This window comes from Diadema setosum, chromosome 4 (genome assembly GCF_964275005.1).
Source record: "Diadema setosum chromosome 4, eeDiaSeto1, whole genome shotgun sequence".
In the NCBI taxonomy this organism is placed as follows: domain Eukaryota; kingdom Metazoa; phylum Echinodermata; class Echinoidea; order Diadematoida; family Diadematidae; genus Diadema; species Diadema setosum.
In genome coordinates this window covers 36,901,161-37,045,339 of record NC_092688.1, presented here as the reverse complement: position 1 = coordinate 37,045,339, position 144,179 = coordinate 36,901,161, and the positions used below count along the sequence as shown (strand labels likewise).

The 144,179-nt window shown below is 38.5% G+C and overlaps 2 protein-coding genes across 2 annotated transcripts; one reads left to right on the top strand and one right to left on the bottom strand.

Moving 5' to 3' along the window:
* Window positions 1–32,497: 32,497 nt before the first annotated feature.
* On the top strand, window positions 32,498–99,533 carry LOC140227222 (uncharacterized). The gene is made up of 9 exons (XM_072307651.1): window positions 32,498–32,735; window positions 57,965–58,340; window positions 87,823–87,904; window positions 88,695–88,886; window positions 89,684–89,839; window positions 94,531–94,598; window positions 95,513–95,572; window positions 98,421–98,545; window positions 99,100–99,533. The coding sequence occupies exons 1-9, from the start codon at window positions 32,498–32,500 to the stop codon at window positions 99,531–99,533; spliced, it is 1,731 nt and encodes a 576-aa protein (XP_072163752.1).
* Window positions 99,534–124,694: 25,161 nt separating this feature from the next.
* On the bottom strand, window positions 124,695–130,740 carry LOC140227835 (uncharacterized). Its single transcript, XM_072308228.1, has 6 exons — window positions 130,612–130,740; window positions 129,643–129,800; window positions 128,619–128,794; window positions 127,318–127,433; window positions 126,480–126,696; window positions 124,695–125,000 (listed from the first exon to the last, which is right to left on the bottom strand). The coding sequence occupies exons 2-6, from the start codon at window positions 129,788–129,790 to the stop codon at window positions 124,695–124,697; spliced, it is 963 nt and encodes a 320-aa protein (XP_072164329.1). The 5' UTR covers window positions 129,791–129,800; window positions 130,612–130,740.
* Window positions 130,741–144,179: the final 13,439 nt, after the last annotated feature.

The window sequence follows — 144,179 nt, the reverse complement described above, 5'->3', positions numbered from 1 at the left end:
TTTCTATACATCTCTTTGTCGCTGAGAAGAGATTACGGTGAAACACCTAAATGAAGTGTATTTGTTTTTAAAACTCGTCAAACAAACAGATGTAAAATGATTCCACATGGATTTCATTACGATTCTGTCGCATATTAGGAATACTAAGTAGTCTATATTTGGGAAGGCCTGTAATACTCCGTGAGCACGATGAGTATAGTGAATGGTATGCCTTAGATATCTCTGTATTAGTAAGCAGTAAAACTGCTCCTTTTCAACAAAGCAAACAAACATTGAGAAAAACACTCCTTAAAACCAACCTGCTTAATTTCAACATAGCAGAGCGGTCCTCTCTCTAGTTTGGAGTTGAACCATGAATCCATGGAGGCAGAGTTAGGCCACTGGTGTCGCCATTTTTAGCTGCCACAAGCTCCGCAGAGTTTTCTAAAGCCACATTACCTTGGCCTCACACCACAACCCTCCGGGCTCCGCTCTCTCCTCGCCGAAAGTCCTCCACCTAGGTCATCTTAAACTACTCAGAACCGACTCGGCATCCCTTGACCCCGTCTGTAAAAGAAATATGACTGATTATATCTCATAAATCAATTTGACATTGGCCTAGTGCAGAGAACGACGGTGGCAGCTAACTTTTTTTTTAAATGACGCAGCCCAAATCATAGTAACTTCAAAGCCCATGCATCCACAGGTTTTAACCAGATTTACTAGTAATCACAATGAACAATGGAATTCGACGAAGACCTTGACGCCACTTTAACAAAATCGTAATAAAGAAACTGTCATTTTGTAAGACACAGGAAAGTACGGATGCCATTATCCCGAACTTTGTCCCCTCATGAGGCGGGATGAGAACCGTTGATTCTTCTAACGAAATATTATTCCTCATACATGGCACTTTAGAAAGACGAATCTCCGATTATAAGCATGTAGGCTATTCATTGTATACGTGTAGTTGCATTTGATTTCTGAAATAGCCTTAATAGATAGAACAACTCACTTAATGTTGTTCGTTAGTCTACGGTACGAAAAAAAAAAATCACATCTTTCATAAAGTTGCTGCTCATATCGCGACATGAATTGCCTGTTTCTTGATGGAGGAGCAGAGGGACATACTACCACTGCACCACCTCTCAGATGGGCGTGTCCATTTACGGACAAATCTTCCCGCATCAACATTCATCTGTTGTTCTCCCGCATCTTGACAACAAAATTAATGTGAAGGACTGCACCATTACATTGATACCTGTGGACTCACTTCCATCATAATGGATGCATAATGGATAACATAATGGATGTTATTATTCCAGAGGGGCCCACATTCTACAAGCTCTGTCTTTTTAGTGGGTTTCTCCATTTTTCGCACTTTAAGCAAAGTTGTACATGTACTTTATTTCGGTCACTTCTGTTTTGTTTTTTTTTTCAACTACAATGTATAATTACTATAAGGTCCTCCTCAATTGTTTTACATTCTCTTCGATACATAATGTTCTGTTTACCTTATTCTCTGTTGTCAAAAGAAGTGTAACTTATATGTTTTGTCGAAAAATGAAATAAACTTTGAATTGAATTGAATTGAATCTTACTCTATATGACTGGAATCTCGAAAGAATACAATATAGAATATGCTGATGAGTTGGATATGGGATTCCCGATTTCGCTTTTTTTTTTCTTTCCTTCAGCATGTTGTTCTTCTTTCTCCTCACAACCTTTAATACTCGCGAAGAGGTCATTGCCCTTCCAAGTTTATCGAAACTCCAAATAGGAGATAAAAAAGTGTCTATTTGAAGTGAATCACTAACAGATTCCGAACTACAAAACAAAAGCATAAAAGAAAACTAGACGTTATAGCCGCCACTTGAAAATCAACTTGTCATCTTATCCATCTTATCTTAATCATCATGCTTTTGTATTTTGCTTGTGGTTTCTGTTTGTCACAAAATGTCACTACATGTAGTTGCACATATTCGGCCGAAAAAAAAAAGTGTTTTCTAATGACTGTAGGTAAGATGTATACATTGACATTGTATACTCCTATACATTACTGACGGTTAAAAAGATTTTCCTTTCGTATTGATTCAAGAATATTGCACTTTTATTTTTCACGATAAAAAGGCAAAGCCAATGAAGAAGATGGCGCAAGAAGAGCCAAAGTTACTTGATTACTTCATTGTGGGGGCTTATAATGTTCAAATATATTAAGGGAGTCATCACTTTTCATATTTTCAAGAAAGTTCGTGTCATTTATGATGAATCGTCGTAACGATAAGGGTCATGTCGTTGAAATACATTAGACCTTGAAAAAAAAAGTGTCCAAAAACTACCTTGAAAACTTAGAACTTTTTTTTTCGTGTATAGTTTTTGAATAGTAATATTCTTATTTCCTCCTCTCTAACCACTTATTCTGTGAACTTCAAAAGGACCGTCTTGGACTTACTCGGTTGAGCCTCGTGGTATTACCAAATTCCCGGGTGATTGTAGATGATTCCTTGACCACTGCATCTATCCCAGGTAAAGCTTACAGATTCTCGATTTGCGATCGGGTATTCTATAAAGCCACGGGATACTGAAAAATCGTTATTAATTTGGTGGGATTACGGCGATGACAAGAAATTGATGAATGCAGCGGGGAGGTGAAATCACGGAGGAAGATAACCCCGTGGAAAATTCCTCGAAGCGAACCCAACCTATGAACTTTTTTTTTTTCTGAGAGGAATAGAGAGGCTTTCTGTTCTCTTATGTTAAGTTCAACCACACCACCCTCAATCTTATACATACCTTCCAGTGGAAGATTTTTAAACGGGGGTAAAAGGAACACAGCTGTGGAATCTCACGTTTACCAACAGCTATAGTGGTTATCACCACAACCACCAGGAAACATTATTGGCTTGGTAAACTTTTGGAATGTACAAATGCATGTTTTAAATGTGCTCTACAAGAGAAGTGCAGCATTCTATGTAGGATGCATTATGAATCAATTATGTAAAGCAGAGGTATGGTGGTGAAGCAAAGATGTTATTGCCTAATATGCCTAATGATTTCCCGTTGGTTTCAATATAAAGATACTGAATAACTACAGCATTGGGGGGTTTTTTCACACCTACATAACTCCTTCGCATCAATTAACAGCCGTCATTGCTTATTCTCACAGTTAAGTCTTTTTTGCTTTGTTACACTTTTACTCCGTTGACTTTAATTCAAAAGGGAGAATTCCGAAGAGATTTGAGTGCAGCTTTGTGGGAACACTTGTGATCACTATACCTTCGTCTTCAACGGTTTCTAAACCCTTGCCATGCTTGCTGCCGCCCGTTCCTTATTTTTCCGCAAGTTTAATGCAACTAAGTCACTGCAGTGAACAATATTGCTCATTTTAGCAAAAGTAAGATGATTTACACCATGCGTGTCGAAACACAAAACAAAACACAAAACGGATTAAATGAGGTAGTAATATTGTGTTCAGAATACAATCCAAGGTAGATGTCAAACGAGTGGTATCTACGAACAGAAAACACCAACAAGTAGTTTGTTCTTTTTCACTTTATTGTACTGGTTGATACTTCCGTTTCCGTTAGAGTTTTTTTTTTTTTCTTCGTCGTGACAACCGAGGGCAAAATAAACATAAACACAGTCCTAGGAAAGCTAACACGACGTTTAATCAGACTGCAAAGAGCAAAATAGGGAAATTGTTAATGCTCAAAGGAAAAGCGCTGTGCCCAATTTGAGGATGAAAGTTGCGAAGAATGATTTGTCGAAGCTGATGTTGCTATATAACATAACACACTGAGGACATGAGAAGTGTGTTATGTCATGGTATTTAACACAATCCACTTTTCTATTTTCCTTGTTAATTCCTTTCATTTTCTGTCATCTTTTTAATTTTGTTGTTGTTTTTCTCGTCAGCTGCTCCTCGCCTTCTTCCCGTCGCCATCATTGTATCTTCCTGGTTCTTCTAAGCTGTTGTTTTGCATTTCTTCTGTGCCAAATTCCTTCAGTCCCGTACATTGTCTTCCGTGTTCTTTTCCTTCCTGTGATACAACTGGATTACTGTTGGAATCGTTTCTCACTCCTTACATTCTACTTTACTCTTTCTCTACACATACTCGCCCTATAATATCACCTATTCTATACACTCTTCTTGAGTATTGTCTTCTTCTTCTTCCTTCCACTTACATCCTTTCCTCCTCTGTTTTCTTCTCAATCTCATTTTCTTATTCCAAGTAGTACATCACGGTCTTTTTTTTTCCAGGGCAGTATCTTCTGTGGGTGAAAACATCTTGTCTAAGGACGGTAGGCACTTGACTTGACGGGGATTCGAACTCGGGACTTCCGATTGCGCGTCCTCTTCTTCTGCTGCTTGGTCCATCTATTTGTCAGTCTGATCCTGTCTATACTGTCAGTATGCAGCTCGGGTGGACGATGTGGCGTGGAGTCCTAGTTGCGTTTTCTGACTGGCCAACCTGTGGATGTTTTGTTTGTTGTCAGCCAGCATCCGTATCCGTGGACCATGTTGTATAGGTCCATGATTGGACTAGGGCTCTAGGACCTTATAACAAAGAAGACCCTGTTTTCAAATCTCGGCCGACGCGTACACCATTGGACAAGAACACACACACACACACACACACACACACACACACACACACACAACAAAAACAAGGAGAGTTATGCACTATTATTCCTTCTGTTCAAGGAGTATTTATAATGAACAACTGGCAGTGTAATGGTATAAAGAACACTGAAAGCGCCCTGTGTATGAGAATTGTACCAACACTGAAGAGGTTACATTTGGGTATTATCCTTAAGTACCTTTTCGTTCTAACTTCACCATCATCTGCCTTCGTAATGATATCACATGACTTAAAAAAATATGAAAAATTATCTCGGAATTATATTATTATATCCATAGTTTACGCACTTCCGTATTTGTTTTTTCTCATGGGAAGTAGGTAGCAGTTTACGGTGCCACGTGAATGGATCGGTCGGTAAACAGCCGAAGTTCAATGAAATCAACAGCCATTGGAATGTAATTACGGACTTTTTTGTCAACAAAGAGGGAACTGAATGAACGAGAATGTCACATTTTGACAAACAGCTGTGTTTGCAATTTCCTGCTTTTCAACGAGTCACAAACACAATCATATTGGAAGACGCTCCTGTGTTTGGCTGCCACCAGCGGCGACCCAATCGGAAGTACTTGGCACGTCTGATCGGCTGGCTACACCATAGGCTACCCCTCGGGAGCTCGTATTTATATGAGCGGTCATGGGCATTCAATTCAACGCCCCGTCCTGCTTGGATCGGGTAAGAAACGGTGATTAATTTAACACACACCTCTCTGAGTACGGGTCGATGAATTGCACAGTTTACTTCCAAGTTAGAAAAACATTACGGACGGTCTAACGAGGGGGAAAATACCGTCATTGTGTGAAAAAATCTTTCATTCACTACCAATTGCCAATGAAGTTTGATACCAGTGCTTTTGACTCGGAAGGGGTAACACGGGAAAATCGTAAACAGGACATAGTTATTCAGTTATTGTAGCTGAAATTTACTGGTCCAAGTAATAAGACATGTAAGTAGCAACATTTCAATTATATTGGAATCACAAATTATGAAACAGTAATTTCTGGAATCTAAAACTATAAACTAAGTAGGACAGTTTGAGCTGAAATTTGGCACGAGGAAATATATATTAGGTAAACCTACCAAATATCAGCCTCCTTTAGACATTACTGTTACCACCCCCGCCCAAAGTTTAATTAACACACACACACACACACACACACACACACACACACACACACAAAATTGTTACGTATTGGAAGGGACTGCAGGTTATACGTGTAAAATTTAGTAAATAGTATTACTCATATTACTTGCATTCAAGATTTTAGACCCTACATATACGCCTAAATCAATATCCAGAAGACTAAACGACTCTCGCGATGACAAATTTTACTTGGCAATACAACAATCAGCAAAATGCTGCTGCTAATAATAATAATGATTGTTATAATAACAAAAATAGGCCTATTAGTCGTAGTAGTAATAGTAGTAAGGTTTATTATAGCAGTAGTAGTAATAGCAATTGTAATAGTTATAGTAATAGTAATAGTAACATAATAGTAATAGAAATAGAATTGCAACACTTGTAGTAATAATTATTATCTACATAAGAAGAATTAGATAATACAAATCTTATCTTGACTTCTCAAACTCAGAATCAACCAACAATATACCCCTTGTTTGGGAGGGGGAGGGTTACTCTGAAATGTTGAAAATAATCATAATACAAAAACAGTCTCTGCGCTTTGAGAAAAAAAAAAAATCGTCCAGCGACAAGGGGAGAAAAAAAAATGTGTGGTGGATCGCACCCCCTCTACGGCTTGTCGCGTAATCCCAACCGCGATACTCTGAAATGTTGGAAATAAAATGCTTGAATCATACTGAAAGTTGCAATTCGTTTTTCTTTCTATTCCTTTCTTGACTTTAAAGGACAAGTTCACCTTCATTTACCTAAGGATTGAGAGAATGTAGCAATATTAGTAGAACACATCATTGAAAGTTTGAGGAAAATCGGACAATCCATTCAAAAGTTATGAATTTTTGAAGTTTTTGAGCAGTCACCGCTGGATGAGAAGACAACTGCAGTGTATGATGTCACATACGTACAACAATTATATTATTATAAGGAAAATATAAAGAGAATTTCACAAAATTACATCTTTTGAAAAAAGTACACATTCCCTTGACTCGTTACTGACATATGTTATGGGTAATATTATTCCCATTGCCTTTAGAAAGAGGCAAGTCAAGTGCTCTTTTATTATGCGGAAAAAAATGAAAATATGTTGAATTTTCTTTATATTTTTCTTTATACTGTTGTACTCATATGACATCACGGACCTTAGTAGTCTCCTCATCCAGCGGTTCCAACACAAAAAATTAAAAAATTCATAACTTTTGCATCGATTGTCCAATTTTCCTCAAATTTTCACTGATGTGTTCTACCAATATTGCTGCATTCTCTCAATCCTTATGTTTATGAAGGTGAACTTGTCCTTTAATCTCTCTCCCTGGTACAGTTGTAACAATCTTAAAGGGAAGATAAACCCCAAGAGCAATGTGGATTGAGTGAAAGCAGCAACATTGGTAGAACACATCAGTGAAAGTTTGAAGAAAATCGGACAATCGATGCAAAAGTTATGAATTTTTAAAGTTTTGGTGTTGGAACCGCTGGACGAGGAGACTACTAGAGGTTATGACGTATGAGTGGACAACAATACCAAGAAAATATAAAGAAAATTCTACAAAAATCAATTTTTCATGAAAATTACAAATTCCATCAACTTGATATTGACATATGTTAGGGGTAGCAATTATTCCCCCTGCTTTCTGAAAGAGGTTGGTCCATTGCTCTTTCATAATTCTAGAAAAGTGAATTTTTGTTGAATTTCCTTTATATTTTCTTTGTATTGTTGTCCACTCATACGTCATATCCTCTAGTAGTCTCCTCATCCAGCGGTTTCAACACCAAAACTTTAAAAATTCATAACTTTTGCATCGATTGTCCGATTTTCCTCAAACTTTCACTGATGTGTTCTACTAATGTTGCTGCTTTCACTCAATCCACATTGCTTTTTGGGTTTACCTTCCCTTTAAAGGTCCAGTTTACCCTGCCTTTGGGAGCGGTGATTTAAAAAAAAAAATCAAGATATCACATTTGATGCATATATGTAGGTCTGTTGTATCACAAAACATCCTACCATATAAATTTTTTTTGCAATAAAGCCTAAAATATAAGGAGATATCAGTATTTTTCTTAATAAACCATAACTGTAGACGGTTTAGTCTGGAAACATTTTTATCATAACTATTGTTCACATTTTGTATATTCAACGATACTTAGCATCGATAATATAGATTCAATTTTTACAGTGGTTGTTTCTATCCCTAACTCACATTTAAGAAACTATCTTAAAGCACTAATGCTGGGTTTTTGTTTCAACTGCAAATGGTAAATCATGCCTATAAATGACAAAAACGAGTAGATTTGCGCTATAAAAGCTGAGAACATAATGATTTCACATCAGCCATCGGTTATCATGATATATCAGAAAATTACCTGTGAAATATAGCTCATTCAAATTTTTTTTTTTTCTATTTCATTTTCAAGATGTTGGTTCATAAATCTCATTGATCCAGGATTGACGTACAATTTGTCTATTGCTCTTCCCTTCCATTTCTTTCTCTTTTATTGTGACTTTTATCCAGAAAGTATCAAATGTCCTTTGCGTTGGATGTATTCTCTGCTGTGTGCTTGATTTGCAGAGTTTTGTTGTGAAAGTGTCGCGCATGTTTTGATTCATTTGGGTTTTCGAATTGCTTGTTACCGCAGAAAGAGGTTCCTACTGATGAACATAGTTCACTCTGATTTCATTATCACAGGAACTGTGTCAACGCTGGAAACCAAATTAGACCTAATCTTTAGCTAAGTCATGAGGGGGGGGGGGGGAGTCATATAACATTAATCTTAAGCTAATGAATAAGTCGTCAAATATATTCGCGAAAAAAATAATAGTCAAACGAGGAGCTCAGTGAGACAACAATGAATATAATATCTTAATAGTTTAATAGCATTGTTATCTGAAACGGCGCCGATTATTTCACTATGTAACATGTCGTTGTAGCACACACTGATCAATTTATGTTTTATTTATATTTTGGAAAGTGAATTCATCTGCACTAATTGTTAATTGAAAGGAAGGTTGTCAGACAGTGAGGGCTATTGAGTGTAGACTGGTTCTTGACACAGCCCTTGATATTTTCCTTCATTGCCAAAAGCAACATCCAGCAGACGCCTGAAGGATGAGCATGCATGCGTATATATGCACTTATATCTCACAAACATGCTCATAATTTTCGTGCAAATTAGACATTCTGACCATGAGTTGAACACCAAAAATTTTCATTCCAAAAACTCAGGGTTTGTTCTGCTTGTATAAAAGATTTAAAAGACAAAAAATAGTGTAAAGGTTACGCCTACTATCTTTTGAAGTACTTCTGGGCAGAATCTTACCTTCAAACAGCCAAATATTTGCAATAAATATCGGGGTTTCTCCAAACTTGTTATTTGTCTCTAATATCCAACCGAAGGAATGTCGCCCTTGAGTGTTGCGGGGTTTGTCAGCGTAAATCAATGTCGATCTGATGGACAAGGAACACTCCAAGCTTAATAAATTAGTTCCCATCAATGCGTTCCTCCTAGGTAAACAAATGGAAGCCCAAACTGTTCCATAATATTTGGAGTATCTTTTCACGTTATCTCCTAGGTCCGAACAAAGATGGTCCACTAATGTGGACCATCGTCCTTTTTTTTTTCCGCCCTTTGGAACGGATCAGAACTAACTTGCACTTGACCGCCTGACTTTGCGGAGTCCCCGATGCATCGTCTGCGCTTTTACACACGAAGAAATTTATACTCTCGCTCTTTTTTACGCAGGTCTGCAAATTTTCTTTCTTATCAGACTAATCACCCGACATAAAATGCAGGGAAATTCGGCCCCGCCGGGTCAAAACATTTATACCATTTCTGTTAAACAAACATCCCCGCTTTAATGGATGGCCCATCAAATACATTTAATGCATCTGACTGTTTTCACATTAACTTCGCGGAATTCGATGGCAGAAAATTCAGTCGACATTGGTACAAAGCAAGAAGTGTCAGTCTCAAGTGGATAATTTTATTTTGAAAAATCACTCTCGCGATAACCCGTGAAAACCCGGGACATCGTTTATGCCCAGATAATGGAAAGGACAATTAATGTGTCGGATTGAATAAATGCTCACCAAATAGTCGGGTAACTAATAACTACAGATATGCAGCTCACGCCCATCGAAAACAGCATCGTTGCGTGACATGGCATGGCAAGGCTTACAGTCGGTCTGCTAACATGAATTTGCCTGTCTGGGACCTGGCGAGCATTTGATTTACGTGATGTGTGACGCGTAGGCTCCGTACGGTCTGCGTAGACGACGAATTTAACGATAGTCCATTCTACTGTGGCGTTTATGCGTCGGCAAGAAAGCGACATTACAGAACAGAGGAGTGCGATAAAGTCGTTTCTAACCGTTTCATGTTTGATATCCACGGCATTCTGAAGAGAAGGCAAGAGGTGGTTTTGTTTAGTGTCTTTAAAACATAGATCATAACGAATGATTTGGTGAGGTATTCAGCAACTGTTACAAAATGTCACACACAAAACAAAAGCGTTCTAAACAAGAATAAAAATTCGAATATTGACATTGAATTACAGGTACCCTACATACAAAAGTTATAGGGCCTATTTATTTCTCGACAGTCCACCTACGTGCCCTTTCGGATAGATTTGACGAAATTTCTGATTCCATGAATACTATATCTTCCTGAGAAGTTGGTTAACACAGATTATAGGGCCAAAAAATGGACTAATTCAATTCAATTCAATCCAATTCAATTCAATTCAATTCAATTCAATTCAATTCAATTCAATTCAATTCAATTCAGTTCAGTTCAATTCAATTCAATTCAGTTCACTTCAGTTCAATTCAATTCAATTCAATTAAAAATTCAATTCAATTTCCAAACCGTTCATAGACAAAGAGCATTATTTGAAACTACAATAGTAATTCTCTGACAGAAGGGAATATACATTCTCCATCATGAACGAAAACCATCGAGTGTCCTAGAAGTAAGCAAACTCTTACATTCTATTCTTCATATGCTTTTCATTCATATTTTACAATATGATACGTAGTTTCCGCGTTGCCATTTTATATAACATTCCGTCTTTGCGCATGATGGCGATTCACATAGCATAATAAAAATAACGATACATAGCTGTTCCAGAAACAAACTGACTTTTGGGTAAAACAAGGAGGGAAATAGAAATATCGAGTCCACTTTGACCTCATGAAAATTGTCATATCTTTCTTCTACAGCTTCATTTCGTTTGAATTAGTTGGAACTCCGACATGCATTACAGAAATAAGAAAAAGTGAAAAAACCAAACATAGAAAAGATCCATATAAGAAAAAACATAAAGGATACAACATAAAATTCAACAGATCCACAGCAAAAATAAATGAAACGAGTAAGTCACTGTACTCTATATAGGCCTTACTGGAGCCACTAAACGACCATATTTCTCAAATTTTGTTCCAGTGAATTACTGAATATATTTTCTAGGAGAAAAGAACAACACAGAAGTGGAGGCTGGGGCCTCAAGTCAACACGGTTGTATAAAAAGTTGTAAACTTTTGCATCCCTTTTGCTGCATATAGGCCCACATGAAATATTACAATTGAATTTTTCTTTCTTTATCTCATCTCCCCTTTTTTATGCATTATTTCTTTCTTCTATACCATTCTTGACTTTCATAAAAGAACAACAAATCAATGCTGAAATTCACATCATAAAATTTGATGAAACCCGTCATATTTCTCGGCCGTCTGTAGTACTGGAATCAAAATTATGGATATTGGGGCTGGCCTACAGGTCATGAGGTCAGATAACTTACTTATTATTCTAATTTCAGACCTCTCGATAGTGGTGGCTGTATCAACAATAAAAGAAGCCTCCTAGTTCATGTGGTTTCCTTCTACATTTCCTCTCGACAAAACGACAATTATAACATCCAAGGGTCTTGTCTTAGTTCAAACGGCAGGTGGAACCAGTAAACAATAAGTATTAAGAAAATCTAAAAAGTTTCACTCATAACAACACGTACATTTCCATGTCTATCAGTGCAGACTAGGTTACATAGTTGAGAAACGGTGGAAAAGTGTGTCCGCCGTCGGTGACTGGTAGCTCGTTTACTTCAGTCGGTACGAAAAGTCAAAGGTCACGCACCCGGCTCTCCCCGCGCAACGCTCGGGCACGGCGCACGAAGAAGTATACGTGCAACCCGCGAACATGGTGGGAGAAGTGGAGGGATGATCACAAACCGTTTTCACATGCCATGTTCTCTCAATTTCTCGGGACGAAATGTACAACCAAGCAGTCGCTGAGATAGAAGGATACTATGGTAATCTTACAAGAAGACAAACAATCAATTCATGTATACATTTATGAAGTATTCGTTGAAACTGGATTGTACTGCATTTCATGTAGCACGAGCTGCATAACCTAATACATGTACAAAAGTCATGTACTGCCAAAGATGTAGGCCTATAACATGCCTACCTCGTGCTTAATTTAAATAGGCATATTCATGATATATCTTTATTGAATGTGTGAAACAAGGGGTGGCTTCATATGCTAACGTAATGAACAATGACAAAATATGGCCCTCTGGCAAGAAATCGTTGAAGTCTTGATGTCCGGGAAAAGGATCTAGGTCTACCACTTTTGTCACGATAACCTACCAGCGTGGTTAAATATTCAAATAGTCAACTTATAGGCCTACCCCCTTAACGAATACAGAAAAAGCAGGGTTGGTATCTTGACATTACCTTATTATATAGTTTGTACTTCATCTCGATTAAGCAGCCCGCCCAAAGGTAAAATATCATCAGGGATAATCAGTTCAATTTCTGAGATTACAGTATCAACATAAGGGTAGAGAAACTGTTTGTTTCTCAGAGTGAATTTCCACATAAATAACATGTACACTTGATCATAATCTCATACTGATACATCAAGTCGTGTATACGATTGATCATGACTTTTTGAATGACCATAAAATCAGAAGAATTGCAGAGTTACCTACCGATCGTTCAACCAAACGACTAGCTATAGGCCTAATCCGATTCCCATCGAGTAAACATTAACAGAGAAACATAATTATACTATGTATGCTCTAATACACAATCACGTTGTCGAAACGGTGACAATTTTCTGCAGAGAGAACATTACTTTTCACGTTGTTCCTTTATATCCCTATTAACGACTCATCACCTTGAAAAAAAAAATCGAAACATTCAATTCGTTCATTAAAATATACCACATCTTTGCAGAGTCTCGATTCTTGAATAAATACCAATAAAGTTCTTTTCTCCAAACTCTCCTAAACAAAAGCTAATGTACCACCACATCGTACGCCTCCAGCTTGGGTTGGGGAGAGCTGTGTAGAAAATCAGTGTACGGAGGAAAAATTATGTTAATTTCCAAAGAAGCCCCCACTCCTTCCCCCTGGCGTCAGTTCACGGTACTTTCTAATGTCCCAAGAAAAGAAAAAGAGAGAGAGTATGAAAAGAAAAAGGCTAATGACACTTCGCCACAGTCAATTATCATTTCACCACTCGCTCGATCGAACGTGGCGTTGTACACTAACTATGAAATAGTCATTATGGGGTGCGGATGGTAGACCTTTTCCACTCGTTTCTTCTTCCAACCCCCCCCCCCCCATCTTTCTCTCCCTCAGACACACAAACTTTTACTCTTTCTCTTTCTATCTCTACCATCATTCTCCTCCTTTTCTTGTTGGGAGTTGTTGCCTCCGAAGACACAATTTTCGGGGGAAAAAAAAGGTGCTGGGCGAAAATTGACAGGCGTGACAGTTGCCAATCAAACCCGATGCCCATTGTCTCCGTGGGACGGGTTGATGAGGCAAGCATTCGGGCAGGGGAGATGGGGGCACGGGGTGGTAATGAGAATATCACACGGCCAAACTCTCCTCTCTCTCTCACACACTCTACGATCCCATTTTCCTGGAGTGCCACTGCCACCAATAGAGAGAGATTTCACAGCAAAATTGAAAGAAAAATTATTCAGGTAATACATACAGAGAAAGTGGGGAAGAAATCATGATCAAATTTTATGAATACAATACGGGGCTTGTTACGAAATATTATGCGCATTAGATGGCTGAATTCTCGGTTCTGCCAGATTGATGACAATGAATAATGTACAAAAACCACCGCGTTCAATGCCCACGACAGCAATAATAAACAGGGCAATCAGTAATTTAAAAAAAAAAAAGTAAAGCCAAATTTCGGCCTACATGCGGGAAACACGAATGAAAAGTAGGCCGATAGTCACAACTGGTAAGTTTCCGGTTTTGTAAATCATTCTGAAAAACATTTTCGTCGCGCGATCAGGCCTTGATCTCATCTTGCTAGAATATCCCGGTACTCTATAATTGGTACTGACATGCGCAAGCTTATCAGTTCTGTCCCGCGGCAATTTATCGATAAGTCACGCACACACACACACACACAAGCTCACAATAGACATGAAGGAATGTAGTGTTTATCATATTGGCCTACAATATTATATAATTTCAGCGAAACAAACCGTCCAAAATACAAACAAAAATACAAACACAATAATATTGATGTAAGATGTGGCATTTTATAAGGGAACACACCATTCTTCTTTCTTTTTTCCCCCAAAGGTTACCTTTCACAGCAACAAGATATGGCATACTCTCAGAAGCATTTCACCCAAAAGAAGATTAAGCGGTCACACAACATGCTAAGGATGTCAAGAAGCTTTCATCTTTAAGCCACAGCTTTAACTTGAAGCTTAACTTTAAGCTTAAGGGATGTGTATAAAGATTGTAAATTTCATTCTTCGATATAAACATGAAGTTACTGTGGTTTGTAGCTTCATGGATATATGAATATAACACCTCTAGACGAAGCGGGCGAAAAAGTAACACGGTGGAGTAGGCCCTGATTGCAATCTCGGATAAAGCAATAAAAGGCTACATCAAGATCTGTGGTGGAAAATGAACGAAAGCAGGAATGCACAACTCCGTGTGTGCGAACAGTAGAAACTCGACAAAATTTCATTTCGAAGGTTTATCACCCACGTCTAGTGATGCAAAGTCTAGCCAAGATAGCGCTCTGCAAAGAGTCGGCAATTTGGTTTCCATCATAACAGAACTCGCGACTTCAGTGATGTTTCAACCCCTCGTCCTTATCCTCCCCTCCGCTCCACCGTGCCCCCCCCCCCCCTCTCTCTCTCTCTCTCTCTCTCTTTCTTTCTTTCTCTCTCCCTCTCATGACATATCTCTCCTTTTCTTCTTCGACTTGTGAGAGAAATATGAGAAGGACACTTACGTGTTTTAGGTTTATAGGGGTCACCAGCCCTTCCACAGAGGTCACAAAACTCGCTTTCCTTGGCTACTGCCTATACCACTTGCCTGCCTGCATGCATGCAAGGTACCCCGACAAGCGAGAGTGCATAACGAGTCAGCACCAAAGAATGTGGAGCCGGTGATAATTTCCATGAAAGTGGTTTTAGCGAGGGGACTGTATAATGTATGTAGACTTCGAGGTTTTTGGGACAAGATGTATTGTGGACTTCAAGAGCAGTGACGGTATGACAGGACAAAAATATATTTAGTGTGATTCACAAAGAGAGATGCCGAGCTGGACGAATACCGAGTAAATCAAATGGGTCAAAGGCATCTTTTGTTTCAGGTAAAATGGGGAGTGTCGCGCTATTATGAAACACAAGACAAAACAAACCTCAAAAAGCACAAGTTTGTGATCAGCGTCACTGCCTATTTCCACTAATTCACCTGGACATTAACGTAAAACGCGTCACGTTTTAGAAGCTATGCACCTTTAACCAGTTAGGTGGTCCCTCCCTGCTTTGCTGCAAGCACAATGTTAAAGACACAAACATTTTGGTTCTTTTTAAGAGTACAGAGTTTCGTATGTGTGTCCTCCTACGTCTTGTAATGATAAAGTTTGAATTCGTTTAAGATCACAGTCTCTGTGTTGTCATAATAATAATATGTCTTGTTATAATAAAGATAAAGCTTAAGGGATGGTTAATGTTGCTGCAGTTGGCCCCCATCTCCTGTATCTACTGGATGTATACAATAGCCCGTGCTTTCTCATGCGTGCTCTTGACCAAAGTTTTGCTTGGGTTTTAGCACACCATCCGATAAATAAACGAATAAATGAAGTAGGATTCACAGTAATATGATGCATATCGTTGGCTCTATGGGCTAAGTCTTCCTTACCCAAAGCAACATAATGTTGCAAATTAAAAAAAAAAAAAAAGTGAGTATCCCGTATACTAATCCATTACATTTTGTGGTTGTTGGGTTCAACGCATGCACTGGGTTATCTTCATTAGGATATATGCAAATTTTCTCGGCCACAACGCTACGCTTAGAAGCCCCATTCGTTGCCGTCGTTTTACAGAAAGCAGGAAAACATACCAATGAACATTAGAAAGCGATGTTTGGCAATGAATTGTACCAGGATTTGCTACATTCGTTATCGCCATTTCTGCTGTTAATTACACGCAGGCCCTGTAATGCGACATGGCTGAGCGCTGTAAACCAACATGCATACACAGATCCGTCTCTATTGCAGCTATACGCGTACTGACCTACGCGACGGGAAATAGATGGGGCATCTCATCTTGACCTCGTAATCTTGACCTCTACGAGGTCAAAGGTAATACAACCCGGTAGTACATCTGTAGTTTGGTCATGAAGAGGACAGCCCTTCATCTCACAGACAACAATAATAACAACAGCAACAAAAGTGTCTGTCAAGTGTGGCATAAAATACAGAGTGAGGATTTGCTCGGATAATGTCAATATGCTGCCATGGTCAATAAAAGATACCATTGAAGAAAAGTAATCGACCACCTGTTGAGCACTAACTGTCAGGACCCCATTACTTCGACCTGAAGAAAAGAGAAATAAAAGTTCCATGCACATTGTTAGATGCATTTCGAAATGGAAGCCTTCGCGATGATGAAAACTCGGGAAAATTCACACCCTGTGGCTAAGCCATAGTATAGCGTAGGCCTACATACGTGATGATCATCATCACATCATCTGCGAAAAAGCAGTAACGCAATTTTGGACAAAATGTGCTTGCTACCGTCTCATAATCGGAAATATATTGACTAGCCTTTTTTTCTCTCTCACGCCTAGATTTGTAAAGAGACCAAAATTCCATATCATTACACTCTCTGTCCACAGCTTATTTTTTTTTTTTACTTCTGCCCTTTATGCATGTATTACTTGTTCCAAGTTGCTGTAAGCTATACTGTGTGCTTCATATCTTGTAAGTCGGGTTATTGTACGATATTTTGCTATTTGATAAGAAACATTATTGTCGCAGCTAAAACACACACACACACAAACGCACATACACACACACCAGGGAGTGAGAGTCATACCTCTCTTTACACATACACACGAACACACATATGTACATACGAACACACATACACACACGCACATAAAAAGAAGATAAAATCAATTCCCTTCCAAATGAATGTAGGCCTACTATACTCTAGTGTAAACAAACAGTATTTAAAATCAATACGCCATTTTCATTTCGTAACGCACAGCTTTATGAATTCTTTCGTGACTAAATCAGTTGGGTTTTTTTTCCCTCCTCTTCGTCTCACACACAGATTAGTTGAGATACGAACATTCCTTCCTGTCTAACGTCGTAACGAGTGTTCCAAGAGCTCCATACCTCAGCCATTCTGGCTATATGTGAACTTCGCTCTGGACTTCATAAAGAAAGCTCTACTAAGAAAAAATATATATCATTCAGTCACAGGAAATGCATAGCAGATGAAAATGGGTATAATATACTTCTTAACCAGCGGTCACTGTCCTGACTATCTATCTCGGACAATTGATATCAAAGTCAGGCAGAAAAGCTATAAAAAGAAGCCCATAGATTAGAGGGCGATTGAATAGGCTTTTAGACACAGTACAACGAGAGAAGAGAGAGGGAGAGAGAGAGAAAAAAAAAAAGGCGGGAAATTCATCAGGTTGCTTGGGCAGAAATTCACAGTGACAAGCACATGTCTGGCGTCTTTTGTTGAGTCGTCTGCGAGTGATTTGTTCCCTGACCATATGTTTCTCGTTGCGCGCCGAAACCTTACATTCATGTCGCTCGTAAAACTTTGAGAGAGATCAGAGTATGATATTTGCATCTCTTGCCCCCCCCCCCCCTTTCACTCGTATAATACCCGATGAGAATCAGGGGGGAAAGAAACAGATCTAATTCATTGCAGAGCAATGAAGTCTTACATCGCAGTCTCGAGCGGCATAAAAGCCATGTTTTGTACATGATTAGTCATCCGTTGTAAATAAGGGCTAGCTTCTAATCTTCTTCCAGTAATGTCGAGAGAGATAGAGAGAGAGAAAAAAAAAGACAGAGTCGTCAGTTAGACACTCCATGATCAAGGAGCATGTTCTTTTCTCGTCTGTACCTTTCTCGACAGACAGGTGTATATCGTCTCCTTTCGGTACATTTAAGAGTATAAGACCACTGAAACTCGAGAATTAGATCACCATAGAGAGAAAGTTGAACAGTTTGTAGGTCAGTGTGTCTGCGAAATATGCCTGTGAAAGGGGACCACGACACTACATACCCATGGGTTCACGTGACTGTGTCGTCACTTCCGTTAGAATCCACGTTTTTTCATTTACACACCAATTGTATGTGACTTCTCTCCACGGAACCTACTTTCTGTTGAGCAATATGCAACAAAACTGATATCCTTAGAATATTTCATTTTCACAGAGAATTTCAGGCAGAATAATGAACAGCCTTGTGACACCTTAGGTATTTTCAGCAGCCAAATGAGCGGTATATTGCGAAATTCGAACAACTATTCTCTGAGGGATTTCTGACATTGCTGTTTCAAGTTCTCAGCATCTACTGCACTTGGGTTGTTTTGTTTGTTTTGTGGTGCTTTTTTTTTTTGGGGGGGGGGGGGTTCAGCTCTGAATTTTCCCTGTTTCACCTTTAAAACAATAGATGACATTACATGCATAAACTGTGACGTAATTTGCAGAAGCGGAAAAAGAGAGTTGTTTTCAATACAGCATGATAAGTAAAATATTGACTATAGATGTAGGCCGGTAATACTGCATCCCTTTCTTTATTTTTCCCTGACGCAGTTGATAGGATTGCTCTTGCAGTTATTACCAAATTATGAGATAACGACCTCTTCGTTTTTCTGACAATTCCACAGAACTCTTTAAAAGACGGTGATTAATATTGGACAAAGGAAGGAACGTAGGATAATAAAAGGACCCGTAAAAAATGAGGGGGAAAAATCCCATTCAATTGCTCTCTTCAAACATGTAGTTTCAATTATATTAGGGCTGTCTGACTCACAGTTAGTACCCCGCGGCCTTTGGGGAGGAAACGTCTTCTTGTTGGACTGCCGCCCGGGCCCGGGGAGCGGATCCCGCCGCTTGTAAAGAGGAAGTTCGGAAAATGAACCTGTGTTTTTCGATGGCTTGGAAGTGTGAATGTGAGTGCGTCTCTGTGCCTGTCTAGGTATGTATTCATGTACGTATGCATGTTTGTGTGTATGTGTGTGTGTGTGTGTGTTTGTCTGTGCATGCTTGTTTGTGTCCAAGTGGGAAAGACAGCCCCCATGATACTTGTGTATAATATAAGGTGAGAGAAAATGAGAGATAATAAGAGAATAAAGTAAAGAAGGGATTAATATTAAAGGAACAAGAATGAAGATGACAGAACATTACAAGAGTGTGTGTATTTGTGTGTGTGCGTGTGCGTACGCGCGCGCGCCAGTACTTTTTGACACACCTCAATAACGTTGCTTTTTAGAGAAAATGAGGACAAATTAAATTTAGAGTAACAATATGGTTGAAAACATAGCACAATGAAGACGAAAATCAATCAACTTATAATCACAGCAATTACTCTGGATTTTATTACAGTAAATATAGATATCGTCATCACGACCATAAAATTGACATTCCAATAGATTTCCACTTGAACAAAATGTCATAATCTACTCTTAATTATGAGCGTTTTGGGATGTTGCCGGGTGTAAACTAATTGCTTGAACTTCATTTAATTTGATAAAAATTATTTGGCAAAAACTAAATTCTGAAGATAACAATAACCGCTCAGCACATGATAAAATTCGTACTTCACTTTCCTAAACGCGAAACAATCCACCATCGTATTACAAGAGACATCATAATACTCCTTTGTTTTCCGTAATAATACATTTTGATCTTGAAACTTTATGTCAGAATTTGGAACGGTTCCCATCATAGCCAGAGCTGTGAACCCCTACAGGTTTCACATCCAGCGGTTGCAGACACAGGCTAGTCGATGATGACGTCACGAGTTCACGTTCGGGTAACGCTCAGGGAGAACGGTTGGCTATTCCCAACTTGCTCAGCCGGAAATTGATTTGTGTCGGGATTAGCACCAAAAGTTATGGCTATTGTTTGCCGCTCTTCAGCTTCACTAGGACTGCACACGGGACCGTAAGATATTGGACACTATTTGAACTTCATACTTATGAATACACACTCGGCAGGTGTACGTGTGTTTTTGCCGTCATTGCTATGGTTTTCGTTAGTATTACTGAATTTATCGCTATTATGGAGTGTCTTACATTATCATATTAATCGTCACTGAAACAATATCATGGCTCTATCATTTCCATATGAAAATGCATCATCATTTCCATCTTCTTTCAGTCGCAATTCAAATGAATCTCGCCACACGCACACACACACAGGTACAGAGAGACTTGCCTCTAGCTCGAATTGTAGTAGGTATGTGTGATTTGAAACTTTGCGTTAGAAAGAGTAAATAAAATGCTTTGTTCCATTCATTACCCTCGCTCGACGAGGTAACTCCGAAATTATCATGAGTAGAACTATTTTCCAGAGAGTCAATAGGATTAAAACGAACTACTCTGCAATTACTTTTGTTTAAGAGCTTTTATAATCACAAAATCAAATACAAAATATAAGCAGGAATCATCTTGTCTTTCCCAAATTCCTAACTCTACTACAGAAGATCTGTTAGCACAAAATGTAGGCCTACTTGCATAGAAGCATTACAGGGCCTATACAGCATGGGTTATGCGATACCTTCCTAAAACGAACTCGGTAACTTTTACATTGAAATCGATGTCGTTTGTGTTTGTATCTTATCGTCCACTTTCTCCTTGGAACATAATGCAAGGAATATCCACCAGGTCACCAATTGTAGTGGACATGGACACTAAAAATGTTCCTCTATTACTGCCTATACTGAACATTTAGCATGATCGACTGATTATCAATTGCCAGCAACGAATTCGCGGATGCTAATCAAAATCTATAGATTTTCATCAGTGCTCGCATTGCATATGACACCGAAGATTCCTTTGACTCCATCAGTTGATACAAATGATGATCTGATGGGGTAATAATGGATGCAGCAAATTGCATAAGGAGGGGCTCCCCTGGTATGGGACGCTGTATTACCTCTGGATGCAGCAATGCAGCGCACTGTGTGCTTACGACCGTGCGTTTTGCATACAGCACGCGGAGAAGGTTCCGCATCCTTTCCTGCGGTCCTATGGTAGTACAGCGGGCGCGGGCAGGTCGTATGTAAACATGCGAGGTCAAATTCCAGCGAACTCGGGGTGTCGCATTACATCTTGGTTGTGCAGGCGATTTTATTGCCCGATTCCTTGTTTTTTTTTTTCGGGAGAGGGACGATGCAGGGCTCTCTATCATATATAATGCAGCCCGTTTGCTTTTCCCATCATACCATAACACACACAACATGCAGTTCAGCTCATGTGAACGGTAATGTTCACAGTCATATTTTGAACTCGCTACACAAACAAGCGCAGTGATCGAAAGCACACCGGCTTACTTTCAATACCGAAATGATGTAAACGTTCTTATTTTACAATGCCAGATTCCTTGAAGTAAAGTTCCTTTTGGTTTTGTCTTTCAATGGGCGTCGGTTGATATTTTGTCAAGAAAAATAGATTTTGCTTGTTGTTGGTAATTCGTTTGAAGATGAATTGTACCCGACAAACGGTTTGGAAAAATTACCCTGCGCGATAAATGACAAGCATCGCTTGAAGACGCGAATGTATGCTATTATGACTGAAATATTTTTATTAAAAAAGAAAAATAGGCGCTACTTCTTTTATTATTTGCATATAACCATGAGTGGGCTACGTTTACGTGCATTCTCTATAACTTCGTTCGGAATTTACCAGACCATATAAGAAATGACAGCCTTTGCGTATCATACTTTTTAGCCCAAAACAGAGCTAATGTATTTAGTAATGAATTCGTCATTATCAAAAATAGGCTCTGGTTTTCAGGGGAGCGTTGACAATTTTAGAGCATGTTGGCCGAATCCATATTATTTTGTGTCAAGGTGCTACCCACATGGTGATGGCAGTACATCAATATTATTTTCCTCCTTACAAATGAATCGTATGATTCTTCTTCTTTCTTCGTAAAATGAAAGGTGGCATTATAAACATCGCAAAAGCCCCTGCATTGTTTTGTTTTCGTTCTTGTTCTTTGGGTCTTTGTTTGTTTGTTTGTTTGTTGTTGTTGTTGTTGTTGTTTTTGACCAGTTGAACTAACATAAATAGGGCCTAACATATAGGCCTAACACAAGAAAATCTCTGATAGGACTTACATATGTATTCAGACACATATAAATACGTAGAGAAAGTAAAAGGTTACATGAATATGTAATCAGTGTTATCAGAATCATTTTAGCATGTTCGGTAACTAGGAATATATTATCATGTGTGTCATAAGAAGAGTTGGTTTATAAAGCACACCAGCAAAAACATGCGGGACGCACATTTAAAACGGAAACCATGGCAAAGCAATTGATTTGGAAAATATTTCGTTTAAATAAAGGAGGGAGAAATAAAATAATGAATAAACTTATGTTAAAGTTATTGTGATTATCAAACATGAATAAGAAGTAGTTCAATAATTATAATACTCACTGCACTAGCCACCACTCTCCATATACCTCAACGCTATTAAAACAGGCAAATATTCAAGGTCTATAAACTAATGTAAGAATCCCTTCATCTGATAATTCACCATTTCTTGATACAACTGTATTAATACGTAGCTGTTTTAACGTGGGACAGCCATACACAGTAGGTCTAGAGTCTATCATTACCCGTAAGTAGGCAAGGCTATATATGGAAGCATCTACTGCAACAGTTGGAAAGAATTTGCAGGGAAATAGAACATAAACTACGAAGCACTTCGTGCACTTCTATCTCTCTGAATGATGTGTGTGTGTGTGTGTGTGTGTGTGTGTGTTTGCTGATTCTTATTATATTTGCGTCTCTAGTAATAGTTCAAATTAAGGTAGTTATTATGTGAACACTTCACTAACATAAAATCACCCTACTAGATTTTTCTGGTCTTTCATTGACTCATAGACCAAAAAAAAAAAAAAAAAAGAAGTCATGTTCATTTTTCCATTTTCATTTCAGTCCCTATCCTTTTTGTAATGTTTATTGATGACTGAATAGTATACGCGGCTCTTTAGTTGAAAAATAATTCATAAACTTTCACAACTGCTAAAAAATACTCAAAACAGAACTGATTAGTAAAAAGGGATTCTTCAATGAAACTTTACTTTTTTTCATGATTCTTCTGTAGTTAGATAATACATTCCCTTTTTTGTGGCAAAAGGGCATTAATAGCACGACATAGACATTTTTCACATAATTTTCATAGAAATCATGCTTAGAGAATATGAAATAAAATACATTTTGAAATGAATTCTTAAGTATACAGTTATTTATGATACCTGTAACATATTCCCAGAGTGCACTGCTTGAAGGTCCTGTTTACCTTTGGGAGCAGTGATTTAAAAAATAAATGTTCAAGATATCACTTTCGATGCATATGTGTAGGTCAGTTGTATCACAAAACATCCTACCATAATATATATAATGTTTGCGATAAAGCCTAAAAATATAAGGAGATAACACTATTTTTCTCATTAGACCATAACTGTGGACGGTTTAGTCTGGAAACATTATTGTTCACATTTTGTACATTTAACAATATTTGGCATCGATTATACTGGTTCAAATTTTTACATTGGTTGTTTCTTTCCCTAACTCACATTTTAGAACTATTTTGAAGCACTAATGCTGGGTTTTTGTTTCATCTGTAAATGGTAGATTTTGCCTTTAAAGTATACTATAGAAAATTTATTTAAGACATGTTTCTATTAAAATAATTGTCCCCCATATATAGGCCGTATATTGGTATCTAAATTGTTGGTTTTTATTCATTCAGTTGCTCAAGTTTTACTGCTGCTCTTCGGGTTTTCTCAGGTCAGATGGTGTTTGGTGTGTGGCTATTAAATGCGATCATCATTTTCTTTTGGACTATAACAGCCCAAAATGAATCTGTGTCTATTCTTCTACATTGTAACCTTGCATCCACTCATAACCCTAATTTTCCTTAAATAAAGGATTAGTTTTAACTGTTGCCTAAATTCGATATCTCAACAGAACAAAAAGAAACTGTAAACAGTCAAACTTACAACAAAATGACGAAGTACATACTTTTACATCAATTTCAAAGCAGTAGGCCTACAATTTGGATCTGTTAAAAAAAAATATCTTGATTTCTCGACGTAACAGGGGAAAGAAAACAACTGGTGGGTCACTTTCCACTTTTTATATGTCCAGAGTTGTGATGTTGCCGCCATTTTCTTTTCTTCATTTCTCCAGGGAGGTACGCTCAGTTGATTTGGGTTACGTCATATCAGCTGCAGGAGACATTTCAGGAGTCCAAAAACCGCTCGAGGCACCGGGGTACATTTCAGCACCGCCTGCTGTGAGTACATTTTCATGCCGACAAATACGAGTCGAATTTCCTCTCCGATATGTTTTGTCTTGTGATTAGGACATGACTGCATGTCGAAGGGTCTTTTTTTTTAACGCGACACTTTTTTTTTCTCTCATGCAAAGTCTCTCCAGCAAGAGGAGATGGTGAATGACTGAGGGAAGGGGAAAACATAGGAAAACAATTCCAGTGCTACACACTCCAATTGCAGTATTGTATGATTGTCCAATTTGGCTTACTAAAATAGGCTACAAAGCCCACTAAACCCTGCCACACTTTGTAATCTATCTATGTGAAGATGGAGGTGAGGGCACTTCAAGGTAAAATCCAAGGTAAGTTAGGCCCTATACCAAGTTTAAAAATGCCACAGACGAATCTGTCCACTTTGTATAGAATGTGTTTTGATACTGCTCTTGCACAATCTTAATAGCACAGCTTATTCAAAAATGCTGCTTCTTTTTCTTTTTTTTTCCTAAAACAAATATGCACTATTCACACAACAGACAAAACGCATAGCCTTAGTTGTACAGACATGAAATAATCTTCACATGAAATACATCTCGAAGGAAAGACTGTCAGCATCGTTGATAGTGTTTTATATCAACATGACATCCCCGTGCCTTCTCTCAAGTCTCTTACAAGCCATCGAAGTCTCGACAATCCACGAGATATCACCGTGTACCTGAGAAGCTGGTATGATTTGATTTTTACAGTAAGCAAGAGTATAATGGCGCAATATGGCGGCCCGAGTTTATATGGCTCTCTTTGGCCTAAAAAAGTAGAGATATATATGAATACAAACAAGCTCGGAAACAAATACAAATCAGGTGCAGGACAGAGCAAATATCAGCAGATCAAAGTTGCAGGTACAGGGTGTCTGTTCTGGACGCTTGAGGGCTTCGTATCATAGCAGCGCTTTTCTTACAACTGTCACCAATGTTGATGATTTTCGAGGGTGGAAAGAGGAAGCAAATGCCATAATAATCGGAAATGATGGCAGAGGACACTGGTGCCCCCGGCAGTCATGGGAACAATATTTGTAAACAAAGTAACATTCGAGCCTGTTCAGAGCAACCAGATCGTGTAAAATGTCACACGATAGTCTTCCTGTACTACGACTACCACCACACGGAGCAAGAAATGCCTTGGGCACACATCGCAGCAGCAACCCGTCTCGTCTGCATTGCCCGCACGCGTGCTCCGTTGCGCCAAAACCATTTTGAACGACGTAAGACGAAAAAGAAAGAAACCCAACACTCTTCTTATCGAAACCTATCAGGTGTAGAGAGCTCAAGAGCAGGTTGAACTCACTTTTTTCTACTCCAAAAAGCGTCTCAAGATAATAAGGATCTCTAAGTATGCGAAGAAAGGCTACATTTTGAGAGGGAAAGGTAGCTTACCATTTTCGCTTGTTCCCGAAAGTGCGGCGGGCATCATTCCGTCACTCTCACTCGCAGCATGCACTGAGGAATGCACGGTATCGAAAAATCATCAGGCAAAACAAAATGGCGGCGCCCATGGATATGTTGTAGTCATTGAGGAAAGACACACGAGCACTTTTTTTTTTTTGTAGGCGCAGATGGAACTGCATAGGAGGTCTAAATTTCGGTAGTACAGCATGTTGAAGATCTGACTGTGCCAGCATAGCCTGATTGTCGAATTCAAAAATATTGAATCATTTCGTTCTTTCTTTTTTTTTTCCCCTTGGCACAAAGATGGAAAACACCGAATATCTACTGCTTGATGGATATGGATATATTTTATGTGAAAATAATAACAAAAAACAATAGCAAATCAAACGTTGAACAAAATATACTTTGTAGTAAGACATCAAAAATGCAGTAGAAATCACTAGCACAAAATTTAGTGTTCCTAGCAGTAGTTAAATAAAATTTTAGCTGTCGAAGATATAAACAAAACGAATATATGTTGTAATAACGAAAATATTTCTGTAGTGTACGTTGCACCCCAGAAACCATTACAAATACTGTCGTATACTTTTTTTAAATCTAGATAAGCAAGGATAAAAAAGAAGAAGAGATGTTTCGAGGAACTTCGAACAGGAGCCTTGGACTGTGATATTGCAGCAACGAAAAAAAAAAAGAAAAAAAGATCGCCTTGCTCCGTGAAGTGGTTTCTCATTCTCCGAGTTTGTGACACGCTTGTTTATACTGAGGTCCTAACTCTAAAAGTTTGAGAGTGAGAATTACTGCTACTTTCATTTCGTCCAGCCCTATTCAGCAATGACCCACTTGACTATATCGCTCATGAAAGCTGGATCAAGGTATATTGAATGGTTGAGTAAATGTTACGATAACTCAAAATGAAAGAGATATAGGGGAGCGAGTTTCTGGTGTGGAAATGTTACTTTCGGACATTGTGTTCTCAGAGTATACAGGGATTAGAACTAGATTACTGCGACAACAAACATGTTTATGCCGTGGAAAAACTCGCACTCATTTATACAGGGCTTTCCGTACACGCGATGTAGGCCTAATTGAAACTCATAATCGAACTATACACTATATGCATTCTTGAATATCATGCTCAACACTTGGCAAAGTTGGGCGATCAGTAGGAAGTAGCTAGGCCTTGGGAATGGGCCACGTTATCTTGGTAATCAGTCACATTGCTAACCACTTAGATCAACGGAGTCATAAAGCAAGAGACATCCGATTCTAAATTAGGGTAAGTTTACTATATAGTAGGTGTGTTATTTGCGTGTGCAAGTTCAAATATTACTATCAGTTCTATTGTGGGTGTTGTCTGCCGAATAACTTGTAGGGAGTAGGTAAATAATAAGTGGAATCCACATGGGTCAGGACAAACTTCAAGATGTCTCATTGTAATTGCATACCATTGGTCAAGACATTTTAGAAACATTCATGCACACATGGGCTGATGTCTAAAGGGACTATCTAGAGGGACTAATCAGGGGTCATATGGTTAATGATTTAACTGCTAATAAAACGATACTGTCAATAAAATGAATTCCCCCGAAGAGAGGTGACTGTTTATAGGTCTACATCTAGAGAGGGGAATGAATATAGAACGCAAGAAGTCGTACGAGACTGCATGGCGTGCAGCAGCACCGAGATGAAAGCAACATTCGGACCTTGATAACATCACGGCTTGGACACTCCACAGTGACAAACGACCCGTGAGATGTAGCGGCGCGGATGCAAGTCGTTCCACACTTCCTGAAGAATGCCGTATCGCCTTACACACACCAGAAAACGATGACCGTAAATTAGATAAGAGAGACATCTAGAAGGTCGAAGAGAAGTTGGTCGTTCCCTCCTCCTCCTCCTAAAGCACACATTCCCCCCCCCCCAACCCCTCTCCTCCTCCTCCTCCTCCTCCTCCTCCTCCACCACCACCATCACTATATACCAATTCAATATACTACCACCACCAATGTACCTCCTGCCACCCTTTCTGCCCCTCTCTTCTCTGGATCCTTCTATCCTTCCCCCCTCGGGGTGAAAATCCAATTAAGCCCAGACGTTAATACCCACGTGGAAAGGACCTGATGTGCTTGGCAGGCGGGGGGAGCGGGTCCCGAGGAATAACTCATGGCTCTTGGTCCAGAGAAGAGTGGTGTGTTTCCAAGCAACGCCAGGAATGCAAAGCAGTTTGTTTCCTTCTTTCTTTCTTTCTTTCTATCCAACCAAAGAGAGTTTTTAGTTACAACATGGATAATTTATTGTTGACGAATGCAGAGAAAGAACAACGACTTTCTATACAGAGACAGATCCGTCTACCAGAGAAGGAAGAACTGGTTCATGTACGTTCAGATTTTCTGATGATGATAACAAAACTGCTAATGGTGATAGTTATGCTGATAACACTATAGGAATAACAGCAATCATAATTATAAAACATATCTCTATAGTAATAATGATATGAATGCTGCTACTGAAAATGATAATAATCATGGCAATTATTATAACAATAACGAAAATAATAATGAAGACGATTTTTAACGTGACAATGAGAATACTAAGAAAATAACATCTATTGTAATAGCAAGAAAATTTCCGAAATTCACAAGATGTCAAGAGCATCTTCACAGAATGGTTATGCAGTTGTTGTTGTTGTTTTAAAGAAAGAAAGAAGAGACAGAGAAAAATGGGGCCCTATACAAATAATTTGCCCCGACAGCACTTAACATAAAACAAACATTATAAATCTTAAAGAGATATAAACAAGAATATTAAATATACCAAGTCTCTACGAGGGAGCAATTATGCAATTCTTGTGGAGGAAAAAACTTGATTCTTCAACAATGAAAGATAGAAAACATGGAAAACATTTGAAAAATTTGTTTACTTATGAGTCCAAGCAGTTCTGCTTTTGGGGAGTAAATTTGGCAAAAATGTTCAATTATCAGTTAAAAGAAAATTAATCCCGAAATCAGTGTTAACATGCATTGGTAATTGATCTGCCAACCCAAAGAAACACAGGCAACGAACTACAGTCATGTGTGTTTGTTGGTATTCGATAAACTCTTCAACAAATTGAAAATTGATTCATTTATTATATCTACTGTGAAGAGAAATTCAGACGGCAATTTTGGAACGTTTCCTGTCAAAACATAAAACAAGTAGACGAAGACGTCAGAAAGCATGCACGCGACGTGAATACATTTTATCGAATTTGTTTTTTAAAAAATAGTACTGAGACCATGTGTACTTTCAAATGCCACTATACTAGAAAGAGGAACGTAAACTCGAGCACGCTCGCAGAGGGTCTGCGAGGACCGAGGGTGAAATGCTTTTATTACCTGTGTCTGCTCATCCGTTTGATCCAGAAAGTCTTATGTCATCAACTTTCAATCGCTTTCTCGTGGAGATGGCCTCTTGACCGTGATAATTCCGCTCTTATTGGAGTCAATTAGGAGCTTGCAACAACTCACTTTCTGTTTTTTCACAAACACGAAGAACGCCATCGCGCAGTTAGCCCGAATTCACTACGTTACGTTGGATATAGATATCGAAGTTGTATAGGAGTATAAACGTAAGTAATGTGGTGCGTTCTTATTCTTTTAGTGGTCAAGGATTGTGGGCCGTTTCAGGAGAACCCCTTCATACGGACGCTGGAGTTAGATGAACTTGCAGGGCATGTTTTTTTGTTGGCAACTCCTGAAAAAAAAATAGTGTTTTTTTTTTTCGTTTTCACAATGAGAAAACCAGGGCCGAGGAAGAAATGGTGGGGTGGGGTAAGTGAGAGGTAGGGAGGGGGAGGGGGAGGGGGAGGGGTCGGGTGAGTCCGGAAGAGGAGGAGGGGTGGAATGGACAAAACAGTGCTTACACATATGAGCGGAGAGGTTACCCGGTGGCCTAGAGAAGTCACCGCTGAGCATACAGAAGGTTTACTCTAGAGATTGGATAGAGACTGGTAGATGTATCAGCCATGATGGGACGTAGATGGAAAAAAGACTAGTAGAGGTAGAAGACAAGGAAAGGAGAGAGAAAAGGGAAGAGGAGGTGGAAGAAGAAGAACAACATGATAAAGAAGAACAAGATAAAGATGAAGAAAAAAGAAGAATGAGGAGGAGGAAGAAGAAAAAGGAGGAGAATGAGGAGGAAAAAGAGAAGAAGAAGAAGAAGAAGAAGAAGAAGAAGAAGACAGGAAAAAGAACTAGCAGTATGAGAAGGAGCAGAAAAAGAAAGAGGCATGCCAAATCTGTTACTTGAGAAAAGGTGTTGAAATTATCCTACCACACACCTCATCTTGTAAGCTTTGTTTTTCTGGGTCTTAGTAATTTGACGTGAATCAAACGTTTTATCAAGGTATCAAAATAGTGTAATTACCCATTTGATGTTAAAACCGAATACAGAAAATTTCCCTGGAACGATATTTTCAGAAATGATCCCAAAAGTACCATCTCTTATCACGACCACGTAAACATTTTACTATAATTATGCAATGTTTTCTCATTCTGTATCTGCCATTGATTGATTACTATTGCCACTTAGAAGTTATTCTTTTAAATCAATTGTCTTTTCAAAGAAATTTGTCTTTTCTTGTAAATCTATAAGAATTAAGCCGAAGTAATTGCTGAATAAACGTAAGTTAGTTATCTAATAAAAATCGATGAGAAATACTTCTGTACAAATTAACTTATTCATTTTTAAAGAAAAATATGTATGATTCAGCTCATGGTGTTTTGAGTGCATCAAATTGTCCTTGTTTATCACCAAATAAACAAATTGTTTTGATTGCATTTTCTGAGTCATCAGGAGAGCATAACGTCATAATAGCCACCTGAGTGAACTGATTAGTTTGAGGCAAATAACTCACGGTCACAACTGTCCCAATAGCAATACGCTGCAAGATTTGCCCATAAGGTGTTCTTATGTCCGCTTTGGTACAACGACCTTTTTTTCAGTCAAAACACATTTTAGAAGTGTGTTTTACAATCATATCAAACTTAAATCGCGTGTATATACAACACTACTTTGCGGGAAAAAGAATACATCTCGCAAATGATGAGGATGAGTGGATTGTCAGTGACCAATTTTATCCCCTCTCTTTGAGGGAGGATTGGTTACCAAGGCGGAGATTCCGTTAGCAAAGTTCTCGTTATTACGCATAGGTGTGTAAGGGCCTACATGAATGATGTCGGTGGCTAGTGTAGTCTTCACTTTTATTCGTCAGGTGACACGATACGAGGAAAGGTTGAAATATTGAAACTTTTTATCGAAAACGAAAAAAAAAAAAAAGAAGAGAGAGAAGAGAAAAAAATGTGTAGTTGAGAGGATGCGGATGATGAAGGGGTGGGGGGGGGGGGTCTACTGAGATAGATCCCTGCGATCGGCCGAGAAGATCTGTCGACTTCTCGCTCGCGATCAACCGTTGCAGCATTCATCTACATAATTAGTCAAATGATTCGGCCTTTGAGGACCAATGATTTACGAGGACCATTGCATAATTTCACCCCGTGTCTTCAGTCACGGTGCGTCGCAGCGGCCTCACAGTGCCCTCTTGCTCTCGGAGAACTGTCCAATCACAGCCCAGGACTTCATTACCATTTACCTGTAACAAGTCGCTGACTTCATCCCCCTCATTTGTTTTTGTTTTGTTTTATCTTGTTCTTTTTGTTGGGAGTTGCCACAAGAATGATGGTGAATACCGCGTACATAGATGGGTTACGAGCCACAAAATGAAGTAAGAGACCAACAGAAAGAAAAAAATGCGAAAGACAATTTGTCCCTTCTTTTCGTGTCGCCTCGAGGAACAGACACAAGTCGGGGAGACAGAGCGGTAGTGGTCGCTGGATGGGTTGGTTGGTTGTCGGTGTGTATACCTACCTATCATTGCTACACTTGTGCTCTAATCTCCAAACAACGCGAGGTGAGATCTGGGCCTAGTCTAGAGCACCCCGACGTGCGAAGTCTTCTCTTCATTGATACCCGTGGCGAGCAAGAGGAGAGGACCGCAACACGGACCCTTCCTCCGTTCTCTGATCGTCTGCAGTGAGCCCTGTATCTCTACCTTTACATCCAACGAGTCATTTCAGTGCGTGAATATCATACCATTACACTTTTTCACGTCTTTTGGAGAAAGTTTAGACCCGCTTCCTGACAGCTCCTACGCCCCAAGTTCTCTCGCTCCGGCTCGCGGAGTCCGTGCTAAACGCGCCGTACAAGTCGTCATCGAGTCATCGCCACGGATTTTTACGCGCAACAGATAAGAGCGTGTCATTTCGCCCTGCGGGCACGCTTACTCATTGGTTCCTACTTATCTGTCACGGGTTCACACTGCTGGGAAGTCTTCTGTGTGTTTCAGCCCTTCTTTCATTTATCAGGATAATCGAGTAGAATTACAGATAAGCAAATTCACCTGAAACTCATCGGGGGGATAAGTCAGCTCGTGGGCTGGCTATGGATATTACAAGCCAAACTGCGGATCCGTTATCGCCCCGAGCCAACGCGTTTAGCATCGCCTCGCTGATCTCGCCCAGCGATCGCGACGGGGAGGAGGACGACCTGACCGCCGGGACTGGCGGCGTGGTGTGCCAGGATAATTCCGTGGGAACCCTGCAGGCTTTGCACGAAGTACAGAACGGGAACAGTGAGTGGGGGATCAGATATAGCAACGGCGATTATCACAGCATGGAAGGTAATTAACGGACTCGAGACCAGGATACTATGTGCCATTGCTGGTTTTTTTTTTTTTTTTTTTTTATTCCTTAACTTTTCTGCGCTCCTTTTTTCCATACGTCATTATCATATCAGGTGTAGACAACTATCATTTCATGCTAGGTACACGTATGTGTGCTAGGTGTGTCATCGTAATGTTATTTGAATGATTAGCATGACTTATTAGTAAATCATCTAGGAATAGCCAATGCCTAGCATGATGTTGACACAATCAAAGTTTCGAAGCAATCCCATGTTTTGAATGTCATCAACTTGAAGGTTTAATTATGAGATAGGAAATACGTGTGATTATATATTCAAATCACCTTTTTCTTTTGCATGCTTTAGCGTTTTTCTTAGCTTAGAACATAGAGGGTGAAGTGAAACGAAATAATCGAATATACCAGAGAAATTCACACATCTGCAAGATATGTCTTGCCGAGAAGCAATCTGGATAATTTCAGTGGGAGATAACCGTCCCACGTGGGTATGTAACATTCCTGATCGTGTCAAGTGTAGACCCTTGCCTTGAAAAGAGGGCGCGCATTGCATCGACGCAGAGAATCTCTCCCACCATTCGTTCCCCTGAAAGATGCTTATATTCCTGTTCCATCTTATAGCTTAGCTCTGTTGCTGAAGGTAACATAGCATTCACTCTGACAAGAGACAGGGATTTGTGACAGATATTGGTAAAAATCGAGACGCCTGTCTGACAAGCGCAGCGAAGGGGGAAGATACAGAAATTCGTTCGTCCACGGTACAGCCGCCGCCGCACCGTTCCCCCTTGCGATCACGCCCAACGGGCGGCCTGCCAGGTTTTGGGGTGATTTTTTTCTTCTTCTGTAGTGGAAGACCCTTTCCCGAACTCTTCCCCCTCACACCTCTCGTAAATATGTCGATACCGTCACGAGGAGCATTGTTTATCCCCGTGCTTCTTCCACTCTTCGCCCCCTTATTCCCTCACCTCGACTTCTCTCAGGAGCAAGACAGAAATACAATCTTTGAAAAAAAAAATTGTATATATATGTATGCGTGTGTATGTGTGCATGTACATGTTTCCTATATCTTTTCTATCACGTATTTTCTACCAGAATCCAAATTGTTTGGAGTATGTCATCCCCATGTGGTTGATGCTATAACGGGTGAACGATTGTTTGGGAAGAGAAGTTGGGTGGAGTTCGCGCGTCCGTCCATGTATATAAAATGATGTGCGTGGTTTTGGCATCTCCAAGAGTAATGTGCTTGCATGAATCTGAGGGGAGGGAGGAGAAAAAAAATGTTCTGGGAGGTGTGAAAATATGCCGTTTTCTTGATTTATTCTTTCGTTCGTGCTTACGACAGCATAATGAAGACCCTGTCTGTCGGTCGGCTCGTTATTAGGTGGTGACGGAAGCTGGTATAGCACCGAAGAAAAGTCGTCGGCACTCTTTTTTGAAAAACAGAGGGCAATAAAAACGAAGGAAAGACGGCTTTATCATCTCCACTTTACAAATGGAGCGAAGCGAAGGACGTTTGTTTGGTGATTATCTTTTTTTTTATGTGGACCGTTTTCAAACTGTTTTTTAAAATGTGTTCTTGTATTTACGTGTCATGTTGGCATTCTTGTATTTACGTGGTAACGTCGGCACGTAGCAGATGAATAAACAAAGATTACGAAAGCAAAATGGAAACAAAATTCCTGTAATTTCCATCAAAATAGGAGTTGATTACTGATATGCAGAGTTTATAGATGCCAGGAAAGCCGGTCTCGGAGGAAAGATTGGCCGATAAAAAAAAAAAAAAAAAAAAAAAAAACTTGTCATTGGATTATCCTGTGTATACTCGATGATTGTTGCAACTTAATCAAGAACTGAGCTGTTGGAAACAACAGTAAGAACATTCACGCTTGTTCGTTAAGGAATATCGCATGCATTATTTGTACCTGCAATTAAGATGGCAAGAGTAAAAAAAAAGTCATTTTATTGTCTTTTCTGCTCAAGAAATCATTTCAATTTAACCACTGAAAAACAATCGTCAAAGACCAATAATGTTATAACGTGGTCCCCGCAGTCGTATGTGAAGGGAAACAGTTTTCTTCGCACTTAATTTGGAACCCCCCCCCCCCCATAAAAGAATAGAAAATACACACATACAATCAAACAAACACTTTGTAGAACATCGATATAGAGAGATATATATTATGTGATTCACTAACTTCCGATTTTAAAGTGTCTCTATATTTGCTTCATAAATTATAAGACGATGCGTAGTAGTGATACCAGTATTATAGTTGGAGTATATTATGTGTGTTAAGAAACATCCCCGAAATGCTTCACCCATCGTATAGGCCTAAATCCATCCAAAAAGATTAAAAAAATACTGTAATAAGCCTGATATATAATACTGCAGGATTCGTGGATCTTATTATTCATCATAACTTACTCAAGGCTGAGTGTACTGTATCTTGAGTAATCTCTCTTAGTCTTTGCTTCCGTTGTATATTCTTTTCCTACATGTACCAAGATTGGTAGTTTGTGATTTCCATCTCATCTTTGATTTGTGGATTTCAAGAATGTTGTATAGTAGTGGTATAATTTCCGATCGTTTGCATATTCATTGTACCTGCAGGTATGATTTTTCGCTTATCATAATTATGTATCTGCATCCAAACTGTAATTTGCTCACGTATTATTGTCGATCAAAATAACACATGATATACTTCCTGTGGCATATGTATTGGTTATCTGAAATTGTATCGTCTGAATTGACAGAAAGATGCAAAATTGGTGTACTAAGAGCCCGCGTAAATTTAGGGAAGAAAGAGTAGGTCCTACTTCCCACATTGGGAGCTAGACGTGCTGTTTTAGTGCACCTGTATTACGGGTAAACTCGCTAGCCAGACCGATGGAGCTAGCGGAGGCGGCGTTGCCGCTGATCCGGTGGCGTGTACGTCGGTGAACTCGCTCGCGTAGCCTTGATCCCCGTGCTATACAAACACAAGCGACAAGCATTTTCATTTTCAGGGATTTAGGAAGGGTCAGAGAATGGCAAGCGTCTTACTCCTCTTTTTTTTTCCCATCTTCTCCTCCTCTCAACTCCCTTCCTTTCTCTTTCTTGTTTTCTGCTCTTTTTTTTTTTTTTTTTTTTTTTTTTTTACTCCTGGACCGTCTTGATTTCGCCTTGTATGTCCTAGCTGCTCCAGTGTTTGAGGTGCGTTGTCCCCTTGGCTTTGGGCTTCCCCACCATCTTGTCCCAGAGCTGGGGCATTCGGTTTCGCCCTCCCCCTTTACTCAACCCCGGATATACAGACATATGTGCCATATGCTGCGTAGACTGACGTGTATATCGACGTATGGCGAGACTTAGCTGGCGAACCATCATCAGTAGCAGCAGAAACGAGTCGGGAGGCAAAAGTGTGTGTCATTATCATGATTGTAATGTCGTGTCCAAAAAATCCCAGCCCTGTTTAATATACTGCAACCTGTGGGCAGTACTTTGTACGTGCGGAGATGATTTCCAAGATTTACTGCCGTATTTTGACAGCTCTATAAGGGGGGAAGTTTTTAATTTCTTGCGCCGTGTCATGATTATTATTAACGGCCACGTTTAGAGGGGTTTGCACTTGTCGAAGTTACGTAAGGTGACACCTGGTTCTAGTTTTCTTCTTGAATATTTTCGAGGCAGTTTCGCTTTCAGAAAATGACGCCGAAATATCAGAAAAAAAATCCTGAAAAAGAGAGTGTGTCATTTTACTATTTCATTCGTATACTCATGAAGCTTCATGGTATACTGAGCTGTCAGTGAGAGGGAACTTCTCAAGGGGTATGTGGATTCCACCATAGAACATTATGTAGAGGAATTAAACCAACAACAATTAAAGAGAGGAATCGCATAACATGCTTGAGCAGTTTATTTTCGTCCTTTCATGAGGTTATGAGTAGGCACTCAATATCTTGGCTGCTCGAGGACCAGGACTGGTGAAGAAAATATTTTGCTGACTTATATGCAGCTTAAAACCTCTGTCAATTCAACCTTATTTTTGTCCTGAAGAGTAAAGTGGTCTAAAAAAAAGAAGATAAGATTCGTATCATGTAATGGTGCAATTATTGTAAACGAGAATTACATGAATGCATGCAGAAATAAAAGTGGAAATTGAAAAGGGTTTTTGAAATCCAACAGGAATGAGAGCTTACCTTTCTTTTTAGATCTTTCCCGCCGATCTGTGTCCATAAATATGAAATACAGCCCGATTTTCTACTGATTGGGCATGTCACACCCCAAAAAACAACAATGTAACTTGTAAGCTGCATATACACAATCAATCAACAACACTGTATTTACGCAGGGATTCACTGTAAAGCAGGCATTTGTGGCTTTGAATGGGACTATACCCTGCTTTTATGAATACTTAATGAATAAAGATGTAAATAGATTAAGGGCTGAAAGTGTGTATGTATCTATAGACCTATAGGGCCTATAACTTTGAAACCAACGACTGCACGACGCTCACGCATTGAAGATAAGAATTTAGTTTTATGTAAATGTATTTGTCTAGTATTTTAGGTAATGCAATTTTTGTGCCATATTCGTACAGTGAGTTTCAGGATATGTATTTCAGAACATTAGGTAATGTGCTCCGTTTTCTAAATCATATCATATTATTCATTTGTATTAGTTTGACTACACGTCTCGTACGCCAAATGCAACTAACATGTATAATGCCTGGACATTGACGTAGAAATGCCCAATCACCAAAGAAAAGTATAGAAATGTGAAAGACAGTATTGATTGTTACGCAGAATTGCGTAATTGATACTAGCTTGGTCTGCTTCTTTTAGATCTGTTTTATTTTCGTCACGACCCCAAGAGAAGCATGAACTAAACACCTCATTGTTAACAAGAGATTGTGTGTGATACATATTGCATTTTTAGTGAGAACCGTACAGTTTCGCTCTTCTGACAATCATTTAATTTGAATGATGTACCCCTCTTCCATCCACTTTACACAAAATGCAAATATGTAGTTTCAGAAACCAATCTTAGATGGAGACTTGAAGGTATTTGCGGGAAAGAAAATAAATATATATGCACCTCGGCTGACATCAAAAGGGCCTCTGAGGTATCCCGTCTCAGAGTAAAACTGGTCACTTCTTTTATCCCCCCCCCCCAAAAAAAAAAGAAAACAAAAAATAATGTCAAGTAATCTGTTGAAGCGAAAAAAAAAAAAATAACGGAAAGGAAACATGAACTGTTGTTCCTTGTTTCGTTTCCGTCACTAAAGTTTATGGGAGTATAGAGAATGCCCGCATCAAAATAATATTCATTTTCTGTTGTTCTTCACCTCTTAAGCCAGAAACACCCGTCTCGGTTTCATCCGAAGTGAAGTTCAGCTCTGACTTAGGTATACTTCCTGACACAATCGAACAATTATTGTTCCGTATGTCCCCCCCCCCCCCCAAAAAAAAAAAAAAAAGTACAACGGTGCCCTCCGCAATGGTAGCTTTAAAAATAGTGAATCAATCCAAATGCAATTTCAGGGCATGAAACTATAACTCATTGCCCACATCTTATAGAAAACCCCATTCGATTTGCTTCAGTGGTCAAAGAGAAATGAGGAATTTTGAGCATGTCAGAGGTCTCTTCCCTCCAAGTTCTGTCTATTGTATTCACACATAAATTTGCATTTCCAAGAGCATCCAAGTGCCAAACTTGGAAGAATCAGACTCATGACATGCTTTACAACAATCCACATTTCCCTGTGACCGCTTAACCAAATTGAATGGGGTTTTCTGCAAAATAGAGCTAAGATGGTATATTTTAAGACTCTGAAGTAGCATTTAGATGGATTAGTCATATTGGGTGTTATCAGTGCGAAAAGTGGATTGTAATCTTTTTTTGGGGACGTACTGTATAAGACTACAGATGAATCTTTCTCGGTGTCACAATGTGCTTCAGTGTAATGAAGAATGTCATATAGAAAGTCAAATGTCTTGCATCTGTCTACAACTCCAATTCCGGTCTGTGTTTGGATGCACAGTGATTGTTAACCGGTTGGTTTTATGCCTCATTATTTTATATTTGCTGTATGGTTATTTTTTTTTTTATTATTATTATTTTTTTTTTTGGGGGGGTGTTATCTTTCTTCTGCTGATCTATTGAATAAACTAGCTGACGCCGTGTTTAGTGTCGTCATTGGGCAAGAAGTACATAATATCGAGACAGTCATAAATTGAGCATTTGATAAAGGACATTATAAGATGTTTAATAAGAAATGAAGACGATGACTCTTTATCAGCCTCAAGATATTCTACATTCTTGTCCTTTTGAATTAGGTTTAATGAATGCACGCTAGATACACAGTAAAACGACATAGAGAATAGAGTGGGATAGTCCAATGAAATATTTTTGTTTGACTTCAGACACACAGTCCCATGTGCCTAGTTTCTGGTTTTTATTTCGTTCTCCAGTGGACGATAGGAAAATTCTCATTTATCGCAGTCCTTGTTGACAACATTATTAGAGTCGCTTTTCAAATCCAGAACTGGCCAAGGTGATAGTCCGCTGACAAACAAACATAACAGAAAAAAGAGTGAATATGCTCCATATCTAATGTTATAATTGGCAGTAACGGGCTGGCGGGGTTTTGGGGGCAAACGGCGTCTGTTTGTGCGTTGCTTCCACGCTGATTGATACGGCTGTAGGTGCAATGTTAAAAAGCCGCAGCTGTGCCGCTTTTTGACGTACCAATGTGGAGCGGAATTAAACGGAATTAATCGCGAATATGGATTTAACGTCGAAGGTTGTATGAAGTCAACGACCCACGTTGAATGTGGGAGGGGGAAAAAGAAGCAAAGGTCGACAGAGAAAGCAGTTGAGAGAGAGAGAGAGAGAGAGAGAGAGTAAAAATAAGTGAAAAGAAGATAGTTTGGAGAGTATGTTGGTCAATTCGATGGGGGGGGGGGGGGAGGAGTTAGTCGTAAATTTTGAAGCGCTGTTTTCTTTGACATTGAATTTCCGAAATCCCAACGATTACGTCCACCGAGAAAAAGGTCTCCGCTGGCTCAGTGGTGAGCTAGCCTCCCCGTGTTAGTCATAGCGCGCCCCCTCCGTGGCATGCATGCATCCGCCGCCGATCGCATCGTGTATGGCAATGCGTTTGTCGTTGAACTTGTCGTTCATGTTCAGCCACGTTCTGTGTGTAACCAAGGGGTGAACACTTGATTTTACTGTGTGTGCTCATGTATTTTTGTTTACCCGTGTGGTTTCTCGTGTTTCTATCATAAAATTTAATGTCAGACCTATATACAAATCAGCAAATACAAGTGTATATACTTATCTCGTGAGAAAGAACACATGTTTTCACATTGTCACGGGTTCATTCGCCTATTAACTATAAGATAGCAGCATTTTATGACTTTGTTTACTTAGGAACAGTTTTATTTCCAAAATGATAATGCATTTTGCACCTGTCGACCACGAACTAGGATTCATGATATTCCATGATTTTGATTTGAGTTGTCACAGTCTTCAAAAATGCTAATTAAACGTAAGTAATCCTGCGCTTCAAGTTCACATACAAATCCCAGGTGTTTTAAACACTTTTATTTGTTATTTCTAATTGTGAAATTTCTAGTCTTCGTCGACACTCTGAATTGCAATGTGAATATTTTTCATATAATCATTTTATCATCTGGTTTGATTAAGACAGCAGCTAATGAAGAAGCAATTTTACCATAATAAAGATAAAAGCGACAAACCTGATGAACAGATTATCAAGACTCCACACCCGCATCTATACAGCAGTTGACTGTACATAAACATTTATCACTCCAATGACTTGTTATGACGAGATTGATAGCTTTGATACGAATTGTGTCTCCACAACATACAACCTGTATTTTCCCTCTGATATTTCCATCAATATCTTACATTTCATGTTTCCATGTAGTGAATATAAAGGAATGGATTTTGTGCATGCATCGACAAAGAATGTTTTCAAGTCAAGTGAAAGCGATAAAAAAAGCATTTTACAATTTTATTGCTGAAGCAGATAAATTCACGATGTCTTGTAACATCATATATATATATATATATATATATATATATATATATATATATATATATATATATATATATATTCATTCTTATATATGAATTATATATACTATTCATTCTTATGGTATCATATTTATATAAACTTCTTGCATTTACTCATGCATTTACTACCAGATGAAGTACTTGGTGGGGAAGTTTTTACCCTTAGTCTTACAAAAATGTAAAGAGAAAAGAGTATTGAATATCATTGTAAATATTGGGAATTTTTCGTGAGATCTATGAAGATCGCGACGTATGAAAATTTTTGCTAAAACCCTGTTGTTCATAATAACATGCGGCGGTCAAAATGTATGATAGTTTGGCAACGATTGCTCAATGTATCACGTGTACGGGTACATTTAGTTAATACATTTTAAACCTTCGCAGACAGTATTAAATAAATACAACGGTATTGAGAACAAAAAATGAAAGCAAGAAAACAGACTTAGACAGAAATTGGCGTTGTGTTCACACTCCCATTGCTGTCATGATTACGTTGTTTAGATATTTGCCTTCGTAACACACGGTAAATTGAGGTCGATATATTAGCAGATTGCGGGAGATGATGGTATATAAGTTGCCATTAAGTTGTACATCCATCGATGATAACGGCCGTAAAACTATCAGTAGTGCGACGTCCTCGCTCAAGAATTTGAACGCATTGGCACTTGACCATAATGCTCTCGCTGTTTCACGCCACAGACGATAAACGCCCAATCAAATTTGTAATTCGCGCCCGGCGCTTGACAGAAAGATGACCGCTCGGCTTCTAGCGCCCCTATCAGGCAGTCGTCAGAGGCATGATCATAAATTACAAACCATCCAAGAAATATTTCGAGCACTGCATTGTCATCCCAGCGACGCAGTCATCATTTTTGTAAGTATCTACGTAGTCTGCTCAACTCCAAGCGTCAGATTGGCAAAGGTGCAACAGTATAAGGCCACATTGAGCATGAAGGCACTCAAATGCACTCCCCGACATACAAACTGATAATCCGCTTACAGAAAAAAAAAAAGAGCGGGTTCAGAAGAGATCGAGCGCTTTCTCTGATGTGAATCATTGAAGTACTAATTGGCTAGTTTCCGTATCAGCGTCAAATCTGTAGCGATCATGTGCGATCAATTGCCTTGCCTGCACTGTGCTGTCGTCTGCTTCTAATGAACTCTTTCTCCTGGTTTCCGAAAAAAAAAAATCCCGCGCGCGGCGGACCCGGTTTTAAAGAAGTGCCCGGAAAGAAGAGGGGTAGAACAATAGTGAATGAAGACTTATGTAGGAAGAGCTGGATCTTGCTCGCATTAACTCGGCTATATACGTGCTCTCTGTGATTTGTTGCACTCGATTGTAACAGGAAGGTGAAACAAGGATGTCGAGTGTGTAATGGGCGGCTGACAGCAGAGCTGAGCTCACCAATCACATTTTTCAGATACCGATGAATCTAGGTGTGCGGGTTTTTTTTTTCCCCTGTGCAGAATTCCAAGTGGCGCCTATTCGAACCAACCATGATCAATTTCATCAATTTGATCAATGGTCAGTTCGACGAAGTTATATGCTGAGCTTCAGATTCTTCTTCAGTATATGTTGTTTGGGCGGGATAGCCTTAGTTTTCTGACGTTTCAGAGAGAGCAGATAATGAATTGGTATACGACGCAGCAAACCTATATTGCCAACTCCGAAGAACAACAAATATGAAAAGGTTCTGTCGGGAAATAGCAAGTAATTTAACGAATCATCAATAACCATGATAACTGTAATTGGAGTTGCGTAGGGTTGTGAGATGTCTAAAGGTCACTTGCACTTTAATGTCGTTTGCCTTGAATATCAAATATAAAAAAGGCTTTAAGTTTCACCAACAATGGATACCACTTTTCGATATAGGCCAAGATAGTTGATGCTTCTTCATAGCGTTTCCTCTCTACGTCCGAAGTCAAGTCAATGACCTCTCCGCCCTTTGCTCCTGTGCTTACAGCCCCCACCCCCTGTCTGAAGTTAGCTATGATTTCTCATGTCCAGCCGGGCCACTTCGCGGTTTTCGGAGCGCAATCGGAAGTCCCATCCGAAATGTAGGCTGCCATGTTCAATAACCTCGAGTGGGCTTCAGCGTTTTTTTGTATAGCGACGCAAGACAAGTTATAGACGCGGGAACGCGTCTTATGCCGGGGGTCGTTGAGCTAAGAAGAAGCAGGAGGGGGAGATGTGAGAGGGAGATCGCTAAATTCATACTTCCCGCCTGTAATCTTCAGGGTTCAGACAAAGCAAATACTATACAGGTTGCCAAACCTTTTTTTTTTTTTCTTCTTTTTTACGTAGTCGAATTTTTGCTCTAGGCGTACCTACCTGTTGCGTGTACTTTTCCATCCAGGATTTCTTTCTTATAGCTAACCCAGAAAAGTTTGCATCCAGTGTGTTTGGTGTATTTTTTGTGGACAGGAAAAAGTCGGTGCTGTTGTTGTTTTTCCTTGCGACGTCGGGTCAGTTTCCAATGTTCAAGATGTTTAATGGCGCAATTGTGTGTGTGTGTGTGTGTGTGTGTGTGTGTGTGTGTGTGTTGTTTGTTTGTTTGTTTGTTTGTTTTTAAGTAGAGGTAAAATTTTTGACGGAACATCGTGACTTTCGCATATTACGTTCACTGCTGTCGAAATCGTACAAGTTCTTTCTCTCCGCTTTGGGATTTCTTTATTCCCACTGAGTAATGGTATCGCATTATACAGAACATGCATTGAAATGGCATAACCATAGTCACGCCAGTATGAATTAAGTTGAACAAAAATAAAGAAGAACGGTTTGACGTTCTCCGCAATAGGTCTAAAGCTTATGAAGCGTTGAGATGCGAGGAAACAGTGGGTACCAAGTTGAATATCCGGTTCCGTGACATTTGCTCCTGTGACAATTGCTCCCATGAAATAAGCTATCAGCACGCTAAGCCAAACGTAAAACCTACCCACGAACACAACCCTAACCCTAATCCTAATCCTCACATGAAACTAAACCTAAAACCTCTGTCACAACCCTAACCTTTACCATATAAAGTCCTCGGAAAAATAAGACCACATGTAAGTGTCACAGGAGCAATAATTTCGTGTCACCGAATATTCATTCAGTATACATCCGTGACAGATACAAGGACTACCAAGTCTTCATGTTATTTGTGCGGAAAGTTTCTAAATAAAAGAAATATATCTGTCCTATAAAATATATATAAAAAAAAATGCATATCATGTCCTATAAAAACCATAGATTATATAAACCTCCCATTTGAAGGAATTACATCGGCAAACTGAGAGGCATGTAATATAACAATTTCCATGATTGCTCGTTGGTATCTCCGTGGTTTTAAGGGATGGTACAGTATTGGTGGAGATGAAAATTTGGCTTTAACTTTTTTGCGAGATACCAAGAAAACACTTATGAAATAGTACATACCATTTTAAGAGGAATTCAAAGTTTATTTGATAAAAATCGGGTTTGGAATAGCATAAACATCCAAAAACAAAGTAAAACAAAACGATCGTGATAAAATGTTCGTCCCACACTTTGTTAGGATCGCTCTGTTTTGGATATTTCGGCCATTTCAAAACCAATTTTCATCAAATAAACATTGAATCCCTCTTGGAATTGCATGCTCTTTCATATTTCATAAGAGGTTTCTCACTATCTCAACAAAAAATGATAAAAACATGAAGTTAAGTCTCAACCAAAACTATACGATCCCTTTAATGTTGAATGTTGGTTTGTCAGTCTTGCGTCACGTGTTCGCTGCTAACGATGTGATGGGGGCATCGAAAACAACAGTTGTTGATATATTGCAATGGTTTTCATTGTTCTTCAAACTTGAGTGTGCGTGTGTGTATATGTCTGTCAGCCTGTTTTTCTGTCTGTTTATGTGCCTGTCTGTCTGTCTGCCTGTGTGCACGTGTATCAGTGTTTGTAGTAGTAGCCATTGCCTTCCGGGGCCGGATCTGCCATGTTTAATTGACTGCATGGCGTGCAGTATGCTTGGCAATACATGGCATGCAACAGGTTAAGATGATCCATGTCGTTATCTATAGCCCATATGAATTTTAAATTCTTCTATTGTCAGGCACGCGCAGCATCATGATAGACAGGATTTAATCATGATTGTGAACGCAGTAATGTAGCCAGAGATGGAATCGTTTTAGTGTGCTTTTCTCGTGACATCGCCATATAAGATCATTGAAAGTGTTATTAGAATAAATTCCAGGAAAGTGTTTTGGCTTCAGACATTCGTTCCTTCTCGGAATTTGAACAAGAATAAAAGCCAAGAGCAAGCAGCAATAACAGCAACAACAACAACAATGACAAGGAACCCGACCTAGTTAAAATTGAATCAGCAAAAACAGGAAAAGATGGCTGGATATAAATGTGGAGGAATCAACGAATCCAGGGTTCTTGAAATTGCCTGGAAGGATTTGAGAATCATGAGGGGAAAAAAAAGAACAAATCACTTCACTGGCTGCTTCATATATAGGATTGCAAACATAGGACAGGTAAGAGGGGATATTGACACATTCGTCACTTTTAACAAGATGTCGGTGTGTTGATTAGGCGGGTAATTGAATCGTACGCGCACGTGGATGATGGTACTGCATGCGTAATTACCAAAGACGCTTAACTAATAAGACACGAAAGTGCGCGCTAATAATGTACAAAACAAATGGACAGCGCGCGGTCTTCAAGCGTATACGCACATCACCTGAGACGCGCTGCCTTGACGCTTGATAAACAACAGCAGCGCGGCTTCAGGGTCAGCGCGTCTCAGGTGATGTGTGCCTTTGCCTGAGACGCGCTGTCTTTGAAGATGTTGTTGTTTATCAAGCGTTTTGATTGTGAGATCATGTCGTTGCCAAATTTTTACCTCCACGAAATAATCCTTATTACTCTAAAATCTCGTTCTTCAAAATAATCCCCTTAATCGAAAAAAAGCTACGACTATAATTTTTAAATCTTTTTAAGATAATAAAGATACCACTACCTTTGGAAATGAATGATGTTCCTAGGTGTACTGAGTTTGTACTTACCTCTCTTTTGTATCGTCATGTAGGGTAGCCATTTTGTGTCCATTGTTATCGCGCGCCTTCGTATCTTATTATCTCTACTATCTTTGGTAATTACTGATGACGCGCACGGTGTATGAAACAAAGAAATGTGTTGCGTTTGACTCTATCCAATACACGAAAATAATCAGCGTGTGCGACCCGATTAACCAACAGTGAGTCAGCAATTCCGAAGTATATTCGTAAATTAACAGAAAAACAAACACACAAGACTACCAGGATGTGTGCATGTAGTAGGAGTAATGAGGTTTTAACACCAGATTAGTTCTACATAAATCTAAAAATTTAAAAACAAAAAGATTATCAAACATCCAAAGTTTGCTTTTGGTTAACTAGGTTTAATTTGTGAAGGTAATGTTCTACGTCGCACATTCATGCTCGTTCTTGGAAGCGAAAATCGCTTTTTCTCGCTCATCCCAAATACACTGTTACATGATGATGTCATTTCCAACGAATCCCTGTCAATAATTTAGATCATCCTGACGCAGATTTTATCAGTTTCTCAGATATAGGCCTTCATCTTCATACTCCCCCACACAAGCACTTTGCTATGAAACCGAGTTCAATTTATGCACGGTCATTTCAGACTCCAAACCGCCGTTAAAACCCTTACAAATTATAAATCATCATCATATAGGTCCTGTTGAAGTTGGATATATCAAGGGATGTCAATAGAGATATTGAAAATGTGGGTAAATATTACTGAGCATTTCTCATTTAACATTTTCCCCCCTAACTTATATATCATGGTTATTAAGACTTGTCGATTGCGTTGAGATTTGGCTGGTCCGGGAGATCAAGCGTTGAAGGAAACCTCTTCAGTCAGTGTCTCTTGGAATGAATCATCGCTGTCAAATCGAGGTATCAAACTTTTCCCCTCTTGAAAAAAAAAGAGGGAAAATGAGGAATATTTTTGAATACTTAATAATGTTTTTCATCGCATTGCTTCTATCATTACATAGTAAAGGCATTATTTACCATTTGCAAACAAAACAAAAACCCAGCTTTACTGCTTCAAAATAGTTCTCAAATGTGAGCTATAGGGATAGAAACAACCTTTGTAAAAAATTTGAATCAGTATAATAAATGTTAGGCATTGTTAAATATACAAAATGTGAACAATATAGTTATAATGAAAAATGTTTCTACAGTTATGGTTTAGTGGAAAAATAGTGATATCTCCTTATGTTTTAGGCTTTATTACGAAATTTTTCTATGGTGGAATGTTTTGTGATTAAACTGACCTATACATATGCATAAAATGTGATATCTCGAACATTATTTTTTTAATCACTGCTCCAGATGGTAAACAGTATTAATCTTTTTCATTACACTTTTTATGACCTGTACTTTTTACAAATTGTTAAGACAGTATATGATTTGCCAAATGTAAGTACCACTTTTTATCTTTCGATGGATATAAAGTTAATGAGTCAAATTGAATCGAATCGAATCGAATTGAATTGAATTGAATTGAATTGAATTGAATTGAATTGAATTGAATTGAATTGAACTGAATTGAATTGAATTGAATTGCTGTATGTACTTCAGTAAGGTGTGCATCAAATTTGTGATTGATTTAACTTCTTGGTTCGCGGATGCCGAAAAGAATTGACGTCTTTAAAAAAAAAAAAAAGAATAATAATAATAATGATAATAATAATAATAATAAGTTCGTATTCTCTGTACAAGAAGACGCACCATTGCCGAATAGTTGTTGCGCGTGCCCTCTGAGATATATTCATTTGAGAAATGGCTCGAAATGTTCTTTTGAATTTATGTCCTTTGAAGTGATCAATGAACAGTGGTAAACTTATTGGTGTTGTTATTGTTGTTACACCCCCCCCCCACCACCACCAACCCGTACGTAGATTGGCCACAAGCTGTATCATTCTGATTTACCACAGAAAATATCAGGCAGGTTGTTTGAATGAGGTTTCTTCGCTGTATAGCTGTGAATGACAATGTTTATGGAGGAAAAAAAAAATGTGTTTCGAAGTCTGTCTTGTGAAATATTTACTGTTGAGCGACCGGAAGTTAAAAGTAAATCGCTAAACATGGTCTTGGATATTACAAGGAAAATTTGGGTACAGGGTCGCTGCTTGTGGTGATATGATTTCAACGTATAGTTTCAGCTGAATTGCTATACAGCCAAGAGGACTTGTAATGATGAAGGACGAAGGGAAGGATGAAGAGAAAAAGAAGGAAAAGAAAGAGGAGGAGAGAAGAAGAAGAAAATGATAAACCCCATTTTCTGGAAGAAGGTTCCCAATGTCTACCTACGTGTGACTTTTCTCGCAGAATGAGTGAGAGGGGGAGAGAAAGAACGAGTGGAGTGCAGTTCGGGACTCCCACGTAATCTTATAACCGAATTCGAGCGCCCGCTTCAGTGTTTTCGAGAGATAGAAGCCCTCGGTTTCCGATTTGGGTTTCTGGCAAGCTGGAGATCTCGCCAAGTGAACACACAGATCTTGTCGACAGCCCTATGAAAATAAGACTTTTTTGAAGGCATCTATACCCAATGAGGTAAAAAAATGGAGATCCTTACGTTTACAATGCGTCTCCATTCTGTTCAAAAAGCAAGCACTTCGAGCGTTATTTTTCATGGTGTTCCGGAGCCCTCATGAAAGATGTGTAAAGCTATAAACGTGGTGTCTCGTGCGTTTTGCCCGTAATATGTAGGGTAGTATTAGATTTTTTTTAATGAATACATGAACAAAAACGTAACGTTGGGGCCCTCTGTCCAAATGATATTATGAAAATCAATTCTTGAAGAATGAGCTTCAACATTAGGAAAAGGGGAGTGCTGACAAGTTGTTCAAAGCATGAACTTCCTCGTCTTCCTTTTCTGCATCACTTATTAGGAAGACAAGTACAGGAGATCTTTTAGCAAATTAAAGGATACGGTTTTTGTTTGTATCTAAGTTTGTAATATGAACGTATCAAATTATATTTGCAAATGATAGACAGCGCTTTTGAAAAGTTCGCAGCAAAATCTTTCGCACTTGAACCTCCACAGCAACACGACAATGACACACACATCACTATAAAATTTTACCGAACGTTCATTACCATTTTTGCCAAAAAGCGTGTGATGTGATCTGTATCATTGCGTCGATTATAAGTGCCAAGTATGTGACCTTGTGAAGCTGAGATTCCCTTGGCATTATTTGTGTGCTTCGAAGCCACCATGAATACATTTTCAATCATTAGGATTCATGGCAAGGGAAAAACTCGTGGCATTGTGATAAAAAGACATTTGTTTCATATTCGGTGGTGCCAAGTCCAGCTGTTGCGTCACTAAATTACACCTACAGAGGAGGAAGATACAATTATCTCATCAACCAAGTATGTGTGCTTTTCGGCACGACGGAACATAAAGGTTGTCAATGTGTACAGTTTGTGTTTGTTTGTTTTCTTGCTTCTTGTTGTTTTTTGTAGAAAACTCTCACCTTCCGAAAGAAAAACTCTCCAAATGACACAAGGAATTGCTGATCACGTATACATGTAGAGTTACAAGATGTAGGGCCTAAGCACCTTCAAAACATGCAAGCAAGCAAACAAACAAACCAACAGAATGATGAACAAATTACGCTGAAACGCAATAAAATACAACAACATCAGCACACCTTCGTCGTGGTATGTGGGATGCATGTGTAGTGGGAGTGAAGTGTATTATATTTCCCAACGACGAAATTATCATTTCATTACGTTAGGCTGGCAATCCTAATTATTCATCACTTGTCAAAACAGTCGTTTCTCAGGTGGCAGATAAATGAACTTGTTTTTCTCATAGCATTGCAGTGGTTTATTTTTCATGTATCAGAATATAGCCTGCTTACAAGCCGTTTCCCCATTTCGAGAGCAGCATGGGAGAAGGAATGCAATGCGAGTATAGGTCGACGTCACGACATGGCAAAACGCACGTGTCACGATACTATTATCCTGCATTACGTCATACACGTTGGATTGCATGAGCATAAGCGTATGAGGGCGCCACCATGAGATCCTTCAAACGGGAGTGTAACACGTGACGTCACATTTTGGGAATAAGCAAGTTCGTAGTTCCACTCTACGCATGAGCAGAACAAAATTAAAAAAGAAAAACCATTTGTACCAACAGGTATCTTAGTTTGTTTTGTTTTTAATTCATTTATTCTTTAAGCATCTGTGATGAAATTATTATTGGATGCACAAGTATTCATTGACGGATCAAGCTGGTCATCTGGGGGGCGTTTCATCAACGAGTTCGTCGGAGGTTTTCACCGACGAATTTGCTATCAGCCAATCAGACGCAAGGATTTACGCTGACAACTGTTAAAAGCTAATGAAATCCTTGGTCTGATTGGCTGATAGCAAATTTGTCGGTGAAATCTCCGACGAACTCGTTGATGAAACGCCCCCCAGGTCTACACAAGCGACAAGTAATTCTTTGTTTAAACATTAATATCATAAATGTTACGTTGGGCAAGCTTATGCATTATGTCGCTTTGAAAATAAGAAAAACAGAATGAGAAAAACGAAAAGTCTGTAATGTTGTTCCAATGTGCAAATGAGCTGATTACGAATTTGCCTAACATTTGGATTTATTGTTTTGTTAATATAAGAGGATAAGGAGCTATAAAACACACAGTGACTTTTCGCGTTAGCGGTGGTATCAGATAATATGTGTTAAGATATCAAAAAGAAAAAGAATGTTGCTTTTCGGCAACCCTCTGTAAAACATGATCACGAAATTTTGACGTATATAATATACAACATGCTGCGGAATTGCAAAGGATCAAAATGTACCGCTCGTATATAATAGGTCTAGTTGCATCCAGTTACATCCAGTTACATCCAGTTACGTCCATTCATATCAGTATTTTTAAACAAACGACAAACGAAGAAACATTACGTAAAAACAGAGAGAGCACGCAGTGTCAAGGCGAGACAGAAATGTTTTGCAAACATGAATGCAAAGTTCACCTGGGTTAGTGTTTGTATTCTAGAAATCATACATCTTTCCGATCTCTTCCCTTTCCCCCATTCTCCACCTGCATAATGCTCTCCTCGCTCGGTGGATGAGAACGCGTCAAGTCCGAGCGGGCGCGAGTATGATGTCCCGACCGGGCTCCTGTCGGTGCGAGGTATTGATAATCTCCCCCGACAAATTAGTCCCCGTGGACCGAACTGCAGTTGGGGGCGAAGCGTCATGAGCTAGCAGCTATATGAATCCAGGGAACATGTCTTCAGCAGAATGCAGTAAACACATTTCACTGGCAGTAATACGCTTCACTTTGCTCAAAGAACTTTGCAATATCGATTCAACGGGTTAATCCAGTTGTGTAACAGTTATATTATTATGTTTGTGAGATTTGCATTCAACTTTTACCCACCCCAGCGTTCCATCTCACCTCCCTGATCTTACCCAGGAACGGAAGAGATGAATGTCTCCCCACAAATGAGGTATTTGTGTTTTTTGAATTTTCATCAGAATGGACAACATGTTTGTATAAGGTAACACCAGTATTCTAGAGTTCCTTTGATAAATAGTTGAAATCCTTTGTCGTTATGATTCCTTGCTGAGGTAAAGGTAAATTGGTGGGGGCAAAAGAGACAAGCCCCTTCTATGTTAAATTTTGATAGACAAAGTGCCATCAAATTAACTTTGAAATCAGACATAAACACAGTTACAGAATTTTGAAATGCATACCTTCTTTTGTAAAGTTTAGTTTGTTAACTATAAAATGTCTCTACCAAGATCTGATATTGGTCGCAATCACAAATGTAAATTTGATGATGTAATGATATCATCGCTTCACATCTCTCCTGTCGGTATGACAAAAAGATTATTTGCTGAAAACCATATTTATCGCCGATTTTTAGCGACCCCTACCCTAAATAAGTTATCATGCGAATTTCCCGCACCACGATTTGATACATTCCCTTTTTATTGAATTTCGATAACTTTTAAGTAAAGTGATTATTTATATTTGCTGGCCAACAGGGCAATATCTAAGTTCCGTATGCCATCGTGGCCTTTTAGTCTGTTTTTTTTTTTTTAAGTATGTACTTAAAGGACATTTTTTTAAAACCAGAAATGACCTAATCTTTTTTTTAAAGACAATTTAAATTTAAAGCGCAATAATGAAAATTTAAAGCGCAATAATGAAAATTATTTATCAAAATCAGATTAAGACATAAGGAAGCTATAATGGAATTTAAAGACGTTCTATTAGCAAAACAGTTCTCAAACAGCTGATGACATGCAAATGAGTAAACTGATGATATCGCCTCAGTTTTACCATTGATCGTGAATAATTAACAACTGACGACGATTCAATTCTCCTGTGTAACCGCATGATGTTATTCATAGTTAAATAACTTCAAAATAATGATCACTAATTTATGTTATCATTTGAGACTGGGGCATAATTGCATTTGAAAAAAAAAATGCACCCTGTAAATCTTCAAATTTTATAAACAAGCTTCAAGTTGTGAGGCGAAGACGTCAAATCAAACATTTTCCTATTCACGTAGACTTTTTATGAACTGTTTAGTGAAGTTCACAGTTTCACAACTTCCCTAATGTTTAACCGATCTCGATCAAATTTGTAGGCCTATTTGTGCTTGTAAGATGTTACTTTTTCTTTCGAGACTATAATCGTTTAATTGGTTCGGAATCGTCATATTAAGGGAGTCCCATGTTTTGAATCGTTTGTTTATAGTTATGTGAATTCCTCGAACTTTCCTCCATTTTTTTTTATTGTACTCTCATTTTACGAAGTTTACTTGAACAATGAGTAGTATACATTCTAATGGTATTGAATGTGTTCCGACTGTGTGCTGCGGATTTTTCAGTTTCCTCCCTCTATACAGCAGGTATACTGTGCCACCTCATCTAAACCCCAATACCCTCTCCCCCTCCCACCCCCACCCCCCCCCCCCACCCCCAGTTGATGAGCACCATCTTCACGGCCCCTAGGTAGGATTCCATGCTTGCTCCCAGGGACTAGGTTTAATACTTTCTCACCCCACCCCCTTTCCTCTCTCCAACTCTGCCCCCACCCGCCCCCCCTCCCCCCGAACATGGTAAGAGAAGGTCATTTTTTACAGTAGCCATGCATGTTTATATGGACAGGATACAGTAACCGCGACAAAGACTCGAACCTATACGCTTATACAACTTTCCAGTCGAATAAACCAATCGACCTCCACCTATATCCACGTGCTCTGTTGTGTAAGCTTGTTGAGTAAATCGTCTAGTGGAGCAGATATTTTTATAGATCCAGTTATTGTTGGTTGTATTTTTTTTTTTCCTTTACAGGTTGCCCATGCCTCCATTTCTTATTCTTTGATTGTAGAAAAAAGTTGATGCCCTAAACTGTCAATGTAATCTGTAGTGTGACAGTTAACGGTGTATAGTTATATAAATTGTCAGTTCACTTGCATATTGCTAGTAGTAATAGCAATCTAGATTTGACACTGTGACAATAGATTATTTTATATTATTCCCTCAGTCTTACATACATTATTGTTGATGGATGATTTGGTTTGTTTTTTTTCGCAGAAAGAATCTCTATGTTTTCTCGGTCAGTTGAGGAAAATATCCCAAGCTGTTTACAGATAACAGTAAGACATTCCGGGAAGTCCAAATTTGATGATGTAGTGATAAGAATTCTCTGTAAATTCATGATGATGTCACACTAATCATCCATTTTGCACCTCTGATGGTATAAGGTATCAGCATTGGTGTGATTCATGCCCTGTTATGCAATCATATCTTTTAGCGGTTTCTATCAAAACTTATTTTGCTTAACAAACAACAACAACAACAAACATTCGTAACATGCAATGACGATGATATGACTAGAATAAGGCAAATCAATAATACGCAGTACAGAAAGCCCACCAAACATTACCATGTTGAATAACCCATTAGATTTTGCTGTGTCATTGTCATTCAATTTTCCTTCAGTATGAGGACCTGGTTTGTTATTCCTCGATGTGACCTCCGAATTACTTAATTCTGTAAAAGGATGCATGAGGCACGCACATTTCTCTTGTTTAATCACACAAACAATAAATTTCACAAGTACATGTCATATTCAATAGTTGCTGGTATGATCAAAGGATTTGGAGAGACTCTATTTTGCCTCGGTATGGGTTGATGATGTAACGTTTTACTATAATTTACTACCCCTATTTATTGTTAATGTTTAGTACAGTTAACCCAGTAAAATAAACCAAATAAATCTCTTTTGAGTCATTTGATGGTAGTACATACCTGTTTCCTTTAGTTGCAACGGTTTCGTAAGCCTCATAATATTGTTGCTACATTTTTAATCGATTCTTGGATTGGCAACAAGCATACTCAAAAAGCTTTCAGTTCAATCCCCTCCCTCAAATTGGCAACATTGGTAATGTCTTTCCAATTTTAGGCGGCCCAGTTTCATCTAACCTTATACTCCAATATGACATAATTATGCAGTGAAATTCAGAGATTTAATGATGACAAATTGCAATTTCTTCTGGGGGAAAAATGGTATGTCAAGTGACTCAACTATTCTGTTGTTACTGATTATTTGAATCCAGACTAGTGCTGAGAATCAGTGTTATTATGCAGACAACCATTACTTTGAAAACAAACAAGGAAAAAATATTTGTCTTGCTATGCTATAAATGAGTCAGGCACAACATTCCAAATTTACATCAACGTACTCAATGGATATGTATGACATTTTCTTGTCTGAATTGATACCATTTGATTTGGTCTGATTTTGGTTTGGTTTGTCAGTATTTTATGCGTCATCCTCATCATACATCAATCAAAACAATAATATCAGGTGACCGCAATGCGGGGAATACAATATATTTTTTTTTTTCTGTAGAAGAACAAGCCGTAAAGCCGACGCAAGCAGAACATCTACAGTTTTTCATTAATGAGCTGCATCGTACCATGGCTTAATCAAGGCTTTATGTAGATACTGTACATAAACGAAGGAGGAAGGCGAGAAGGGGGTCAGTTGACTGCTCTATTTCAATCAGGGATAAGATAAAAGCAGCGCACCTGCTTTGTCACCTGAAACAATCCGTGTTTCTGTTTAAATTCATATTGAAATAACGATATACACATTAGTCACCATTCAAATTTTTAAATTGAATTCAGCTTCTTTCATTATACCACCTACATATTTGAAAATAAAAGATGTGGGAAGTTACTATTTTTTTACATATCTTTATTATCATTATTATTATCATTATTGTTGTTACTTTAATACATGTCATGAAACGAAAGTCGCCAGTATGCAGGTATTCCAAGTAAGGTTGGTATAGTTTGGGTTGAGATGGGAATTCAGGTTTTAACTTTTTGAGAGAAATGGCTGATGAGATAATCCAAAATAAAACAAAACAAAGTGATCAAAAAAGGGGTGGATCCCACCTTTTATTAGGACTTCTCTGTATTTGGGTATCTTAGCCATTTCAAAACCAATTTTCGTCAGATAAACTTGGGATTCCTCTTAGAATTGTATGCTCTTTAATGTCTCACATATAATATTATGTGGTATCTAATTATCTTCGCAAAAAGTTAAAGCCTGAATCCCCCATCGCTACCAAAACTGTATCATTCCTTAAAGATTCTCACTTCGGTGGGCAGAAATGTTCACTTTACTGGATGTCACTCGATCACGTTCGCTGCTGTCATCTGGTATCATTGCCTTAAAGAGGAATTCCGGACCAGAAAAAAAAAAAGACAGTTCTCGAACAGCTGATATGAATATGCAAATGACTGAGCTGATAATGTCATCACCTCTCAATTTTCCCTCGTGCACGACAAACTGACTGAAATTCAAATTTTCTGCGATAAAATTTAAGATATAATGTTATTCTTGAATGAAAAACTTCAAAATAATGATAAGAGACTGTCGCATAATTTCTAGTGAAAAAAGGAAATGTCAAAGTTTTATATAAAAAAAAGTTGTGATTTGATGACATATTTACATATTTATATTGACCGTTCAAAAAATAATAGACACGGTAAGACAACCCTAGCGCCCCCTAGAATTCAGTCGTAAATATTAAGACGTGTTTGTGTTCACAGTCTGTATACTGGTACTGCATTGATTATCGGGGCGTGACTTGTTCAGAGTAGTAAATGATGATTTCTTAATTGATTATTACTTCTTGTATGCTGATACAATCAAACCTGTAATGAGATGTATCTTTTTTTTTTTTCTTCATTGAAAAATTGCGCAAAGAAAATGGGATTCCATCGGGGTTTTTTTTTTTTCTTCCTGAAAAGGTTGACGAACTGGTACAGTGCAAAATCAGTGAGTTTAGCTCAAGTGAACGGAAATGGTTGTAGCGTAAAGGATTTTTTTTTTTTAATGTTGGTTTGTTTTATCTCAGTACGGTGTAAAAAGAAAACTCACAGTCAGCCTTCGGGCTTATGATACAGTAGAAATTAAAACAGTTACAATAAAAAGAACATAAGTATCCTTGTGAAAAAGAACAGGAGAGGTTAACTTACACTAAACAAATTGGGTATTTACAGTAACACACACAAACACACACACACACAGGAAAGGAGCATAATTATTTGAAATATTTGTGGATCATAGTATTACAGAAAATTACATGAACGAACAGAATGGGCTCGTACAAATAAATTTAAAATTGTATTGTCATTTGAAAGAATAACTCCATTTCTTTTGTACAGACCGCAACTTACCTGATTAAACAGCCTTTGGAAATGTAATGTGGTTAATGTTTGACATATAAGGATGTACTGTACATCGGTTTAACCGGTTTTCAGGTATGTTATTGTGATTGGGAGGCTGTGTCAATAAGTATTTCTCTCATATCCCCTCCACATTTTCAAATGCTGGCAAGTGTATATATTCTGACAGGCTTAATAGCTGCATCCGTTTACGATGTTCTGACGTATTTATTTGCCGATGGATTCCCTTATAGCAAACTTTACTAGCTATGGAAATATTGGCCTTAAATTTCTGCGATAACATAAGCTATTAGAAAGTATGCCATACGTTTTCTATAGGCCTATGCGCTTCTTTCTTCTTCTTTTTTTCTTTCTCTGCTTGTGTGTGTGTGTGTATGTTTACCTGAAATGTTGCTATAACACTTTTGGCAGAGAACCTTGATTCTGTTGACCTTTCGCGCGCCGGCAACAATGTTATCCTACCACTTTCAGAGAACGTCTCTCATAAACGGCAACTCAAGCGCCAAGCTGTCGCCGTCTGCAACGCAGGACCTGCATATTGTTGCAAAAATTGCCTTTATGACGTCGTTCTATATCGCTGAGCATCGTAGGCTCCCCTCCACCAAATGTAGGCCTACTCTGAAGTCTGAAGCGTCGTGAAAAATATGAACAATGATCGCATAAAGCCATATTATCAGATCCAATAACTGTACATAATACTTACACGATGTCAAATTAATGGGAGTTGTTTTGCTTTCCCGGGAAAAGTTGGATAACGCAACCTGGTTACTCCACAGAGTTCACGCTGGGTCCGCATTGACAGGGATGAAGTGAAGAGTGAAAGTGAAATCTAAATAGAAAGAAACAATAGTGCAATCACCAACAACAATCAGACATACTCAGACTGCGAAATGCATTCACCGTTGTTCACAGGTTTGACGAGAATTTCCCGGGCACTGCCTTTTATAAGTGCTGTCATCGTCGCCGTAGATTTGTGGCTATCTTGCAGTAAGCCGTGCATTGTGAATGTGGCACGTTTCCTGTCAGGCATTCGACGCACATCTATCGGGACATTAGATCAGGAATCCAAACTGACAAGTATTTTAATCATTGACCCTGTTGTGTGTGACAGAAGTGAAAGTCAAATAAGACCGTGGGTAAAGTGCTTGTACAATGTAATCATTTTCGAATAGGAAAGAGAAAGAGAACAGTCGAAAGGAAATGACGAGAGTATGCAGTAAGTAGGTACGGAAACCAGTAGACAGTTTGTCATTGTTTATATGAAATCGCAGATTCATTTTTGAAGTCATTTTCACTGGCGATTAATGAAGGTATGAACGCGTCCTTTATTTACATGGCAGGGACTAATAACACGAGAGCGAACGGAGACTACGAATCGAACCACCTGACCGCGGCCAATCTGAACGGACAGACCGACGTCACCAGCCCGAACCCGAAGCGGAAGAACTCCGTCAGCGACCGCTCGCACACGGGCGAGTCCTCACCGATGGCGTACGGCAGCGACGGAAGCCCGAGCAGCGGCAGCGGCATCGGGGGCGACGGGCGCCGGGAGAGTTCGGGCGAGCAGGACCTGCAGGCGCTGAAGAAGAGGCGGCAGGCGGACGAGAAGCCGATGAGCGCCAAGGTGGCCGGGGTGGAGGTGAAGCTGGAGATGAAGGCGCTGTGGGACGAGTTTCACTCCCTGGGGACGGAAATGATTGTGACAAAAGCTGGCAGGTAAGGAGAACCCCCCCCCCCACCCCACCCCATCCCAAACACACCATCACCCCACACTAACCTGTTCAAAGTTTGACATGTGTTTACCAGATGCCACAGTCTCACCTACAAAATTATTAGGACTCGTGTATTCGTACATCACAATCATTCCTCGGGGTTATTAAATACGGAAATAATTTCTATCCACACTCTTCTGACAGATTCCTTCAAGAGCTACTGGTACACCTATTATATTTTTGTTTGGTTTGGTTTGGTTTCATCAGCATTATACAATATAGCATATGAGACATATAACGTGCATAATTTAATTCTTAAAAGTCCAGGAGTCGTGGCTCAGAGTCACTTCAATCGAAATTCATTCTTCATCTCAGTTGTAATATGAATATAAGGCCATATCATATACGACGAGAGAAAGAGAGAGGAAAAAAGTAAAAAAACAAAAACAAAAACAAAACAGGGAGAGAAGAATTATTACATCTCTTCTCTGACATCAATCTAATATTTTTCATATGGTTTGACACTGTTAAAAAGGTAATTCTCCCATAGATCCAGGGAGACTTGTTAAACTGGGTCTGATGAGATCACACACACTTGTGATGTCACCAGACAGCATGCAGGGCAAGAAAATGCTTGCGTGCATACTATTATGGTCAAGACTATTTAGTGGAGAGAAAAAAGAACAGTGATGATGTAGTTAGGTTTTTTTCATAACGTCGTATATACTTTGTTCAGACTCAAGCGTACAACACTATCTCAGACAGTGTCAGCCTCCCCCCCCCCAAAAAAAAAACAACCAACAACAACAAACAACAAAAATTAACAACAGGGAGTAAACAAGCCCAATTATCAAACAAAAGAGAGAGATAGCTACAGAGATAGAGACAGACAGACAGACAGACAGACAGAATATGAGAAATACATTGCTATAACTTGGAAGGGAGCACTAGTTAATAAAAATTATCGTTTGTTGTGGTGCAGTAGGTGTGGTAATATAAGTTAAAGCAAACATGGTTGTTTTGCGATCCATAGACGACTGGAGCAGATCGGAGTAATGATAAAGTCAATATCTCGAGAACAACATGCACCAATAAAAATTTCCTCGCCTTCGTAAACACCTGTGTACTCTTTTTTTTAATGTCCACACGAAGCTAGTGCCTGATCAATGAGTCAGACTTGAATTATATAGATTTGAATCAAATTGGGAATTTTGATACCGGAAACTTTGGAAATGCTGACTCTTATTATTTGGAGTTTTGGAATTCAATACGAACAGTCTATCATCTCCGTTTGTGCCCTACATAATAATGACGATAAATTTCTTGTTTTTCATATTGATACTTATAAAAGAAATGAAAGTGCCGCCCTCTATGGTCATTATCATACATGATCATCTGTATTCGACTTTGCTGTCTTCTTATTCGTCTTCAAGATAAAAAAAAAAAAAAAGACAAGGGTACATACAAAGAATGATTCTGCTCAAGAGTCGGTATTTCTTCTACATACAACATGTGCTAGAATGATTAGATAAAAATATGCTCCGGTCAGGGAGGTGGAAGACCACCTCCCTGCTCCGGTAAAGCTTTTTTAACAATTGGAATGTCTCTTTCGGAAACTGCCGCAGCGCGGTGCATTATTATGCCAAGACTATACTATTGGTTCAGCTCATAGTACGTGGTTTGTCTCGGAGCCGAGATAAACACACAGTCACAAGTATCAGTGGGATCGAATGACATCAAAATGCATTCTTAATAAATACATGGGCAGGCGCGGGAGCCTATATGTATGCTTCCCCCCGTTTTTGAAGTTGCGGTGTTTTCGTACGAAGCACCAGATTCCAAGCGAGCCTGACCGACTTTTCGCTGGTCTCTTAGGAGACATTATCACCCGCCCCAAGAAGCGTTCAGATCCGTACACACACATGACAGAATATACTTCCACGATATAATATACACTCTGTCTGTGTGCTATTATACCATTCCCCAGAAAGAAAGGAGCGAGACAGCGGGCGAGAAAAAGACAGATTATATAGAGGTGTGTGTGTGTGTGTGTGCCTGTGTGTGTGCGTGTATGTTGAATATGTATGTATGTATGTATAGCTAGAGACTGAGAAAAAAGGAATAGGAATATGATTATACAGAAGACAGAAGATGGAGCATGTGTGAATGTATGTGTGTGTGCGTATACTGATTTTCTGCAGAAATAAGAACGGTCCTGTGTGAGCGCATCGTCAGACAAAGACGAAGAAAAAGAAAGCAAGCTAAAACAAGAACAGAGTATAGTGATGGAATCACAGTATTGTCATAACCCAGATCCGAAGCATGGTTGAAAATGGGAAGAATTTCTCCGAACTGTCGAAGATTATAATATGCTTTTTTAAAGATCCATGATGTTAACTCGTTTGTGTAACTCGATTCGATCTGACCACAACGCATTCTTCAGGTTCGATCTGTAATTCCAATTCACTGAAAGGGCATTGAAGGGTATTCATAGGACGATGGCACTTAAATGTGTCATTTTGGGCTTTTGGTGTACCTTGATCACCCTCAACATCTCCACTCGTTTTGTTTGTTTATGACCAAATAAGGTATTACTAATAGTAATAGGTTTGAGTGGAACCCTGAAGTTAATTACAATCCACGATATTATGTTTTTCGGTTTATCCTTAGTTTTATGATTCTTGCTTACGTACGTATTCGTTGCCTCACTGGGACAGAATGTAGTATGAGATTTCAGTGAACTTGTCTCCATAAGATGTGTACCACAAGACTCAGCAGGGGTTTTCGGTATAGAGCCTCTTTTCATTGACGTTAGATGCTTGCATTTCACACGCCACCACCTGTTCTCTCAGTACTGTGAAAGATGAAAAATAAAACAAAATTATCCCTTGTAGTTGATTTTAATGTGTCTCTTGTGTATGCATGTATGTATGTATGTATGTATGTATGTATGTATGTATGTATGTATGTATGTATGTGTGTTTGTTTGTTTTTTACTCACAATAGTCGATATGGATGACAAGTACTCAGACATTTGGAAAGAAAAAAAAAAGAGGCCAGATGTTATATAGACAAGCCGGTATAGTGTGAGGAAGTTTTATAATTCCATTTGTATTTCAGAAGCGACTTTTGAGAACGTAACAAAATAACCGATTAACCCTTATGGGCTAACATAATTATGATGCACGATTTGATAAACATTACCACGGCACATGAAATTGCCAGTCTGTGTGTTTGGTACCCTTCAACGTATGCTGGATGAAGCACATGAACATGTATTAGATGCAGAGACAGTGAAAGTGCAGTGCATGATGGGAAGTACGTCCATGACACGACCTTCAGGACGTCTTCTGTTGCCAAAACAAGGAAGACATCTAGGCGATAGTGATCGCTTGTGTATAATTACTTGCTCACCCTCGCTTCACCTGCTGAGTGCTGATTACGAACACAGCGGTCAAATTTGCAGGAAAGCACTGTTAAACGTTACCATCTGTCGTGAAAAGTTTATCTTTATTGTATCATATATAATTATGTATGTATGTATAGATATAGATATACATACATGTAGTTATTTATTTAGAGAACTGTAGTTTCTTTTCGCTGGCAAAGGGGCGCAGATTTTTTTTTTTCTCTTCGACGAAATGCTTGGCACGCTCTTTAGTTCAGCAGTGTGGTGTGTCAATGTTAAAACTTTATTCCTTACAAGAAGTACACAATCTTTGCTTTGAAAAGTAATTTTATAATAATCGTAATGAAATGTCCCGTAATTCACTTTTTCCAGTTCTCCTTGTTCTCTAACGTTTGATGCTGACCATTTTTCCTCCCTTTGTCAATCATTTCGTACTTCAGTATGTAGGCCTAAATAAGCATCAATGACAAAGGCGCTTGGCGTCAAAGATAATTTAGCTGACATCTTGTTCATAGAAACATATCTTACCCAACTGTTATGATAATGGTTCTATCCGTTGAGCCTGCAGCTTGTCTATGTGATAGTTGGCTCGAATTTTACGTGTTCGGTTTTTCATGATAGATATATATAAAAGCAGTGCGTCGATACATGGGCCAAAGGTGGACATGCTTCACACCGTTAAAAAAGGAACACGAGAAATGGACATGAAGAGTTGAAGACGTTATTGTCTGTCTTGGAGCAGTCTCTATATATCACCAGGAAGAATCTATGTCACAGACGCGCCGCGCATTCTCCAAAGAACGTCTCACAATATTTTTCCTCTTAGTCCCACGCGCTCAAATTTCACGCAGGCAATTTTGCCTCTTGTTTCGCTTTGCCTCGGTCCCTCATATTGAATGTCAACGTGACCGTCTTTTTCGTTACTGCTAGTTTCGCCTAGCATGTCCGATATGTAACAAGAGGCACTTTCGCTACATAGCCTGTAGTCTTTTGACAGGTCCGCTTTGCGACCACCGTTTCTCTGGCAGTATAGACGCCGGTATATTTGATGATGTAAAGCAGAGGTCAATGTTGGATCACAATGATTGTACATGTATTTCATTCATATATCTTTGTCCGATAAGTTACCACACTCGAACACATACACAAAGAAAAAAAAGACATATCCGTGCTATACATCAATTAGCTTCAGATCTAATGAAGATGTTGATTATCCATGCATGGTTTGTAATACCAAACACCTATGAGATATTATTCACTGCTCATGACAAGCTCGCCAGACTCGTCCGTTTTCAAGTTCGAAGCCACGAACATTCCATCACAATATCCCTTCTCATGTCTGACATATACCCCTTTTACAATGTCTTCATTGAGCGCCATCATGACGAAAGAAAAAGATTGGCACTATACTGGGAAAATTTATTGGAGTCAAAGTCTGGAGCTTAGGCTAGTAGAGCGATTACAAGAGCATACGTCTTCTGCCCATCAGGACATATTTACCTTCCTATCAGTCTTGGGATTAAAGAGATGTGGGGAAAGAAAATGCGATGTAAGTCACCGCATCTTCCCTCTCTTCTACAATTTCTCCGCGACAGACTCATACAGAAGAGACGGAGGAAGAGATGGAGAATGAGGGGGTGGGGCAAGGTATTATATAGGGGGGGGGGGGGGTGAAGCGGCAAGCGGTCCTTTCTGAGATAATGGTGATGACCTTAGGTCGTTGATGATACCGCTATTGATTAACGCGCCTCTTCGAGGTCGACACGTCGTGGTGCAAATTTGAAGTATGAAGAGGCATGCGTCGTGATTAGATAGCACTGCCATAAAACGGTGTCCCCTACAGAAATGTGAATCAGGTATACGATGTTCTGTGGGCCGATGTGTTCATAGCAACAACGAAAAGGGATACGTGAGGAACCAAGGTGTTCCGCAAGGCTATTCAGAGAGGGCGCCCTGTTAATTTAATTTCTTCAAAAGAAGATTCGAGACTTTCTTTTAAACGGTTAACACTGTTCATCTATACCAACAAGAACAACTTCAAGGACAGCGACTGAACACGATTACAATGTTGAAATTGATACGTCAACTCTGCCGTTTCTTCCTCCCCCCCCCCTTCCCCTCTCCAACACACCCACACACATTCCCTCAACCCATCCTCCCCATCCATTCCCCCTCTCTTCCTTTACCCTTAACACACCCTGCTCCGTCTTCAAGAACGGGATACGCCCGGATCTTCTTTTTTTTCCTTCCTCGAGCCAATTCGGCAACCTCGTCTTCCCTGGAACGAATGAGGGGATTAAGGGGACGTGCTAGAAATATCCTTTTGATTTTCCTCCGATTGTAGCCTTTGGTCCGCAGCAACCCGAGATACCAGCGGCTGAAAGACAACCCAAGGAGCATTAGCGGCCGCCCGGGTGGCAGTGCCGTTCGCAATTAGGCCGTCTTAAGGTCTTGATCACCCCTCGAAAATTTGGTGTCTGAATTATCGACGGTATCCCTAGATGAAAGTGGAAATGATAGGAGGGAGAGAGAAAAAGAGGAGGAAAATAAGTTCCAAATAGTTTACTTCATCCCTAAGAGAGGTTCTTGGGAGGTGGGGTGTGTTCTTATTTTAGTCCGTGTGTCCGATGGTAAAGAAAAAAAAAAGAAATAAAAAGCAAAAGCTATGAAAAAGGCGGAGGCCGTTGCACTTTCCCAGGGCCAACTGTGTCGGCGGATGTACTATCCAAACAGGGGAGAGTGTTTTTTGGTCATACACTGCAATGTTGAAAGGTGGACCAAAACACTCGTGGCACCTCAAGAGCAAACTCCCAGAAAGTGAAAATTGGATATCCATGACTGTGTTGACGCGTCTGAAGTGTCAAAGACGAGGTACCTACCTACCTACCCACGTTCGTATAAAGCGAGATACAATGTGTGACTAGTCACCACGAACCACGAAAGCTTGATAACGTCGTCGATATTTGATTTTTCTGATGTTAGTATCATTGATTTCTCCACGATTTGTACTATTTAGGAAAGCTATACCCACCAGACGCAGTTAAAAATAAAATATGATTTTGAAGTTCAAAATAATACAGTGCGGTCTGTCAGTTGAAATTTGAAAGTTAGAAGACAGTATACAATTGTTATTAAATTGATCAATAGATCAATTATACATTATAAAAAAAAAAACTAAAAAATTCAGAATTCCCATATACATTGCTTTCACATACATTTAAGCTTGGACAAGAGTTTTAAGATTGTGAACAAAAAGCAAATTCTTGATTTCCCATTAAAGTTCATGAAAGAAACAATAAACAAAGATTCTTCGGTCTTCAAGTTCAAATGGACCTCAACAACTCTGAAGAATCCATCCATAACATGCATTCACAGTGGACTATACACATCACAGTGACTGGTACTGTCGTGTTTGATTTTTCACTTTTAAGGTTGAGGATAATACACTTCCCCCTTTTTTTGTTTTCTTATGTTTTTATTGAGATGTAGCAAATCAATAGAACATGTAAATGAACAACGTGATAGATATACATAACTGATCAACAATCAAAGCTAGAAAAAAAGTTTTAAGGCAAAAATTAGTGCCCATCTTTCCATTTAAGAGGCTGTGTTATGTTTTGTTTTCAAACGAAGGAAGGAATTGAGGTAATCAAAGGAAGGCTTTATGCTCTACAGATATGGCAAGCAAATCTGATAATCAAAATTTGAGCATGTCCTCCAACGCACAACGGATGTCAAAACCAATGAATCCCATGGAATTAGTGTTACAATACTCGGGCTTCATCTTTTTGCACTTTTAAAGCTCTACGATATGATCAAATAATTTATACATTTTTTTTTTTTTAAAGCAGGAATCCTCTGTGCTGTGTAGTTTTTATCACTGTTCTGCGATGTACACCGGCCGAGTTGGCTCGTTGCATTGACAGCAAACTTCACCACCGCCTATTAGGTTTGCCTACATCTGAGGAGGTACGTAGTAAGTGATACGCGGATCCTCTCCGTGTGAAACACGCAGTGCCATAAAGACTGTATGGTCTGCCCTTGACATTCAGCCCGTATTGAGTTTCTTCAGACATTGTTGAGAGCATACGCGCCCCATAGCCTGTGTGTCGCCTCACATACACTACGTAGATTTTCCAACATTGGTATTTGTTGAATCTGCAGACTGTAAGCCAATGGTGTATAACTCTATTCCATCTCATGGCCTCTGTATCATTCCTTAAAGTGCATGTCAAATTTGCATATTTTTTGTACATTTTGTTTAAAGTTCTAAGTGAAAATAAAGTTTGAATTGAATTGAATTTATTTCACATAATGTACCACAAAAGTCGTTACCAACCATTTAAAAACAAAGTCGTTAAAAAATCAGCTTCGATGATAATGTTCACTGGAAGCGTTTGCAAACTAAGACGCTGTTGATAGCCACCTTGGTTTCCTGTGCATGCACCGCGTACATCATTTCTTGGATGAGTGTGGTACGGAAAAGAACCTAGATTAAAGTTGTAAGTTAGATACAATCCCGTATGCACCTGCTACTAACAAGTCATTAACATACGCCGTCCAAAAACATCGTAGTTACGTGAAGGAAACAGAAATGACCTTCAAAACTTCTTAAAATTAGAACTTTTGACAGAAGATAAATCATCACACCATAGACTTTAAAGAGCAATGATCAGCATTCTTAGTATTTTTACGCATCAGGGACAGCGTTATTGGTGATAATCAAATAAATTTCTTATTATATAAGATAATAATAAATTATTATAACGAATAGATTCCTCGGCTGAAGGAATATATAATATAATTTATGAAATATAACACATAACATACATGAATGTATAATGATATATAATTATGTAATAATATTAATATATGATATAATAAATGATATATGATATAAATGATATATCATATATGCATGTATACTGTCACTGATATCACACAGTCATGTTCACCCCTGTACTGTATACCCTCTTCCATCTCCACATCTTTTTGCTTGAGGCGCTTTTGCTTGTTATAGTTCGACAAGTTCTGGATGGATCTGCACATTCCGCCTGGTCTCAGTCAGTGTGTCCACCGGACCATGTTGAACGCATTCATTCAGTGCAGCCATCATGTACATTCTCCGTGCATTTGTCGAATAGTGACGTCTTCTTCAGGCGGTTAGGCATGACACAAATGATGAGTGTGATTGTACCACCCCCCCCCCCCCACCAACTATGCTCTGATAGTGCATACCATCACAAAGTTAAGTTGAAAACAGGCGGCTTTATAGACAGATACCTCATCAGCATCATGGGGGATGTCGTGGTGACGGGTCACACTTATAGGGATACCTTACAAAGAGTGCCAGTTTGGTTCAATTTATATATGATGAATTTGATTGCAAAACGAGTTTAGTCCATTCTTTTCAATTCGAGATATTCGCGATTGAACCAGCTAAAAAGAACAACAACAAGGATTATAGGAATATGTGGGATATTTGGAATCATAAATTCAACTTTATTCATTGTAATGTAACAACTGGTGTATCAGTGAAATTATTTTCTTTTGCTCTATGTGATGGTGGAAATACTGTAAAATGCTTGAAAATGGCGCTTAGCCTGTTATGAGATCAATCTCTTCATATATTTTCTGTGGGGGCTGACCGTCCCGAAAACCGTATGTTACGGCATAACACGCCGGCAGTTTTTCACAATGATTGCAAATAATCTTCGAAAGTTGATTTCCTTGTTATGCACACGTAGAGCCAAGCGATACAATAGGAGGAAGGGAGACAGTTCGCAACTGTACATCAGGTAGAATTCAGAGTACATCGACCAGCTTGCGGATCAGAAACATCGCACACACACAGTGCGGTTGTCATAGCAACGCTCTGTGATGACAGCATGCACTGTATTGGAATTCGTAAATGATAACGGTGTGTGGGATGTAGTGTATGAATGACGATCAGACCCACGGATCTTTGTTGTATTGATAGCTCCATGATCTTTGAATCAAGCATGTCATGTCAAACATCGAGAGGTTCAGATGAATGGATACCAAAAGTGTTTGAGTGCGACTGTATCATGAAGAGTGAGGCTAGGGCCTGCAATCTTCGAAGTTTTCCTTAAGAAGGTGCGGTTGCCATTGCCAGTCCTGCTATTGTATCGGGCACATGCTTTGTGGTCTTAGCATACAGGATCCGGTAGTCTGACTTACAAGAAATTAATTAAGGCACATATATCACCAATCTTCAGCGAATATGTTACAGTGCAATTGTCGTTTTATGTTTGTTTGATTGTCTTGTTTGTGGGAATATTTTGCCCAGAAATAATTTTTGCTTCCTTATAGATGCATGTAACGCATGATAAGCTCCCTGTTTGCTCTTTGGAATCCCCGGGATTTTGACGTGTGAATTGTTAACAGCCCTGTTGTCAATATAGGCGCAAGCAAGGAATTCAAGTTCGTAGTGACGACCCAGGGAATTTAGAAGATCAGGAACTGCCGGGTGGAAAACACTTACGATCAGATTCTTCGAGACAGTAGGGGTTAATGTCGGGAGGACGACCCGAGCATCGACGTGCGATGACGCGCCTCCCTGCCACGCATCCGTGGCGAATTTTGTTTTCTTGTGTACACCCATTCGCGACCTCGAACATGTTCGGTGAGATCCCCTTTGCTGCCACTCCATCGTCAGCCCCATTCTTCATCTTCTTTCCCCATCATCCATTGCTGACGAGCGAATACCAGATCGGGTCGGGAGGAGTGCCGAGAGGATGGTGGGCTCACGCACGCACACCTCAAGTCATACCGGAATGGAACTAGTGATCAATCGATGAAAATTGGTGAATTGATCAGGGAAAAAAAAAAAATTGTTAGACGCTCACAGAATTTGAGCAACATCGCACGATCATATCGAAAGCATCTTACTCCCTTTTGCCATCTGGCTGGCGCATAAGAGATACCAAGTCTGTGAGCCTTATTCTACACTGTCATTTTCATTTTTTCGATTTTTTTTTTTCGATTCAAAGTTTATTTCATTTTCCGACAAAACATAAGTTACACTTCTTTTGACAACAGAGAATAAGGTAAACAGAACATTATGTATTGAAATTCATCACTCCTCCTAACAAATCTGGTCCTAAGACATTATTTTTTTTTTCTTTAAAATATACTTTTCAATTTATATGAAGTGTGTTCCCTTTTTATCTGTGCCGCTGAGTAGTAGGCAAACATTTTGTCGTGCACAGAAGCGTTTTGTTGTCAATATTGATAGTAGTATGATATTACAATGATTATACAAGTAATAACCATTATTTGTCATTATGTTCCCACGTCATTAGCTCACGCCATAAGATTATTACTTGTGTAATAAGCGATTTAAAAAAAATAAAAAAAAAATATTTAAAAAATGTCGATAACGGAGATGAAAATACACTACATGTGCAGATATTCGGGACTGTGCTACTTGTAAACTTGTCAAACGAGAGGTTCCATTGTAGGAAACCCATCGGTGAAAAGTGTTCTTGTAATAGTGGCTTCCTCTTCAGAATGCATAAAACATTTCTGTGAAAAATAATGAACTCGATAATAACCGAGATGCTACGGCAGGTTTAGATACGAGACTGATTTTCTTGTACAAGTTCATAATCATGGTCTTCTAGTACCTTTTTAGACTTCTGTAATTTGATTTTACAGGAAGAAACACATCTCCTTTTGTTCCAGCAATCTGTAACGAAAGCATGAATTACTTGTTAGAATGAGACTAACCGTATATAGCATCTCAAGTAAAATTTGAGTCTCGATACGGAAGCGACTGACATACTTGCATATGAAGGGTTTGTTTGCAAAAACCGATAAGTCCATTTTTGAAGATTTTGAAGTACGATCTTTGTCATAAAGTGCAAAATAATACCTTTTAAATGATATATTGGTCACTACATATAAAGGTATATTTTTGAAGTTATGGTCAAAAGAAGCAAATATTTTCTTATTATTCTCTTTATTTTTCTTGACCTCTAATCGCAAATATCTCCATTTGGCAAATATGGACTTATCGGTTTTTGCAAACAAACTCTTCATATCATCCTCATTATTTGTATTGTGAGCACATGGAGGAGAATTCAACACTTCTAGGAGAAGAGCAATGGCGACGTATTTAGAAAGCTAGCTTTCACGTGGGACCCAAAATGGCCATGCTGTCGGGTCGTTCTGTAAATCGACTGCCGTAATGTTGATGGATTATGGCCAACTGTTTACGTCTTTGTGCGATATTTAGTTTAATTATTGCAGCCAGCCGGCGTTTACCGTGTTTACACTCGCCGCCGGTGCGAGCTTTTTTTCTGAAATCAGACATCTCATTAATGTTTCACATTAAACAGAACATGACAGCGAAGCTGCTTGGAAAGGGGAGGGGTCTTCCGTTCGTCACATCACAGAAATACTGCTCATCATTGCTCTTGTACCACATACTGATGTACACATACATACATGCACATGCATCCATGACCACCAATCGATCTTTCAAGATACTTAAGTAAGATTTCAAGATTTTTGTTTAAATCAAGTTTATGACCAGAAATTTTGATTTGCTTTATTAGCATTTCAGAAAAAAAAAATGGATTGAAGGCATGATTTACCATTATTTTGCAGATGAAACAAAAACCCAGCATTAGTGCTTTAAAATAGTGCTAAAATGTGAGTTAGGGATAGAAACAACCACTGTAAAATTTTGAATCAGAAAAATGGATGTTAAGTATTGTTAAATATACAAAATGTGAACCATAGTTATAATAAAACTGTTTCCAGACTAAACCGTCTAAAGTTACGGTTTATTAGGACAAATACTTGTATTTTTATTGCAAAAAAAAAATGATAATATATATATATATATATATATATATATATATATATATATATATATATATGGTAGAATGTTTTGTGGTACAACAGACCTACTCATATGCATCGAATGTGATATCTTCAACATTTTTTAAAATCACTGCTCACAAAGGTAAAAGGTATAAGGCCTTGAAGCTTACAAAGTTTAGATTTAATTCATTCCAACTCATGGAATTCAAAGTGTCTTGAGATGTGATGTTCCAAATACATTTTGAAATTGAAATAACTGAAATTGCACTGGTCTTGTCTTTTGTCAACTTAAATTGAGTGATCTATGAAATAGTTAATCAATTACATATTAATTTGAAGAGATATGTGATATAAACTGTGGTTGTAGAAATACACATAAACACTAAGATCCTCTGCTAATGCAGATAAACTGAGATATGTTTGTTCAAAATTCAATTTTAGTATAGGCCTACATTGCTTTTATGCATGTAGGCCTACACACAAGTGGAACTGCATGTTTCAACAAGAATTTCAGCAAGAACACTTGATTACACCCCACAGTCAAATTTTGCTTCCTTAAATTATTTGATTGAGAATTCCTACTGTATATTGAGAGCGGTTGTCTTCTCCTTTTAAGTTTTGAGTTATTTTCTGATGGCACTGTTCCAAGGTATGATTACGAAGGCTCTTTTTCGCCAATTTCCCCGCTGTTGTCTCTAATTTTTGTTTGAACGTAATCTACGGCGTGTTTCTTTCTCTTCTCACGTCATATAATCCAGGCGATGCAGTGTGATTAATGATATTATCACGTTTTCAGATTAACTCTTTCTTTTTTTAATTTTCAAAATATATTGGAGAAAAAAGGGGGAGGAAAAATTGCAGGGGTAGAGATTACGCTCGGATACAACGTGTGGCCCCAGTGCCCATGGTCAGCCACTGATCTCCCAATTTCAACGGATGATACCGCGTGCCCACAAGTCGGGGACTTCTGATCCGTACCGATCTTTGCTCTTATTTTAGTCTTTTCTTGGAATATCAAGCCTGTTAGACTTGGAGGGGGGGGGGGGGTGGTGAAGCAAAATAGGAGCACGCCTCTACAGCCTTGGCCTTGATCTCCAAGTTACAACCTCCCCCCCCCCCCCCCATGAAATGAGTTGTGGCATTACGAAAAGACAGGGAACATATTATATGCATTAAGTCTTAGGTATAGTATTAGCATGTAGGCCCTATTATGTAGGCCAAAATGAAATATTAGTCAAAGAAACAAAAGAGTGATGAAAATGACGTACACTTTTATAATGCCTTTTGCGCTTGTTCACCTTTCGAAGCGCCGCTGAGGAAGTGACATTTATTATTTAAACTTTTAATGCAATATCAAATTTACACCTCTTAATACCCTTACACACACACACGCACACACGCGCGCATATATAAAATTGTATAATTGTAATTATATATTTATACATATGCATAATGAGACGTATTTATTACGTAATTGTGAATGATATCATTATATTTTTACTAACTGGTATATACTGTGAAATCTCAACCAAAAATACGGCCTTTCAGAGTTCTTATACCTTGACTTTAACCATCATGATATCATGCGCAAGATCAGTAAGTCAACTTGCCTTGCTGTATAATATTTTGTATATTTCGAGATGCACTTTCATGGATCAGACTCCGAAGAGGTCGAGAAACTTTCTTGCTGTACCAAAAGGACTTTAAACAAAATCCTGACTCCAAATAATTGGGCAAGGACTGTCATCTCATCAAATTAAATTCGACACTCGCATACAGGAAGAGCCCCGTCTTAGGGGAGGACTACCAAATCGATACTATGTCCGAAACAGCTTCTTTTGGAACCGAGAAACCGTATGTCTGGTTTTACCCGAATGTTTGCCCAAGCTCAGTGCCGTAAGACGCTCTCCGGTTCGTATTTATTTTAGCAAGGGGAGAAAGTCGGTTAGTGGAATTGCGACCTGACTCCGGGTAGTCGGTATTGGATTGAATGTACCGTGTGGAATAATTCGGATAATTAATTCGATATTGGAAATTGCAGAGTGACGTTGATCTGTATACGCGCGCGCTTCCATCTCACTGCATAGGTTGGCGAGTGCAATCTCAAAGCGCGCGGTTGTCCGTCAGATTGTTTGGTTAGCTTAGCGTTTGAACTTGCCGGTTCTAGCTGAAATATTTGACTTTAGGGTGTATATTGAGAAATTAGTAGATGATAAGTAATTTCAGTACAGAACTGCACACTGTGGGGAGATAGAACATCTTCTGGCGGTCTTTGACATGTTGACATTTCTTCGCTTTATATACATTCTTGTATTTCGTTCTACTTGTCCCATTTCCGTCTTTGTCTTGTTGTTCTTGCCATGACTTCTCAGCAGATGCAAAACGAAAAGATTAGCAATAGAATACATGCACAAGTGAGACATCATTGTTCAAGAGGAGTGTTAATGCTTGCTCACCAAATCTGAATTTAAGATCCTGAGTTCATAAAGTTATCATAAGTCCTCAGAAAATTAGCAGTCGAGAAATCAAAACATTGTTTACGTGATCCCGGGAAAGAGGAACCGTCATTTAATCGCGTCTTCCTGGTTTTGTAGTCTTATAGTATAGTGGTGTGTGCGAAATGGATGTCACATTAATCTTATTCCTGCCAACTTTTTTTTTTCCTTTTTTTTTTGCCTCTTGTAAACCTTCAGCGTTGGTAGGTATCATCAAAATATCAAAATATGAATGTGTGCGAGTATTAAAGGAGGCATTTTAGGATTCAGAGGAGTATCAAAGAACCGAGAAGAGAAGTATCCAAGTATTGAGGGACCATGTTCCAGACGGGTTTGGATACTCCTTTAGTATAGGTATACCATGGAACTACAATAGCTTCATAGGTATTATTACCATGGAACTACTGTACAATAACGTCATAGGTATACCATGGAACTACAATAGCTTCATAGGTATACCATGGAACTAAAATAGCTCCATAGGTATACCATGGCGGCTTCAGTAGCTTCATAGGTATACCATGGAGTTACAACTGACACCTCTAATCCATTGGTGTACATAGCTTATACGTACATATATTCCGCACGTGTACAGGGACGAGAAGGAAAGAAAAAAAAGCATTGGCGGCAACGAATTCGTTCGAGTCCAGTCGCTCGTCGTGGAGCGCCGGGCGAGAATGCGATGATGATGGAGCCGGGGAAGCGGAGGGTGACACACCGGCTTCACGGGGGCTGGTCAAAGGAGGATGCCGACATCGCGACCAAAATAATAATACAACACTCAAGGCAGTTCATCATGTGTGGATTTGGAGAGGAGTTTTCGGCATGGGCGTGTCGTCATGACATTGGCAATTTCATGAAAAGGGATGAGAACAGACGTGTCACTCTTGCAAGACTTTTGCAATATCACGCTGCACATCCTCACTCCTGTGAAAACACTGCTTATGAAATACTGATAAAGCTATCAAGCAGGTATGAACTATGTAGATCAAAACATTTAGAAATTAAAAAAAAACCGATGCTCCAGAAATTTCATTGACTTTTCGCGAATCAGAGTGATAGATTTCCGATTTTATCAGTTATTCCACTGTCATCAATGATGACTTTATTGTATATAGCATACAGATGTTTATGACGTAACTGCATGAAAATGTAGTTAGATTAATGCAGACGTCTTGGTTACATACAGTATAGCGAGACAATTCGTGGCCATGTCATTGCCATCAGTGACACAAACTATTATCATGCTAGGTCGTCTTCAAAGGCTGCAAAGTGTCATCTGATTAAGGCAAACAAATGCAAAAGTTATTACACCCCTCCTCCTCCCTTCCTTCCACTCTACGAAAATAATGAAAGAAATCAAAGATGTAAAAAAATAAAAAATAAAAAGATGAAGCATGCGAAAGCACGTATTGCCAACTCACCAAGCCTTGTCACCGCACGTTGGATGACGATAGTTTGCCCATTGAGAAAAAAAAGAAGGAATATAAAGGATGGAGAAAGATGGTGTATTAAAATAGGAAGAGAGGAGAGAAAAAAAAATTGAGAGAAGGGGGGGGGGTAAGGAGGAGGAAAAGGGGGAGGGGAATCTATTAAGCGACTGACATTGGTCTTGACACTGTGGGAACAGGTGAAGAAGGATTGGGCTTAAACGCTGGAAGAACAACATCAATTTGCGATGGAGTGTGGAGGGCGCAATATTTACCATCTGCCGTAGTCTCGTGTGAAATCCATCAGGACTCTTTTCATATAATATAAGTTTCCCCCAGCTAACACCATACAAATAGAATGCGTCAGCATGATGTTCACAGCTCAGTCAGATTTTCTTGCATGAGTACCGTCCATGCTCTACTGTGCAACACACATTTTTTTTTAGACAATCGACATGATTATAAATTTGCCACTTTTCTTTAATCAAACTGTTACAAACTTGTAGAAACAGATGATCCTTATCTTAATACTAAAGCTCAGGAGTGGCAGCGGTAATTGAAATAAACATGTACTCTATTATGCTGGGGGAAAGCAAAACAAAACATGCCCATGCAGCTCTCTTCAATGGCATCATGTGACGGCAATACATGCTTAGAGTATCGAGACAGATGATAGTACATGTATGTTGGTCCAGTCTGTGACTGCACCATGCATGTTTTTTGATGTCACGTGACATTTGACGTCATCGCTCTTCTTTTTTTGTCTGTCTATCTATAATTCTATTCATATATCTCTATCTATCTATCTATCTATCTATCTATTTATTTATTTATCTGTGAATCTCGGTGACATACAATCCGAAAAATGAAACATGATTGTTTTCCCAACGTCGGGAAACCCTTTTAGGCAAATCTTCTTGATTGAACATTATTATAGGGTCAGGAAGCTGGAATTTAGTTGATTAATTTGTTTCCGATCATGGCATGTTTTAAATGATGGAAAATGACTGTACTTTTATCTGATGGAAAGGTCGATTTCTAGTCTGAATTTCTGATTCAGTAACGAGGACCCGACATGAAACGGGATATTGAAAAACATTTTATACATCACCACGGATACCAGTATGCGGGACTGACTGGTAGAAATTGTTTCCATTCTTGGACTGACAGGTAGACATTTTTTCGATTCTTGTACCACCGGATTTTAACTATGAAGGTTTTGTTCTGCACACATATGTCACTGCGTTCATGTAATCACTGCAAGATCAAGTGAAATTTCACATTTTTTTTTTCTAGGGATCTCTCGAGAATGTCGTCTGCCTTTAAAGCGATGACTCATCTCTTACAATTACTTCGACACTCGCTTTACCTCTGGCATTACACTACGGCAACGATTTTCAATTTTCGCTCCGTCAAAGAGATGACGCTTATATAGGTTTTACGCCCTGCATGGTTCTGGACGAAAAAAAAAAATAAAAAGAGAAGAAGAACACCCAAATATGTATAAGACTGAGAATATTTGTCTCGATAGCTGTTTAACCCATTATCACTATTGATTATGAATGCGTAGGCATGGACAGTCAAGCCGGGTATGCATGTGTTAGCACCGACTGTTCGAATTTTTCCTTGTCAACGGCAGGAATCGATGAGTTTAGAATAATCTATTATGGAACATTGCAGAAGATCCAATGACGCTCTGGGTCACAGGACAACACTTTATTGGCTTGTTAGTTAGTTAGTTAGTTAGTTGGTAAGTTTGTTTGTTTTTCGTTTGAAGATTTTAATGTTGAGTCGGTACGTTACCTGTGAAAGTTTAGTATTTGTTTGGCGCGGGATTGCTGTTATATATGACTAGGTAATTCATGCGATGAGATTTGTGGGGAGGTACATTTTTGTATACGTATGAAAATTCGGGAATGAACGTGTGAGTGGTTCAAATGTCGCTGTCTTCCTCTTTTTCTTTTTGTGCAATAAATCAGGAAATATCTGACAGCCTTTCGTAGAACTTGATGCTTGAATTAGGACATTAACTTTGTGCCATTCGGGGCAAAATCTTACTCGGGTCAAGGGGAGAACGGTGTAGGTAACAACTTCTGATGTTTCACCATGTTCTCAATGTATTTGTGAAGAAGTAAAATAGTTATATTTCGTTAAATTTTGTCAAAGGCTAGTATATTGATATTTTGATAAAAGATAATGGACTGAAGGCAATAATGAAGCGTGATAGAAAGCAAATACCCTACAGAGATCCCTGTTCTCCTTTGCTTAGGTCAAACACAACTCGACTTGCCAAGGTGTATCAGTTCTTGCTTCATATCAAATTCTGCTATGCTCATTATCATTATTTGCAGGGGGTGGGGGCAAAGTTGTACGTCGGCATTTGGCTCTTTTTGTTTTCTTTTCTTTTTGTCAATGCAGCAATGAAGTTCATCCAGTAAGGTTAAGAAAGCCTTCCGTTTATCGGCATGGCCGAGTATGGTATGAGGTTTGATTGACATTGACTGGTGACGCCAGAGTGAAGATTTAAACATGAGAATCGAATCTTTGAGACACATTTGACATTAGCCCATGCGGCAAAGTTTCGTCAGAGTAGGGGGGTAGCCACCTCTCTTGTCAGAGGTATCAGAGGCTTCGAACCGATTCTATATTCTGGCTCCAAGTCCTCTAACCATTGGAACTTTAACAGCACTATACCTATCGGCATGGTTTGTGCGTTTTTGTTAAAGCTCCTTGGTGTGTATATGTGAAGTGATAGCGACCCCAAAGAGGTAAGCTTGCGTATTATTATACTGTACCTCCTTGGTTACGCAGGTATCTTCTTCGATATTACGTATCTCACAAAGGAATTCGATGCTTTCGATGGTATGTTGAGGGAGGAGGAAAGACACACCTCCCTGGGATGCTGGTAACGAAATAGATAAAAGGGGTCAGCGCTATTGAACGTAGGTCACCGGACAATGGCTTATTCAGACTGGATTCGAGAGAGGTAGAAATCGTTTAGGCGGGAAGCGACGAGTGATCTATCTGTGGAGATGCCCGCACCGTCTGGACGATCAAACGTCGCATCAGCTGTTCGTCCGTAAGCTGCGATCTGTCTCAATTTAAAGATCATCAGAGAGCGAATCGCATACTCGGAGTCGTGGCGTGATGACTCAAAAAAGTTCGCTCAGTTTGCCAGAGAAAGTGAAAAAGGGGGAAAACAGAGAGATAGAAAGGGAGAGGGTGAGTGTGTCGAAGCCAGAAAAAAAAGGCAAGGAGAGGCTCACCGTATCAATGTAATGGGAGTAATGTTAAGTACTTGTTTACAACATGAGGTACGCTTTGCAAAAGCAGACGTTCAGAGGTTCATCTCAGCCGTTTCGTATGATCTGTTTTCAGGTTGATGTACATTTTGTCGAATGTAACCTCTGTGCGTCCGAAAACAGTTACAAATTAATTACATCATTAAGAATACCATTGCCTTACAATTCTTCCATTGATATATTTTAAAAGCAACATGAAATTATTTTTTCCGGTCAATTACACCACAAACACAAGTACAGCTCCCCTCAAAGTCATCGACAGTAATTTGATACCACTCCACATTAATTCGATGTGAAGGATGACAATTTTTCTTCTGGAATTTAAATCTAAAGCGAAATACTAATATAGTAAAGATTTATTTCCCAGAAAAAAAAAATACAAAATTGTGCGGTCGTGACATCATCATTATATCTATACTTTCTGTATTTGACTTTTTTGGCAAAACATGTGAAGTTTTTGTACGTTGTCGTATCTGATTTTCAGATAACCACCAATGTTCTGTTTAATCACAACGAGGCTACTGATTTGAATTGATTTGACTTTCAAAGTGATCTTAAAAAAGGTACTGTTTACCATTTGGAGCAGTGATTTAAATAAAAGATGTTCAAGATATCACATTTGATGCAGATGTATAGGTCAGTTGTGTCACAAAACATCCTGCCTTATAAAAATTTCGCAATAAAACCTAAAATAGAAGGAGTTATCTCTAGTTTTCTCAGTAAACCATAACTGTAAACGGTTTATTCTAGAACAATTTGTTATAACTATTGTTCACATTTTTTATATTTAACAATACATAACATTGATTATACTGATCAACATTTTTACATTGGTTAGTTCTATCCTTATAACTCACATTTTAGAGCGATTTAAGTAATATTACCGACACTTCAGGAGATCATTGTACAGGTAGTTCTCGGGTCATTGTCTTCGCCTCATAAATGTCTAGCCAACGCTAGCTTGGCTAATAGACATTTATAAATCACAGATATTGGACTCAATATCACTGTGATGAAAGATCGTTGTGGTACTTTTGATCTTGTTTATACCGTCATGTAAAAAACAACAATTTTAGTTCTTTGAATAGTATCCACTAGGGACATTAATCCTGCCAAACACAATATTGTCTACTTCACAAACCTTCGAAAGCAAAATGAGATTTCAATGAGGAGTTTTTTTGACTGCGTTCTAAACTTTTCTCAATGACTACTCGTGCTCCTCCTGCGTAATGAAGACAGTTATATTAATGACCCGTGACAATTTAATTGGCCTATCGGTAAACACACAACAGGTGAACATCCGGGAATCTTTAATACGCGCGTGGCCTCGCCAACACTGAACATTCATGGTAGCTGGGCGGAAAAGGGGCGAGGATATCGACCCGCAAGAGGGTCCCCCTGTGTATAGTGGCCTCAAACATGCGGCGGCGGCGACGTCTACGAGTTAAGAAAACTATGACGTCAGTGGAAAAAATGTCTGATTACCGTGTCGTGTCGTCTGGGCTTGGCAAGCGATCGACGCGCGCACTGCAATGATGTGCCCATCAGCTCCAGGCTTCAAGCGAGTTCGTCAGCTGTTGTTTTCAATGAAGAGTCACATGGATTTTGTTTCCATGTTTGTGTTTTGTTGGGTTACTCCGTATAGACGTGTAGTGGTAGCAGTATAGTAGCACTATCTTACTACAAGTAATGTATTAAAAGTAGTAGCGGTAGTAGTAGTAGTAGCAGCAGCAGCAATAGTAGTATAGATGTAGAAGTAGTAGCAGTAGTAGTAGTAGTAAGTAGCAGTAGTAGTAGTAGTAGTAGTAGTAGTAGTAGCGGCAACAGCAGCATTTAGTGCAGTATTGATGAATGATGATGACAATATTAGTAAAAGTGTGATAATTTCTATCAACGACCGGCACCGACAAGAATATTGGTATAGCGCGGTATTGCCACAACAAAGCATGTGTCGTATTGGGCCTTCTGACCAAAAAGCAATGATTTTGCTATTTTTGAAGCACGAATACGACATAGTGATACAAAAGGTCACTGTAGTGCGGTAATATCAGCATTTGTAATAAAAGTCATCATAGATTTAAATAGAGTACAATGAATATTATTCGTTCCACGGTGATGGATATCTTATGATGAGGGTGCTAGTATTTATCAACTAATCGCCTTAATGATTATTTATGATGACACCGAAGTGTATCGATACTTAGCTACAAGACATTATCCAACATACTGACAATTTACAAGAACAAAAGTAATGATTCTGTTTTACAATTCGAACTGTAATCAGTTACATTTGAATTCGATGGAGCCCGCTCCATCTCTCGTGAAAAGTTGACCGTTTTTTGCGAACTCCCGAATCCTCCACATCGCTTCACCGGTTGAATGAGAATGGGTGACGAAATATACAGTCTGCGCGCCATAAGTGGTATGTAGACATTCATTCATTGCTCATTAAGTGGGCGGATGTTCACGGGTTCTGTGTAGGATCTGTCGTCGCCCAACACTTATATCATGCGTGCCTCACTTCCCTATATTTCATTATGAAAGACAAACAAAAACTCGTCCTCATTACCAATCGTAAATCACCTTCTTTTTCCTGTTGTCGTTCAGAGCTTAACATTCAGCGGGGAAAAAAGAGAGAATTAACAGTGAAGAAAAAGAGAAAGAAAGAAAAGAAATAAAAACCTTCTGCCCCCAAACAAACGAAGTTCTCAAAAATAGATCTCCGAAGTTTAATATCTGCGTAATTATAGGAACAAAATTGGGACCGCAGACACCTGCATGCATCATTATAAGTTTTACTCTTTTTTTTTTTTTTTTTACTCGCATGCAACATTTTAAAGTCGAACATTAACCCTTCAGATAATTACCGCCTTCGAAGTGCATCGTAAACGTGTCAGCGCGGGAAAGACCAGCACATGTGTGATCCCTTCAGAGATATTGTCACAATCTTACGTAATCAATCGGAAACATTAGTCTCGGGTCTATAAATTACGTCGACAATTGAAGTTAGGGGACGCAGAAAGATACGACCATTTTTTCCAACGATGATTTGCAAAAAGAAAAACAAGGAAGAACGAGTGAATCTTGACGAAAATGCGGAGAAGGAGAAAGGAGGTTAAAGAATAAACGATACGGTAAAAATCAGGCTAGATCTCCAGAACAAAATTTCTCCTTGCCATCACCCGATGTATGTATACCCACATTTATGAATTCTATTGAATTTTAATGTGAATTCTATTCTAGACTGATCATTTGATTAATACCTACCCAAATATCGATATCTCGTTGTTCTTGAGAATTTAAAGACATTCTGGTATGACATGTCAATCATGATCTTGCTAGAAGTAATGCCCTGCTTGACACTCGTTCACTCCACTGTACATGTACCATTAGTTTGTAGTTTGATCAGCAGATGATCTGCTAAATAGCGGTTATTTTCAAACCTCGTGATTCGTTGAAATGCTGCATGCGCTGCCACAATTCGCCGTCCTATATGCTATAGTTTCTGCGGTGTTGTGCAATCACGATCAATTAATTCAGTGTGTAATGTAATTATCCAGGGGTGACCAATAATTACTTATTGGCGGGGTGACTCTCTTTGTGTGTATACAGAACATTGGCTTCTGAGCAGTTGCGGACGCTGCAGACGATATTTGTCATCGCTCTAATTTGTTAAGGCGGGAAATGCGGAGTGTCAGAGTTCCGGCAGCGTGGTCATCGCAGTCACAATGCATCTCGGACGTTGACGCCGACAAACACTGACCAGAACAAAGTCCATGCCGGACAATCGAAATCATCAAGCATGATGGCGAAAGATATCGTAATAAAGTTTCATCGATTGACACAGTTATCGGTGATACAATTTCAAATTCAAATTCAAATTCAAATTCAAATTTTACTTTCATCCAACTTCATTATCCATACATGGGCATAATTATAATGTTTACGATCCTAAACTGACAGTTTGATCCATTAAAATATTTCTACAATAAATTGAAAGTGATTAATGCATTAAAGAGGAGGAGGAAACTACCATGACTACTATGTGGGACACTTTTTTTTCCTGAAATGTATTGTTCCTGACAGGTCATCAGTTATGTCTAGATTTTGCTGGAACGGTATACTTCTTTTTGTATCTTTCTTTAGGATGTGTTCTATTAGTCTCCCATTCTAGTTGCTGTAAGATGTTAGCTGTTTTTGTTGACGTTTATGTCGATTTCCTTCCCATGTGCACAAAATCACTCTTCAATTTAGATAATGTCTTATTCATTTTTCATTTGGCTTTGTTGACATACGGAGTCGAGTAATTTTTACGCATTGCCATCATTTTAGTTTCAATAGTCCGCGTAACGACAGCTTACCGGATTTCTGATCGTATTCGTCAGCTCTGACAGATTTGGCACGATGCGCTTTTGTGATTAGTCAATTCAATTCAATTCAATTCATTTTATTTTCATACTTCTCATTTATGAACATTACAACAGAAACCAGACAAGTTCTTTTACCTTGTGAACAATGTGCAGAAAACGAACAATATACATGGTGATAACACAGTAATTACATGTAATGATAACTGGTCAAGATCGAAATCGAAATGGGGTTGATCAAAGAGAAGTATGACGGGACCTACATGAAAGCTAGCTAGTCGCTGTCATTCTCTCTCAAATCTACCAAGAAACTTAAAAAAAAAAATACTAGTCGGAAACTGAGAAACTAACTCAGCGTCATGTAAGCGCCTCTGCTATAGGCCTTTGTATAGTGTTCCATTATTGATTCAGTCAGCGCAACCACATCACATACGGTGTACTACTTACGTACTGATAGGGTGGTTGCGGTATTTGAAGAGGGTCTTCCTCCAATAAAATCAAGCAAAAGGATGTTGTTCATTACTATGTCCAAGAAGTCAGGTTGTGTTTCATCGCTGGATGCAAAATGTTCCATTCTGTCTCAAGTGTATGCCAATTATTTACTTTATGTAGACGACAAACATATCATGACAGATCCCGCGTGCTATCTAAACTCCTATATTTTGGTAGCAGCATTAATATACGTGGGAAAATAACATCTTAACGAAATCTAGACACGAATATAATCTGACTCAAGTTACCGCATCTTGCAGGAGGAGGAGAAAGTTTTTGGCCTCTATAGTTTAATACATACGTACTTGTACGTAATACCTCGTTTTATGCCCTCCTAAACAGACAAGACTCCTACAGATTTTGCTCGGTAACTACGTAACTATGCCGGCGTCGAACACTGTACTGGTACCGTAAATAGATAACTGGATAGTACTGCATGGGGTAATGATATCCGTTATTCCCTTCCACCCTCCCCCCCCCCCATATCTCCGCCCCTCCCTCCGTCTGTCGCCCGTTATTTGCATTTTTTCTGCGTTCATAATTATGATATCCATTTAGAGGGTATATTAAAAAGCGAGGAAAACAACGCATCAGCACTTGATTCATTGCAAAATTTTTCAAACATAGGTGACATTATTACATACAAACAGTTGGTGATTGGTTGAGTGTTATCAATGTGAGGTAGATAATGAGAAACGATGCACAGTGAAGCCACTGCACCTTGTGTAATGTACGCTGAAAGTGAAGGAATGCTTTGTAGAAATGTTGAGGAATTTGAATAACAGCACATTAAATCCCCGACATTCTCACGATGTAGGGTTTTCAAATCTGTATGCAGCATCTGCCGGCTAATTTCTGACACGATTTTCACGACCCGTGCGCGTACGCATGCGCATACACTGGTGCGTTGTATACGGTCCGAGTCGCCACTCATAAAAGAAAGGGGAAAAAAAATGTGGAGGCATCCCGCTATATTTATAGCGCCTAAACTGCCTTGCACTTTTCGCTCAACCCGATAGCGAATAGTTCAATCACTCGTTGGCTGAGTGCTTCAAGTTTTTGATCCCGCTGACAGCCGGGTATTATCCCCTTGTCTGCCTCATGAATGCTGTCAAATACTGGCGAAAATGTCATCATTGCCGCAGCGAAATCGGTAGGCGGGAATGAATAGGACGCAACTTGCGGTACTCCAGGAATGGCAACGGCTGGGTTTGTGCCTGCGCGTTTTGCACGTCGCTCTGCAATGCGATTCCTTCGACTCCACAAGCCAGTTCGGGGTTCCACTTTGCACACATGAGTAGAAAAAAAAAGGTCATTTTTACCAACAGCACATGTCGCAGGGTTCTTAAATTCATTGAGTCAAACATTTGTAATGTAATGATTATTCAAGTAATCATCATAAATGATGGTTGCCAGCACAGCCGCCTGACAGCCAAAGTGATATGTGGCAATAAACAACAGAAAAAAAAAGATTGTAAATGTATCGTATATTCAGTGCAAAAAAAAAAATATGAAACGAAATGGACGCCTTTCTCGATTACATTGATGGACTATTCTGGTCATCCGGTTTACGCATGTGCATCATTGATTTTGTTTGAACATGACCGATGAATTCTGTGAATTGTCATGTCTGGCAAGCTTATGCATTTTGTCGCTTTGAAAATGAATGAAGGGCCTAACCAACTGAGAAAAAAAAAGAAAGCTCATTTCGTAACTTTGAACTGTCTTATTGCGCTTACGAGTTTTATGAAATGAACTGTTCAATATGCTTCCAGTATACAGGCGACGCACGCATTGGTTTTGTGTGTGTGTGTGTGTGTGTGTGTTTGTTTGTTTGTTTTTTGCCATTATGAAAACATCTTTCATGCAGTGTAAAAACAAAATGATACCAACAACAACACAGATGCGTGAAAAGTGAGTAGAAAATTTAAGCACAAGACAGAAAATGATCCCATTGGATTATACCATCTAGACTTCAGGAAAGGAAATAGTTCTCTATTGATTTACCTCGCGCGCTTATTGCATTCCATGATTGGTGAATCATTGTAATCACGTGCTTGATGTATATAGAGTAGAGCCAGCGTTAGGAGCCAACAGTTGTGGCAGTCGCGTGTCACAGAATGTAACCGTGCAATTACGCTTCTCCCAACAGACCTTTAGCGTCATAGCAGCGAAAAACCATTGAATTCTGATTCACAAGTATAGGTCCATTTAAGAATAAAATAGACAACAAGCCCAGGAATGGCATAAGAGTGAAATCATTTTTTTTTTCTTCTTCTTCTTTTAGAGGAAATAGTTGGGATTGATACAAGTTGTCTGTTTCCTCCATGACCATCGCATCACTGACGTGCCCGCGGGTGCTAGCGGAACCTGAGGTCATATTTTGCCCGAGGCGAACCCCGGAGTATCGGCAGCCGGGCATCGTTGGTGCGCGCTAGAGATGGCGGATGATAACGCCTCAAATTTTTCCCAGTAATTATGTACGAGCATATTTTTTTTTTTTTCGCCTGATACTTCCTCACTCTCCCTCTCCCTCTTTTTCTCTCTCTTTCTCCTTTTTTCCTTTTTTTTTTGTGATTCATACAAGAATCTGATGATAAATATACATATGGCATATTTGAAGAAAAAAAAAAATCTGCGGTTTGAAACTCCTGGAAAAGATGATAATTGTGAGGGGGTGAAAGGGGTTTCATGGGAATGCGACATAATATGCACATCAATGCCTTTAATCAAGTCGGACGTGAATCGCTCCACCGTAATATCGAACAGATAACATCTTGAAATCGTTTGATAAATACTCTAACGGGATGCCAGATAAAGACAAGTTTATATCCCAGTTTACATCCCAGTGAAGTCAGAAAACTAAATCATCTGTTTTAAGATTTTGAAATATTAAAACATACTAATAGTTACATGATTTTTTTTCTTCCTTAAATGAAACCGAAGTTTGTTAGCTTGACTCCATATTTCTGTTTCATCCTATTCAAGGTCAGTCGAAGCAGTTTCAGTAAATGTTTTCTTTGTATCATCTGACGAAGTAGCAACAATAAAGTATCACATTTTGTAGTACATTCCAGCATGAAATGTCCAGTCTGTAGTTACTGACTCTGATTTTGCCGCCATATTTAAAAGTGTAAGCATCCGTGGCTCATGGAAATCCTTTAGTCGTGTGTAGAATAAATTGCTCAAGTTGAACATAATTTAATCTTGGAAAATAAAAAAAAATATTCGAATATTTGAAATAATGTTGACGAAAATTCCAGGCATGGAACAAGCAAGGTGTTGAAGTGAAACTGGTTAATGATTATTCCAAAAATGAAACGAGGAACAAAATGTTGCTTCAAGTGCTGAAAGGGAAAATATAACTTTCTGTCATATAATTATGCTGTCAGTAGCGTTCAGTACATTGTAATTGACCTCTGGACTGACAAATTCGTATAGGGTCACAAACTCGATGAGAAATATGAGATGGTTATACGCCAATGTGTCAAGTTGGCTAACCATCGCGTTTAAGATCCGAGGGGGATTGGGGAGGGGGGGGGGGGGTGAGACAACGAACGAGAAAGAGAAACACACGTATTGTATATTACCCCGATTCGGACCGCTCGAATACGTCATTTTGACAATGCACAGTCTCGCCGATATCTGACGTTGACAAATTTGTTGTCAACTTTTGGGTGCAAGTGTTTTCGCGCGTAAATATAACTTGCAGACGACAGGTCCAATATGTGCCCGGGTAAACTGCACAGCGCGGAAGAGGACTTGGCAGTCCGGGGTTGACCGAGTTACTCTTCGATGTGAAATGATGAATTGTCGAATATATACAAGGTTTGTTGTCGGAATGTAGCTTGCACAAACAAGCGTTTGAGAGAAACATAAGATGCCTGTACGTCAATTGATGCATGCAATGACCAAGTTGCAAAAATACCTCAGAAGCACTTCTCATCTATGTTTCTTATGGGAGTGCTCGAAGTAAGGAATAAAACTGATATGTTGAGCAATAATTTTCCATCAACATGACAGTGTCAAAAACAAACTCGAGGTTTGTTGTTTACGAAGGGTTGTCCAAGCTCGCAATGTAGCAAGAAAAGTTGCGCCATTTTGTTTAACGTTGTGATTAGACCGCGACGTATAAGAAGGGGTGGGGAAGTGATAAAGAGATATGGGAGGGGGGGGGGGAATATCAAGATTATGAATACTCGGACGGGTATAATTGTACATATTACGTGTGCAGTTTACCTTACAGTTGGGACGTCATTTTGATTCTGTCAGTCATTTCAAGCACTTGCGATTGATGACATGACGCACTTCGTGCCGCATCAATCTCTTCATCTTGTGTACGGTGTGCGTTGAGTCACGCTACACCTGAAAGGTCACAGTAAAAATAACGGAGAAGACTTAGACTGTATGCATTAACTAGACATTCATACAACAACATCATTAACAACAACAACAACAACTACAACAACAACAACACATACAGACACACACATACACATGCACATATTATACTGTACGAAAATACCACCGACTGTTACAGTTGATTGTAATGATTTTGTGTTCTGTGTATATGCAAATGTTAATGTGTTGTTGGAAATCAAATAAAATGAAATGAAGTGAAATGAAATGATTCTTGTTATTATTCAAATCAGCGCACTCTCCAAACAGTGATGACACCTTTACTTGTATTTCACATCACGTGAATACACTAAAACAGTCCAACACACCAAATATCGATTTACATACGCTGTCTTTTGAGAATATTATTATTCATTTAAGTCCTTAAGTTAAGTTATGAAAGAATGAACTCAGAGATAAAGTGTAAAGACGTCAGTTTCCGTTACGAAATTGCAATGAAAAGTCGAGTTTGATTCGTTTACTTTGTATGATTATGTATACACAGTACGTCCATTGTATCTACTTACTGTCACGAATTCATCCTTCTAATACAAAAGCACGATACGTGTTAAAAATGCCATTCGGTTATCTCTTGGAAAAAAGCAAGGTTCATCTCTCAAAAGACGCATATGACCAACTGATGACCATGGAAATGAACACTGGTTTCTTTGAACTTCTGTGACAGGTATACATTCATTAATAAGTGTTATATTTCATTATATCTTTTCTTTGCTTCACAGGCGAATGTTCCCAACATTTCAGGTGAAGATCTCGGGAATGGATCCAATGGCTGAGTACATCTTAATGATGGATTTTGTTCCGGTAAGTATGTGCTGTGTTCAGACTTTTCCGTCTTAATGTAAGGTCTAAATACTCAGGGATGTTTGTGTTAATTTAGAGAGCGCAATTATTGTATAATGATTAACAAAAATGAATTAACAAATCTTGACTATAAACGTAATATCCCTAAGTTTTATGTGGCTTTCATGTGTATTATTAAACTGTAAGATCTATTGACCACGACGAGTGGAATGATTCCCTAACTGCAATGGAACCATAATAATTATAATGATTGATATCGGTCGAAACAAAATATTAAGGCTTATAATGAAATATACGTCCTGATAGGCCTGTAAATAAAAAAGAAATCGAAAGAAACAGATGCATCCGTTTTATACGTGGTTCCTGCAAAAAAAAGAAAGAAAAGGAAACAAAGAAATCGTTGTCGAAAAATCGTCATGTTTTCATGCTGTGATGACAGTGTGATTACATTGCTTTTTCGCTTCTATTATGACCTATTTTATGATTATGACGTGTACTTAATGTTCATGGGAATGATAATACGTTTTATACGTTTAAAGATTGCTGTGATTTTTGTGGCTGCTGTTTGACAACTGCGACTAGTATACAATTTTGTTATGATTGCTATTGCTTCCGATAAACCAATCCGTTTCCCATTGTTTTTGTCGATGTTTTAAAGAGATCAGTAAACTAAATCATTACGATAGTTGTTACCTTTGTTACGTAAAGTTAATGTCTAGATATCGAATCATTTCTGTACGCAGTCAGTCAAACAATACATTATGATTGTTGTTGTGGTTGTTGTCATTAGGTCGACGACAAACGCTATCGCTACGCGTTCCACAGCTCCAGCTGGCTGGTCGCAGGAAAGGCCGACCCGGAGATGCCGGGGAGAATACACGTCCACCCGGACTCTCCCGCCCGCGGGGCTATGTGGATGAAGCAGATTGTCTCCTTCGACAAACTCAAGCTGACCAACAACTTACTGGACGATAACGGCCACGTGAGTGGATGCAACAAACGAACAATCAAACGAACAAACAAACAAACAAACAAACAAGACACAAATAAATAAATCAAATAACGGTGTTACACAGAACTGTTAAGTATTGTATCATTCAACGTCAGTCAGATTTAAACATGGAATGAAAATCAAGATTTTATTCTTACTTCAGAATTATTATTTTGTAAAGAAGAGTTTCACCCTTTATGTTACGGTAATCAGTCGGCATCTTGTGAAGTTTTACATATTGCAGTTGGTGGTGAAACGATGGTTATGAAATATCCAATGACTTCAGAGAACTATGCTGGAAACAATGGCAACATTATGGCGATATAATGTAATGTAACTCAATTATTATGACGTGAACTTGAAAGATTATATGTGAAAAGAAAAGTAGCCTACATGGATTAGACGGATATGGTATCCAAAAGGCTGAATAGTTTTATATCGCATGAAAAAAAAAAATAGTGTGCTTATAATTAAAAGATATACGTGGTTATATAGATGCATTTCACTGAATAACATCTTTGTATTTGTTTTATTTCTATAAAATGTATGCGTGTATGTACGTATGCTATGTATGTATGTATGTGTTTAAACTTTGATGAACCGTACAGTAAAGTAATGGCAACGCAAAAAAAAAGGAATGATTTTTTTTTTTTATTTTCTTATTTGTCTTTTGAATGTTACTTTAAATGAGAAGTTACTTAATATATAACTTTACAATAGCCAAAAACAAAATGGTTCAACGTATGTTGAATTGATGAGTTCCATGTATCAATTTGTTTTCACCTCAGATTATTCTCAACTCGATGCATCGTTACCAACCTCGTTTCCACGTCGTCCACGTAAGTGGCCGGAAGGACTTCGAGAACGCTCCCGAGCGCGACTTCAAATGCTTCATCTTCTCGGAGACGCAGTTCACGGCGGTCACCGCTTACCAGAACCACAGGGTAAGTCTTCAAGGGTAGCTTCTTTCCCTATATATTGTTATATCTCTCTTCTTCCCGCCACCACTCTGTTTTACAGGAATGGTATAGTATTGGTTGAGGTGAGGATTCAGCTTTTAACTTTTTGCAAAATACTTTGAAATCACTTTAAACAAGCACACAATTCAAAGAGGAATTCAAAATTTATTTGATAAAAATCGGTTTTGGAATGGCTGAGATATCCAAAAACAAAGTACAACAAAAGCGATTCTAATTAACGATGGGTCCCACCTTTATATAAGAATCGCTTTGTTTTAGATATCTCAGCCATTTCAAAATTAATTTTCATCAAATAAACTTTGAATTCGTCTAAGAATTGTATGTTCTTTCATACTTCATAAGAGGTTTCTCATTATCTCTCAAGAATTATCAACAAAAAAGTTGGAAACCTGAAGCCCTACCACAACAGAAACTGTATCATCCTTTTAAAGGTAGGGAATCCCATTTGCATGCCTTAAATGAAGAGTTGTATAACTACAGTGGTATGTTGAAGAGAGTATCATTTTAGAAACTCCCATAAAGTATTGAAAGTTGAAGGTAACATTTAGTACATTACATTTTTTATTGACCGTTAGATTTTGAACTGATTTTTTTTTTTCGGGCTCACCGTAAATTCCAGTACATTACTAGGTTACCTTTGCAGACCCATGCACTGCATGTGTGTCCATCATGTATATTTTGTGAAGAAAGTTCATCAAAACTTACAAACATTTCTATATACATTCTTGCCACACACTCTACACCAGCTCTTATACTTTTAGATTTGTGTTTATAGATTAAAAAAAAAATACAGAAGACTGCAACAAAAAGGCTTAAGTGTGGCTGACACACAGAACTACTGAGTAGTTGAGTTTTGTGCATTATTCAAATTGTAGATAACTGTTGACTTCCAAATTTCTCAGCAGTGGCCTAAACAAGTCCCCTGAGGTTCATATTTAATGTTTTGCTGCATTTTGAGAGGTCTGTAAAAGGTATCCCCTACCTTTAAGCCATCTGGATGTCTGCTATAATGTGCGCATAGAGAAGTGCACTTTTGAGGTGTATACAGTGCGACGGTGACATTGCCATAAATGCAGTATAAGTGGTAATTGTACTTTGTGTATTTTCCTTTGCAGTGCTCTACATTACTCAATTTTCCACCTTTATATTGATATTATAGTGTATACATTATACACTGCGACTTTGGCACTTTCTCTCTACTTCTATACTAAGCCAAACTGTACATTTCGGTTGTGGTCTTATTTATGTCATTTGAAGAGTTAGTTACCTCGCCATTTAGTATGTGAATAAGGTGATCGACTACCATATCGATGTCGAAAGCATTTGACCACGCAGAGACGATTGAAGTGAATGAGACAGGTTTGGTGTGTGTGTGTGTGGGGGGGGGGGGGTCGAGGGAAGAAAGGAATATGAATCTCTACAAGAGCGACACATAAGAGTCCAGCCTCTTATATGGAACAGCCGACCTCCTGCCTTCCAAAGTGAAGAGAGTACAATGTGTGGTATTCCAGATGATCCTGTTTTCCTTTTTTCTTTTTCTTTTTTTTTTCGGGGGGGGGGGGTATATCTAAACACGGAAATAATGGGGTCAGTGTTTTTATTTTGGCTGCGAATTCGCATTATTCCCCACTCCAGAACCAAAAAGCGCGACGTCTGCATTCTCTATGACTTCATGTTTTTTTTTCTTTTTTTGTGTGTATATAAGAGTGTGTGTGTGTGTGTGTGTGTGTGCGTGGGTATGAATGTATGTCAAGGGGATGGGGTAGGGGAGAAGGAATATGGCAAGAATGGTTTAGCAGAGTGTCGGCTTTTACTTGACAGTTTGTCTTGACAAAGTGCAGCATTAGTATCCTGCCCCATGCATGAAGATGTGTAAAGAACTTTAGTCATACGTCATGAACTGATAAACCAATCACTGAATTCAGACACTGTAGGATAATGATAGCAAATAAATGTTTCAAAGATTTTTTGTGCCAATAGTCTATAGTATGTATAGCAAAAATTATTGAAGGATATAGAGTAGCTATTATATTATTCAGTGCATACTTCTCGTGTCTCATTCGGTAAAACATGTGATTGAGAGAACGATGTTGGCCATATAGGAGCTATGTGGTGCAATAAAATGTCATGGTTAGTAACAATGACTATGTATGAAATCATAAGAATAGGAACTACATAAAATCTTGGCAAATGAAATGAGAAAATATCAAACAAGCTGAGCTTACAACGACGAAAAAAAGTTGCTAATAATGTTGAGGAAGATGATAATATACTGGCATATTTGGCTAGAGGGAAATATGTCACGATTTTTTTTTCCTCCCGGTTCATCTATATGTTCAAGGATCAGAGGGGGGAAACAATGTTCCCCATCAGATAATAGACCTGACTCCCCCGTATGGTCCCCTATCCAATCACAAAACAACTTCGTCAGGTTCCACCGCGGGGACTCCAATCAAACACTTAAACTCCCATCTTCCGCTGCGTGATCTCCCCTTCTTCCAACCTTTCATCTTTCTTCTCCCACCCCTCTCTCCCTTTCTTTCTCTATTTTTCCTCATTTTGTCACAGTTTTCATCACGTTTCCCTACTTCCAGTCCGTCATCGGTGCCACGGTTCGCCCCAACATGAATATTGTTTTGCTTTTTCCCGTTTGCCCCCAATAGAAGAAAATAGATATTGTATCGGATTTCGCGCCGAGGAATTATGCTTGGCGCCTCTTCGCCGATCGCACCCTATTGCGCCCGCAGGCTGCAGGGAAAGATGACAGTATTGGGGTCCCTCTTCCTACCTTGTGTCTTTTGCTTTATCGGGAAGGGTGGGGATATTAAAGTTGTACGGTTTGGATGCACTGAGATATGGTTAGTTCATGTTTAAAACGCATGTTAAAATCACTTCCGCACCAGTTATGTCAGTTATTTTTCAATTGTCTTTTGCATCCAAGCGGTGACGCTGTCCATATTGATTCATATAAATTCATATTGATTTGTCTATCTTGTGATTCATTAAGCACACATTTTTTTCCTAATTTCTCATAGTTCCTTACATGCGGTTTGCGAATGTAAGACTCGAGAACACACGAAACGTCATAACAGTTATCCAACGTGCATGATATTATACCGTTAAAGTCAAATGAGAATTTTACCGCCAAAATGGTAAGCCGTCTGAATGAGCGCATCAAAATCCAGCATGACACACACAGGCTCCGGTCAAATCCCGGCCACGTGACAGTAGGAATCTGTTACGTCTAAATTACCGCGCTAATTGGTTAATTGGCCTATTGCGGATGACGGATTGTGTTCGATGTCCGTCGAAGGAGGTTACCACCCCCTGGGCGCGATTGTCCAGCCAATTACTCGAAATTACAAAGGCGGGAAATTCGGGTGATTAAAGGGAACAACTGGCTTGATGGGGGTGGGGAGAGGGGACCGAATGTTAATCATGACTTACATGTCATATATCGATGTGAATTTAGATTCATCCATAAATGACAAAAAACCTGTGAATCTGGTCAACACTGGATCGGCGTAGATGTGGAAAATGCGACCCGAATGAGTCTGTAGTACACGTATTTTCTACGCATAATTTTCTAACAATTTAACTGTTAGATACTACTAGACCCGGTAGAAATGTATCGTGATCTATTGAAGAAAAAAAAAAAAACCCAATCATGTCATCGGAGATGATTTTTTAGGAGTGCATAATAATCGTGATCTCGATGAAGTGCTGAAACCTACGGTTATGGACTATATGATTTTCACATTGCCTTCTGCTTCCTTTTCTTTGAGGGGCGATAGCTCCTCAAAATCATGACACCCCGCTGGACTAGGTCCCTCCTTTGTCTCTTTATGAGAGTATTCTGCAACTCTGTACCAATGAGTACTCATTCACCAATTAATCTGTAGCGAGTGTCCCCATGATTTGCTGAGCAGCCTTTTATTTTCGATATGAACACTCAATCTATTAAATGCAGTATATCAAGGAATGCATAAAGCGTGTTGATAGCAGTGGTCATATTTTATTTAGATGCCGTATCTCTGTGCTGATTGCAGCAATTGTTGAAATCCGTTGTAGTGAAAGCACGAACTAAAAAAAGACGAAAGTATACCAGCGTTTTTCGAATTCAGTGCAGAGGCTCAAAATCTTAATTTAGGCTTTTGCTTGGCTTTTGAAATACACTCCTTTTTATTATTGATACTTAAGCAGGAATTTTAGAATTTTACAAAATGTATTACTGTCTTAATCTAGTTTTGTTACAACTTTTGATTACTGGGTTTTTTGGTGTTTTTTTTTTTTTTTTTTTTGGTTAACAAAGTATCTATTGAAATTCAAGGTGATGTCATTTTTTTTTTATTTCAAATTTTAAATTTCTATATTAGTACAGTGAGAAAAAACATTGTTACGTCACATTTTTTGCCATTGTATATAACAATACCATATACATTTTTTTTTTGTTTCCTCAAATTCAGTAGAAAAGTTTAGAACTGTATTTTAGGGTTTTATTCACATATCTATTTTTTATTGCGAATGACAACGGTATTTTTTTTTATTTCGATGCTTGAATTAGATATTAGACGATTTCCATCGTGACGTCTCCAGATATTTGGCCTTGACTGATCTTGACTTATCTCTTGACATGGTTATTATTATCTTCGCAGATAACACAACTCAAGATCGCCAGCAATCCTTTCGCCAAAGGTTTCAGAGAGTGCGATCCTGACGACTGGTGAGTTGACAATATTTGTTTATTTCGATCCCCAATGTCCCTTCCAGTCCAGCAATGGAAGTGAAAGCACCTTAGAGAGATGGTGTAGAATTGGTTTGGATGAGGATTCAGCTTTTACAATTCAAAGAGCAATTCGAAGATTATTTGATGAAAGGCGAATTTGAAATGGCTGAGATATTCAAAATCAAAGTAAAACAAAACTATACTGATGAAAGATGGGTCCCACCAAATAATGATATGCTCTTACATATTTTATATGAGATTTTTCATTATCTAAATCCCGTTGAAAACCTGAAGCCCTATCTCAACCAAAACTATGCCATCCTTTAAGATGACAGATGACATTTCGTTTTGAAATTTTGGGGATTTGTTTGAAATAAAGAAATTAAAGTAACAAAGGAGAATAAGAATCTCTCTGGGTTGGCAGTTATTTCATTGAAGAGTATATGTTTACCTGTGTTGGTGCTATGTTCTCATGCCACACGCTGTACAGTATATTGAGTTGAGAATGGAAAAGTTGTGATAAAAAAAAAAAAAAATTGTTCCACCAATGGAACAAAGTTTTGGTCATGCTCCATTTTTGCACTTCCATAGTCCACTTTCACTGTCAAGCAGACGCAGACCATATTGAATTGGTCGGCGTGCCCCAATGAAATATTCACTTGTGAGTTTTTTTGTTGTTGTTTTGTTTTGGTTTTTTTTTTGACATGTCTAGAATGAGAATACAGCTGGTATGGAAATTATTGATGGCAAATGTAAATTGTTCCGCGAAATTTCAGCAATGTTCTGTTAATTGTCATGTTATTTATTCATTTATTTATTTTTTGTGTTATTATTGTTTTGTTATTTCCGTTTCTGTGGTAAGAGGCCTCTGATATAATTTCCTCATTTTATTTGGTTTTGATTATTTTCAGTTATGGGCCGTGTCGTGATCTGGGGGTAGCTGCGTCCAACTACAAGAACAGCTGCCCCCGGTAATTTGAATATTTTATCCTTTCTAATATCATTATCATTTATTTTACTAATATCCATTTTCATCCCCTGCTCTTACATCAAAACCTTTGATCGACAAAAATAACCCACAAGTGCATACTTTCTTATTCGCATCTTTCCCCCTGTGCATTACACCTTAAGAAAATGTTGATGTTGTTTTTGCGGGAACGCCATTACATTTTGAAGATAGTATTCAAATCCATATCTTTTCACCTAACTTTTATTCATTTTCAACTGTAAATGAGCTTTCAACATAAGATCGATCATGTAACATTTCATTTTAATTTTGAATTGTTAATTCGTGAACAGAACGTAAGATGATAAAGTTAAGCTGAACTACACTAAACTTAGTTTATACATTCACGACAGATTGATATCACAGAAAATATTATTCGACTTGTATTCCTGCGACTCTCTGAATCCTTCCAAAATACTCGTTGAAATAGAAAAAGAAAATCAAACCAAATGATAAATGTAACTTCCTAAATTTGATTAGTGAGAGTTCCAAAGCGGTCATGAACATTAAGATACAAGTGACATAAACATAAGAATAACAAGTGTCTCATTGGCCGTATTGATTTTCTACCCGTTTTCCTTGACATGCAAGAATAAATCAATTCCCACTTCATTCCATCTTGTTCAAAAAGCTTTTTTTTTTCTCTGAATTTCTCAATGTTTTATTTTCTTCTTTTTTTGTGTGTGGATGTAATACAGCTGCACATTGACTCGAGAAGAGATATTATTTGTATTTCTTTTCATTTCTTTGTTTTGTGTCCCCTTTTTATGATGATAGTAAAGTATTCCATTTGATACCTATACTATGATACCATGGATAAAATCGATTTCTTTTTTAAAGATTTAGAATGACGCCAATCTGATAGATGATACTTAGGATATACTGAGTGAAACTTATGACTGTAATCAGTTATAAGAAACCATACAATGTGGATATCAGGCATATTATTACGTCCTAAATGTTCTTTTTATAGCTACTGAAAGCAAATGACTTCGATGTTATGTGAGTTAAAACGAGTTTTGTTTTTGCACAAGCCGAAGAAATCCTCAATTTTAATAGGGTGATTCACTTTTTCGTGGTTGACGATGTTAATGATATCAAGTGTAGACATTTAGATTGCGTACGGCTCTACTAATCTTATCTTATCCAATTCAAATTCTTAAAACATCCACTTCATTTGTTAATGGTTGTATAGGGGGATGGGGAGTGTAAAATTCAACAACTCTAACGAAGATCAAGTCTCTTACATTCTTTGAATATATATTTATACATATATATAATTCAGTTTTATTGATTTTATTTATTCACAACCATTGTCCATTAGCCATAAAAATTATTGATGATGTGACATAATTATCTTAAGAGGTTTTAGAACTGACCTATCATTTTCACCTGTTCAATGAGATTTGATAAGCTAGTTATTTCCTTTGATATTCTCTAAGTCTTTTTCACGTCATGAGGTACTTGTAACATTTTATGGAGACATTGTTAGGCACATCGTGTGAAAGAGAAGTCCTCTTGCGCGCACGTGACTCCACTAATGTATCTCAAAACGCCCCCAGCGAAAAAAAAAAAACGCGAAGACTGGTTACGTATCACGTTTCCGCCAAATGACGCCCACGGGATGGTGCCGTGGTGGTGGTAGAAACAATTAGCACCCTTCTCACGATAACATGTTCACGTGGTCCTCCATTAATCATTATGCCAGCGCGGGAGGTATACTTATCGCCACATTCGATAGGAGTAGTAGCTGCTAAGTACCAGAACACCACATCAATGTGGTAAACCTCGGGAGATAGCCGCCATCACCGGTGGAAAAGTGTCATTCGTAGCTTGAAGATGACAAAAACACATTATTTAATGTACAGACAGTTGGACAGCATTATTTTCCGTTTCTTCCATGATATAAGAACAACTGACTTACCTTCTTCAGAAGGCAGAAGAATTTAGACTGGTTACTCCTAACATAACGATTATGTCAGCAACAAGTATTCTTATCAAAAATAAAGTTTTTGTGGAATTCTCTTTGTATTTTCTAAATGTCGTTTCATTACTGTGTCATCACTAATATTAATTTTATTGTTGTAGTCTTCTTATGCAGCAGTCGCGCCACAAGGATTTAAACTTAACTTTAAAGGGACTGTACAGTACTGGTTGAGGTGGGGATTCATGTTTTGAACATTCCTAATTGAGATAATGAAAAGCATCTTATGAAATATGAAAGAGCATGTAATTTTAAGAAGGATTCAACGTTTATTTGATGAAAATTGGTTTTCAAATGACTGAGATATCCAAAAAAAAAAGTGCTAATAATAAAAGGCGACATGCCACAACTTTATTAGGATCTCTTTGTTTCACCTTGTTTTTGGATATCTCAGCCATTTCGAACCGATTTTCATCGAATAAACTTTTGATACCCCTTAGAACTGCATGCTCTTTGACATCTCATAGAGTGGTTTCTGAAAATCTCACAAAACATTAAAAGCTAAATCCTCACCTCCACCAGAACTGTACACACCCTTTAAAAATTCATAACATTTGAACCAGTCGTCCAATATTCCTCGAACTTTCACTGATGAGTTCTCATCGTCCCTGCATCTACTGAATCCAAATATTTGCTAGGGTAAAATCCCGTTTTGCATGGACGATTTTTCAAGCACTATTGTAACTCGATCACTGCGTAATATAGGGTCGTACATCGTCGCATAACCTTATCAGCCTTTAACCATATTATTCTCTCCTTTCTTTGAGCGTTTTCTTTACATATTGTTCACCGTGTTGTCTTCTTCGTATACCATCCTTGTCTTTCACAGCATCATCGAGATCCTCCCTCACGGCAACGGGCCGCGAGCCCGCAACCACCACCGTCCCAGCTCGCTGCAAATCGTCGGCATCACGCGGAGCCGGCCCATGCAAAGAACGCAGCATCAGAATGAACACAGTAAGTATAATTATTATTATTATTATTATTAATATTATTATTATTATTATTATTATTATTACTATCAACGTTCTCTACTGTCTTATGCCTCTTATTCCTTTAGTGTTTCAATGATTCTCTCAATGTTAAAGCCGTTGTGAAATTTTTTTCTTATGTAATGCTTCATAATAATGTTGAGTGTACAACTGTATGTCGGAAATACAGTTGGTCAACTTTCATAGCATAGTGATGTCACTGTGTGAACTTAATTCCGTGAACTGTGTGTGTTATGTAGTTAATTCAATGAAATATTACTCAAACAACTCCGACTCCGTTGTAATTCTATGATAGAAACCAATGAGTATTATTATTATTTTTTATTTATTTATTTATTCATTTTTTTTTGGGGGGGGGGGGTCTTTAATACGGTGTAGGAGAGCAAGCGCACATTGCCGTCGTATCTGTGTTTGGTGTAAATTACTTGCTCTGTTTTTTTGTTTTTATTTTTGTTTTTGTTTTTCGTTTTGTTCTATACTTTACTGTCGTTAGAAATTCTGAAATGCTATCTCCATTCACCCATACAGATTCTGAGAAGCAAGTAACTCCGTCCGTAGGCAACGCCAATACGCCGCCCATGTCAACAGACAACAGCACCTCGGCCCTCGCCAACACGGCCTCCCTTATCAACCCAAACCCAGGTTTTCCCGACCTCGCCGCCCCGCCCTGCTCGATGACCAACGGCACGATCACCGGGGACGCCACCTACTCGTCATATCCAGCCACGGACAGTCAGTACAACTACGGCAGCTGCTACTTCCGGTCCAACACCAGGCCCACGCCCTACTCACGTGACATGACGTCATACATGAGGGACTCGCGCTACTGCGCCAACGGACTGACATCGTACATGGGCCGGACGAATGGCCAGTTCCCGTATGACCCTTCCGCAATGACCATGATGGGCGGCATAGATCCGAGGAGAAATTACACGCAGCCGATGATGTAGCAATTTTCTGCCAGATGGGAATCAGTGGAAGTATCTGTGGAAAGGACCTTTGTCAAATAAAGAGAAAATGTCGATTTTAGCCCATTTTTCGAATGGAGAACATGTTTTATGTTTGTAAAAGAATTCTGTACAAAGATTTCCTTTTCTTTTGTTACATTCGAGTCTGGGGTTCTCCGGATCAGGCCCAGTCATCGAAGACCCAAAGTATTCGTGTATATATATCGCTTGCAGAGGGAATTTTTGCGTTATAGTGCTTTCATCATGTACAGTTCGGAGACTGATCAATCAGAGTGGGTTATCTTTCGTACGTCATAGTCGGGACCGAACAGGACGATGTTGCTTCAAATCGCGAGTATTGGTTCACTTCTGTACGCCTGTCAGTGTTCATTGGACTGTAAACTCTAGATCAGTGAGACATTGAAAGACTTGGACACACTCTGACTGTTTGTCGTAGCCATGCCCATGGAATGGTCAGTGTTACCAAAGGGACTCCCACGCTGGAGAGAAAGAAATGCAAAAAAAAAAAGGCATGATGACCAATGATATATATATTGATGTTGTATTATTGCGTAATCATGGGATGTTTCACCCGTGTGAACTGCACGAAAAGGAATTATTATTGTTGGAGAGAAATCATGATTTCTTTTCCAAAATGATATGTGTAAATATAGAGATTTTAAGCCTCGCAAAAAAAAAGGAATGAAAAATAAAGAGACGGTAAATCATGATGGTTATCATGAAGATATTTAGAATGATGGACAGAAGTCACGGAACGTACTGCAAGATGGATTTGTGCTGTGTTACCATGGACACGATTTGACGCGAATGACCTATAAGAGGAGGAGGAGGTGTATAGGAGGAGGATTTGAACAGAGTCTGGCCGGGAGATGAGATGAGGTGCAAGATGGTTAAACGGATGACTAAATTCAGTGTTCTCTTTAAGACTGCAAACTCTTTAAGAAGAGGAGAGTGTCAATGCATTCAGAGTAGAACGAAAAGGATGTCATTTAACATTACTTCTCGTACAGAATGAAATCTCCAATCCGTGAATGTGAATAGAATATTGTTGTACCTGGCTGAAGCCAAAGGCTAATTGGGCCGAGTCTCCCACAGTTTGCTAGAATGTCCATAAAAATCAATGATTTCTTCATGTCTTTAACAAAAGAATAGAAAATCGTTCCTGAGTTTTGAATTATTTCAACCCATTTAGATGATTACAGCACACGAGTTTCTCCCTGATGGCTCTGAAGAAACCCCGATTTCAATGTTTTAATGTTGACAGCTAGCTGCACTGAGCAAGAACAGAATAATACTTGTTTTATATGTTTAGACATCAGTATGAACTTGATAGTATTTGCTTAAATTTGATCACAGTAGAAAGATTACTTATGATACCATTTGCATTAACAGATTGAAATTCCATCAGTATTATATCATTCAAACAAATAAGAACCAAATAATTTGGTCATTTATTATTTGAGTTACGAATTTTTGTTCAGTTTTGGCAGCGTATGTTATCCTGCCTTCCACGAGCTGTAGAACAGAGTGGTGACAATATTAAATCATGATTAAATAAGGCATGATGCATTTGTTCCATTTTCAATGGTTTTCTGTCCTTTTTTGTTACACTTTAAAGGACAAGTTCACCTTCATTAACATACGGATTGAGAGAATGCAGCAATATTAGTAGAACACATCAGTGAAAGTTTGAGGAAAATTGGACGATCGATGCAAAAGTTATGAATTTTTAAAACTTTTGTGTTGGAACCGCTGGATGAGGAGACTACTAAGGCTCGTGATGTCATATGAGTACAACAGTATAAAGAAAATGTGAAGAAAATTCAACATATTTTCACTTTTTTCGCATAATAAAAGAGCACTTGACTTGCCTCTTTCTAAAGGCAATGGGAATAATATTACCCATAATATATGTCAGTAACGAGTCAAGGGAATGTGTACTTTTTTCAAAAGATGAAATTTTGTGAAATTCTCTTTATATTTTCCTTATATTGTTGTACGCATGTGACATCATACACTGCAGTAGTCTTCTTATCCAGCGGTGACTGCACAAAAACTTTAAAAAATCATAACTTTTGAACGGATTGTCCGATTTTCCTGAAACTTTCAATGATGTGTTCTACTAATATTGCTACATTCTCTCAATCCTTATGTTAATGATGGTGAACGTGTCCTTTAACTCTAGGTAGAATGAGGCTTTCTCCTGTGAAACAATGGCCTAAGTGTGAATTTCAGTTGTTGTAACTTCTACCCCCAATCGGCCAGTAACCCTGGTGCAGTAGATGGCATATTCTATATTTCCTTCTACTTTTCCTCTCCGTATTACCCGATGTTTGAAAGTGTAAAACAATGTTGTTTATGAAAATAATGCGATCAAATGTTACCTTGGCAGTGTAGCAAAACTTCGTAGTATTCATAGACAAATATTTTAGTACTGCTCAACACGGATCTTACTCGACCTATCTTGTTTGTATTCACTAATACTCATTCGCCTTCTTTTTTTTTTTCTTTTTTTTTTTGGGGGGGGGGGGATTCAGTTGTTGGATCTGGAGAGCGAATTACATGTCAAAATTCTTGCCAATGTTAATTTCTTGCATTAATAATCTAAAACCTATGTAGTTAAAACGCCAACAATTTACTATGAAGTCCGATAAACCTGTTACACCAACTGGTCTTGTCCGGTTACCAGGACAGCCTACAGTTAGAATCATGCCGTGTGATGAGCGATTGTAATCATACGTCCTGTTCCTTTATTCAGCGTGGAGGGCGTTTCGTCATAATATCAGTGAACAGTGAACGTGTGAATATAAACGATAGTGAGAATGGATAGTATTCATTATGTCTGCATCCTGAATGTCGAAGCCAGCTGGCTGACATAACTTCACGTGAGTTTGAATACATGAAAACTCTTTTGAATGGAGTGGTTTTGTGTTCGTCTTGATCAGGGTCTGAAACTTAAAACTGAAGGGAAAAAGAATGAGGAGAATTCATGTTTCATGTGGGATGGATGGCGTGGACAGCTCATTTGGATTTCGTTTTTGCTGAGGAGATGTCGATATTTTGGTCACGAACCAACTGTTTCTTAATGATCTCAACAGATCACTAATAAAGTCAATTTAGAGTAAAAAGAAACTCCTCAATCTGTGTGCATATCTTTGAGTGCATCGTAAATGTCGTTCTTGTATGTTGAGACTGTGCTTGATAAGATAACTTTCTTCTGCTGCTGATTTTTTATTACGTCGTCCAAAGAAAATTATGTTTCATCTGATTATGTTAACGCGGATACAGAAAAACGGTGATGTTTTCGGTCGTATTCGCCGAGAATAGCAACTACATAATTATGTACGATGTAAGCACTGTTCTACGAGAGGGCGCCACCACCGTCAATAATGTTATTTAAGCATGATTTTCCTGGTTCTTTCGTGAGGTTATTATGCACGATACCAGGGTGTTCCAATTCAATGAAGCAAAATTCCATAATTATCTTTAACGACATTCATTCAGTTATCTGTTCAATTCAATTGATTTCAATTCATTTTATTTTCACTGTATGAGGCATTTAGATCATTCCAGCCCAAACTCGACTAATCTGTAGTTGGCACCAAAAGCAACGTATTAAATGATATTACATGATAACATTCACTGATATCATTCAATAATGCAGCCACTCACGCACTGACAAATTGTCTTCTTTGAACAATAGGAATACACTCCAAGCATTCCAAAAGAAACATTCTACTGGCAGTTTCACCATTATGAGGTCGTTCATTGGTAATGTTGTATCAATGAGTAAATCAAGAGAATAGTGTGATCTTTGCTTTGCTGATGATAGTGGATGCAAAGTTGGAAAAATCGAAATTCAAGGAGTTGATAATGATTGATGAATAGACTTTTACCATTGCCAGTGATAATGATGATGATGATGATGATGATGATGATGATGATGATGATGATGATGATGATGATGATAATGATATTGATGTTGATGATAACAATGATGATGACAATGATGATGATGATCATGGGGGGATTTATTCAATTGTGCATTGATAATTCTGCTGATGATGATGACGAGTGTGCTGTAAAATACTGATCCAGGGAATCAAGAGGATCAAGGGAAGCGACTGCGGGGGTAACGAACGAAATGGAAACGTGATGGTGGTGGTGGTGATGGTGATGATGATGTTGACGACCACTATGTGGAAAAAAAGACGATGGAAACAATCGAGATCGTGATAATGACGCAAAGACAATGATGACAGTAAGGAGGATGACACCGGTAAGTGACAGTGATGCCAGAATGTCATGATGACGAGGATGATGATGACGATGACAATGACGATAGTGGCCATAATGGCAATGCGTCATCATTTCTCTATTTTAATGAGAGAAAAAACCTAAGGTTTCATTTTAGTAGTTGTAATAATATACAGACAGAACTTCCCTTTGATAATTGGGGCAAGTACATAGCTACCTGATATTTTGAACAGATATGTCACTCCCTCGCTTTTCATATTGTGTTTTTAAAGCACATGATTGTTACGTAAAGAGACTAAGCATTTACGCAGTATGAGGAACTATAAAAGTTATCATCTAGATACACTGTATCTTTATACGCTTTATTTGTTCGGATATAAATTTCGATATGACGAAAGAAGACGGGAGTCGCTTGTATAATTGCAGTTGTGTCATTGCCACCTTCAAACTGCACACTCCAAAAGTGCACTTCTCAAAGAACACATGGCACGGACAGAAAAATGATTTGAAACAAGAGTAGTGGCCGGAAGGAAAGATGTTGCGAAAAGTCTTATTTAAAAGACAAGAAAAAAATGCATAGGAAAAGAGATGAATCGATAATCACATCAACGCACTGGTGTCATTAATTTTCTACGACTTTCAAAATCGTGCTCAAAGGCGATGCATCATAGGTATACAGGTTTAGTCACGCTACGTCGCTCTCTCGCGCCAAGATGCATCGTCTGCTCGTCCGGGGTCGGAGGGCCAGAAAACACAGATGGCGGGAAGGTGAAGCGCCTCATTGGGTTTCCGTGATCTCACGGGCTCGGCGTGTTTCGCCTTTCTTTGCTTTCAAACTCTCAGGTTGACGGAATTCCCGCTTTACGGGTGGATGATTTCAGCGGCCCGTTATGGAAGACCTAACAGATACCGGCCTTGTGTCGTATATGTTTTTCCAAAGTGATTACAAATTTATATGAACTGAGAAGGGAAAAAAATGTCCTTTATGATGCATTTTGAAAGTAGTTGAAGTGAACTGTCTTCACGAAATATTCAGGAATGCCAGCGTTGCATATCAATAATACAGGTATTATAGGAAAGATTTGAAAAATTTGCAGGGATTCGTCAGTGAGGGCTGACCATGCATAGAATCATGGTTGTTGTCTGCTAGGCTGGAGCAGCGTCTCTAGTGGCGAAACAGACATCTAATACTTGTATGCCATGGTCATTGATAAAGATGCAACGAAAACATCTGTGTTTTTATGTGTTCCAATAAGGATTATAATATCTATATATATATTTAATTTGCACGCCAAGCAAGATACAACGAAAACGTCTATGAGTGTATATTGTGTTCCAATAAGGATTGTATCTAATATACAATTTGCACGCCAGGCCACTATATCACGAAGCAAGAAGATGATGTAATTCATCATACATAATACATAATTCATGATACAGACTGTGCAAGTTGTTTCCCAGATATGGGAACATGCTTCCTTGGAAGATATCATCTAACTTATATTCTGCTCATAAATCACTGTAAAAGACCCATTTGAAGTGTTACAAGTGTGGTTGTGATGTGTGTGCTGTTGTTTGTGTGTGAGAGAAAACTTTGTATATTGTAATTTATAGTAGTCTAGATTGTTTTATATGGCACACGTAATATAAAGTTTAGTTATACAGTCCAGCTTTTCCTCTCTTTCGCTCCTTTTTGCCCTTGTTTTTGTTTTCCTTTTGTTTCTTTTTTGTTGTTTTTTTTTTACATAACACGACTCCAAGTAATACATGTTTGTTCGACCGAAAGGCTTCAACTTTTCTTTAAAAAAGAAAGAAAGAAAAATCAAGTCTTGGTGGGATGAAACTGATTAAGGGTGTGATACAACAAACAAGTATACAAAACAAAATAAAATAAATAAGAACAAAGAAATATAAACTTTGTTTATATGTTTGGAAGAATGTTTAGAAGAAACTTATTTCACCCATCCTCACAGGCAGATCTCGCTCTAATCACCTCATCTAAAAATGTTGTCAAAATATTAACTTATTCTTCTCTTTTCGTTTTCCAAATATCTTAATCATTACTCCCTTTTAATCTTTAATTCTCACAGTCTCCCCTCTCGCTCTATCTCTTTCTCTTTCTCTCTTAGATTAAACATTATTTTAGAAGAAAACGATCGATCTCGTCAAAGAACAAACACATACTGAACGCCGAGTTTCATTACCATCTCAGTTACTAGCGCAGAGGGCGCACAATTATGCTTGGTCTTTTTTTTTTTCTTTTAATACCATGGTATCTATTATTTCTCTTGACTCGCAGGTGCATCAATTTACCTTGAGTAGGGAGGAACAAGTTTACTTATTGTCTGAAATCCTTCGTTGCCGCCATCCATGGTGAGAAATGCTAGAAATGACGCGCGCATGGTAGTGGCACGTGTAGAAAGAAGGTATCTTATGTGCCAGAATTCACAAATTCGCGCAAAAATTTCTGTGCACATACTGTGTCTTAAAACCACAAAGAAAATTGCACTCACATGTACAATTAAGCTACTACAAACAATTAATGGTTATGACATAAAATTAACATTAAAAACGTTAAAATTGCAGGTGTTTTCATGAGGAGATGAGACACCACGTTGTTCATGCACAGAAATGAAGTCGATGCACTTCAAGTCTGCGGCCGAAGACTACCGGCCTACTCTGCTCGGGCGAATCATCCCCTTGGCTGTCACGCACCATTAGCAATGGACACGGTTGTGATTTATTGCCTTCTAATTGGAAAGGATCGTGTGTTAATTACACGCGATATGTCATAATTACCCACACGTTGGACGATCTGCAGTGATCCCAGAGACCACCCGAGGGCTACGCACAGGTAAGAAACAACAACAACAATAACAACAACAATAACAACATCTCACCGTGTCAGAAGTTCTCGGAACTTACATACTATTCCGTCCACTCATATAAGTACAGTAATGACTTATGCAGTTGATAACACAACACAACACACACACACACACACACACATACACAGACGAACACCTGGTCCATCATACACACATAGATCGCGTCATTTCTATTCAGTTCTTGTTATTCCCTGCAAAGTGTCCTGTCTGTGGTGTGCTCTGCAAAATGTTCGGCCGCGTACCCGGATGTTATTCATTATGGCACCAGTCCCCCCCCCCCCCCCCCTTCGTGGATTTTCTTGAGTGTGTGTGTGTGTGTGTGTGTCTGTGTGTGTGCTTTGTATTTCTTTTGATTAGTTTCGTTGAATGACTTGAGTCGCTGAAAGATGTGACAGCATGCAAGCATCTACATATACGTTTAAGTTTCTAGACATTGTCCGTTTTGTGTTCACTGAATTTTTGTACGACAACAAACATGTGTTATTGGAAATAAACTTTCCTTTGAATTGAATTGAATTGAATTGAACTGCTAGATGTAGTTTTGTGTTCTTAAAGAAGAAATCCACTCCAAAATTTCTTCAATTTCATAGGAAAGAAAAAAAACCCTGCAGAACAGAGCAAAAATCATTAAAATCGGATAAGAAATAAGGAAGTTACGACATTCTGAAATTTCAAAATTTTTCTGAAAGCACTTTTGTCCAGTCGTTATGAATATTCAAATCAGCAAGTTGATGATGTTATGCTGTCACAATTTCTTATTATTTGACACACAGAAATGACAAAAATGTCACATTTCAGCTGTATAGATATAAAACTCAAAGTAAAAAAAAAAAAAGAAAAAATGTTTACCTCCGATATATTTTGGTACGGGAATATGCTTTATTTACATGCATTAGCTAAAAATAAATACTTTTTTTTTCTGAGTTTCATATATGTATTACATACATGAAAATTGTGAGGGCATGACATCATCAACTCGCGCATTTGAATATTCATAAGGACTGGTCAAGAAATATTTTCCGAAAAAAAGAACTGTGAAATTTCAAAATATCATATCTTCCTTATTTCTAATCCGATTTTTTATCATTTCTGTATTGTTCTGTGGGGAATATTTTTTCTCTTTCTTCTAGTGTTGATTTATTTTGGGGTGGATTTCCTTTTAGGTAGTGCCTATTTCACATAGGCCCCTACATATATTGGCTATTGATAATATGACTGAATCTATCCGAGAGGTTGAATATCAGTAGAATGATCATAAACATTTTGACAAAGCTATTCGTTTAATGATCACAATCCGCCATGATATCCAGGTGCTTATGAAGGTTTCCTTCAAGTTTCTATGCCATGTGCGACAGACCTAGTGCGTACTTTTGATGAAATATTTTGAAATCTGTCAGTGTTTGATCTAAAGGTGTACTATTAAGTCTAAGTGTAGTATAGTGTAGTGTAGCGCAGTGTAGTATAGTGTAGTGTAGTGAAGTAAAGTGTAATGTAATGACGTGTAGTGTAGTGTAGTGTAGTGTAGTGTAGTGTAAAAGTCATAAGGTCACCGTTTTCTACATGAAATCAATGAAGACGAGAGAGTTGGGTGAATTGATAAAAGATCGTTCTTTTCATTGAGTTGATAAAATATTCTAGCATTATATAGTTTTGGTCTACTTTTCGGGCACACCAATCTATTCTTTCCACCCTGGATTACTACAGGTAGTGGTTGTGGAGTCTCCCAGATGTCTTCTCGATCAGTTTCGGAGATGCGAAGTAGACCTACGTATCCAGGGTTTATGAAAATCCCGATGCATACAAATCGAGCTTGACAAATTAATTGCGTCCGCACAAATATTTATGTCTGACGAATAATCAGTTGACGACCACCAAGATTCATTCCTTTCTCTATTTATTCATCCACTGACTTTCCATCCATCCATCTATTTATGCATCTATCTATTATATCTCTTTCTCTCTATCTTTCTCTACTTCTTTAATCTACATAGGATACGCGCCTATAGGCAGATAGACGGTGTATTAATCTTCATGATAGTAACTTTCGCTCTTTCACCTTTCATCCTTGCTCCCCCTGTCTCTTTCCGTTATCCACTGTCTTACTTTTAATCTCTTGAGAATCTCTTGGAAATTGATCCTGCTCAGGCAGTCAGGGATAGGTAAAATAAACCAGAGAGGTACTGCTTGTTGTAGGCCAGCCAAAGCACGTGACAGGTGAAAAATGGCGATCATTAGAGACTCCTGACGACTCCAACGAGCTCCAAGATATTTTGTTCCCTCTGGTGTTGGATGCATCTGAGAGTCCGACACGTCATCCATAACACTTAAGCAGCATTATTCAGTTGGAAAAAAACTGGAATGTGTAGTATGATACCATGGAGCTCCTTGATAATACAGCCCTGGCAGAATAGAAGCGCCACTGTGCGAAGAGAAATATGGAAGGGAGAATCTTATCTATGACAGGAGATATGGTATGAAATGAAATCTCAATGTAACTTTGTCGTTCGAGCTAGTCACCGTCGTTTGCCTGCATAGATCTGTAATGTTCCGTGTATACATGTACTTCCCAATTAAAAACGGTATAATATAATCTGCAGGAAATTAGTCGCTGTCGCATGCACAAAGTCGTCCATCACTTTCTCCTCCCACCTACTTTCTTAAAATTTGGTTCTTTTATCACTTTTTTAACCAAATCTATCTCCCCTTTTCTCTTTATCTTTTTCACATCACACTTAACATACACACACTTGACAACAATCTACAGCTGACCTGCGTATAAGCCTGAATTATACCTAACGGACGATTACGGAATTCTTAAAGATGATGTATAGATACTTAGATACATAGATAGAGATAGACAGATAGACTGATAGATAGATAGATAGAAATTCCTTGGTAAACATCATGAACATTCCTTGGAGTTATCTTGTGAACCCTCAACGTACTATTCAAACAAGGAGTGTCTCTATCTATCTATTTGTTTGAAGCTCCTCGGTTTCACGTTTTACAGAATACTTGATTGCGCGCATACTAATGGGGGGACTTAGTAATCTGTTACTACCCCCTCCCCCTTCTCCTCCCCTTCCCCTGTACATCCCACCCGCCCCTCTCGATTATCCTAACCTGTCCTGCAACCGTCCCAAGTGAACTCGACCATAATGGAAACTAATGACTGAACTTTTGACGTAAAAGTTGTGTCCGGACTGTTTCTTTTTTTTTTTCTCCTCCTTCATATGTGAAAATAATTGCTTAGTTTGTGTTCTGCCCTATTTCCAATTTCCATTTACCAGTCGATTGCTTTTCCCCACGGTCCGCCGTTACACATGCCAGAAAATCGTTATGCAGTTTCTTTCTCCCCCCCCCCCCCCCCCCGTCGGCGATAGACTACTTGTCCCTCCCAGATCATGCATGTTATAATAATTATCACTCCGTCCCCCTTTCATTTCAATGGGGTTAAGGGGTCACAGGTCAGTGTTGGAGGTGAAAGGTTGAAAATGTTTGAAATGAGACATGCGTGTCCATACGATCAAACAGGCAGTTGATTCGTCAATCAATGTGCGGGACAGTCGATTCGGCGGACAACAGGGCAAGCAACGAAAGTTTGCGTCAGTCAAAATTGTGTTGTTCTCTTATTTGGCCTTTGCTTCTGGTCATTGCTCGATACATACGTAGGACCGTTAATATATCCCAATGTAATAGAAAATTAAAACTGTGTCAGATTAAAGGCATTATTGGCCATTTGCAAATGAAACAAAAAAAAAAAAACATTCAGTGTTTTAAAATAGTTCTAAATGTGATTTAGGGAAAGAAACAACCAATGTAAAAATATTAATCAGTATAATCAAGATTAAGTATTGTTAAATAAACAAAATGTGAACAGTAGTTACAATGAAATTGCTTCTAAAATAAACCGTCTACAGTTATGGTTTATTGAGAAGATTGGTAACATCTCATATTTTAGGCTTTATTATTAAATTTGTGTATGGTAGGAAGCCTTGTGATACAACATCTATACACATATGCATTAAATGTGATAACGCGGGCATTTTTTTTTTCAATTAATTCGATTCAAATGAATTCATTAAGAATTTTCTGCATTGAATATACATTACAAATGAAATACAGTCATTTCTTTTTCATTTTCAAGACAATCAAACATACAGTGTATACATCCGAACATAATTGAGATAATATACGTGTACAGATTGAAGAAAAGAATAAGAGAAAACGTCAATTGGGAACCACTCGGGATATAGTGAATCAAATGATCTGAATGGATTGTGGCGCATGTATTGGGAGTGAGAATGCAGAAGATTGTCATCAAAATGTTAAAATCACTGCGCCCAATGATAGGCCTATACAGTAACTGGTGGGTTTCTTTCTCGGCTTGTACTTTTGGGAACTTCATTCAGATCTGTATGTACGTGATTGGGATTATACACCGGTAGACCTCCAAAACCATTGAGTTAGTACACGTAAGGTCATGAAATATATGGTGCAGATGTTAAGAATATGATATGATCCTGAATTATGAACTGAAAACTTGAAAGGGGACAAATAGTTACCACAGACAATTCCATCTCCTCTGCTAACTGCAATCAAAATAGGTAACCGCTGATGTTCTTTTATTTCCAAGGCAAAGATGCGACTTTTCAAATAAAAGCGGCAGCATAATTAGCTCGTTGACAAGTGCCACTGTCATTATAAGGAAAGCTGTTGAAATTTGCAGCTTTATGTAAGATTCCTTTCTCCTAGTAAGAAGACAGTACTCGTAATTCAAAAGAGAGAGATTCCTATATGAAATTTGAATGCGCCTTCTATGCAACCAACTATAATGCAATGAGGAGAGACAATATGCCATCAAAATCTAATTACGAAGTCTTAACTATTTAGTTTCGATCAGCCTTCTCTCTTTGACGAAGAAAACACAAACAACATGATAAAAAGCAATACTTTTCCACAACGTTATTCTGTAATTGTAGCCGACGGTCTGTGAAGACAAGCATTCGATACAATACTAAACTTTTTTCCTCTCTCTCTCTTTCTCTCTAATAGATGAAAAGAAGATGATTGTTAACTCGTGTAGATGTGGAATTACATTCGTACGCCAGGTGTCATAGGCGTATGTATTTCACGACAAACGCGTCTCAAGTGTTCTGAAATTTTAAAGGCACACTCCCGTCTCTTTCAAACAGTATCCCATGACATTATCTGTTGCAAAATAATGTCCACCTTCCTACTGTAGAGTATAATATGAGGATAGATAAACTTGAATCTTGGCGTTTTTATTTGGAACATGTTCCAATACGGGTCATGCTGAAATCTTTTGCATCAAGCGCTCCTCCTTGATTTTTTTTTATTGAATTTTCATGCATTTTTGTAAATATTCATACTGATATAAAATCGACAAATTTCTTGTGTAACTGCTGGGTATCATCCACCTGATCATATTCTGCTTTGTAAGACTGGTATCTTGCCCAACTAAGAGTATAAATAAACAAAGATTAATGAGAATTACTCGGAACAGATCACAGCGGTGGACAATAGCATGTGACGTCAAAAGTTGGTAACATTTGATACATGAAATGCTATCATAATGACGTCTGTTTTCCATAAATTCATCCTCCGATTTAAAAATTTGGACACGAAACGAAACGAAACAAAATGGTCAAATATAAGCAAAATCTTTGTTTGTTTGTTTGTTTTTTTAATTTGATTTCTAATGAATAATGAAATACAGGCAAACAGCTCTGTATTGTATGTTTCCGCGAGTAAAGACAACCATGGGGTTGATGTCGAATAGTTCGAGGTCTGGGTGACAATTACTTATTTTTGTGATTAAAGCAATGACAATGATTGCATATTAACGAAGAACGTAGATGACATTGCCAAGAGAGTCGGGTGCTGAGGATGTATGATGACGATAAAATGATGACGAACGATGATGACGCTGAGGAGGACGAGGTGGCTGACGAGCTCAGAAATGAAGGAGAAGCGAAGACTGAGGAGTTTGGTATTTTCATTTCAATCATTGATGATCATGTCCCTTTCAAAATCTTATCGATGACGAATGATTAATTGATCTTCATGAATTATCAATAATTTCTTTTGAACCACCTTCTGGAAATGTAATGAACGAAACATGTGAGGTTGATCCCATGAGTTACTGGAAAAAAAAAGAAGAAGAAAGAAGCAAAGTGTGGCATGCTCCTTTAAGATTGATAGAAGACGAAAGGTTGTGATGGATTAAAAACAATTGTAGCAGAACATACGAAGTCATCGGGGGACGATCGTACCATCGCACTGGGTCCGACAGTGATGGATCGAGCAGGGTAAATTGATATTTCGGGAGCTCCTTAGTGCCTCCTCTGCGTCTTGAATCCCGAGGACCGGCCCCCTTTTCTTTTCTACCTGTCTGCAAACAGACCGTCCGGAGCCGCTGGATGACAGGGTGCGACGTGACGACGCGGTCCCCCGAGAGCGCCGGGCCCTCCAAAGGTTGGCGAGCAGGTTGGCCAATTTTCTTCTTTTCCCCGATAAGCGACTCTCACAGGCTCACGTGGATCCAGAGAGAAGCAGAAGAAAGGGGGGGGGGGGGGGGAGGAGGAAGTCTATCCCACTGTTACAATCGATATTTCTGTGTCAGGGGATTGAGAAAAGTGTATTTAATGCGATCGGGAGGAATTCCTCGTTCTCTTGCCCCTCGCGCATGGGTTTGATCAAGGAGAGAATATAAGCTTGCCGACAATTTGCCGTCAGAGACGCAACTCGACATTGATGAATTGCGCAAATCATCTGAGACATACAATCTAATCGTAATCTCTCCTGGTCTCTTTCTCTCTCCCCCCCCCCCCCCCTCTTTCTTCCCCCCCCCCCCCCCCCTCCAAGTTGTCCTAACTTCTCTCCCCATGTTTCGTCACAGGTCACAGTTACAGTTATCATTTCGGTTTCCATCCAATGTCCCATGTCATTTCCTTTCAAATTTGATTATCTTTCTCTCTTTTGAAAAACATTTCCTGGTCTTTTCTTCTTCTTTTAGGGGGGGGGGGAGGGGTGCTCAATCTCCCGCTGAACACAATATCATTGCCACATGTGAAATTCATATCTACTCGAGTTATGCTCCCGATATGTTTCCTCATTTTTTTTTTTATCAATCTAATACCCGTTTTGTTTTTAGTCGTGCTATTCGTCGTAACTAACTACAATATACATGGTATCATGTCGATAGATGCATTGGCTAGCCTCCAATTTGAGACGAGTTCTTTCGGATTTAGAATCAATATCTGTCGTCCCAAAACGGGTATACTGAACAGTACCAACAATCATTAAAAAAGTGTATAATATTTCATAAACAAGAGTACCATAACGAAATAATGCATAATGTACATGGAAAGACAAATTAGTATATGATATGAAGTCATTCTGTTTGCGCCCTACAAGAGCTATCGTGTAATTTCTTTTTTTACCCACTTTTTTAACGCACATTTATTTAGATAAAATACCAAAGTATCGCGAGAGTGAGCGATAAGTAATTGAATATGTAATACATTATTATTATCATCATCATTATTACTATTATTGTTATTTGATACATAACTAACGTAGTCAAATCATCCTGTACCGTCTCAAAATGATTAAAAAAAAAAAAACTCTTTCGCAGTTAACCCCATTCTAGAAATTGGTAGTATGTATTCAGGATTTAAATTATGAAAAAACACCATGCAAAGTTCACTGTACAGTATTAAAACAGTACAATATGAAACATTACAATATAGTTGACATTGGAGTGTATTTCCACACCATGTGCTAGTTGCCTCCAATAAGTCAAACCAGGAGAACAATGGAAGTTTCATCAAAATCGGACACATCATGTCCGAAAGTTAGGATAGTATTATAAAGTTTTGCACGTACTCTCCAAATGTTTTTGCACCAACAGAGAAACAAGTCGTCTTTTGGTCCATGATTGAGCAACTGCAACTGCAAAAGAAAGCAAGCAAGAAAGGAAAGATCATCGTCGCTAGAAAATATAGTAGCTCATCAAAACATTTTGCGCGATGGATAGAACTTTTTTCTGCATCTTTTACTGAAATTTAGTGAAGATTATTTTGATTGTCAAATGTGATACTTCTTATAAGGCCATGATATCACTACCTCATCTAATTTTAGATATTTTTTTCTTTACCTATTTCATTTTTTATTTTACTTTCAATTTATTTCATTTAATATTATTTCATTTCCAGCAATACAAAACATTTACATACTTTTTTTTCCTTGCATTACTTTTCATGAAAACATCAACAATGGAGCAATTTAAAATGTCTATGATTGTCCATATTACCGGTCGGATTTCGATAAAACATGTACTATTGTCAGGTATGTGTTTGCGTGATTTTCCAACTTCGTTACATTTCATTTCATTCCATTTTATTTTATCTATTTCACTTCCAACAAACAAAAATACAGTAACAGGAAGGTATTTAGATACACATAATTACACAAAATCAATACAGCATTGTAATAAGAGAAACACAACGAACTGAAAATGTGACTTTGATGACAATATAAATAAAATTGGTTGCAAATAGAGGAGGGTGCTAAAGAAAACAGAGCTTTTATTTTGCAGATACCTCATAAGTCAGATACCTCATAAGCAACAACTATTTACTGAACTAATAAACTAGGCAAGTTGCCTAAAATAAAGGAATTCAAATAAGGAGTTGAATTGTGAAAGTATAACCACATCCCATCGAAAAATACCATTGTTGTCTCAATCATTTATGTCATTAATATTTGTAAAAGAACAAATTAATGGAAACGACGTATCATTTTGAGGCAAGGGATTCCAAAACCCGGAGGAAAAAAAAGGGAAAGGAAAAATGGATTGACAATAACGTTCATCCATTCTCGTTGCTGGAAGCACAACATAAGAAGAAATTTAAAAAAAAAAAAATCTGTCATGTCTGTAGTGTCATTCTCAGGTAGTGAAAAAGTAGGGCTCCTCTTCAAATGGGGTGACCATATTCAACATGCGCCGAAACTGCGTCGCGTTTGAGTCTGATAAGCCACGGCATGATCTTCGTCAACGATCAAGACAGGGCAAGATATGGGTCGCTTGATGGTGATCTGCTCTGTGTTAGGAACCACAACACAGAACAAAAATAAAAATCTTGGTCAATCAAAGGAGGAAACGAGAAAAATCTTGACGCAAGGCGCAAAGTGAGGTTCGTTGTATACACGGTGCATCGCGTGCCTATTCAATATACTTACGGTGCAACAAATTAGCGCGATATGCGCGGATTAGATTCAAAATTGCGATGTTGTCGTCTCTTATAGGAGTGATTGATGATTGCTTCGCACATCGTTCCGTAACCTTTCACGCACTCGTGGCCACCTGGGAGAGAAGTCCTGATTTGGAAACGCGGACCTGTCTCCGCTAAACTGTAATTACACGATGATTCGTCGTTATAGGCATGAAGCGGCAAAGGGACAGCGCGTGAGAATCAGTTTTTTGATGAATTGGTTCATCTTCTTCTTCTTTTCCTTCTCCTTACCATTGTATTCCATCTCTTGTCAAAAGCTGTCTTTAAAAAGCGTAAGATTTATGGCTATTTCGATTCCTGCTGGCATTCTCATTCCACTTTACTCGGACGAAATCAATAACGTGAATCCTAGGAGAGAAAAGTACGAAGCAATCTCACAACGATTTCAGACTACTTCATAACATGCGTGTATACACTCAGGTAAATAAACGAATCGTACACTGTGTCATATTATCTAATACAGGGAGAAAACTACATAGGCGTATCTATTTCAGTGATAAATTATGGTATAATATTCTGTTATATAATATGATATTAGACAACAAAGAATGATATATAATATAATATAATATAATATAATATAATATAATATAATATAATATAATATAATATGATATAATATAACATAATATAATACTTTTTTGTTGTAATACATTGTACGTTTTATTTTCATTGAATTGTACAACAGACATAATAAAATATTGAAAATAAGGTTTCATTTGAATCGAAATGAATTTAATAATTTATTTATTGTCATTATTCATAACATATTATATCATATTGTGCTGTATGATGTATTATACTATATATTATATTATATTATATTATATTTTATTACATTATATTATATTATATTATATTATATTATATTATATTATATTATATTTTATTACATTATATTATATTATATTATATTATATTATATTATATTATATTATAACATATCATTATAATGATATTATATTACATCATATCATGCCATATTATCATATTATATCATATCACATCATGCCATGTTGTATTAAATGATGGGCTACTAACTACTTATCAAATATATTTTTAACTACACCTTGTGCATGTAGCAGGATTATCCACCCGATTTCGATAATCATTCTTTTTTTTTAGAATGTTGGTTGTGATACAGATAGACTGCATCAAATATTGATAATTCAATCGTCCTGATCTTTCAGAATCTGTTCTGTGTGTTTTTTCATTAAGCCTATATATTCATTATATATTCATTATCTTTTTTGTGTGATGTGAGTGTGTGAGTGTGTCTCTCTGTCTGATTGTGTGTATGTGTCGGTCTGTCTGTCAGTCTGTGTCATTTCCTATGGTATCCCAGCATGATCCACACCCTGAGCTAAGATAAGATAATAGCCCTCATTGACAAGCACCATGGGTGGTCTTCATAAAAAAAAAAATATGAGAATAGTCCACTAGAAATGGCACCTCGAGTATTCAACATCAGGTCATAACCGTTATAATTTGCGGTTACGGGGTCAACATGCACAAGAAGTAATCGGTGAATACACCTTGTTATATATAGCAACTTGAATTTGCTCTGCGTTCTCATGGACGAGAAATTCTCATGGACAAGAAAGCATGATAAAGTTGTTTTTTTTTTTATTTATGTCTTTATTGATTTTCAAAACAGTAGCATAACAAAAATAGATACAATCAAAAAGCACAGTATTCCATAATGTACTGTAAAAAAAAAAAAAAAAAAAAAAAAGGAGAGAAAAAAGAGAAGAAAAAAGGGGAGTACATGTACAATATCAAAAAATTAAAAAGGGGGCTGGGCACAAGTAAAATTATGGTCCTTCAGGGCAATTATATCATACTCTGCAATATAACCAACAAGGTCATGATATAAAACAGTTTTGAGAAGATGTTTCACAACATTCAAAACATCATACATGTAGAGAATATGTGATAGCTGAGGTGATACTAAAAAACCAAAAGGCTTACAGGTCAAATTTCCATTTTCTAAAATAAACAGAAAGCTTGCTTCTATTTTTAGCAACACAATATTCAGTTTCTTTAATTGTTTTCGAAAAAGACTTAAAGGCTATGAAGTTTGGAGAAATATTTCTAAATTTACATGTATAAATATAATATTTCAGCACCCAAATATTATTTTAAGTTCATTCAAGCTGTGTTCAAGTCAACTATCATTTATTTCCACCCAACAAAGTTCCATCACAAAGTAGGCCTATACATTACACAAATCATAATTTCATTGTTCTATTAATTTGTAAGAAATACAAAATGCCGCGTGGATCTTTAAGTATATCAAAGATTAAACATAAACATTATAATATTGCATTTGCATCTGAAATAAGAGACTATCAAGATTACAACCTATATGTTGTATAAAATCAAATGTATATTTCAATTCAATTCAATAGTTTATTTATTTCCATCATCGATAAAAAAGAAAAAGGGAACATGATCCAAAGTGGTACAATTTTTCAGTTTGTCTTACATTCGTCTGATAAAGGCATTTTTTTTTTCAAATACAATATGAAGTATATGCACGAATGATGTCATGAAAAAGAAAGAATGCACTTTGCCATGGCAACAAAGATAGTAAATAATCATAACGATGGAAAACAGTGTTCCACTAAAAAGCCAAGCTTGTAAGACGTGGAACACTGGAACAAAACAGCAACAGCACCAATTTGTTATATCAATAAAACATATTCATTTTAAATTCTTCTATATACTATTGTACATTTTTTTACTCATTGATATATGATGCTGATACTATGACCAATACTTACTATGATTTTTAGAATGCAAACATTCATCTAATAGTGACGGTATGGTATAATTATTGATAGAAAAATCTCCGGAAATCGTGGCCGCGTCAATCATACAAATGAGCACAACCGAACTTTACAACGTCTTCATCTAAAATCTATTCATGTGCTCTTACTGATATTGAAATACCGTCCAAAAAGGCGATGGAAATCAGCGGGGAACGAGAGCGGCAGAGGTATAACGTTCTTCCCCTTAAGCACTGGGGAAGGTGTGGATCGCTAGGCCGAAGGTGTTAATCCGGTCTGTCGTTACCAGGACAGCTGGTGAAGTCATCAGCGAAAACCCTCCGTCTTCGGCGCCCGTCGAGACGGTGGTGGGCAGCCTCGAGCGAGTCGACGAGTAGACCCGGTAGACGTGGGTCCAGCCTTTTAGTGAGATTTGAAACAAATGAGCAAAGCTGGAGGTATGTTTTTCTTCTCTGATTCTCTTGAAGAAAGGGGGAGAGATGGAAAGACGAATCATGATAATCATAATAAGTGATCATAATGACAGGACAGTTCTAATAAACAGCTATAAAATAACCATACGCGAATACGTAGACATACAAAATGAGAATGAAAGTGATATATGCGATCATCATAAATGCATATTGCACCCGCAATCGAACAACTGAATGGGTGATTGTGAATCCATGGATATGTGTGTACGAGGGAGAGAGTCTGTGTGTGTGTGTGTGTCTGTGCGTGTATGTGTGTTTGTTGTTGTTTTTCGTCAAACAAAGGCGTTAGTTTGTAGCCGTAAATCTTTATTTTAGGACGTACTTCTCTTTTCTTCTAAATTTCTTCCAGTAGTGGTATGGCATCATACATTTTCAATTCCGAGGAAGAAAAATCTACCCAGCACATTTTCGTCGGAATCCATCGCTCGACGATGAAGTGATTGACATGACTCTTAGGTGGTACAGAGTTCCGTTTCAACTTGGGAAACGATCAGCAGAGCCCAACATCGCACGAGCGCAAAGCGTTACTAGAACGTGATGGGTAAAGAGAGTTCCAACAAAGAGGTTCAAACACCACGTAAAGAAGCTCTCTAAGTGCCCTGTGTCAATATGATCGTTTTCAATATGATTTTATTCTTAAAGGGTATCATCATTAATCATTACAAATATTGCAATTGCTTGCCGCCTTTTACGTACCATTGATTTGATTTGATTTGATTTGATTTGATTTGATTTGGCTGTCCGTTCTCTCTAAAAAAATCGAGTGAAAATGTTCACTCTTGAAGGAGTGAATACAAAAAAAAAGAGTGAATTTAGAGTGGAATTGGATTGAATTTCAAGTGAAAATGTTCATTTTCACTCATTTTGGAGTGACCTCAGGGATCACTCGAAGATTTTGGAGTGATCCCTGACGTCACTCTAAAACGAGTGAAAATGAACATTTTCGCTCAAAATTCACTCCAATTTCACTCTAAATTCACTCTTTTTTGTATTCACTCCTTCAAGAGTGAAAATTTTCACTCGATTTTTTTTTTTAGAGAGTTGGTTTGGTGAAATTACTCGTTCAATAATCCGATAACAAGTCAACTCTCTTTGACAGATTGTTTTGGGACAGACATCTCTCCCTCGTGTCATAGTCAAATCCAAATTACATTCACAAACATACACTCACCCAAGCACACAAACAGACAAACCTTCAAAATATTATTGCTCCTCTTTTATTTAAACATTTGCGTACATTATACTGATTATTGTCTGGAGCATTTTCGCTGAACTTTTTAATTCGTCCAAAAAAAAAAAATCATCTGATACTTGATCCATCTGTATTTTTCTTTGTATATATTTCATATGTTTCATATTTTCTATCTTTATGTTTTCGTTGTTTGATGTGATGTAGAGCGAGCCGAGTCATAGGAAGAGAGGAAAAGATGTAGGCCTACGACAAAGCCCGGTAATACACTTTGTCATTTAGGCAGTAAGGCGAAACATTTGGATCGAGACAAGTGGCTTACAGATGGCGCTCTTTGTTTTCGGAGAGTGGTAGACTCAGAATTTGAACAAACGACATGGTCTGCGATGGACACACACGCACTCACGCACATATTTTGTACAATATCTCGTGATGCCAACCAAGTACCACAGAAGCTCTTGCAATATCTTGAATAATCGTATCTGCATATCCTATCTGGGTTTTTTTCTTTTTGTGGAAAAGGTACATTTTACATATCTATTTATCTATTCATCTCTCTCTCTCTCTGATATTATATTATGTATTACACGTGTATATGTTTGTATTTATATTTCCTGTGTATTTGTGAATGTGTGTGTGTGTGTGTGTGAGTATGTGTGTGTGTGTGTGTGTGTGTGTGTGTGTGTGTGTGTGTGTGTATGTGTGTGTGTGTGTGTGTGTGTGTGTGTGTGTGAGTGTGTGCGGGTGATCATAGAAACTGTAAAGGAAAACAAACATGAAGGTTGACATTCTTTCATTCATTCATTCATTCTTGAGCAGTCCTCTCCCCGCCCCCAGATATTCACCATGATATTCACAATGGCACTATCTAATAAGACAGATACGGTGTATGCAATCATTTGTGAATGCCTCTCAGGTCTGAAAGCTCAGCTCTGCTTCTCCCACGCACCCAGTTTCTCTTCTCGAGATGCTTCCCTTTGAGGAAAGTGGAAATTCATTATTTTGATTATGACAATTATGACAACATTACGATTCATATTAGAACAATAGATGGCGCTATTTCAGTTCAAATACCTAGTAGGGCAATGCGCTGTCACATTTGAAATGGGTTTTGAGAAGAAGCCAGTTCACAGTCGTGGTCCCTCTACCGAACTACACAAGAAAAACAGCGAATGATGCCGACCCCTCGTGGTTCGCCCCACCAGGTGACTAGTAATAGTCAGCAAACAGTATCAACCTGGCACATTGTGCTACATGTATTATGCTTGAATGAATAAACAGTTACCCAGTCTGAGCATGTGCAAATGAAGGCCAATGTCGATCTTCTTTTTAAATTTGGTTTATTGCCCGTTTAAAACTGGATAGATCTTCATGAAAATTTTGTTGTAAAATATTCGTGTATAAACTAGGCGCATAATATTATCTGAATGTACTTGTGCATTCTTTTCAGCCAAATTAACGAAAGACAGTCATGCAGCAATGATACTACTTTCTGCTAGGCTTTTTCTCAACTGCTCTTCTGAAAGTTTATTCCATGTTTTATAAAATATCACACACACTTTAACATCTAAGTTGGTCCTTTTTGCATTTAGTACTCAAAAGCAGTCTTTTATCATTGTGACCAGCTCAAATCAGACAAAGTACACCAAACTTCAGTCAAGATATACAAAAATATTTTATTAAATGTAATATGTCATATACTTTTCTTTAGTACTCCTCTCATAGGAGATATAAAATGTAACATGTCACTCATTTTTGCAGTGATTCATATATATAGGGGAATCCATTATCACAAAATCCTCGGGACCAACCGTTTTCTTTCGTCATATCAAAACTTTATTATAGCCAAACAAATTAGCTAAATAAAGATACACAAATAATAATTTTAGGACCTTAATTTTTACTTCATTGTAACGAAATTCTTTAATAACCACATTCGTTCATCTTGGGCCAAGTTTTTGTCTGTTAGATGCTGCAAGCTGTGCAATTGCATCGGCCAAATAATATCCATTTATGTGTGACCAAGAGTTCAAAAGGTCTGGTGTCACACATTTAACAATAATGTCACTTTATGCTGACAAAAGAAAGTTGAATTGCACTCATCTCTACTATAATTGCATCAGAGGTTAGGTTCTGGTTTGTCACAGGGAAACAAAAGAGCACAACATAATATAGACAGAAAGAAAACAGGAGGATAGATAGATGATAGAAATATAGATACATGACAGACAGAACGATAGATACTGTAGGTAAACAGAGATAAAGAGATATAGCTAGCTAGCTAGACAAATAGATAGATAGATAGATAGATAGATAGATAGATAGATAGATAGATAGATAGATAGATAGATAGATAGATAGATAGATAGATAGATAGGTAGATAGATAGATAGATAGATAGATAGATAGATAGATAGATAGATAGGTAGGTAGGTAGGTAGGTAGATAGATAGATAGATATGTAGATAGATAAGTAGATAGATAGCATATATTCCAACTAGATAGATAGATAGATAGATAGATAGATAGATAGATAGATAGATAGATAGATAGATAGATAGATAGAGATATAAAGATAGAGACGAATAGATAGACAGACAGAAAGATGAATAGATAGAGGTATATATGGATAGATACTGTTTATATATAAATAGGTACATAGATGGAGAGAGATACAGATAGAAAGATTGATAACTATAGTAAATAGTTAGAGAGACATGTTATACAAGTGGTGGGGCAGACAAATAGATGGATAATAAGAGAACAGCAGGAATATACACAGGTGAGTTTACATCAAAAGGAATCATAAGAAATGGAGGAGAATTTGACACCACCAAGATTTCATGTGGATAACTTGTCATAATGATAACGACTACAATTCAATGACATGACTCATGAAGAGGGAACACTGTGGATCATTTAAGGAGTACACAGACGATCCTACCTTCCCCATTTTGTAGAGATCCACTGTTAGAATTTGGATTCATGAGTGAAGGAAACCTCCATGTAGGGCGTTTTTGGGCAGCAAGTAATTACATGGCAGAAATTTGACAGTGAGTTATGACATGCTGATACATCTCTTCAACATTCTCACAAGGCTGAATGAGTGTTAAGAAATCAAACTGTGAATCCTTGGGGCAGAACAATGACAGTGAAATTCTGTCCTAAAAATTTCGACGTCCCTATTTTCAGTAAACACAGATACACACAAATTACTACAATATGCTCTATTTATCTACTTTACAATTTCAGTTAAGAAAGTATATGTATGCTACAAGGTATGATACAAGACATTAACAGCCTTTCAATCTGTATCTCTAAAACATAATAATGCACTGCATAAAAAAAAAAATTTTAAAGGTAAAATAATATATTGATGTTTACCTCTAATAAACTGATATTCTAGTAAATGCACAGGATCCCATCTTTGGGTTTTTTTGTTTTTTTTTCTGTGTAAGCAACGTTCAGCAATGACACATATGGCTGCAAGCACAAAACATATGCAAAACAGTGTGCACATAAAACAATAAAAAATTGAAAGAAAACACCGATGATTGCAAAGCCTAGCTCAGAAGACCATAATTCAAACTTGAGTGTACAGTGTATTGAAGCACTTGAGTCTGCACCCGCAGGTGAGCTAACAGCCAGTGTGGCCAAGATATGGGGAGGCGGTGGTGGGGGGCCAGAGGAGTACAAGTTGCAGAGTGGCTCCCTACCTGTGAACCCCATTAACCCGTTGAGGACGGGCTGATATTGCTATAACACATATTTCCCATAGAAACCTACCCGAGTAGACTCGGAACTAGCCTTCAATGGGTTAATCATTGGGTCACCATGCTCACCTCAGACTCATCTAGAGTTCAGTGGGGGCACTGCCTGAGGAGTTTGTAAGTGGTCTAAGACATCTTTCAAACCTTCAGTGCCAAGCAATATGTGGGACCAAAGGACTTTGGACGTGTGACACAGCACATACAGTAAACAAAGACTTGAAAAGTTATCCAAATCCTCCTTCTGGCAATCCCGATGATGCTTCAACATCTTGCTGTGACACATCACATTGACCCGGTGCTTCAACTCATATTGCAGACCGTCACGCCTCATGATGATCCAACGTACGTAGTCATCAATGTTTGGCAGTATTCTTCCCCCTCTTTATGGTGAAGGAGCCAGCAGGGGGGGGGGGGGGGGATGTATTACCCTCACTCCTCAAGTCCATCCCCCTCATCAACTGCAGTCGACCGTCGTCACGTCCTGTTTGCAGTAGGTGACCTTCAGCCCCCTCTCGGTGCACAGGGTCGCCATCTTCACGCAGGTATCCTCCGACAAGGTGAGCTTGACCGCCAGGAGGAGCAGCTTCCGGAGGCGGGGGCACCCCTCGAGGACCGCCACGATGTCCCGCTCGGTCAGGCCGCTCACCCAGGACACGTCCAGGACCTCCAGGTGTGGCAGGTGCCTGGGGATGGTGTGCAGGGAGGCGGTGGTGAGGTGGCTACAGCTGCATAGGTTGAGGCTCTTCAGGTGGGGCAGTCTCTGCGGCGATAATAAAAGTTTCAGAAACTTTGTTTCAGTGATGGTTATTAACCTTAGTGTGCTTTGAGTGCCGATTGCCACAGAAAACACCAAAGCATTGTACACACTGTCCAAAGTCCTTGGCAGAGAAATGGTTAAAGAAAAGAAGCCATCCCATTTTTTCCATTGCTTTAGTGATAAGATTTGAAGTGATGAACAAAGTGGGAAAAGTTACTCTAACATCAGTGACAAAAAAAAAGAAGGTTCTTAAAATTACAAAGCTTCATGTGCTTTCGCACAATAGCAGTGGCGGATCCAGAAGGGGGTGCACCGGGCACACACCCCGTCTTTATTTTTTGTTTTGAAAAATAAATAAAAAGGAAAATGGGGGCGCATGCACCCCCCTTTAATTTTGTATAAAGGTGCCTCCCCTTTATGGAAGTCCTGGATCCGCCCCTGCAATAGTTAAAAAGTGGCCAAGATCCATCATGCAAATCAGATGATGTGTCGTGGCCTTACTGATTTCTCATTGACTTGCACACAAATCTTCAAAAAAAACTTCGACTAGAGCAGTACATCATATCTGTATAATCAATATTGATGTAAAAAAAAATTATGCAATTATGATACTTGATGAGTTAATCTCAACCCCCCTTTTTGTTCAAATGTAGAGTCATTCTCATTCCCCATCACCTGTAACACCTGCAATGACAACACCAACACATAAATAGGCTGAGCTGTTCTTCCACCAAGCCTTCAACACTACCAAGATATGATGGTTTATCTTTTAGTGATGGTGAATTCTGTAATCTGTGTGGTCAATCAACCATAATGCTGCAATATAAGAAGTATTACATGAATGAGGTCCAGATTGTCCCCATTGTATTTTTGCATTGTTCATGCCGTTCACACTTGATCTGTTAACCTGTTGAAGATGGTTTGATTTTGCTACAACATGCCTTTCCCATAGGCGCTTGCCCGAGCATACTTGGGACTTGTCCTCAACGGGTTAAGATTTAGTACTACATGTACTATCTAACGCTACATGCATGCAACAGTTAGTTTATCATATGAAAGAAAGAGAAGAAAGCACAAGTGGTAGGTTGACCAAAATATCTCAAATATGAATTATGGGTCTAATATATTTTCATCAAAACTTTACCAATGAGATTATACAGTTAAAGATAAAATCATTGCCCCTGCTCGTTCTCATGTCATATGGGACATATCTACAGCCTGGTGCCATATTCCATTCGGCCTTTTGCACCAGACCAGAATATGGCACCAGGCTGTAGATTTTTCTATTACATGAACAAGCACAGGTAACTAACATTGTTAGTCCTCCATATTCAATCCTTGAGCCTCTACTCACTGACTCACTGAACAAAGCAGTCAACTTCAAGGAGGGGGGGGGGGGGGTGCTCATGGTTTGTTGGGTCAAAGGTCAGTGCTCCCTCCCCCCAGCCCCACCCAAACTTACAAATCTATTTTGACACAAACCTTCATGAGGTAGATGAGGACATGGTCAGTAACAAGGTACCCACAATCCTTCAGGCTGAGGTGCTCGAGGTTGGGGCACTGCCGGACGATTATCTTGGGTGCGCGCTGTGTGACAAGGGCGCCCCCTAGGTTGAGTGTCTGGATGTTGGGACCCAGGAGATTCTCCAGCGCTGTATTGGTCAGCTTTCCTTTCCGCTTCAGCCTGTGGAGGAGCTCGCTGAGGACATAAAGCACACAAAAAAAAATCATCTCAATTATAACTGCCATACAAAGTTGGTTTTTATTATAAAAAATAGAAACAGCTCTATTTTAATCTCCCTAAACAGAAACTATGGTAAAGTAGGCATGATAAGGGCAGCATTTCATGAAACTTGTCAGTCATTGATAACTGTTTTAAGGTCCTGAAATTCTCCTATCTGATTGGCTGAGAGCAAATTTGTCAGTAAAAATCACTGACAAAACACTTGTATCAGGGGGTATTCAGGAATTCTGTAAAGGGGAGGCGCCTTTACAAAATTAAAGGGGGGCGCACGTGCCCCCCCCCATTCTTTTCTTTTTATTTCTTTTGTTTTAACAAAAAATAAAGAGGGGGCGCACGCCTGGTGTGCCCAACTCTGGATCCGCCACTGTGTATTGTGTTGTGAATATACAGTACTATATTTTGGCATAAATGTATTCAGAATATGTAAATTGACAGTTATTTTTTATCAGCATGATATGATTTGTAATTTTTTTTTTCATTGAAAATGAAAATGAATGATATGTGATGCGCTCTGTCGAAATAAGTCAAAAGTCGCATTATGTGATATAAAATAAATTGAAATGTAATGAAATTTACCCAATGAGAAATTCATCAGGACAGTCCTCCAGACAGTAATCCTTGATGTTGAGGCAAATTTGATTCTGGCACTGCTCCAGAAGACGGGGTACTCTGGTGCCCTCGTGGTAGGGGTTCTGTAAGAACATTAATTGGGGATGGACATGGAAGTTGATATTAATGACTGCTTGGAAGATTCCAGCATAGAGATTCAGACTGGACAGAGTTGACAATGACTTGACATATAGTACACTCGCATTATAATAAACACAGTTACAAAGAAACTCTCGTTACAACAAAGTGAAAATTCAGGTTAAAAAAAAAAATTGTATCTACCATAGTTATGTACACATACCTCAATATTTGGCTATAACGAACTTTCGATACAACAAAACAAAACTGCCGAACACGAGGACTTATAACAGGAGTCATTGTATTACTTCTTTCCTTGTTTTGAGTCACACCCTTTTATACTTTCAAATTCATCTTTTATCCAGAATCTAAGAAATCTACGAATTATTTCCATATGTTTTCTGTGTGCTTTGGGGTGTGTGTGTAAAGTTTGTGACATTTCCAGCCTGAGCTTTGCCACACTGAGGTTAACATTTGATTAGAGAATCGAGCAATGACATTCACACACCAAAACATTTGCCTGAAAGTTGAGACACCACCACCGGTTTCAACACTAAGGTGCAAGAAGGCAATGAATCTACCATCACATGACATATGTGAATTGCATCCTACGTAACCCAAAATAGTCTGTTGGTGTATTGTCACGCAAAATGAAAAAAGCAATGTGTGATTGCAGCAGGCAATGTCACAAATTTTCATTTTGAGACATAGGTGAAGTTTCACCTCTGTCTTTCATTAGATGATCGTACAATTTTTATTATTTTTCATTTTTTACATCAGAGAAATAATTCATTTGTAAATTTCTTAGCATTGTTGAGTGACTCAACAAAGCAGAAGCAATCAGTATAACTAAATATAAGACTTCAACCGCATTCCTTCTAATCAAACACTGTATAAAGGACAGGGTCACAAAACAATTGGTCACAGGACAATGTTTATATTAAATAAAGGGAACTTCCAACAATGCACTGCCAAATGTAGCCTTCTGCAGGTTGTAACTACTAAAGTGAATGCATGCCATGACAAACAGACAGAGAGAAAAAGAAGCATATTATAATCCCACATCTCTTAACCCGTTGAAGACTAGTCCTGAGTGTACTCGGGCAGGTGTCTATGGGAAACCTGTGTCAGAGCAAAATCAGCTCGTCCTCAATGGGTTAACCATCTCCCCCTGAATGAGGGAAGCTTACCCTTTCTAGTCTCCGGGAGTACGCGGCACGGACGAAGACCTCATTGTGTTCCCTCTTGTACTCAAACCGCCGCTTTCCCTGGTAGGACAATGACCCCTTGACCTCCTTCAGTACGTCCTCCGCGGAGAAGCGCGACAGCATGGGAACTTCCATCAAATCCGCCAGCTTGACAAAACCTGAGAACATGAAGGTGATGGTTATAGCTAATCGTATTCAATGTCGAACCAACTTCTACATGTTGCACTGTTATATCTTAGTGTCCACTGATAATGTGCAGTATATGAAGTAATCTAAGACATATTGAGCACATGCATAATTGTGTACATACATGTATGCTTGTACAGGAAGGAGTTCCTTTTGCACCTCCCCCCTCCCCATACATGACCCTGACCATAGTAAGCCTAACTGTAATTCTAGGACCGAAGAATCCAACACAGATCCAATTTTTCTAACTTTCTCACTTTACACACTCGGAAATATAATTTCCTGTCATGAATGATATTTGGGTTGTTTTGTTGTTTTTTTCTTACTCTCTTTTAGTTTCAGGCAGGAAGGGATACAAAAGGAGCTCCTACCCTCATACATGCATGAATAATCACATTAAAAAGAAAAAAAAAACACTACTTAATCCTACCTTCTTTCCTGACTTCAGTCAAGTAGCAGTGCTGAAGACGGCCACACACTTGATTTCTTTTACTATGTATTTTATGCCATGTGGCCTATATCTGTTGTAACATAATTTCACTTTAATGTAATATCAGCAAAAAACAAACAAACAAAACAAAGTTTAATGAACTAATGTCAACACATTCATCATCTGGGTTATAGTTGATTAGTTTAATGTCATCAACTAATTTGGATGAGAAAATCATTTGTAGGATATCGTAGGACTTTCTCTTTGACTTTTGCTGGCTTGTCTGAAAACTAAATCACGTTGAACTGCTTCATGATCTCAATAGCTAATGGCCTTCTTGAAGAATTCTCAATTAACTCAATACCTGCCACAGATATTCATGATACTCACCTCCCTCTCTCACCGACAGTCCTTCCTTCATGGCTCCGTATCTGAGGAGGTAGGCCATCTTCTTGCCCAACTTCTCGTCTCCCTTGAATTCCTTCTCTCCATCTTTTGCCTCCGAGGAGAGATCGAGAGTGACTCCTGGACACGCCATAACTTCAGATCTGTGCAGAAAACAACAAAAGCCGAGAGGATAATATCACTGCCAGCCAGCTTGATATCAAAAAGGTTCCCAAATTTAGTGCACCTTCTACAAACTTGTATTGCGCAACTTGGAAATTGCTGTCTACCACAGGATAGTGCCCACGGGACTCCGGTAATGCAGTAAAAATCTTTTAATCTCATTGCAGTCGACAACTGAAGAATTAGGCTGCATTTTACACTACAAAACAATCTACGGTTCCAAGAAACGTATGTTCAGGCAAAGTCATCTTATGTAACATTTTGCACATCATAGCAAGCAAGCAGGTATTCTCCACTATAGTTACCAGTATCCATACTTGCAAGAATAAACCAACTCTTTCAGACTGTCAGTGTCAATCATTGCACTGAAATTTGATTGATTTTGACTGTGCTGTGGCACCATAATCATTTGAATATGAATTAATTAGAACCACCTTTATAATTATGCTACACCATGTACACCTTGTGTCCTTGATCCACTACCGGCGCCCGGGTACACAATTTCACGTCACAATCTTGGCTCTTTTCAAATGACGTCGCCGTTGACCAGAGTATGAAGTCCTTAATAAAACACATGGACTCAGACCAATGCAATGCAACGCTATTGCTATCACAATGTCAGTATCACGATCCCAGACCCAGTGGCAGTGCAGTGTCAACGCATCGCAGTATATACGCCATACTACGACTAACACGATTACCAGTACATGGGACCGGAGAATATCACTACGAGTAGTCTGCTGTGTAGTCAGAGCTATATATTTGCTCTAATCAACTTTACCAGCTACTTACCATACAAGTGACTTTGTTCACGGTAATGTAGACTGTTCACATACTGGAGGATGTCCACAAATGTCTTTGTGTTATACACGAGAAGAGAGGCATGATGCAAAATCTGGCCATATCTCTGCAACACTCACACACGACACTATTGCAACACAGATGGAAACATGATTTCCTTGTTTCAGCCGTTTTTGGCTATTTTGCCTTTGTTTGTTTTGTTTTGTTTCTAAATACTGTGTTTGTCTGGAACATGTATTAAAGTAGAGAGAGAGACCTACCTCCCAAGATAAAAATAACGAGTCTTAATTCTTCGATGTCTATATTCGTTGTATTTCCCATCAATCATTTGTACGAGCGAGTACAACTGTATGTTTGACAACTGGAATGTAGGCTAGGGTGGCAAAAAAAGTGCTCGAAGGTCAGTGAGAAGGGATCGCTTTTTGAATGGAAGCGGACGATAAATACTAGGTCAACTCAAATCAAGAGGACCCCTAGTATTGTCAATCATTATCATTACCATGATCGTCATCATAGCAATAACAACAAAGCGAGCATAACGATGATGACTTATGATGATAGTTTCGACAACAATAATAACAATAGGCCTATCTAAATGATCATAATACAAAGAGATTTTTCTCCTCGTTACTCATGGTAAGCTCTTTGTGATAATAATACTAGAAATTCTCTTGCTTCTTTACATCAATTATTATTATCATTTTTATTATTATCATCATCATCATCATCATCATCATTACTATTACTATTACTATTATTGTTGTTGTTGTTGTTGTTCATTATTATCATTACTGGTGTTATCATTGTTTGTTTTGTTTGTTTAATAGATACTTTATTTTCTGCAAATCAACAAATCAATCAGCAAATCAATATACATAAGGCACATGATCATGAATATGTGGAAAATATACAAAATAGATTCAAAACAGAGTCGTTTGACTTGCGTAAACAAAGATATAAAAGGTATTAAATTAATGATACAATATACAGTATGCATGTCTATGCAGCGGGGATTACAACAATTATAATTATGGAGCGATAATGCAGAGGGCCGCCATTGTAAGCATAGCTTGAAAAGATGGCCGGCCAGAGGAAAAGGTAGGGGCGTATACTGGTAATACTACAATACAATACAAATTCTGCTGCGAAGATAGCAGGGGAAAAACGTGATGGTGGTGGATGTGCGTGCAAGTGCTAGAAAGTGCAGAAGGGCAGATATGCTGGAATGTAGAATAATCGAATTGGTTTGCTGAAAAAGGGAACGGTATGCGATGTTGCTATTTGGGAGACCAACATTAATCATATGAATTATTTGTTTTTAATTTGTATTTGAAGTATACTGTAATAAAATGTGCTTCTTTAAGTTTGCTTTAAATGAAAACAAGGAGGCACATTGTTTCAACTCCTCAGGAAGAGTCTTCCATGTATCCGGACCGTGATGTCTAATCGATTTTTGAGCAAGTAAAAGCTCTGGATTACTTAAATGAAAATCATGGGAACGACGGGTTGGGTATGAATGAATATGGTCATTGGTTACTAAGGCATTATGAAAAAATGGTAATAAATTTCGAGTGTGTTTATACATGAATATAGCAGTTAGATATATATGTATGTCATGGGCTTTTAAAGTTTTTAGGCGATGAAATATAGGATCGGTGTGAGCCAAAAAATTTGAGTGTGTGCATATACGAAGAGCCTTTTCCTGAAGAATAAAAATTGTATTTAATTTACTTTTGCTACAGTTGCCCCATACAATATTGCAATACATTACATATGGTAAAAATAAAATGTTATATAACATTATTAAAGTTTGATCATTAATCAAATACTTTATTCTCCTTAAAACACCAGTTGTTTTAGATATTGCTGTAGTAATATTCTGCGCATGAGTATTCCAAGTTAAATTGCTATCTAGGGTCACTCCTAGAAACTTGGTTGAGTGTTTCTCAGCAATGTTTATACCATCAATATAAATACTTTTGGGAAGGGTGGGTTGGGATTGAAGAGTATGAAAATGTATAAAACATGTCTTATCAATATTCAATGAAAGCTTGTTACTTCTAAACCATTTCGAAATATTACCTAATTCCATATTAAGTGTATCAATCAGTGTTGCAATATCCTTATGAGAATAAAAAACGTTAGTGTCGTCTGCAAATAAGATGAAGTTCAAACGAGGGGAGCAATTGGTGATGTCATTAATGTAAATCAAAAAAAGTAGGGGACCGAGGATAGATCCCTGAGGGACACCACATGACACGTTAGAATATAATGAGTGACTAGATCTAAATGCAACATATTGTTTGCGATGACTTAGATAACTTCTGAACCATGACAAAGTAATCCCTTTATCATTATCATATCGATAATGATCACAACATTCATAGTAGCAGTGAAAGCAATCAAAGCATTGATAAAAAAAAGTATTTTTTTTTCTTTTTTATTATTATCATTATCGAAATGATTCCTAAAGGAAGTAATGTAGGTATTATAACAGTAGGGTTTATCTAGATCGCAGTCTTTAGTTTGAGTTTGACTTTATTTCTGCATTTTCCTTGAAAATCTTACATCAGATAACGTATATATTTGAACAAAATCTACGAAATAAATGCTCGGTACTAGTCATCAATTTTCAGAATATTTGAGCAAATGCATTTAAATTAAAAAAAAAAAATATCTAAGATATGATTATAATTCTTGCAAAGACTACTGGTATTCAAGAGAGAAAATATGCAGTAGAGTGCCAGTTTTTAAAGCAGGAGCTTGATATATAGTTGATGGCAGCAAAAAAAAAGAAAGAAGAAGAAGAATAAAAAAAAACAGACAAAGAAGTGGGTCAACTTGTTTTGCCCTACTATCGACTATGGTGGAATCAACAAAGGAAGATAATTAGGTAAGTAAGGAAAAAAAGCAAAGGAAATGGCTAATAAGTGTACAAAGTGGTAAGTTAAGTGAATCCGGTGCAATTTCAATTGTGCTTTTACTGCATATCACCGAGAATGTTTTGAATGAACATAGACATGTACATGAACGTGTTGTGTTCCCATGTGTGCGTGGTCGTAAAATTATACCTATGTCCTCATGCATTTGTTCATATTACCATGTAAGTGATTATGAGTGTGAATGTCTTGAAAATGATAATTGGAGTATAGTCGTAGTACAGTGTAGTAGTAGTAGTAGTAGTAGTAGTAGTAGTAGTAGTAGTAGTAGTAGTAGTAGTAGTAGTAGTAGTAGTAGTAGTAGTACATGTAGTAGTAGCAATGATATTGATTTTTATAATGATAATGATAATAATAAAAGTAATAATAATGATGATAATGATAATGATAATAATTGCAACAAAAAGGATCAAACATATTTTGTGACCTTGTCAATATTGATTTTCTTTTTTAGTTTTTTCTTTGGTGATAAGATGGTTAAACAAACAAACAAACAAACAGACAAACCCTACATGAACTCAGGACAACAGTCAAATCAAAGACTAAAAGAACAAAATAAACACAGAAACACACTCAAATACATTCTGCTTGCCTTCGGGAAAATGAGGAAATAATACTGATCTTTGTTTGGGGATTTGACAGAAACAAATTGTATAATTATATACGCCTTAATTGAAAGAAAGATAATTGTTCAGAGGGGTGAAGGTTCAGGTGCGAGTTTCTTCACTTTGTCTCCCTCTGCAAATTAAATTTGTTAAGATCGCAACTGCTGATCTGTAAAGATCAGCAGATCAGCAGTTGCGATCTTAACATATTTAATTTGTAGAGGGAGACAAAGTGAAGAAACTCGCACCTATATGCGCCTTGTAATCATTTCATCTGTCTCTTCCACCCTTTTTCTTACTTTGTCCACCTGCAATATATTAGACCATTGTGTTTGGTTCTAAGTGCTGTCGTTTGAATGTGTTTTGGTACTGTACACTAATTGTTCAACAGTATGACGTTATTAAAACATCCCGAATCACTAGTATAGCCAGTGACCGTGCGATGACGATATTTTGCGTAAAAAACAAAAACAAAAAACAAAAAAAAAAAACAAAAAAAAACATGTCCAAGGAAACAGTCTGATTTTTAATCCTATCCTGTACAATTCAAATTAGTTATTGCAACTGATTGACAAATTGCCCTATACATCGACGTAAATAAGCACTGAATTGATCAGTGTTTTAGTAGTAGCCATGATAAAAAATCATGGGCGTACATACTCGAGCAGGATTCGAACCTACGACCTCCTGATCACCGGACAGGCGTCATCTCCACTAGACCACCGAGCTTTCGCCCGACAACAAGTGTTGGTTCTAATCCTTATAGCATGCAGCGGGTACTGCTTTGTTATTCAAATTCATGAAATTCTTCCATCGAGATGTTTTCATTGCAACTGATTGACAAATTGCCCTATACATCGACGTAAATAAGCACTGAATTGATCAGTGTTTTAGTAGTAGCCATGATAAAAAATCATGGGCGTACATACTCGAGCAGGATTCGAACCTACGACCTCCTGATCACCGGACAGGCGTCATCTCCACTAGACCACCGAGCTTTCGCCCGACAACAAGTGTTGGTTCTAATCCTTATAGCATGCAGCGGGTACTGCTTTGTTATTCAAATTCATGAAATTCTTCCATCGAGATGTTTTCATTGCAACTGATTGACAAATTGCCCTATACATCGACGTAAATAAGCACTGAATTGATCAGTGTTTTAGTAGTAGCCATGATAAAAAATCATGGGCGTACATACTCGAGCAGGATTCGAACCTACGACCTCCTGATCACCGGACAGGCGTCATCTCCACTAGACCACCGAGCTTTCGCCCGACAACAAGTGTTGGTTCTAATCCTTATAGCATGCAGCGGGTACTGCTTTGTTATTCAAATTCATGAAATTCTTCCATCGAGATGTTTTCATTGCAACTGATTGACAAATTGCCCTATACATCGACGTAAATAAGCACTGAATTGATCAGTGTTTTAGTAGTAGCCATGATAAAAAATCATGGGCGTACATACTCGAGCAGGATTCGAACCTACGACCTCCTGATCACCGGACAGGCGTCATCTCCACTAGACCACCGAGCTTTCGCCCGACAACAAGTGTTGGTTCTAATCCTTATAGCATGCAGCGGGTACTGCTTTGTTATTCAAATTCATGAAATTCTTCCATCGAGATGTTTTCATTGCAACTGATTGACAAATTGCCCTATACATCGACGTAAATAAGCACTGAATTGATCAGTGTTTTAGTAGTAGCCATGATAAAAAATCATGGGCGTACATACTCGAGCAGGATTCGAACCTACGACCTCCTGATCACCGGACAGGCGTCATCTCCACTAGACCACCGAGCTTTCGCCCGACAACAAGTGTTGGTTCTAATCCTTATAGCATGCAGCGGGTACTGCTTTGTTATTCAAATTCATGAAATTCTTCCATCGAGATGTTTTCATTGCAACTGATTGACAAATTGCCCTATACATCGACGTAAATAAGCACTGAATTGATCAGTGTTTTAGTAGTAGCCATGATAAAAAATCATGGGCGTACATACTCGAGCAGGATTCGAACCTACGACCTCCTGATCACCGGACAGGCGTCATCTCCACTAGACCACCGAGCTTTCGCCCGACAACAAGTGTTGGTTCTAATCCTTATAGCATGCAGCGGGTACTGCTTTGTTATTCAAATTCATGAAATTCTTCCATCGAGATGTTTTCATTGCAACTGATTGACAAATTGCCCTATACATCGACGTAAATAAGCACTGAATTGATCAGTGTTTTAGTAGTAGCCATGATAAAAAATCATGGGCGTACATACTCGAGCAGGATTCGAACCTACGACCTCCTGATCACCGGACAGGCGTCATCTCCACTAGACCATGATTTTTTATCATTTTTTATCATGGCTACTACTAAAACACTGATCAATTCAGTGCTTATTTACGTCGATGTATAGGGCAATTTGTCAATCAGTTGCAATGAAAACATCTCGATGGAAGAATTTCATGAATTTGAATAACAAAGCAGTACCCGCTGCATGCTATAAGGATTAGAACCAACACTTGTTGTCGGGCGAAAGCTCGGTGGTCTAGTGGAGATGACGCCTGTCCGGTGATCAGGAGGTCGTAGGTTCGAATCCTGCTCGAGTATGTACGCCCATGATTTTTTATCATGGCTACTACTAAAACACTGATCAATTCAGTGCTTATTTACGTCGATGTATAGGGCAATTTGTCAATCAGTTGCAATGAAAACATCTCGATGGAAGAATTTCATGAATTTGAATAACAAAGCAGTACCCGCTGCATGCTATAAGGATTAGAACCAACACTTGTTGTCGGGCGAAAGCTCGGTGGTCTAGTGGAGATGACGCCTGTCCGGTGATCAGGAGGTCGTAGGTTCGAATCCTGCTCGAGTATGTACGCCCATGATTTTTTATCATGGCTACTACTAAAACACTGATCAATTCAGTGCTTATTTACGTCGATGTATAGGGCAATTTGTCAATCAGTTGCAATGAAAACATCTCGATGGAAGAATTTCATGAATTTGAATAACAAAGCAGTACCCGCTGCATGCTATAAGGATTAGAACCAACACTTGTTGTCGGGCGAAAGCTCGGTGGTCTAGTGGAGATGACGCCTGTCCGGTGATCAGGAGGTCGTAGGTTCGAATCCTGCTCGAGTATGTACGCCCATGATTTTTTATCATGGCTACTACTAAAACACTGATCAATTCAGTGCTTATTTACGTCGATGTATAGGGCAATTTGTCAATCAGTTGCAATGAAAACATCTCGATGGAAGAATTTCATGAATTTGAATAACAAAGCAGTACCCGCTGCATGCTATAAGGATTAGAACCAACACTTGTTGTCGGGCGAAAGCTCGGTGGTCTAGTGGAGATGACGCCTGTCCGGTGATCAGGAGGTCGTAGGTTCGAATCCTGCTCGAGTATGTACGCCCATGATTTTTTATCATGGCTACTACTAAAACACTGATCAATTCAGTGCTTATTTACGTCGATGTATAGGGCAATTTGTCAATCAGTTGCAATGAAAACATCTCGATGGAAGAATTTCATGAATTTGAATAACAAAGCAGTACCCGCTGCATGCTATAAGGATTAGAACCAACACTTGTTGTCGGGCGAAAGCTCGGTGGTCTAGTGGAGATGACGCCTGTCCGGTGATCAGGAGGTCGTAGGTTCGAATCCTGCTCGAGTATGTACGCCCATGATTTTTTATCATGGCTACTACTAAAACACTGATCAATTCAGTGCTTATTTACGTCGATGTATAGGGCAATTTGTCAATCAGTTGCAATGAAAACATCTCGATGGAAGAATTTCATGAATTTGAATAACAAAGCAGTACCCGCTGCATGCTATAAGGATTAGAACCAACACTTGTTGTCGGGCGAAAGCTCGGTGGTCTAGTGGAGATGACGCCTGTCCGGTGATCAGGAGGTCGTAGGTTCGAATCCTGCTCGAGTATGTACGCCCATGATTTTTTATCATGGCTACTACTAAAACACTGATCAATTCAGTGCTTATTTACGTCGATGTATAGGGCAATTTGTCAATCAGTTGCAATGAAAACATCTCGATGGAAGAATTTCATGAATTTGAATAACAAAGCAGTACCCGCTGCATGCTATAAGGATTAGAACCAACACTTGTTGTCGGGCGAAAGCTCGGTGGTCTAGTGGAGATGACGCCTGTCCGGTGATCAGGAGGTCGTAGGTTCGAATCCTGCTCGAGTATGTACGCCCATGATTTTTTATCATGGCTACTACTAAAACACTGATCAATTCAGTGCTTATTTACGTCGATGTATAGGGCAATTTGTCAATCAGTTGCAATGAAAACATCTCGATGGAAGAATTTCATGAATTTGAATAACAAAGCAGTACCCGCTGCATGCTATAAGGATTAGAACCAACACTTGTTGTCGGGCGAAAGCTCGGTGGTCTAGTGGAGATGACGCCTGTCCGGTGATCAGGAGGTCGTAGGTTCGAATCCTGCTCGAGTATGTACGCCCATGATTTTTTATCATGGCTACTACTAAAACACTGATCAATTCAGTGCTTATTTACGTCGATGTATAGGGCAATTTGTCAATCAGTTGCAATGAAAACATCTCGATGGAAGAATTTCATGAATTTGAATAACAAAGCAGTACCCGCTGCATGCTATAAGGATTAGAACCAACACTTGTTGTCGGGCGAAAGCTCGGTGGTCTAGTGGAGATGACGCCTGTCCGGTGATCAGGAGGTCGTAGGTTCGAATCCTGCTCGAGTATGTACGCCCATGATTTTTTATCATGGCTACTACTAAAACACTGATCAATTCAGTGCTTATTTACGTCGATGTATAGGGCAATTTGTCAATCAGTTGCAATGAAAACATCTCGATGGAAGAATTTCATGAATTTGAATAACAAAGCAGTACCCGCTGCATGCTATAAGGATTAGAACCAACACTTGTTGTCGGGCGAAAGCTCGGTGGTCTAGTGGAGATGACGCCTGTCCGGTGATCAGGAGGTCGTAGGTTCGAATCCTGCTCGAGTATGTACGCCCATGATTTTTTATCATGGCTACTACTAAAACACTGATCAATTCAGTGCTTATTTACGTCGATGTATAGGGCAATTTGTCAATCAGTTGCAATGAAAACATCTCGATGGAAGAATTTCATGAATTTGAATAACAAAGCAGTACCCGCTGCATGCTATAAGGATTAGAACCAACACTTGTTGTCGGGCGAAAGCTCGGTGGTCTAGTGGAGATGACGCCTGTCCGGTGATCAGGAGGTCGTAGGTTCGAATCCTGCTCGAGTATGTACGCCCATGATTTTTTATCATGGCTACTACTAAAACACTGATCAATTCAGTGCTTATTTACGTCGATGTATAGGGCAATTTGTCAATCAGTTGCAATGAAAACATCTCGATGGAAGAATTTCATGAATTTGAATAACAAAGCAGTACCCGCTGCATGCTATAAGGATTAGAACCAACACTTGTTGTCGGGCGAAAGCTCGGTGGTCTAGTGGAGATGACGCCTGTCCGGTGATCAGGAGGTCGTAGGTTCGAATCCTGCTCGAGTATGTACGCCCATGATTTTTTATCATGGCTACTACTAAAACACTGATCAATTCAGTGCTTATTTACGTCGATGTATAGGGCAATTTGTCAATCAGTTGCAATGAAAACATCTCGATGGAAGAATTTCATGAATTTGAATAACAAAGCAGTACCCGCTGCATGCTATAAGGATTAGAACCAACACTTGTTGTCGGGCGAAAGCTCGGTGGTCTAGTGGAGATGACGCCTGTCCGGTGATCAGGAGGTCGTAGGTTCGAATCCTGCTCGAGTATGTACGCCCATGATTTTTTATCATGGCTACTACTAAAACACTGATCAATTCAGTGCTTATTTACGTCGATGTATAGGGCAATTTGTCAATCAGTTGCAATGAAAACATCTCGATGGAAGAATTTCATGAATTTGAATATCAAATTAGTTACCTGTCATTTTCTGCGTGTTTTCAAGTCGTTTCCTAGTCGCAACACCCACTCATCACCCACTGCGTTTTCGTCGTAATGATATCGATGGAATATATCTATATATGGAACAAACTCTCAAACACACATACAAATGAAACATCCAAACTCCTGTTTGTCATTGTTGGTAGAAGATGGGTAAAAGGGCAGGACTTTGTTGAAACGGGCATCATGCAGAACGCAATCACAGAATGATAATGAAGAATCTGCAGCAGCTACTTTTCTTCCTCTTTTTTTTTTTAAACCTCCTTCTTTTTCTTCTTGATTTCCTAATGGTCAAACAGTGATGGCAGGTAGGCGTATTTAGTAGGTGGATGGATGGGTGGGTGTAATGGCTGATAAATTTGATTCAAATCTCCGACATTTGGGAAAATATAATTGCCGGGATGATCATCCGTAGATGCGAGAATCGCTTCGAGTCACATTCACATTTAATGATTCCTGCTTAAAGGGGAAATCCAGTCCAAATATAGCTTAGTCTGACATTTTTGTCTGATAAAGGAGTAAAATCTTACGAGTTCAACGGTAAAAGTTTGACTGAAATCGGATGAAAAATAAGGAATGACATTTCTGCAAAACAGTTCTTGTATACAGTGGACATGAATGTGCAAAAGAGTGAGCTAACTATGTCATACCCTCACAATCTTCCATTGATCGTGTACAAAAAAAAAATGACGAAAATTCAATGTTTCTCTCATTGAATTCTGAAACATGATGTTAATCCTGGTTGAATAACTTCAGAATAGTGATCATTATTAGATATACCAGGATTTGAGCCTCGGGCATAATTGCGTTTGAATGAAAAACTGGACATTTCAAAATTTTATGTACAGTGATGGAAACTAGGTAAGTGTGAGGGGATGATATGCTCACTTTGCCATTTGCATATTCATATTGACAGTTAAAGAACTGTTTCCTGAAAAATAAGTGAAACCTCAAAATGTCATAACTTCCTTATTTCTCACCCGATTTCGATCAAAATTTCACCGTTGAACTCGTAACATTTTACTCTCTCTTATCAGGCGAACCTATATTTGGACCGGATTTCCCCTTTGAAGGAACAATGTTTTGCAAATGCATGTTGACTTGTACTGATTCAGAACACCTTGATCATCCCTTACGTGGCTTAAAGAATATCTAAATTATTATATGACATTGACTGCATTTCGACCAATTTTTCTACAATTCTTTTGCAGCTCAGAGATACGTCCACAAAAAAAACAAACAAACAAAACTTCCAAACCAGTCTTGTTGATGACATCATTATATTTTTGTCAGGAACTGGTAAATTACTTTGTTATGATTTACAAAAGAAACTGGAAAGTGCCTTTCTCTAGACTGAGTATTCTAATATATAATATAATATAATATAATATAATATAATATAATATAATACAAAATAATATAATATAATATGATATAATATAATATAATATAATATAATATAATATAATATAATATGATATAATATAATATAATATAATATAATATAATATAATATAATATAATATAATATTGTATATATATATATATATATATATATATATATATATATATATACTCTTGTTAATCATATTAGTACTTTACCAGTGATTGGCAGTTGATGTCGTTTACAGAACCTTGGTTTGGAAGGTTTTTCTTTGTGGGCGTGTACCCAAGTAATCTGAAGAGAAATATTAGAGAAATATAATAAGGTATAGGGCACTAAATAAATAAATATTAGTTTGGCCACAAAAGTGATGTCAAAGGGTGTGGCATAAATCAAAGCAAGTCAGCATCAGCTCCGGTACGGGGGGGGGGGGGGCTTGTTTCCCTCTTTTTTTTTGCGCAATACATAGGAATACATAGGGTGTACCCCCCCCCCCCCGCACACACACACACACACACACACACCCGAAAGTGGCACCAGAAATTATAAACTGTTCCCCCCCCCACCCCTCCCAACTTTTAACCAGTTGAATACTGGATTCTGAAATGCCCATACTATAGACTTAATACATAGGCCACCAGGTTCCCGCACAGAACGGGTTAAAGGTGTGGCGCCGGCCGTGAACATGCATTCGCATTGCATTCATAGGTCCTTTAACTCGCACTGACTCTTCAAACGAGTGTTCAGAATAACTGCACTCTCTCTCTCCCTCCCCTCTCTCACCCTCTCATTTTTTTTTTCGATCACATAATTACACACATACACACACAATATACACAAACATACCTACATACAAACAATAAAGGGTTTTTTTTCCCCTTGTGCTCTTTTCCTACGTTTGAAAGATTTTTTTTTTCCTGTTGAACAATATCATAATGATATATATGATCGTGATGCTGATAATAATGGTGTTTACTATAATTATTATTTGCTATAACAACAATAATAATAATAATTATTAGTAGTAGTAGTAGTAGTAGTAGTAGTAGTAGTAGTAGTAATACTACTACTACTATTATTATTATTAACATTAATGTATTTATTTCAAGAAGAAGACGATGACGAGAAAGCAGGGGAGAAAGAAAATCATTGCAATCAACGATGAAAAGTGGCGACCTGTTTGCATCCACACAAAAAATATAAGAGGATTTATGAGTATATGATATTGTTTGTATATCTCCTCCAACACACTCGATAGTTTTGGGTTAGACTTCGTTCGCGCTGCTCCGGTGGCAACAACCCCGCCTTAAGATACAAATTGATAGTGAAGAAAAAGCAGGGTGCGCGAAAAAGAGTTTGTCACTCAAATCTTTCCTGAATTATTGACGAATCTGATCTTGTTTTACGCAGCTGTCACGGTTTGAACACCCCGTGTGGCTATATCATTCTAGCGCGTTTTCTTCCACTTCCTGATATAAAGACTGTCTTGTTATCATGTTTGTACAGCTCTGGTTGATCTGACGAAATTATCACAGGATTTATCGTTTGGTGCAGCGTTCGATTTAACAACACCCATCCTCTTCAAAATCCCGTGAGATGGACTGGGCACTGTGTGCATTAGAGTGTATTTCACGCAGTAATTACTTCTCTTCCACGAGTGAACAGGTATAATAATGAAAAAGGGGCGGGCGAGTCTAAGAATAGATTGTTTCTAGATTCTCTAGTGATTTTCTCCCTATACTGTTTTTACCACTTGTTGGCAGAAGAATCCAGGACTGGTAATTGTGGAGGCACACTTGATTATCCCTGTTTGGAATGGATGGTTTAAGATGTGACAAAGCCTGATAGGTCCGAAGGAAGCTAAAATTCTACATACTGCACGTTCTCCACGTAATAATCATAGACACGCTACAGGCAAATCTTGTAAACAACACATCACAAAATGAGATAAAAAAAGGGGGGGGGGGGAGTTGAGGCAGTTGGAAGAGGGAGAAAGGGAATTTTCCAGCCGTGGATTTCGCGGATGGCGTGATTACGTTTAACAATGACATCAATAGAGTTTATGCCAAAGACCCGCGTCTTTGTCACTTGGGCAGCGCTGTTATCATCAGGTCATATCACTCTCCTCAACGATACGATGTCACACCCATGCATACTAATATCTGTGTAGGAGATAAATGAATCAGCTTTCGTCGTTATACCCCGAACAGACTTGGACTGCAGTGAGAAATGTGTGGGCGCACTATTGTGCATTGTGGGAGCATCTTGTTTTGGATCGAGAAGATATTTCGAAAAAAAAAGAGAAGAAATAGAAAGAGAAGGGGAAAAGAGCAACTCGTAACTTTTTGAGAAGAAACAAAAATAGATCTAGCAGCAAAGAGATATATTTTCATGAAAAAGCTCAGCTCCGCATTTTTATCCACTTCATTTAATAAACAGAGCAAAACAAGACGAACAGAATTATTGAAGTTTCGTCAAACTCGGACTTGACAAAAGAAAGTTGGGAAATCTGAGTTTCCACAGGTCTTTTTACCCAAGGGTTTAAGTGATCGCAGCCACAAAATTTGCTTTAATGATGATGTCATGTCTTTCGCTGTTTTCTTCACAAGATCGTCATTATTATTCA

Coding starts and splice junctions, on each gene's coding strand:
- LOC140227222 (XM_072307651.1), top strand. CDS start 32,498: ATGGATATTACAAGCCAAACTGCGGATCCGTTATCGCCCCGAGCCAAC. Junction 94,599..95,512: donor GAGTGCGATCCTGACGACTG/GTGAGTTGACAA, acceptor GATTATTTTCAG/TTATGGGCCGTGTCGTGATC. Junction 95,573..98,420: donor TACAAGAACAGCTGCCCCCG/GTAATTTGAATA, acceptor TGTCTTTCACAG/CATCATCGAGATCCTCCCTC.
- LOC140227835 (XM_072308228.1), bottom strand. CDS start 129,790: ATGGCGTGTCCAGGAGTCACTCTCGATCTCTCCTCGGAGGCAAAAGAT. Junction 126,697..127,317: donor CCTGATGAATTTCTCATTGG/GTAAATTTCATT, acceptor TTATGTCCTCAG/CGAGCTCCTCCACAGGCTGA. Junction 125,001..126,479: donor TCCTCATCTACCTCATGAAG/GTTTGTGTCAAA, acceptor TTATCGCCGCAG/AGACTGCCCCACCTGAAGAG.